Source organism: Coccinella septempunctata, chromosome 2 (assembly GCF_907165205.1).
Source record: "Coccinella septempunctata chromosome 2, icCocSept1.1, whole genome shotgun sequence".
NCBI classification, from domain to species: Eukaryota; Metazoa; Arthropoda; class Insecta; order Coleoptera; family Coccinellidae; genus Coccinella; species Coccinella septempunctata.
In genome coordinates this window covers 27,864,878-28,009,056 of record NC_058190.1, presented here as the reverse complement: position 1 = coordinate 28,009,056, position 144,179 = coordinate 27,864,878, and the positions used below count along the sequence as shown (strand labels likewise).

General features: G+C 35.7%; 4 protein-coding genes across 12 annotated transcripts in view; 3 read left to right on the top strand and 1 right to left on the bottom strand.

The window, feature by feature from the left end:
* The window catches only part of LOC123306847 (glutamate receptor ionotropic, delta-1-like), a 23,708-nt gene extending 2,605 nt beyond the window's left edge, over positions 1 to 21,103 (top strand). The window contains exons 2-10 of one of the 7 annotated variants that reach the window (XM_044889015.1): positions 3,056 to 3,210; positions 6,100 to 6,172; positions 6,266 to 6,420; positions 7,991 to 8,115; positions 8,175 to 8,348; positions 8,955 to 9,175; positions 15,642 to 15,853; positions 18,041 to 18,315; positions 20,843 to 21,103. In XM_044889015.1, coding sequence (XP_044744950.1) covers positions 3,056 to 3,210; positions 6,100 to 6,172; positions 6,266 to 6,420; positions 7,991 to 8,115; positions 8,175 to 8,348; positions 8,955 to 9,175; positions 15,642 to 15,853; positions 18,041 to 18,315; positions 20,843 to 21,086 — 1,634 coding nt within the window. In that variant the 3' untranslated portion in view covers positions 21,087 to 21,103. Of the gene's footprint in view, positions 1 to 1,868; positions 1,939 to 3,055; positions 3,211 to 5,619; positions 5,733 to 6,099; positions 6,421 to 7,990; positions 8,116 to 8,174; positions 8,349 to 8,954; positions 9,176 to 15,641; positions 15,854 to 18,040; positions 18,316 to 20,842 lie in introns of those variants that run through there. The other 6 variants (XM_044889014.1, XM_044889016.1, XM_044889019.1 and 3 more) reach the window with 6 other exon arrangements.
* Positions 21,104 to 26,460: 5,357 nt separating this feature from the next.
* LOC123307610 lies at positions 26,461 to 36,676 on the top strand. 2 transcript variants are annotated; one of them, XM_044889992.1, is made up of 9 exons: positions 26,461 to 26,578; positions 26,633 to 26,696; positions 26,776 to 26,841; positions 28,899 to 29,015; positions 29,087 to 29,170; positions 30,587 to 30,931; positions 31,437 to 31,660; positions 34,263 to 34,435; positions 36,575 to 36,676. In XM_044889992.1, the coding sequence occupies exons 1-9, from the start codon at positions 26,548 to 26,550 to the stop codon at positions 36,656 to 36,658; spliced, it is 1,188 nt and encodes a 395-aa protein (XP_044745927.1). In that variant the 5' UTR covers positions 26,461 to 26,547; the 3' UTR covers positions 36,659 to 36,676. The 2 variants fall into 2 exon arrangements, with proteins under 2 accessions (XP_044745927.1, XP_044745926.1); XM_044889991.1 differs by having other exon boundaries at positions 34,224 to 34,435.
* Positions 36,677 to 37,276: 600 nt separating this feature from the next.
* LOC123307125 (adenylate cyclase type 10-like) lies at positions 37,277 to 143,289 on the bottom strand. Its single transcript, XM_044889343.1, has 30 exons — positions 143,259 to 143,289; positions 143,183 to 143,206; positions 142,875 to 143,105; positions 135,459 to 135,734; positions 124,965 to 125,179; positions 124,861 to 124,909; positions 123,986 to 124,093; positions 112,084 to 112,309; positions 108,926 to 109,122; positions 108,519 to 108,756; positions 106,202 to 106,457; positions 102,473 to 102,718; positions 95,455 to 95,726; positions 93,769 to 93,921; positions 91,613 to 91,724; positions 89,047 to 89,314; positions 85,190 to 85,339; positions 81,563 to 81,777; positions 62,108 to 62,336; positions 61,878 to 62,045; positions 61,702 to 61,814; positions 59,379 to 59,526; positions 53,072 to 53,250; positions 52,696 to 52,952; positions 49,839 to 50,041; positions 48,917 to 49,082; positions 48,634 to 48,790; positions 42,041 to 42,138; positions 37,531 to 37,669; positions 37,277 to 37,479 (listed from the first exon to the last, which is right to left on the bottom strand). Exons 1-30 carry the CDS (start codon positions 143,287 to 143,289, stop codon positions 37,336 to 37,338), a joined length of 5,268 nt encoding a protein of 1,755 aa, XP_044745278.1. The 3' UTR covers positions 37,277 to 37,335.
* Positions 128,049 to 133,997, top strand: LOC123306657. Of its 2 annotated transcripts, XM_044888757.1 has the most exons (9): positions 128,049 to 128,582; positions 130,927 to 131,137; positions 131,206 to 131,355; positions 131,642 to 131,721; positions 132,711 to 132,804; positions 133,015 to 133,050; positions 133,160 to 133,365; positions 133,493 to 133,664; positions 133,763 to 133,997. In XM_044888757.1, exons 2-9 carry the CDS (start codon positions 130,936 to 130,938, stop codon positions 133,879 to 133,881), a joined length of 1,059 nt encoding a protein of 352 aa, XP_044744692.1. In that variant the 5' UTR covers positions 128,049 to 128,582; positions 130,927 to 130,935; the 3' UTR covers positions 133,882 to 133,997. The 2 variants fall into 2 exon arrangements, with proteins under 2 accessions (XP_044744692.1, XP_044744691.1); XM_044888756.1 differs by lacking the exon at positions 128,049 to 128,582 and having other exon boundaries at positions 128,660 to 131,137; positions 133,763 to 133,911.
* Positions 143,290 to 144,179: the final 890 nt, after the last annotated feature.

The window sequence follows — 144,179 nt, the reverse complement described above, 5'->3', positions numbered from 1 at the left end:
TTCAGAAATTGAATACGGAATCGCTACTAATCACAGATTTCAATACTAGGCAGAGACTTGATCAGAATTAGAATTCATTGACCTGCGGGGAAACATCTCCTTTTATATCCGAGAGTGGGAACTGAATGTCGCTCATGTGTCGAAAAACGGTGAAATTCGCTTCGATGACGATGTCTTGACTTCTGTTTATCGGTACTGACGAACCAAAACCCAATTCCCAATTTAAGATGTTTTTCACGGTGCTACAAGGTTTTCCAGAACTAAAAACGAAATAAAAACGGGCCGTAATGTTTTCGTCTTCGAACGATGCCAATAAAGAATCAAAACGAAAAATGTATTCTAAATTGAGGGGTATTTTTGTGAAATAAAATGAAACTTTATTACACCCCCCTTGCGTAGAGGGAAAAATTCAATCCACGATAAAATAGTGGAGTGTGTGTGTACTGAATGTTTCAGCTCAGAATCTACCAAGTCCAGTCAGGTAAAAGGCAAGGTAATTGAGATCGGATTTAAATTGAATGAATTCACTTGATCTGGTCCAGGGGGCTTCCGGAGTTACCCTGTCCTACAGTGATTATATGGTATATAGCACAGATTACAGAGTAGTATATAGTAGTGGTATATAGTGGGTATATAGTCTCTGTACCCTATCTGCGTTCTCTATGGTCCATGTTGACTGACGCACCAGTCATACGTCCTCTGCGCACGCGTCAGTGGTACTGCTAGTGGCCATTGTGATTAACCATGGCTGGCTACTAACAGCAAAGAGGTTCCTCCTTAGTCCTTGCTAACAGTCAGTGAACTCTAAAAGAAAGAGTTCAATGCTAACAGTAGTATCATAGTCTCTCCATTTCAATTATTTGTGTTCTGTGATTTCAATTACTTACTGTGGAAACATTTCGCACCTATAAATTTTCTTTTCAGAAACGTCAACAACAATTCGCAATCTCATTAACGTCCAGTTTCATAATCAATTTTAAAGTCACTTTAAGCTTAAAGCTTCCTTTACTGTCATTTTTAGAAGGGTTAAAGGAAGCTTTAAAGTTAAAGCGGCTTTAGGTTTGATTAGGAAACCGGCCGTTAGTGAAGAAGATAGATAATTTTAATTCGCTTGATTATTCTGGAGCCTATATGTTGGAATGCGGATGTCGTGATTGCGAATCTGTATATGTAGGAAGAACGGGTAGAGTTCTCTCCAATAGAATAACATTGTTGAACAGGACTGGTGTGGAACAGACTGTTTATTAGTCCGTTTTTATCTCATTTGAGTGTTAATAATAATTTATTCATTTTGTTAAGTCATTACAAGAATCAAATAAAAAACAAGTCGATCAAATACACCAATGATAATGGAGACAGAAAAACACGCTACAAACTGTTTCCAATCAACAAAAACTCAGAGACAGAGTACGGTTCTGAATCTATTAATTAACTGAACTATTTGTTTTTTGAAGTTTCTACCTCTTTCAATTGTTTATTTTATTACTTGATTGCACCTTTTGTTTTTGTATTGAACTGTTGTACTAATAGCCTTTCAGCTGTTTTTTACTGTAGACTTCTGAATGTTTTATATTAATGACTTTTATATAACTGATTTTTTTATATTAGTTTCAAATCATTGTGGCTTTCTTGCCCTTTGATTTCGTTGTTTCATTTCATTTGTGTAATTCTGTTGTGTTAATTAATTCTGTTTTATCCAATGTTACGCTTTTCTTTAATGGTTGAGTGTTTTTGTGTTTTCTCCATGATTTTATCGTTTTCAGCTTCAATCGTGTGATTTCCTCCTGAAGTTGAGCTGTATAAGCTCGACACATGTTGAGTATTAATTAAAATCACTTAAGTATTTATATGTATCTGGAATAGTGTTTACACTCACCTACAACTGACAGTACTATTGACGCGTGTCAAATGGACCATATAGAACAATGGAGAACGTAGGTAGGGTACAGTTACTCTAACAGAAAACACAATTGTCGCCACTGCCCCGTTTCAGTCACAGTAAGACAGGGTGCCGTGATATATACATACATAGAATATATAGTCACAGTAAGACAGGGTAACTCCAGATGCTTTCTGGACTAGATTAGGTGAACTCGTTCAATGTAAATCCGATCTCAACCACCTGTCCGTTTATAGTGGAACCCTACAGAACTTGGTAGATTCTTAACTGAAAAATTCTGTCCACTATTTATCGTGGATTGAATTTTTCTCTCTGCGCAAGGGGATGTAATGTAGTTTCATTTTATTTCACAAAACTGACCCCTCATTTAAGAATAATTGTTTCGTTTTGATTTATAATTGGCATACTGTGAATTCAGGATTTCGACATCGTTTGAAAACGTTAACATTCCAGCCCGTATTTATTTAGTTTTCAGTTCAAAGATATCTACTCTCATTTTCAATATCTCAATATTAGTATTCGCTCTGGCAGCTTCAATATTGTTTAATAGCAACAGTACCTATGTTCAAAAGCATCTGTCTGTGTTTGATAGTTTGATAAAGCAGTGAATAATGACTCAAAAATCACAAGTGAAATTGACATTTGATTATTAATCATGAATTATCAGTGAATAATGGTTCATCAATCGAAAGTGATTTATAAATATTATAATGCTCAAAGGGAATGCATAGGTTATGATCACTTTATGCATGGATGGTGGATAAACATCATATTATGTCTTAAAAAACCTTGGCATTGTAACAGTCACATAACACATACGTCACCTTCTTCGATTAATTTTTTTCTTCAATATTGCCTTGGGGAATTTTATCATTTCGGTCACGATTTAGTTGCTTCAATGGCATTTCTGATACCCATAGAGGGGTGATTTTTTGGGAGGAGATAATATGTTGAGTGACCTCGAAAACTTCAGAGAGCCCTAGAATGAATTATTATATTATGGTCACTATAAAGTTATTTCTGACGCTTGCGATCGCCGGTATATCTGGTCTTTTCTTGAGTTTTTCGAGAATTATGAGATGAACATCTGGCCATGTATCATTTCTTTCTACCTTCAGTATTTTTCGACATCTTTTCATATTATATTTGTTACAGATATGCTCAACATAGCTAAAATGTTCGAAAATGTCTGTCACCTTCAACTCATAACTGCAGAATCTGAAAAATTCGAATTGGCGTTACCGAACAGATTTCATGGTGGTATCATTTTATTTGTCGATTGCGAAAATATTCAGGAATTTCTTAAAAGGGTAAGAGTAACAGGATTTGTCGATATTAAAGCTACACTTAAAGAAGTTTAATTATATTTTATTATTATTATACGCTCATAATTGTTGGTGTTCTACAGAGTGCTGTTTTATTGAGTAAAACCCAATAATAATATCCCTCCTTGATTAATGATTATTCATTAATGGAATTTTCCTTGAATATTTACTCGAAAAAGCCATCCACTTTCAACAATAAATACCCATTCTCTGATTCATATGTTTATGAATAATTTTATATGTATCTGATAATGAAATTACTTTATCATATAGGTAGGTATATATTGAAATTTGATATTATATACACTCACTTTCAAAAGTTTTGCACCCCCCCTGTAGTGGAGATAAAATAATCAAGATTCACAACAAATTGTTACTGACAACAACAGAAACTTGTTGACCACCAAATAAAACGATAACATTAAGAAACAAAAAATTTTCTTGTGTTTAAATATCGATTTTGTCAAATGTGTGCCTTTCTGCGGACCAGTAGTTTTTCGTTTTAAGTACCGGTTAGTTCAAAAACTGTGTAATATGCCCAGAAACGAGTTGTCTGAGTTTGACAGAACTAGAATTATTGCTCTTTGGCAAGAAGGGCTCTCACGCCATCAGATAGCCAATAGACTAAACATTATTCGAAGCACGGTTAACAGAACGATTAGGAAACTGGTGGAGTGCATAGTAGACCTCGAAATGGTCGTCCTCGTGTTACCACGATTCGAGAAGATCGGTATATTGCCAATCAGCCCGTAGAAATAGGTCAGTGACGGTACCAACACTCAGGTCGGAATTCCAAAAAGCCCACAACCGTGTAATTTCATGTGCTACAATTCGTAGAAGAATTTTAACATCAGGATTGCGGTCCAAAAGGCCTCTAAGAGTTCGTTTATTAACAGTTCGTCACCGAACCGCTCGTCTGCAGTGGTCGCGAGCTCATCAAAACTGGCATTTAGAAGAATGGAGGAATGTGCTAGTTACAGATGAGTCACGGTTTGGGTTAGTAAGTGATGACTACCGCTTAAGAGTTTGGAGGGAACCAGGATGTCGAAATAGACCTGAGAGAGCTATTCAAGTTGCTCCTTTTCGCGGTGGCACTGAAATGTTTTGGGGAGGCATGATGTTTGGAAGAAGAACGCCACTAATTCACATATCCGGGTCGATGACTGGTGCATATTGCCTCGAAAATATCATAAATCCTGTAATTATACCCATGGGTAATGAATTAGGGGCTCAATTTATCTTTATGGATGATAATGCCAAGCCACATCGCACTAGAGGTGTTCAAGAAGCCCTGGAAAACCAAAACATTATCAGATTAGAATGGCCCGCGATGTCTCCTGACATAAATCCTATAGTGCATATATGGGATCATGTCTCCAGAGCCGTTTTCCGTCGAAATAATCCACCACGAAATTCACAAGAACTTATTGTAGCTGTTACCGAGGAATGGATGAATATTCCGCAGGAAATAATCAATAATTTAATTTTTGGAATGCCTAGACGAGTGAATGCATTGCTGAGCAACAGAGGCTCAAATACTGCATATTAGTTTGCTCTTTTATTAATTAACTTTTAATTTTCCGTTTAAATTTAATTTTTGTTTTTGCAATTTTTTATTCCTAATTTGTATTTGTTGTTTCAACTTCATAATTCTATGAAATGAAATTGATTTCATTTTATTTCTGTAAAAGCCTTTCATTATCCTTGAACCCGAGGGTATCATTTTTTTTTCAAAGTTTGAGATAGCCTTAATAATTAGGGGGTGCAGGACTTTTGAAAGTGAGTGTATATTATATATTGATAATACTCCCATATTGATGAATAAATAGTAGAACATCATTTCAAATAAATTAATTGAAGGTAGATATTGAAAATATATTGAGATTCGTAGGTACGTAATAACATGAAAATTATAATTTTTTTTCGATGCATTCGATATTTCACCGGAAAATATTGTAATTCCATATTTTGTTATAATCAGTTTGAATTTAAATTATTATCCGCCAAATGATTGGTAAGGACCCTAAGTTCATTTTCAGTGTCAATTAAAAGACGCTCCGCTTAGTTGCACCTAACGCGCGCATATTTAGGACCCTGATAGACGGTCTTTCCACCGTTGAATATGCAGCTGAAGTCTTTATTCGTTTTATGGTATGAAGAGTCAGTTATGAGAAATTCATGCGGTATCAAATGCCTTTTTTTTTCTTAAATTTGGTCGACGTATAACCCACTATCGTTTATGCAGCTGACGGTTATACTTATTCCAATTCAGAATGATCATTACGGATTTTGGTGCGGTATCAAATCAATTGAAAAATTTTCTTTTTCGGCAACTTTAATCCGAAATCAATAGGCTCCTTATAACTACGAATACGAATAAATGTAGGCAGGAGCATCATCACAAGGGCCTATAAGCTTCGGAAGACATGATGCCGAATGTGCACAATAATAGTTATTTATACAACAAGTGAGTCATTAGAAGAAAGTTTAACCCATGAGCCCGATGGGTGAGTAGGTTTTTTCTTCGAATGAATAAACATTTATAACTCACGTATTGTATAAAAAAATTTATTCCATTTGATTAGAATTCATAAAACACTTTCCAGAGAATAACCTGATTTATGAAATGACATGAAAGGTGTCGTTTCGATCATTGCTAGAGCATTATTGAATCCATAGCAATAACAGCAAGTTGACGTTTATCCGTTTATATTAATGTTATTTTATTTCACTTGTGAATTAAATAAATTTTATTTCACTGAATGGATGAACGTCAACTTACCCTTGTTGCTATGGGTTCAATAATGTCTACTTTGCTCGTCAAAATGGAATAATATGCATTTATACTAATGACTTGCAACGGAATATTTTTAGTGTGGTGAAGCGAACATGTATGGTCTCAAACATCATTGGTTGATCATTGCCAGGGGTAAATCAAACATAATGAGTATGTTGAAAGGTACACCACTCACATTGGATAGTGATGTTTATACCTTAATACCGAAATTTGATCAAGAAAATGAATATTTCGACGTTATAGATGTATATAATCCTGGTTTCTATAATGGTGGTGAATTCAGGAAGAAAATAATCGGGAAATACAATGATAAAAATGGTTTTCAACTCATTCCTATTGGACTGAAATATACAAATAGAAGGAACATGTCTGAAGTTAAATTAAGAGCAACAATAACGGTGAGTTTAGATGCTCTTTCAATATTGTACAATATGTAGCAATTCATCTACCGAAGGAGATCAATCAATTATCACTATTACCAGTGACATCAGAAGCAACAAAGTTGTTCAAAATTCATAGTTTATGAAAGGAGTTGAAGGTTCATAAATGGCGAGATATTTTTCAAACATGCAAAAAAACAGATTATGTTAGTAGCAACAAAGGTTAGTGCAGTCCTGTACAGGGTGCCGTGCCGCTCGAAAAAGATCCTACGTCCCTACATCTTAATTGCGAAGGTATATTTATAGAAGAAATGAAAAAAGTTGCCAAAAGTTGTTCTAGATAAATCCGTCTTCAATAATTCACAAATTTCATATTGAATCATTTAAAAAAGTGGAGCTTTTTCTGATGGAGTAACCTATGGATGGAATATCTAGTGTTCAAATTCAATTGAATCTTTCGTGGTTGAATTGTTTTGTTTGAACTTCCCCTACCAATATGAAATTGATAAAAAAATTTCTTTAATTTTGACTTATAAGTTGACACTTTTTAAAACCCATTGACGTTTTGAAACGATATCTACACGCTTCTATAGCAATGAAGTGAAATAATTATTTCCCTATCAAGTGTGTGCAAGACACTTTCCGCAAGAGTTAGGAACAATATTTTTTCTACAAGCGCTTGAAATATACGAAATAAATATATCCATTTCACGAATCAGATCATATCTCATTCGTTTAATTCATATATAATGACAGACGTAATTCTGCATGTCGTTACCATGGATTTCTCATCGTTGGCGTTTGGTGCATAGAGACATGATAGAACTCACCTTTTGGGAAAGTGACTCTTTGCAACTTGAGATGAGTGCGGGAAAAAGGTTGAACGCGCACGCTTATAGAAAATAGTTATTTTCCTATCAAGTGCGGAAAGTGATACTTGCCCGCACGAAACTGCCGTTGCCCGAACGATGCGAAGCAGAGTTCGGGTAAGCAGTTGAGTGCGGGCAAGACACTTTCCGCAAGAGTTAGGAACAATATTTTTTCTACAAGCGCTTGAAATATATAAATATATCAATTGCACGATACAGATCATATCTCATTTGATTAATTCATATAAAATGTCAAACGTAATTCTGCATGTCGTTACCATGGGTTACTCATCGTTGACGTTCTGTCCATAGAGACATGATAAGAAATAGCAAGCGTTTTTCCCGCACGTTTTGGAAAAGTGACTCTTTGCAACTTGAAATGCGTGCGGGAAAAAGGTTGAACGCGCACGCTTGTAGAAAAAAATATTTCCATCACTAGACGATTCAAAAATAATTTGCGGGGCTTTCTCTATAGCTAGAGATATAAAACAAAAACCTTCTATGGTTCAGTTAGTTTAGAATCTTATCAGGTTGCAAGTTGACACGTCGGATTCACTCAAGAAAATTATGAGAATGTGATAAATACAAATATCGGGTGGTTCGACAAAAACTTAACACTTCGATTTTCCGACTTTAAAATGAACATGTGCAAAATCGCTAGGACAATTTCCACAGGTTACAAATCGATTCATCCTAAAAGGATATTCTTCCTTTTTCAGTTACCAGTTAATTTTTCATTACCGTTATCTGAATACTTGGTGTATGACGCACAGAGAGAAATCAACACTTTCAACAGATTTCATTGCAAATTGATATTTTTTTGCCAAGATTACTATAACTTTTCGTGAGTACTTAGTTATGTGTTTACCTAGTATTCGAGAAATATTGAAATTATTGTTCTAGTATGGAAAATATTCAAGTAACAGAGTCTTGGGGTTACTTATTACCTAACAACTCATTCGATGGCCTAGTAGGACAATTGGAGAGAAACCAAACAGATATATCACTCTCATGTTTATTTTTCAGATCAGATAGATTGGAGAAGATAGACTTTGGAACGAGGACATGGATAATGAAGTAAGATAATGAGTTGTAAATCATCACTATTTAATTAAAACAGTTGTATTTTGAATTATTGGAAAATTCGGCTAAATGAAACAACACATACAACTCTTTTCCCTCAAGTTTTTGAGATTTTTATTTTCTCTCTAAACGGTTAATATTTCTTACAGGGTTACGTTTGTCAAATTTTATTATTTTTGTACATTAATTGAAAAAAAATTTTCAGAATGCCTTGATTACAATAACGTTTTTGGTGTTTAAAGTTCCTTTAAATTTTCAATACTTAACTATAGACTATAGTTGACAAAATACATCATTTGCACGAATAGAATATCTCTCATATGGTAATTTTGTCGCCTGGTATGAGGTAGTATGCGTCAAATCCGGTAGTTCTGATTTTTTGACTTGTTTATGATGTTGATCCACATATTTGATATTTTGAATGAAATGTCTTTCTTTATTACTCAGACACTGTGAGTTACTTGCCCAGGAAATCAATTTTGAAGTTTTGATAATTATATTCCTTTCTCAAAAATTAATTTTTTGTGTTGCGAATCGGTTAAAATTATCTACCTGAGAATTTTTGTTCTGAAGCTAACTCGATGTTCTCTAATTTTGCAGGGTTGCTTTCATTTTTAGAAATCCCAAGGTACCAGCATCTTTCACAGTTTTCTTGAAACCTCTTTCATCCTCTATCTGGTTAACAACTTTGATAATTTTTGCGATTTCTATATTGCTTTATAAATTCATAAATGAATCTGAAAACAAAATTGCGAAAAATGGATCTATAGCTTCATGGAGCGAATTGCTCCTTTTCATTTTTGGTACTTTTTGCCAACAAGGTGAGTGCTAGTAAGAGTAACTATCCTTCTGTAGAAAGTAGAACAATTATGCCAAAATTCAACCTTTTTTTAGTCTACCTTACGAATGAAAAATAAGAATACTCCTTCGGACGAAAATGATGTATTTTTTATGAAATATCTTTGGAACGCAACATTTTGAAACATCCATTTCAACCGTTTTCCCAAAAAAAATATTTTAAGTACTTAAAAATGAAAAATAAAAATGGGTATTTAAAATTTGAAGCCTTTCGTTTCTATTGCATAAGTTGGCAATATCGACTGAAATATTCGTTGATAATAAAGGACAACAAATACACTATCTTGATGAGATAGACAAAGATGGCTGGCTATGAAGTTTGCGACGAACGAGGAAGGTCGTAAAATTTTATATACGCGCCTCAAGGCACGTACTCACTGACTAGCAGCAACAGCAACCGGCCATAAAAATCCCATAAAATTTTACGACCTTCTTCGTTTGTCGCTGTCAACTAACTCTAAAAGAACTTCTTTTCTTTTAGAGTTCAATGGTCGCAGTCTTCGAAGCGATCCGAGACATGTCGGTCTTCGCTACTCTCGAAGGAAAGTAAAACCGTGCTGAGCAACGAAAAACGAGATGTACTCACTGGTGCGACATGCAAAGTCGTAAAACTTTATGGGATTTTTATGGCCGTTGCTGTTGCTGCTCGCTAGTGAGTACGCGCCTTGACGTTCTGTTATGTTCTGACCTTTATGATGGCTGTAAATCAACAGCTGTTATTCTATAAACAAACCATTGTTCTTTTTATTTTCTAGTAGGCGCTGTTGCCAAATCGTAAAGTATTAACTAAGCGATTTAAATTCATATTGTAATAATGCACCCCGTATCTCGATCAGTAGAAGAGCGGCTTTCCACTGATCATGGGGTGATTATTTTTTAGATGTTATTTACACGAATTGAAGGCCCTCGAAAGGGAATAAAAAAAAATGTGGATCCGGCCCGTCGCACGAAGGACAGGTCTTGAAGTTGAATATTATTATTTCTGGGGAGATGTTTAAATGAAACTCATGAAAAACTTTAACAAATAAATCTATTGGAAAATAAAATTAAAAAATTGGAACTTCTCTACAAATACGTACTCGGTCCCAGACGACCAACAAAAATCTTCAATTTCTTAAACACATGCAAATAAGCGCAAAACAATAAAACATACTTTCATAACCAAAATCTTGGGTTAAAATTCAACTTCTCAACTCAGCGCTCAATAATAAATCAATACTTCATCAATGAATTTTAGAGGAGCTTTCAGGACTCTGGACGATTAAAAATTAAATTGGAACTTTCTACCTTTTCTGCGACTGCTATTTGTATGACGCTGCCGATGAAAACTTTTCGACACCAGACTTTACCTGCACAAATCCGTCGCAAATGTTTTTCGCTTTAAGTTTCCCTATCTAAAATTCCAACACAATTTTATAGATGGTCTTACTACGAATCAAAATAGACGATCACTCCTCGAATGTTACTTTACTGATTTCCGATAAACTGACTTTAACTTCAGATTATTTCTAAATTTCTTCAACTACCTAATTCCCGATATTCCGTTCCTACTTCAACAAAACCAACAAAAACAAAGGACTGGACTTTTCTTTACACTGAACTTTTCCAAATATCTATGAGCCGACCGAGTCCCCGAATCTATTCCGTGATCTACCTAGACTTTTCTCTTACTTCGTGAAAACCTATTTATTCTAAGTCCCTTTTCTCTTTCCTTAATGACTGACTCTACAATGATTTATAATTTCTCTACTTTTCCGTACCGACTCGAAGGGGTATATTTTTCGATATTTTACAGATCACGTTCCCGGACCGACTTAAAGGGGTATTATTTCTGATCACGCTCCCCGGACCGACTGACTAACTTTTTCCGATGTACTTTTTCCCCGGTCTTTCTCTCCCACGCTATGGGTGGTACCAAAACGTCCCAAAATCGAAATCATTGGACGATCATTCTTGCTGAGTTGAAAAATCAGCGTTCCCAAGCTCGGCGGTTACAAGAAAATTTCGGCTACTTCGAATTCTGAGAACTGTTTTCCTCTCAGGGTCTCCAGACTAATTAATCTTTCTTGATATACATGACTAACCATTTTCGCTTGTTTCGAAGTCCCTATCACCGGATATTGAAATCAATTAAAGATCTCCTTACTGAGTGTCATGAAAAACATTTTCAACTCTTATCGATCAGGTTATTATTTAAACTCCCGCGACTTAATACCGTCTGATCTCAAGCGCCTCGGAGTATCATATTTCCGCATAATAAATGCCTCTGCAGCACGGCTGCAACAATGTATAAAAAATTCTAGCGATATCTCTTTCGAATTATGCCAAATTAATTCGAATTCTCTTATTCCGATTTATTACAATATATTTGAAGAATCCAAAATTATTAAAATTAAGGATAATTCACCATTCAGTTGGGCACCGAATACTACGAACCGGCGCATTCGCTAATTTGTAACACATATACAGTTTGCACCCACAAAGAATAGTCATGGTCAAAGTGTGTTCAAAATAAAATCTGTATGCAATAGTGAACTAGGCAGTAAAATTTACAAAGGTCACTTCAGTCACAAGAAGGAAGATTCAGACAGATGACAAAAGTGGCTAACCAAATGTTGGATCAGTTTGAACATAAAGCAATTATTTGTCTGTATGTTTCGCGTCCCCAATATTATGATGAAAGTATTGTAGCGGGTTGCTAGGACAGGTGTAGCAGGTAAGTATATACTAGGAGTTCACCTAACGTTTCGCCAACTTTATTTTGGCTTCATCAGAGGCTGAAATTACGGAAATTACAAATTTGCAGAAATTTAACATGTACAACATTAAAATTTAAGTCATCAAACCATACAATATTAAAATACACGACAACACAATTACACAATTATATCAAAATAACATCTTCACAGACACAACGGTATTACAAGGTTTTATTGGGAATCACTTAGAGTCTCTTATCTTTCACCTTTGTCATTCATGATTCCGAGATTAAGAATTTTGACAAAGGTGAAAGATAAGAGACTGTAAGTGATTCCCAATAAAACCTTGTAATATCGTTGTGTCTGTGAAGATGTTATTTTGATATAATTGTGTAATTGTGTTGTCGTGTATTTTAATATTGTATGGTTTAATGACTTAAATTTTAATGTTGTACATGTTAAATTTCTGCAAATTTGTAATTTCCGTAATTTCAGCCTCTGATGAAGCCAAAATAAAGTTGGCGAAACGTTGGGTGAACTCCTAGTATATACTTACCTGCTACACCTGTCCTAGCAACCCGCTACAATACTTTCATCATAAAGCAATTATTGTGAAGAGGACCTGCCACAAAAAGCACTATGCTCCTACTCCATAATACAAAATTTTGATAGAAAAAACAAGAACCGACATCGACATGTTTAATAACGTGCGTTCAAAAAAATTCGTCGTCAAGTAGGCTATGGAATTTTTAACGTCGATATTTCGTGTCTAAACGTAATTCTTAGCTTGTGCTATACTATTTTCCAGGTGAACTGTCAATTCAGCATTTTGGATTGTTGTTCAAAAAATCAGCAAATTATAAAGATGGTTTTAAGGACGTGTGAAAAGCTTTTACTATTGAATCCTACTTCAAAATTGGGGAGAAAATAGAAAGTGAATGGATATATTCTGTTCCAGCGACTTCATAGAAGTATCCCAATGTTGCTGTAGATTATTATAAATTTTCCATAGTACTGTTTTGCGATGTGTTGACAAAACAGGCATATTCAAACAAAAAAGGAAGTGGTCGATCAAAGAAGAAAACTCCAGAGTTCAGCAATAATGAAAATATGATGACAGAAGCTCCACAAACCTCTGTTCGGGTTTTATCACAAGTGGCTGGAGTATCCGTTGGCATATGCCACACGATTTTGAAAAAAAGACATCCATTTGTTTCCATAAAGATTGACATGTTATCAGGTAACTTTTTTTGAAAAGTGCCTTTTCAGTTCCCATACAAATTTACGATGTATAGGTTAATGTCATCATTGTTTACATTTTGGGAAGACAAAGTGCTTCAAGGAAAGACATACGTGCAGCCACCGAACATCAACCTTCAAAATTTCATAGCCTACTTGACGACGAATTTTTTTGAACGCACGTTACAATTTTGGTCTGGAGAATCAGCGGGCCAATTCTTTCGATTGATGCCATGCGTTTTGTGCGGTCTTTGCCAATTCTGACCGGTGTGAATGAGAATTATCGTCGATTAATATAACATTTGTTTCTCGATATCACTGATACTTTACGAAATAAAGGCACCAGTACAAAGAGCCGAGAAATGAGTCTTCAGCTTCAACTTGAAAACAAAAGAAGATAGAGGGATGCGGTTCTGGCCATTAACAATCTTTTGAAAATCGAGGTTAGAAAAGTGCTATCCATTTTCCCTAGTTCTCACGGTTACAAAGCTGTCATTCAATCCCATCCTGTACATGTCTAAGATTTCATCGCTCTCCACGCCTACCGGCTTCAAAATATTCAGATCCAGCTAGAAGGTATTCATTTAAACTAGGAAATTTTTTTTCAAACTACTTCTAAGCTTAAGTGGCTTTATCTATATAGCCCAGTCATATTAGCTAAATAAAGGGGAATGAAAGATAATAAGCTGTAAATTGGTACAAACCTTTGTCCTTGATATTGTCTCAAAAGTCACAAATGCTATCGTGTCTGCGTCTTAAGATATTGAAGGTCAAGGGTCAGAAAAATGTTTTTTCGCGAATATCTCGAATCCTATGTATTAAATGAGATTTGTCTTCATTATGAAAGTTATGGAATATAAAATTGTCTACAAGTTTTGTTCGAACATTTTTTCCATACGATCAACCGTTTATGGGGTAGAGCGCGAAGTGGGCGCTGCGTACAGTCATATATGAATGCCGTCATCATAGGAGAAGATATTGATTTGCTCGTTCTTATAATTGGGCATTCTCAAACACATCAACAAGAAATGAATTCAATATTTTTGAGCGACAAGAAGAAGAAGAAGAAAGAGATGACTAACATCAATTCACAATTCTATTATAAATAAAAACCAAGAAAACTTATTATAATATTACAGTATAGTTGAATAGTTAATTATGAATAATTAATAGTTAGTACATATTCTTCAATAATTATCCTTTTTCAGTAAATAATTGACTTTATGCAACATACTGAAAACCGTATCTCCTGCTTCACATTGCATTAGCGGATATACAGGGAGTTCCTAAATTGAACGCACAAACGAAAAGGGGAGATTCCTTAAGTGAGTTTAAAAAAAAAGTCCCATAAACATGGGGTCGCAAACGTTTCGTTTTCGAGATACAGAGTGTTGAAGTTTGAATTTTTTTCAACTTTTTTTCTCATAGTATCTACACTTCACAAGATATTCAACCGAAATTTGGCATAGATATTTTAGAGTTCTCACCACGTGACATGGCAATTTCGATAGAAGATCTACAGGGTGATATTTTTTCTGGAACACTGCCACCTGTTCATCTACAGAACTTTTTTTGGTGAGCAACTGTTAATTTGAAAAAATGTAAAAAGAAGCTTTGTTCTCATACTAAACTTTTCGGTCTCTTGTAGTTTTGTCGTATCCACGAACGATTTCGAGAAAAAAAATTTTGAACGATTCTCTCGAAATCCTCGTGAAAATCCAAATTATGATGGGAAGGCCACTTTGTAAGCTGTGGTGAATGAATTCAGTGTCAGTTTTTATGGAAATTTTCCTGATCTGTAGCGATTATTCATAAAGATTCGATAAACACGTATAAAAAAATTCAAACTTCAACACTCTGTATCTCGAAAACGAAACGTTTGCGACCCCATGTTTATGGGACTTTTTTTTCTTAAACTCACTTAAGAAATCTCCCCTTTTCGTTTGTACGTTCAATTTAGGAAAACATGTTCAAACAAAAGTTGTGGAGAATTTTATGCTCTATATTTTTCATAATGGGTGGAAATCTAAGCAATAGAAACCGAGATATTTGCGAAAAACCAATTTTTATGACCTTTGACCTTCAATATCTTAAGACGCGGACACGATAGCATAGGTGACTTTTGAGACAATATTCAGGACAACAAAACAAACATTTATACCAATTTACAGCTCATTATCTTTCATTCCGAGGTGAAACCCTAATATGACTGGGCTAATAGGATAGAGTATACTTTGTGATCGGGTTCTGGCTGCAGTAGTGTGAGCTGTTCCCACTTGAAGAATTGAAAATGGGGTTATGATAAAGAATGTGAAAAACCAAACTCAGTATATAACTTTCGGTGAATCAACACGATTGTTACACATCAGTTTTCAGCTGCTTGCTACACAACGAAAACAATAACGTAGAAGTCCTAAGAAAATGCACTTCCTTATTGCCTTTGGCTACATCAGCAATTATTCAATTTTGAAACAGAATTTATATTTTTCAGGGACAACACTAAATTCCAATTTTCTTTGTGGCCGTATTGTTATACTCTTCGCTTTCGTGCTGTCTCTTCTGATTTACCAATTCTATTCAGCAAGTATTGTGTCGATATTACTCATGAAACCTCCAACACCAATAAAAACTCCGGAAGATTTACTGAATTCCCAAATGGAGTGTAGATCCGAAAATATTCTTTACAATATAGACTACTTCAAAGTAAGTTACTTTTCAGAATGTAGAATATCATAGGGGGCTTCACGATCGAGATATATGATGTGCCATAAGTTTGATTTTTAATTTTTGGCATAATTTTTTTTTTGAAATTCGATATACCTATTCCCCTACTCCGTCTGCGATAACTTGTCTTAAATAATTTGAAAAAATTTGGGGTCAAGAGTGGGTTTTTTATTTTACCCGATTAACAATAAATTTTACCGAGTTTGTTGATGAGAAGTAAATTATTTGAGTTTATTCCACGGAACCGCCTAATTTCATCTAAGCAAAACCAATGTGACTGGATTATCATCTTTTTGCGTCAAATATTGAAGTTTTTTATTCAATTTACATTTTTTATGTTGAGTTTTATTATTGAGTATTAACCCCTTTAAATACTCGAAGGTTTCATTGAACCATATACAATATGAATATTATGAAAGCACTACTTTATTTATAAAGGGTGTATTTAAAGATAAGGTTTTTCTAACTGAAGGTAGAACTGGTCGAAATAAAGTGCTTCACCAAAAATCACCTGTATAAAACTTTAAAATGATAAAGTTGAAAAAAATTGAAAATGATTACTGGAATAGATCCTAAACGACCTTTGATTATTTGTTATCCGAATTATCGTAAAGCAATGGAAAAAACTTATCTCAACCAACAATACCAACCAATAATAATTCAACTCATTATTTAGTTCATTTCGATACCAACTGATAGAAAAATACTTAGGACTAAGGGTAACAAAATAGAATATTATTTCAAAATCTCACCAATAAAATTCGTGCAAATTATTCATCAATTTTTTCACAATGGTCATCACAATCTTCTTCTTGTTCGAACCCTCCAACAATCGTTTTAAAAATGGAATGAAACAGGGTAACAATAATAGCACTTTGTCAACATAAGCACTTTCAATAAACTGTCTCAATTTTCTTCACTTTTTTCACCCTAAATCGAACGATTCAACAGTTTTTCCAAGTGACCTAGTGAAACTAATTAGATACACTCGGAAGTACTGAACTATTCAGTTTTTCGTTTTTTCGATGCCGGAGTCACCTTCTTCTATCCCTTCCGTACTCGAAATTTGATTAAATTTTGTCGAACTTCTAGAGGTTGTACCTCAGCCATCTTGCATATTTTATATGGACAATTTTTGATGGAACTACTTATTTTGGTGACTTCTACTTTCTGCCAATAAAAAGCCTCACACTTGAAAACACAATGTAGGTTTGAATGGAAAATAGATTGAGCAATCAAAAAATATGACCAAAATTTACCTCAAATCTATTGTGCTGGAGGTCAGGCTTTTTTTCCAACAGAAGGTAGAACTGGTCAAAATGATGCGTTTCACCAAAAATCATCTGAATTACTGAAATTAGATCCTAATATGACCCTAGACTCTTGTTAGTTGAATTATCGCAAAGCAGTGGGAAAAAACTTATCTCCTGATTCGAAGATGTGTTTAGGATATTGGCTAGTTCGATATTTACCTGGTAATGAAAATGGAAACTCGGAATTGCCGAATTGATCTCATTATTTTTTAGTAACTTAAACGATTTTATGAAATGGCTCATTTCGATACCAACCGACAGAAGAGACTTAGGACCCAAGTGTAAAAAATAGAATAATACTTCAAAATCTCACCAATAAAATTCGTCTAAATTATTCACGAATTTTTTCACAATAGGCATCAAAATCTTCTTGTTCGAACATTCCAACATCGTCGTAAAAATAGGATGAATTGGGAAAAATCATAGAACTTCTTCAACATAATTAACATAAGCACTTGAAATTGCCTCGATTTTCTAAATTTTTTTTTCACCCTAAATTGTACGATTCAACAATTATGATTCTCTCGAAAGTGACCCGATGCATCTAATCCGATGAACTTGGTACTGAACCATTTATTGTCCAGTCGTATGTTTATGTTTTGTTTCGTTTTTCCGATGCCGGAGTCCCTTCCACAGTGCCGTACTGGAAATTGATGAAATTTTGTCGAACTTCTAGGGCTTGTATCTCAGCCATCATGGTTATTTTATATAAAAAATTTTTGGTTAAACGACTTATTTTGATGAGTTCTACCTTCTGTCAAAAAAAGCATCACCTTTTAAAACACCTTGTATTTATGGCAATGAAGATCGATTATACTATGAGTGACAGAAAAAAAAATTAAATGGTTTTCAGAGGGCAATTGACAAGATTTCATCGGATATATTTAGACACAAGCTGAAAGGAGATGAGGGTTTTGACTATTTCCTCTCACCACAAGAAGGTTTGAAACTTGTTTCCAGAGGAGGCTACGCTTTCAATGTGGAATTAGCGACAGCCTATCCAATAATAGATAAGACATTTCAAGAAGATATTATTTGTGAACTGAAAGAAGTTCAATTGATGAGAGCACTGCAAATGTTCAGTTCTTTCCAGAAAGGTTCTTCATTCAGGAAAAGTATAAGCGTAAGGTGAGACAAAAGTTTATTAGGTGCGTGAAGTTAACGGAAAGTTGGTAAAGCAAATTCCAAAATTAAGCTCAATATTTAGTAGGTACGCAATTTGTTCTAGTTTGTTCCGTAAAAAACTTTTCAAGCACCGTTATAGTTTTTGAGTAATTCGCATCTCTATGAGTTAGGTTGTGACCAAATTGGTTACCGACTTCGAGCGTTCAATGCGATTGATCTCTCCAGAACAAGCAAGTTTGTTTTTGATCGCGATATCGAACATTGGACAGGATGGACTTTGAGGAAAATCTAATCAATGAAGTGCTGCATTCAAGATAAAATATGAAGACCCAACTGTTGTCGATGAGGATATCCTTCTCTTTTTAAAATCTTTGACTTCATATTTCAAGGAAATGGAAGCTGACCAAAAATTGAGGTTGAGGAGCAAAATCGAAAACCTTATCGCAGATGAAATATCCTATTCTTCGTGTAGCTAAATAGTGATCCTTGAAACCTTTCATAAATATTGTTGTTATTATATTTGAATATACAAACAAGCTAAATATAATATACTCGTTTTTGCCAAAATATTTTAATTTGGATAAATAAGGCATCATCATAAGAATGATGTGTTTGCATGAAAAAGGTTCAATACATTTCAAGAAATTTTCTACAGAAACTATGCTCATTGGATTGAAATTTTAGAAGAGAGTTGAGAAATTAATGCATACATATGTAGTTACATATCACGTCGTCAGTTTACGACGAACAAAATTTCATTCTGGTATTTTAAAATTAGTTTCTTTATGATGGCACTCTCGCTCAATTTCCTTGCAAATGTAGTCAAATGTTGATGTTGGCATTTTCGTGTTATGAAAAAACAAATCTTCTTGACTTCTCAGCTCGCGGTAAAGATGATGAAATTTACCTAATTCGGATCGGGTTCTAACTAATTTCATTAGTTTCTTTCCCCTTTTTTGGAAGAGCCGCTTCTTCGAGAAGAATCGGAAAGTGCAGATTTCCTAGTGCTGAGTTCACACTCGGCACCAACATTATAAAATTTTTGAAAAATTTCAATATTTAGTAACCAGTCTGTTCTAATTTGTTCTATTGGAATCATCTCAATATCTTAATTAGATGTTTAATCATTCGCATTCCCAGTTTATAGTGTGGTCTTTCTAGTTTCGCAAAAATTTCAATGCCAATATTTATTGCCGAATTTCTTTCAATTTGTACTGTTGAAATTACTTGAATATCATTTTTTGTTTTCGAGCTATTCACTATTGTTTCTGATGAAGCGTGAAGTTAGCGAAAAAGTTTGAAATTTTTTTCCCATGCCATTAATTAGAAGAACTGAAACCCCCTAACGGGGGTGAGCACAACCCCTTGATATTGAAAAGCGGGTGTTTTCAATAAGATCGTATCGAGCACTATCTTACTCTGAAATTTCGCTTCAAAATATCGATCGATAATGAAATAACAGCGAAAATAGTGGAAGAGTCAAAGTGAAATTTATCTCGAGAATACATAATTCGTATCCGACACATTTCAAAGGTATGAAACAGTTATGTTGTTAATTTTTACTTCAAAGAAAATCCAAAAAAGTAGACGAAACATTTACCTTAGTCTATCGTGAATTTTTAAGAACGTTACAAATGTGTCAAAGCGAATTTGAAGTAAAAATGGTGTATTCCGTAGAAGAAAGGGTGGAAATTTTAAAATTATTTTTAGAATTAACGACTGTTCGAACAACATCGGCTTTACTTAACGAGCGATATCCTATAGAGAAAATGTATACGCTTCTTACTTTGTGCAACTGGTTGCAAATTTTATGCTTCTGGTTCAGTCGGAAACAAAAAGATGGTGCATGAAATATACGAAGCAAGAGACATATGGTTGTCTTAGGTCATGTAGCAATGGATCCGACTTTGAGTACTAGGAAATTGTCCGATGTGTCTAGTGTTTCACACACAAGAATCATGAGAATCCTGAAACATCATAAATTCCATCCTTATCAGAAGCGATTGGTTCAGGAACTGAATGAGGATTATTCCGATCGCTGACTCCTGTTCTGTGGAGTTGTCAGTGAAATGATTAACGGTACTCGGTAATCAAAACTACATTGAACTATATGTTCGATATCGGTTTTTCAGATGACACCGCATTTCTTTCAACCGGTGTCAGTTCTTAGATGAAAAATTTCCTTACTCCCTGATTGAAAAAAAGGGGACATATTGAGTGTACGTGAACGTTTTCAGCACAACTTACATTATTACGTTGAAGTGAATGGTGAGTTAGTACATTCCACTATTTTACCTGTCATTTCATTATCGATTGAAATTTTGGAGCGAAATTTGAGGATCAGAAAGTACTCGATAAGATCTTCAAAATGTGGTAACGCCACACCCCCAATCCCTATTCACAATACATTTTCATTTTAAAGCCGGAAAATCGAGGTATGAGGTTTTCGCTGTATCACACTGTATATACTGACAAAAATTATCAAGTTTGATGCATTCACATACTGATCGTAATTTATGTTTATTTCCAGATTACAACGGCTTGCAGAAGTTGGAATACTAGATCGAGAAAAAAAACACTGGCTACCACGAAAACCAGTTTGCTTGAATAAGTTGAATTCTTCTAAATTTACTGTTGGACTGAGGGATTTGTATCCAGCCTTCGTAATGCTGTCAGTTGGATTGGTTACCACGTATATCATCTATCTAATAGAAAAAGGATTTGAAAAATATATTTTTATATCTTCGGAGAGCGAATATCCTTTTGCTAATTGAATGAAATAAGTAGACAAGGATCACTTTGAAGATTTATAATATAATAATATATTAGATAAATTAATATATTAGTCTAAAAAATAATAAATAAATTATCAGTCTATGGATGACACCATAAATATAATGCACGAAACACGGAAAAACGCCTGAATAATGTCAAAACTCACCTTGAAAATTCAATATAAATTTTCTTTCATATCACTTGGATTTGAGAGCCGAGGATATTCCAAGCATTGTAAAATGATGAAACCATCCGAAAAGCACAAATATAATTAAAAAAAAAAACGTTTCCAATGAACGAGTTTTTTCTATTAATTACATAGTTGGCAAACGTTCCTGAACTTGTCCATTCAGAGCATATTGTAACGGCTTTAGTTTGCAAAGGGTTTTATCTCGAGCGCCAGCTATTCTTTCAATAGGGGGGAATAGCAAACCCACCCAGATACCTACTAGTCGGAGACAGAGTTCGGGGTTATCTAAGGTGGTAGCGATAATAAGTACTTACCTTAAAACCGAATTTATTACAATAATCTAAATTATAGTGAACCATACAATGATTTCCAAGTCAAGAAATATATACACTTGATGACTCAGTTCAAAATGAGGAAAACAGAAATGCAATAATTAATCTGTCACGGTGATCAGAAATTCAAACTCAACACAGCGAAATTAATGAATCAAACAATATTAATTAATTAAATTCAGTCAAAATATCAGGTATTAAAGAAAGAAAGAAATCAATAACGGTCACTTTGGTTCCTTCTGAGACAATGAGGGATGTACGGGGCTTACACAAAATTTACAGTACCGGTTGTCTCAGAAAGATCCAAGTCCCTGTACCTAATCGGTTAAGTTAGCGATGGGTTTGATCCCGAGCACTTTCAGTGATTTTCAGTGTACAGGTCAATCAGAATTGAAACTATTCAATAAACAGGACGGGGTTGATGCAGGTGAAACACAATGCAACAATTTACAGGATAAAGGGGTAGTTTATCGTGGTCTCTCCGTGGCAACCTTGGGTGTACACGCCAAGCATTACCAGCAGAAAGACTTCGAGACCTCTGCCGATTGGTTTCGTCACCAGGTAGCCAGGCGACAGAAGTCAGCGGTAAACGGGAAACCTAAACGGAACAACAGGGGTAGGACGGGATAGGTTACTGTGGTCTTTCCGTGGCAACCTTGGGTGTACACGCCAAGCATTACCAGCGGAACGACTTCGAGACTTCTGTCGGTTGGAGTTGGTTCGCCAGAGATTCAGGCGACAGAAGTCTGCGTTAAACAGGGGGATTAACAATAAGGATTAACACAATCAAACAAATAAAAGAATGCAACTTTGAATCACGAAGTATGCGGTATCAAGAAAAGACTTACGGTTTGTTCCGGTACGGTCACATCACCAATAACAGATCACAGGATCTTCGAATTTAGAAAAACAATTAATTATCAAGGAATGTCGAAGAATGAATTGCCAATCAAGAGTCACTGCCGAATACTGAATAATGAATCGCCGAATCAAGAATAAAGAATGACCGAATAAAGAAAGACGTTCGTCTGGTGGTGCGGCCCTATTTATCAACTTTCCAACATGTGGACGGTCATGTGATCAAAATTGCATCCAAAAATTCGGTATTCTCGAATATTCTCCCCAAAAGAAATATTCTCGGTGGTGGTTATCTCCTTATCGGTAAAAGAAACTGTCGTTATCTGCAATCCACGTTGTTTTTATGCTGAATTCGGAGTGTTTTTGTGGACGGAAAAACAACGCCGAATGCAAAAAGACACTTTTTCTTTTCTTTGGATTATTACGGCGGATTAATGATGGAAATTTCAATTATACGGAATTTGAATTTATTAATCAGGATTCTGAAAAGTGAAACGGAATATCTATATTAAAACTGAAATCTCCATCAGACGGGGTTGCACTGCTTCAACTAGAAAATTCAGGAAAACGGACATTTAAAACGAGGCTTGATTTTTATATAAAACAATCAAGTATCGTTACAATGTTTATGAGCACTCAAAATTGATACAATTATATTTCCAATTTGTTCCATTCGAGTCAAGGACATAAGCAGCAGTAAGAATTCAAATTATCGTCACTCAGTGCATAGATTCACATAAAATAGGTCTATAGATCACTGTTTATTCTTGATACCTACCTGAATTCCGCAACACACAATCTCAACTTATGGCCTATTATCAACTTAAAATCGATTTTCCATAGCCACCCATGATGTCAATCATTCTTGAATGGACTATATATATATATGTATGAATACTAAAAGCTGGGTTTTGATATTTTGATACTTCAAAAGATTGTCAATGTAAGACTCGAAGCAGATAATTTTTCGATGATACTGACGGTGACTGGTATTATTTTTATACCTTTATTCGCTACTGTATTAAATTTATCCTGTTATTCTGTTTAAAATATGCATATCCATATGCATCAAAAAGTCCTCATATAAAAATTGAACTCATTGTGAAACATAGATACGTATTTTTGTGAGATATCAGCTAATTCTGTTATCAATTCAGTAGATTTTCATCATGTACGGTTAAAGGCCTACATTAGAATTGCCGCACTCTTCTGAAATGATGAAATGACGGAATGTGGAATTGGCAGCTGCTCTTTTCATATATATTCTTTTCGGAATTGATCTTCATCTTTAGAACTGAGATATGTATCAAAATAATGATATTGAGTTGAGAGATGAAGAACATAACGAAATGCGAAAAAGTCTAATCCATTTTTTTGAGTTTTGTGTATTAATAATTGAATCTAGAAACTATAAACTCGATTGCCATGTCAATTCCAACTTTAGGTTTCAATCGTCATTACGACATGACTATAGATATTTCGAACTGCAAGTCATGTTCAGTTTCTTGAAGTTCAGAATAAGAACAACACCTGAATATGGTATGTGAGTAAATTCGAAATATATGTCACAATCATAATTAATAATTTAATTTGCAGTTGACACAAACTTCGACTTAGAATAAAATAAATGTGAAAGGAATAAAAAATATTGAAATATATTTTGAACACATTTGGAGGGACTCACACTGTAGACAATCGAATGCACACAAACGTTTCATTCCAATATTATCATCGCTTCGCATAACGAGGAAGAAATACTTATATCACACAATCATAAATAGAATTTTTTTGTGGTCGACTTTTGCTCTTCATAAATATGAAGAATATTTTAGCTTTATTCCTCATTTTGGTTAGCTAGCCGCAACCCCTTACAGCTCTCATTTTTGAATGGGGAAAAGGGGTCGAGCAGCACCTTGATGCAAGGGCAATGCAATTTCCTACATGAGTGTTTTTTTTTCATCGCTTTATTATTATACAGAGTGACTCAGTATTTCATCAATAACTTTCACACGCCGAATTTGGATCTGTGAGACGGAAAAAAACGCTCGGACGGGTGAAAAAATGAATTCGATATCACAACCCCTCTCTAGCCGCTACCACTTAGAGCAAGCAGGGTGGAAAGTACCCTGTATATATGCATCAAGAAGACCTCTCCTCATAGAATAATTGAACTCATTATGAAATATATTCTTTGTAAGATATCAACTAATTCGGTTATTAATTCAATCAATTTTTGTCATGTGCGGTTGACCTGAGAAGTATACATAGGTACATGAGAATTGTCGTACTCTTCAGTAATAATCAAATGTGAAATTTGCAGCTGTGTTCAACCAATATTCCTATTCATTATTTCTCAGAATATCCTAAAAATCTGATTTGTTCACTTTCCAGTCGATAGAGCTAAAGGGTTTTCTTTGAAAAAGCTATTAAAAAGTAATTAGAAAAAGTGGTTATTCATCGCTGCATCCCGTTACCGTGAATAAATCTACAAAAAGACAAAAAGAAAAAACGGTGCGAACAGACTTATAATTTCTTAGGGCTAATTGCGACTGTGTGTCCTTCTGTGACTGAAGAGACCCAACCGTGACCTACAGCTGATCTATCTAACGCTAGTTGTTCCCAGTTATGATTGGCATCAACTGATTTTAGGGATTGATGCTGTGTATCCTTAAACCGTTTATACTGGCCTCCTGGTTTTCTAGCTCCCTCTGTGAATTCGCCACACAGGGCTATTTTGAGGAGTCTGGTGTCTTGCATCCTCAGAATATGGCCGCTCCATTTGAGTCGGGCCCTCGTTACTTGAGTCAAAATATATTATGAATGTTTGCCCGCAGATCCAATTTTCAAGCAAGCCTTTACCTAAGTTTACCATAGTAAATTAGTAAGCGTATTTTTCAGTTCGTTGATTTCGAATCAGTTTTTGTAGCATCAGGTTATGTTCAAAATATTCCCAATTTGTGTAATCACTTTATGGACGTCATTTTTCAATTTCAGCAGGTTCCGAATTGTAGCCAATGGCGAGACCTTTCGAGGATTTTGTTTTTGACGAAATTCATTGAAAAAATCTTTTCACATCGGAAAGGGAATAACATGAATTAACATTGGTCTCCAATGAAAAAAATTTGAATTTTTTTTCCATTTGAAAAATGAAAAAATTTCTTGCTTCCCGGGACGACTAACTGATTCAATTGAATTATAACCAAAAACTATAAACTAACATATAAATTACCTAGTGGTTTCTGACGTAAAATATATCATTTCCCTTTTTGAACTTTAGTGGTGGAAACCCCTCTTTAAGGCATGGTCGTTCAAACCTTGTGTTGAGAATTTATCGGATAATCAGCAGGTATTGTTATTTCGTATATGTTCGTCGAAATTATATGAAACCTTCATCACATTTGTCAGTTTTACTCGCTGTCTGAAACGAAAATAGAATCGTGAAAGAAACAAACATGTTTTTTTTTATAATGCAACTCGATTCAGTAGGAATCTTGCACGTTATTGTTAGTGTTGTTGTTGTTCAATTCGTGACGAGGTATCACTTCCGTTGGTAAGGAATCGATCAGCCTCTTTTCGATATCTTCATACCACTGTGAAAGAGCTTATTTGTTAACATTTCAGGTTTCACATTCTTCAAATTATTTAAAAAAATTTTAGCTGTCCTGATGATGGTTCAAGATTTGCGAAATCGATACCCAAGAAACAAATAGTCAAAAATAGTGTGTTTCATCACTTCCAATATGAATGAACTGATGTGCACTGAGTACATAATTTGATTCCACTACTCACATTATTCCAAAACGAAGTAGGTACAATAGAAAATGGTACTTCTAGAACTATTGCACATTGAATCCATATTAATTAGATATAATAACTGAACAATAAATTCAAAACACTCCGAACTATATTTAATCAAGAGTAGCACTAATGCTACCAATGCAACATATATTATGTTCCGCACGCATGTAGCGAACGTTCCCCTTATTTCTACTCTACTCAACATGATGATGAAAATGAACTTCTAGTGTCATTTTGACATCTCGAGAATAATTTTTTTGAGTTAATTTTCAGTTCCTAATTATGTGTGATAATGGTAATCTCAAAGTATTTGGTAAGGGTACTAGTCTCCATACATTTGGCAACCCCTGATTTGATAATATTTCAGTTGATGATGACTATTTGGATCTTAGAAATGACCAGAGCAAATCTTCCAGAATAAGACCTATGAGGTACCTGATCATTGAGAAAATTATGAAATCTATTTGCATATACTTGAAACGTATGAATTATTTTTTCGTTTGGTTTCAGCGGCCAGTCTGTGACAAGAGGTTCGTCGTCTATAAACACTCGAGGGAATGTTAAAACAGTAAAAGAGTAAGTACCTATCAATTTCTTTTCACAACAATATTCATTATGAACAATTATTTCGATAATGTTTGCTCCAGATATCGTCGAGATTTTTTATCTTATAAAGAACTATTATACATAGACCCTACTGCCTACAGGCTCGACTTCACTTAAACAGAAGACGATTTCTTCGTTCAGGAAAAGTCCTATTGTAGTTTGAGTAACTGAGTTCAATAAAAGTGTTTTAAGTCTAGGGAAACCATTATTGATTCGTCCAATGTTAAGTATATTCTGGAGGTGTTTGTGTTTTTTTTTTCATTAAAAGTGGTTTCAATTTCTTGAAACGTTAGGCAGAGCGCCCAAGTAGCGTAGCAATGACACGGCACATACATGACAAAGGCGATGCATAATTTTCAGATATCGCACATCGGAATGAAGTGTATCTGAAAATTATGCATCGCCTTTATCATTTTGTCATGTATGTGCCATGTCAGTGCTACGCTACTTTATGGGCGCTCCCATTTACGTTACGTGTAAACGTAACGCCATTTTGAAATTTCAATCTTCAGTCCATTCTGGATAATGTTTGTTTTATGCTTTTATACTCATGCTCGATTATTAAATATGAAATAAAAAATCAAAAACTTCCAGTTTCACAAAGCTTGACCGCCGGAGAATTAACGCCTAAATTGATTGAAGGATAAACGTCGATTTGTTTTCAATCGATAATTCAGTCATCAGCACTCAGAATATCATTCTTGCATCAAATCATGATCCACATACATCCATTCAATGATCCTCAATTTAGACTTCTCCAATATATCGTCGTTAAAACCCGAAAAATGTGTAACTCCATTTTAGCTGATTTGACAGGAGAGACAAAAAACTTTTTATTATAACCCGTACTCCCTTAATATTTACCTTTGTTTTCACAGCAAACCAGCACTACTTTTCCACTACTTCTTATGTTATCCACTGATGTGATGTGGATATATGCACTGACGCCGTGCTAGTGTAAGGGAGGTACACGTATTTCTTTTAAACAATTTCAAGCACGGAGATACACATTATTCTATTTTGCGCGGGAAAAATATTTAACTGTTCGATGGAACTACACAAATTTCTGAGCATGTAGATGTTGAAAACCGCTAAGGGATGGCATCAAAATCTCTTTTTTGATTAAATTGGGAGTTACACATTTTTCGGGTTTTAACGACGATATTCAGAAATGATTTGATTGATTTCATCTTGTAAATCGAGTAATACTGTCAAATCGTTGATCGCGTAATCCGAGTTTTGTGAATCCCGCTGCTAGTTTATCAAAATTGAATATTTTATAACACCCGACCGCCTGATACTGAAGGAAGAGCAAGTCTTAACACCAGGATTTTTTGCCACCCGCCTATATTTTTTCAAAGCATGAAAACATTGAGAAATTTGTCTGTAATACGAGAAGGATCAAGAAACGCCGGGCCTTATTAATTAGCTTCATGGTTAATTACAAGAGGTTGACGAAAGGTCAATTAGAACATAGAATACAACAATTGTGTCAATTTTAATTTCTACAATATATTTGTTAGTATATGGGACAAATCTCCTCAAGAATAGTCAAAATAAAATAATGAAAAATATCATAAACTATCATTATATCAAAGGTGCTCAAGGACAGTTCAAAGCTGAATTTCTAAGGTAATAACTGATTGCCCAACATTATTTTATGTGCAAAAATTTTATTTTTATATGGTATTTATTTTTCTGGTCTTATCTCATCAATAAAATAAGAAGTTTGAAAGGGAGCAACTGATCTCCTGCGGGATATTCAAAATGTGGCGTAAGCGAACAAAAAAGCGATATAATATATCAAAACAAACTAATCAAAAAATTATATGCAGTAGAAATTTAACTTGGTTCGAAAAAAATTCACTCTTCGAAGCGGAATGCATTTATCGAATCTATTCAATTTCAATAAGAAAAAAGGTCTTTGAAGAGCAAACATTATGTGCCTATGAAAACGAGACCGTTATATTTATGTGGTGAACTGTTGAAACTATTGTTGTAGGTTTTTTATTTCATATTTTTTATAGAGTTCTTCCCGGACTAAAGAAGATATTGAATAATTATAATCCAAAAAATACGAATACTTTTACTCACAAGAGAAATAATCAACAGCAAGCTCAACAAATAGACAGCAGATTTCGAAGGTATTTGTTTTCTTTAATTATTGTATTCGCAGCTGCATCTTCTCTTTCGTAACATTTTAAATGTGCTTCAGGAAAGTAGAAAAAAAAGCACTGAGTTCAAGATCTGAATCTCTACTACAGGAAAATGAGAGCACAAGAAAGGAAACAACAGCAAGGTAAGGTGTCTCTGCATATAAATTATGAACGACAACACTTCTGTCCAAACGTCTCTATCACACCACTTCAGCATTCTGGGTCAGCATGTTGAATGTGCTTTTTGTGCTTGAAATGTTTCGAAAACTTACAAGTTTGAATGACTACGTGACTTATTTGAGACTCTCGCAAGAGAATCGTGTTCTCGAGGCTAGTTTCTCATCTTATCTTAGAGAAGAGTTTGTTATCACCTTAGGCGCAGCACTGATAATTTTTACTAACAGTAGATGTTCAAAATCGGGGCTGTTATGATTTTTTTAAAAAGAGTAGTGGGCTGTATGACAAGATAATTGAGTAGAAGGTGGTATAAAAATATTTATTGTATGTCGTTCACAATCATAAAATAACAAAGTCACCTGCGTGAAGCTAATACAGTAATAAAGAACAAATATTAACAACATCTATAGACTCAGAGAGACATTATTCAACTAAAAGCAGAGATAATCCAGAACAGTTCAAATGAGAAGTCACTTGAGGTCAGACTTAGACTTTGACAAGTTCAATAAATACTCCTACGCTCCTCAAGACATAAATGAGGAGACTGGAAACACTGCCGAAAGGCTGTTCCATGATTTCTATAGAACCAAGAGGTACAAATCGAGAGTACTAATGAGGTAAACCACTAATCGTTGGTTTCGAGAAGTACAGAAGGCTGAAAAAACTATCAACCAATATCATGGTTTATCATTGATCGTTGAACCATAGTTGTTCTGAAGAAAAACTACTGAACCCAGGGTCCAGCCTGGAGAACATGAGGAGTCATTCATATGAAACAGTTATTAGTCATATGTAATTGAGAAATGAAATAAACTTATTCATATAAAAGAAATTAGCATGAGAAGACAGAAAATCAGTATTCAGTATCAATGAGAAAGATTTGAGAATTTATTGCTACATACCCATTTTCATGTGAGAAGATCTAGAGAGGTCTGAAAGTGTATGTAAATTATAAAATATAATAAAATACACATTCCTGAAAAGGTATTTAATCCAGTGGTCTCGTTTCAATTGAGCGGTTCTAGCAAGGATTATAAATCTGTTTGAAGATTCTGAAATAATCTCGCAAGTGAATTCAGACAAAAATCAATTTCCGAAAATCTTCTGAATTAACGTCAACTAAAAGCTACAATTCAGAATATTTCCATTGATTTTCGTCTGATGAAGGAGTCTGATACAGACCCCAAAACGTTACTATATATAATTATAATTTCAAAGTTCTTGTTTTCAGTTCATTGTCATTCTTGAATTTTAATTGAAGGTTAAATCTGTTAATAAATATAGAGAATTATTATCGGCACATTTCCCTTCCCTGTTGTAATCCTTATAACTGAAAAATAAGAAAATTGACTATTGACTCCTGAAAACATTGTCTTTTTCAGTCATAGCTCTGATATATCAACCCATGATCATTCATCTGGAAGTGAAAATCGGTATACAAGCCAACTTGAAACAAAGCTCAGTCCCAAAGAGGATAAATTTTCAAAAACAAAGTTGGACACAGAATTTTCAAAGTTCAAAATCAAAAGAGTTGAAAATCATATATTTGAAAAACAGAAGAATGAAAAAAACGAAAGAGTAAAAAATGCCAAAAACGAATCCAAGAGAACCGTAGAACTACAACCGAAAGTTACGCAAGACGATATAAAAAAGCAGTTGAGAGTAAAGGAAGATAATAAAGAGGGAAAAGATCTTGATGTGAAGAAAGTTCTGAATGAGGATCTAGGGTGAGCTGAAATTCTTTCTTTACCGTACCATACTTTCTTGCTCTTCAGCCAACTATTGCTACCAGCAGAGGTTAATATTCAAATTTCAAATCATTGCTGACACAATTGTTCATATTTATCAGTCTCTCTCTGATTGATGCAGTAGAAACAGAGGGCTCTTTTCCATATTCAATTGGTGTTTTCAAGGAAGCATCATTATTGCAGAAGCAATAATGATGACCTCGTAGCCATAGAAGATAAAACGGCGATTTGACGAAATGTTTTATTCGACATTATGTCGTATTTTGTTTGTTCTCAAAAAACGGTTCCATATATTCCTCATCAACAAGATGTTATCATCAAAACTTGTTGAGCAAGTAGTTATATTATAATGTTCAGATTCATAATAAGAATTCATGATTTATAGAAAAAAACAGTCTGTTTTGGTGCTGAGTTTTACGTCGAACGTTGCAAGAATATTGTGAATTTCATAGAGAGCTACATTATGGATATTTTTATTTTTCAGAAAAGTTCATTGGGTGAATCGGAAGTTTGAATCTCATAAATTTTACCCATTTCCTACCTTCAGGAAAAGCTGGACTGTTCCTTCATTACCATTGTTGAAAAGAAGTTTCTCATGGACAAGACATCATAATGTTTTGTGTGCTAAAGTGGATCGAAAAACATACGAATTCGACACCGACGACACGATATCAGAGACTGAGGATGATCTGTCTGCATATTCCACAAGTGAGTTTTAAACGATGAATGCTTTTATTTATTTTTTCTTTCTTTTTCTTCGAATCTTTCAGAAGGAACGTAACTTCTTAGACAAATTTTATGAGCATTATCTAGAACTAGAAGACTCACTATTCTCTTTCGTTCTGCTGATATCTCGAAACGGTATTTTTAAACGAAATGGATCAATAGATCAACGATCAAATGATCGTCAGTAAGTTTTTCTAAAAATTCTAGAAAATGTGAAAAGGAATTAACGAACTCACATTAGGATAATACAACCCCTGCTGAAATTCGAAAACTACCGCTGACAATAATAATATTGCTTGCTCAGAACTGAACTACTCATTCGGTATCATCACTTGGACGACCACCGATTTAGCTGCCTTACAGAGAAAAATAAGGACGATGCTGACTAAGCACAATAAACATCACCCCAAAAGCTCAATAGAACGGACTACAGTGACTATCAAACACAGTGGCGACAATTGGAAATTCAGCAAGAATATGGCGGCTTAGAAGCACAGATTTCAATGCTATGATCTCTTATTCGGAATGCAGATTGGCTCACGTCAAAACGAGACCACAATTGTCGACACTGTGTTTGATAGAGTCACTGTAGAACGGACAGAGCTGCCACGACATCTTGGGGGTAGAGGAATTGTTGATTTGTCCAACCGTATGTCCCAGGAAATTGAAGGACTTTCTGAGGATTTTCTGAGCAAGGCTGCTTCGTCAGAACTTCATCGAGTAGTTTGTGTTGCTGATAGCTCTACGCCGTTAAAGCTACAACAAGATCACTTGGAAACCGTCAACCGTCGAACACTCTGCAGAAAGTAAAATGCAGAAACAGATTGGCAAACCTTTGCATGGAAGGAACCAGAACGAGGTCAACCATGATTACGTCGACATATCTGCGTCGAACTACTGGTTGCCTTCCGGAAAGTTGTTTCCTGAGACAGAGGGCTTCATGCTCGCATCCAGGATCAGGTGATTCCAACAAGAAATTACATGAAATATATCGCCAAGGATGCCTCAGTGGCGGACGATAGCTGTCTTTATGACTGTGCGACACATGAAACTATCCAGCACATCACAGGGGTATGTCAGAAGTTCGCGGGAACGGAGTATAAAAATAGACATGATGCTGTTGTCAAGATTCTTCATCAAGAATTGGCATTAAAACACCAACTTCTAAGTTCGAAAAAGGTTCCTTATTACAATTACCACTTGGATGCTGTATTGGAAAATGAACATCACAAGCTCTACTGGGATCGCACGGTTCTCACAGACTGGAAAATAACCCAGACCTCATATTGCTCAATAAGGATGAGGACAGAGCACTATTCATCGACGTGGCAATTCCAAATATTAACAATCTTCTAGATAGGCACACTGAAAAAATTTCGAAATACAGAGATCTCGAGGAACAAACCAGAAGACAGTGGAAGCTCAAAGATATCAAGACCATCCCTATTGTCATTTTATCTACAGGCCTGATACCGAAGAAACTACTAGAGAACTTAGCTTAATCCTTTTGATATCTGAGATATCTGGGATAAGTGAATGTTCCTCTGGAGAGGAGTGTGAAAGCCGCAAGGCTAAAGTCAGGATTAATTCAGATGCATGCCAGCCGCTGATATGAATATCAACAAAGATCTGAATTGAACTAGCCAATTTGCCATCGTCAGGGCTCCAACTGGAGAACGCTCCATCGAAGAAGAGCAGATGCTGACCATAGTTTCGGTCTCATTTGACCTCGTCAGAGCAACATAGCTTCTTCTCCGATGGAGAACGTTTGGAATTGATGGATTAAAGAACCTGAAGTTCTGCTCGACCGATAGCTGCAAAAATATCTAGGTTCCAACCTGAATCTCAAAGAAGATAAAGAACTCTATTACAAATACGACCCACCTGCAATTCTGGAATCCAAACTACAATAAAACGATACTTTTATTACCGACATGACAATCGAGAAGACTCGACAATCAACTGATTGTGATAATTCAACAAATTTTTTGAATTATTATTGAGACCAATTTTTTTAAATGAGTTTTGGACTAATTTCGAATTTTTTCACACTGGTGTTTTTCAATGGATGGAATTTAGCGAAATGAAACATTTGATGAAAAATTGCTTGACCTATACAAAGTTCAGTTTATTTTGAGCAGTTCTAAATTGCCAGTATATCAGTAATGATAATCAAAAAATTGTGATATAGTTTTCTGGGAATTTTCAAAGTGAAAACGAATTGAGGAATGATGATAATATCAACAAATTCTGGAACAGTTTTACAATAGTATTATCTTATGCAAAACATTTTCAATCATATTTGAAAACTAAGGAATAGTGAAAAAGAAACATATTCAAAAATTCAGGAAACGCAACAAAAATAATATTATTTTAATCCTCAATGAACTCCCCAGATATAGAAAATTCTCCTAATATTGTTGCAATGTAATAAATTTAGATTTCCCTAATAGAAATAGGGTTGAATAACTGCTGATTAATAGAATACAGCAAACAATATTTTCTGATTCATCCTGAATAATAACATCTCTGATTTTTTCTTCAGTTTCCAGAAGTAACTACATGAACCTTATTTTCTGCTTAGGATGCTTATGTGGAATTTTCCTTATTGGGGGTATCTTAACTGCCTCCGAAATCCAAGCCGATTTTTTCAGACCACCCGAATCTGAGGAAGGAATGATGGAGTTTTTTTACGTCCAAGTTTCATACACATTTCACGTCATATTCAACGTCTTCTACCAGATTATAACTTTTCCGGTAAGTTAGATAATTTTCATTTGAATGTTGATAAGTTGCGAACTCCATTCGGCTGGATTCACTGGCACTGACCTTTTGCATTTCGTTAACTAATCTGACCCTCACTTTTCGACCAATTCAATCATTTCTCAGTTATTTATGCATCCGATCTTACTGATCAGTTTAAAAAAATCGAGCACAGAAACGTAGATTCTCACTTCACATGGTACATCCCAAGTCTACCTCTCTTTGTAACAAATCTAGCCCCAATACTCGTATACTACATTCCTGTTGAAGAGTTGTTTTCTCTCTTCAATGCTGACTCTTTGATAATTCTTGAAAAATATCAGGTTTTTTCATCAGAATTTATATTTTTTATTCAATTTCTTATGTTAGGCTTACATTGGTGCCCCTATAAAAAATTTATTATTTGACTAGCCAACACACACTTACGAGCGAGATATCATTTAGATTTGATGATGATTTTCTGTTTCCCACTTTTCCCAGGCAATTTTTTAGAATTTTTCTCGAATATGAACCTTCTGAGAAGTATGAGGAATGTTAAAAAAAATAATAAAACTGCCGGTTCAACAGTTTTAATGTGATGCGATGACAACACAAAACAAGGCAACATTTTTATTTATAAAGATAACTCCTTTCATCTGAGGATGCATTTAAAAGGTCGAATCATTAAATTTTATGAAAACCTTGTTATTGACATATGTTGTACAAGGGGCTAGTCACGAGGAACAGTACATATTCCTACTATTAAAACAGGGTGAGTCTCGTACAAATATTTTGCCTTGGTTTCTATACCTTTGTTTCTGATTCGGCCTGATAAAAAGATATAGCCATTTTAAGTTTTCATAATGGGCAGTGCCATCCCTGGAAAAACCAAATAACCTTCAGAATAACTAGCTGAAACTGTGACACTACACGTTTGTGGATCTTTTAAACAGAGTTGTATTCAGCCAAAGTACTCAATTTTTCAAATTTCACAGATACTTTTCAATTTTTGAACATGAAATTACTCGAAAACTCAAATCCTTCAGCATGCACACATTTCTGTTGTCTTATAGTTAATTTATTTGAGTGCCTTTATGAACACATACAGGGTGTTTCATCATAAACTGGACAAACATATATGGTGCCTAAATGACACCGGGCGAATCACTTTTGCCTTATGACATATACCCCGTTTTCGAAGCATAATCGAGATATAGGGTGTTCAAAGTCGTATTTGAGCAATATTCGAATGAGTGTGGTCAGTTATGTGTAAACCTAAAAATAACGGTTTCTGGTCTGGTCACATCTGAGTATTTTTGAGTGTTCAATTCAGAAAAGATGAAGAAGTCCGAAATTTTTTTTTCAAAATGGCGGAAAACCTTCAATGTTCGTGATTTTTTTCTCCGGTTGCCAAATTAAATTTCATTTTCTGAATGAACACAATTTTCGAACAATTTTTTTGAAGAAATTTTTTCATAAATCGAACACAACTTTTTTTTTACATATCTGCACCGAAAAAAAAAATTCACCGGAAATTGTTGAAATGTTTCCCGATTATACTTCCTTTTATACCTAACACGAATATGGAAACAGAATCGAAAAATATCAAAACGTTTCTTTACTGCAGCCGACCAAATATCTCGTAGGAACATCTAACATAATAAAAAACAAAAAACTGGTTTGGCTCTGGTGTGAATTTCACAGCTCTGAACTATAATTTTGGTCACAACAAGCCGCCGAATCCTCTAATTTCAATTGGGAAAATCCTGGGCACAATATCATGAAACTATGAAATAGCTGTGTGACGTGTAGAGTTGACACTTATCTACTCTTGATCCTTATACTGAATTAAAGGAAAAATTCATGGTCATTTGTTCACCTGAGTAGCGAGTAGCTTCTATACGTGGTAGGAATACGAACAGTTCCTCTTCACACACACTATATACTAGAAGAATGGCAAAAGTCTAACATTCAAACAAGCGTGCAGAAAAATGTAGATTATGATCTCTTCGAATGACGAAAATCATAATTTTTCATCTTTTTAGAATAATAGTTGTTGTAACAAAGAATTAAATCAAGTTCAATACTCACTTTTTAAATGTTCCTCAAAAGAACAAAATTTTTTCAGGTTGAAAATATCAATTCATTTTTCAGAGTACGAAATTGTTCAGGACAAGTGTGGAGCAGCCGAAGTATTGGGGTGTTTTCGACAAGTATTTGTATTTTGTTCCTGAATAAAGTCAATTCAAATCTAAACTGTTTGTCATTCAAACTCTTCCAAGATGATCAATATTGATCATACTATATAGTATTGTTCAATTTTTGTTGCAGGGTAAGGAAGTGGAATTTATGAACATGACGAAAGATTTTCATGAATGAGAAAACATCAATAACCATTGAAATTTTTTTTTTCGCATTTAGCTTATGAGTTACTATAAGAAAGCTCTGGAGTATATCTCATTGAAGGTTATACATTATACATATTCATATAATCTCTTTTCCCCTATTCCTCCTCCCCCTATTCAATCTGGGAGGACTCTGTATCTTCCGAAACTCTTTTGGAGTTTTCACTCCCAGGCTCTGAAACAAAATCAGTTAAAAACTTGAAATAATTGATTTGCTCCTGCGTAAATTCTTGCACTTATTCGTCAGGAGCAAATCAATTATTTCAATCTTTCAAATGATTTTGTTTCAAAGACTGGGAACTGGGAGTGAAAACCCCAAGAGTTTCAGAAGATATAGAAAAGAAGAAACAACTATTTTTCAATATAAATACATGTGTCTTAGTTGTTGCGGGAAAAAACCTGGTGCCAAAATATTTTATAGTCAAAGTTGTATATTATAATCAATAACTTCTAACACAAATAAAAAATATATTAAATGAAATTCAACCATAAAAAATTAAATTAATACATTTACATATATAGGGGTGTCGGTAATGTGAAAAATCCAATATCATCTGTATTCATATCGTACTCCTGATAGAAAACAACATTGTTTTCTTCGCAGTGGTCTTTCCAGAAATCCATCTTCTTTTTCGGCAACTCATTGTTCCACGCCTGTAATAATTTCAATGCAAAACGTAAAATTAAAGATGTTTATAAATTTACCTTTCTTGTATGCTGAATCCATTCTTCCATCAAAATGATTCCGTACTTCTTAGCTGCAACGTCGGCCTTATTTAGCCATTTCCGAGCCTTTTTTCCCTGATTCCTTACGTGATGATAGTATGCCTTCAATACATATAGTCTGAAATTTAGAATTTTTCTTTAAAGTGAAACCTTTTATATTATACGCTTCGACATTTCCTCACTGCACCCACTCTCTGCATAAAAAAACTTTAAGGTTCGTTTGAAGACGAACCTTATAGTTGACGGCTCTGAAGAGTTTTGAAGAAATTTATTATAATGATGAGTTGAGAGGAGAACGGTGAGATTTTCTTTTTTTCAATCGATTTAACCCATCTCTCAAACAATGTCTAATTTATTCACACAACTACTACAAAAACTAATGCACAAGGACTTCCCCTAATTTATTTATACACTCATTAATTCACTTTCACTGCTTTGCCCTTTATAACTTTTCAGGAATTTTCTGTTCACTCGGGTCTGTTCAGAATACTAACTGCCCTGGGGACCACCGTGCGTATCTTTTATATCGATACGCCCCCGTTCCAGGCTATCCAGGAGCTTTCGTGTTATTCGCGATATTTTTGAGAGGCGGCAGAGGCGTATTCAGGGGATTTGGACATTACGCTGTCCCCTCCTTAGGAAGATTGGTTCTCGGACACCCTGGTTGGTGTGACTGAATCTAGAAGCGTCTCCCTCTCTGCAGCATCCTTGTTGTTGTGAATAGCATTCCCTACTCTTCTCCTTCGCCGTCTGACTGGTCGGGTTAAATGTGCATATCAGTATCTTCGTTCCCGATCTATTGAAAATGACCTCTAGCATCTTTAAAACGAATCTCCAGATGAATCGATTTAGACCACAATCCAACTTTGGCACGGCTAGCTTCTTCACCTTCAACTTGGCGAGTTCACCCCTTAGGTTCAACGAGGGCTACGTTCGCCCAGTAAACACCGGTACAGAGCGAGTCGAACGACAACTATTAACACTTTTTATTCTGAAACTTCGTGCCCGAACGACACGGAACAAAAAGTGCTTATAGAGTCTACTGGCCGAACGCACCTAAGGTATCCCACATACCTAGGTTTGTTATAAGAGAATCTCTTTTATTGGTTACCAGGTAGAAAAAGTAACGCCGGTATCAGAAAGCCTAGGACTTTTTCCTGGGACGAGGCTGTTGTTCGAACAGCTCAGGGCTCAGGTACAGGGCCAAATTTCTTACTGAAAACGAATGCTTTTCCTCTCGTAATCCTGCTTTCCCAGTTCCTCATAGTTTGCCATGAATTGGTCGAAACTCATCTCATCCTGTTCCACTTTCTGGGTGATCGTCCTTCCCAGATTGGTTTCGTCGTGTTTGTCATAGTCCGCCTTGTATTTCGCCAAACGATTCATATGAAGGACTCGTTTCTTTCACCTGGGTAGTTTTTGGATACGGTACACTACTTCGTTGATCATTTTTATCATCTTGTATCCAGTCCTTTTGTAATTCAGGTGATAATCCTCTCTTTCACTGGGGGTTTAATAGCTAGACCAAGTGTCCAACATCGAAACCACCTTCCGCAGCTTCATTCGGTCACTCGCTATTTGAAGGTTCTGCCTCATGAATGTAGTGCAGCCTACAGCTGCTCACGTAATCCTCCCAGCTATCTTCATTTCGGACTTATATACATACAAACTCCAGGTCACACGCCAACCTTATTTCTCGAACGAACATATTACAGGCTGGTGCCTCTCCTGTCGATCCTTGTAGTAACGATCCGACGATCCGTAGATCGTGGCGAATAGAGAAAGGTGCCTGTTCCAGTCTCTTTGATGATCAGAGACCACTTTAGTTAAATATATTCGATTCATTCATTCGACCATGCCATCTGACTCTGGGTGAAGGGCCGTTATCCTCGCCTTTTTGATTCCAAGCAATTCACATACATTCTAGAACAGGCTGGACTCGAAGTTCAGTCCTTGATCGAAGTGTAGCTCTAGTGGCACACCAAACCGGCTAAGAATCACTTTGATCAGCATATCCGCCACGGTTGAGGCCTCTTGGTTTGGAATGACATAAGCCTCAACCCATTTGGTGAAATAGTCCACCGCCACAGAAATTTTCGATTTCTGGGAATGGGCCAGCAATATTGAAGGCGACTCGATCCAGAGTACGTACGTTATACTGCTTCATCGGCACACGTCGTGTAGTTTCTCTAATATTTCTGCTTTGGAATTATCAGCTGGTTTCTGGCTGTTGTACCCTCCGCATTGTCGATGGTCCTCTTCAACAGTGTGTCCCTCAAAAAGATGGAATTCCACTGTGCCTAGAAGGACTTCACCCTAGGATTTAAATGACTAAATTTTTTCTATCCTTATGGTCTCTGTTCTTTTTCTTTCATCTATCTTCAGTTCTGGGCAAACCTTCTCTTGCTTTAGGGATTGCGGCAGCCAGTTCGAATCCATGATGATGGATTCAATGCATCAACATTGACATGTGTTTTCCTTTCACGGTGTCTTAATTTAGCCAGCTTTTTACAGTTGCGCTGGATATGACCTGTCTCGGTGTCATTCCAGCATCTAGGTCCTATATTTCGTTGCTCCCGGAGAACTCGGCGTAATATCATCTCTGGCTATGGCTTCATCAACTTGATCTGTCCCCTGTACGAATCTTGTTTAGGCGCTTCAAATTCAACTGCATGAGCCAGGGCATCCAACCGCAGAGTCTGCTGGGTCTCCATATCTCTCAACCCACCGGCGAAGGTCTGGATACCAAGTTGTTCCAAGAAACTATCAGGTGCTTTGGATGGTCCAGTCTAACTAATCTTGCTATATCTCCTACGAATTCTTGCAAGGTGTCTACATTTTTCTGATGACAACTCTGGATCTGTGCGTGATACCTACACTTGATGGAGGTGTGCGTCACACCATCTCATCTACAGTTTACTTATCAAAGCTTCGTAATTCCCTTGTTGACTTGGAGGGACAATCTGAAGAATCGAGGGACAATCGAAAGAATATGTCGATAAATCTGAATGATACATCTCCCCTTGGTGCCACAATCAAGGCTGTCGCTTTATCCTCCTCGTCCCAACCATTGGCAATGACTGCTGTTGCAAATTGCTTTTGTTAAGTGCTCCAATTTGATTGGCCATTAAAGGCTGGAGGTTGGATCTTCATTCGCCCTGGTTCACTCCTATCTTCCAGCTCAACATAACAATATTTGTTGAATTTCCTGCTCAGTCGCCAGAGTTTTCACATGTTCTTCAAATTTTTTCTCCATATTTTTTCTTCTATATCACCTGATCGTCCTTCAGTGTTTCCAACTCTGTCTTTAAAGTTTCCAATCTTTTCTTCCACGTTTCCAATCCTGTTGTCCAGCTTAGATTAATTGCTCCTCACTCATTTTCAATGAATATCATTCTTTTTGTGTTTTCCTGCAATTTCAAGCTCATTCGTTCAAAGACTGGCTTGAAAAATTCCACAATGGCCTGGTCCATTTTCTATGTGCGAGCAATGTATACCTAGCTTACAGTAAAGGGACTCCAAACAGATTGTGAAAGGGAACCGAGTTACCATAGTCTCACTCACTCTGAAACGCATGCATAGTGCTCTCGCGCTCACACTCACGGCTAAATAATTTTTATGTTTAAGGGATGTTTGGTCACTACTATTTGACTGAATGATGAAATATAACTTTTTTATTGTTACTTCAATGACATATATTTCAATATCAGACATGTGAAAATAAGTGAAGTTTTTTATCTTTTGTGCAGCTTAAAAGCGTCTGGCAAGAGTTTTGGCCCATGGAAAGTGTCTCCAACTCATAATATAACTTCAGAATATATTCTTTAAAACATATGTAAAAATCAGCCATGTGAAAATAAGTTAAGTAACACTTATTTTTAGTTAACTTTGCCATCTGGTATCTACCCAGGTGTCACTAGGCAAGCTCCACAAGTTCGCAGGTATTCAAAGCACATGAGACTCTACTGAGATCCAACAGTTTCATCTGTGTGAAAATAAGTTATGTCTGGTCGCTCTAGGATCTTACTCTATTTAGAATATTCCACAATTTAATCAACATGGCACTCACCACCTGACACCAATGTAACGTTCTCGGGGTTAATTAAATTGTTTTCATTCCAGAACCTCCAATTCATTTACACAACTACTGCACTTATTTTTGTTCAAAGTCTTATTCTAATACTCTCTAGTTTATTTACACACTTTGCAACTCTTCGGAAATTCTCTGTTCACTCGGGTCTGTTCAGAATACTAATTGCCCTGGGGTTGAGGTCCACCGTTCATATCTTTTATATTGATACGCCCCGGTTCCAGAGCGTATCGGCTCCCAGCTAGCCGAGAGCTTTCGTGATACTCGGGATGTCTTCAAGCGACGACAGGGGCGTATTCAGGGGATTCAGACGTTAGACGTATAACTATTTTGTTAATGGGTGCAAATCAGTCGTAGAATTCTTTAACTGATGGAGAAAAGTTTATTACTCGAACTCACTTTGATCGGTGAACTTCCATGAATTTGCTTTCGTACTGGATGAACTTTATCAGTGCCGTTACCACATCATTCAATTTTCTCGCTTCTTTTATATTGCTCTGAAATGTGAGGAATTGTTTCAGTTAAATAGTAGTATATCTTCGTTGCTGGCCCACTAGCCATACTGATATGCACTCATATCAAAATTGTCTACAAATACTTCGTGAAATACAGGTATTGCCTAAATGAATAAACTTAACTACACCGATGGAGAACATTTTTGTAGCGTTCAACCCGGATGAAAAGATCTCTGTTCTTGAAACGTATAGCGCTTTGACATCAGCACTCCGAAAAAAATATAACTGGCAACCCATGTGGTATTACACTTTACTTGAATAAACTTTTGGCTGCATTTTGAAACAACGGAAATTCAACGTGAGGGTAAAAGTAAAAGTTTTTTGCTGTTAGTCGAAAAAGGAATTTGAGGTGAAATTACTCAATATTGGGTGAGGATTTTGATTTTTCTGAAGTTGAGATATATCTTACGCATCTGGATATCAGCAATCTTTGTGGATGACAAATGTCAAAATATTTACAGCGTGTTGGTCATAAGGCTGATGAGAAAACTGGCTATTACAAGATCCTTAAGATAAACATAAAAGTATTTCATAAATTATTTGAATATTCAAAAATTGAGAATCAGCTGCAATGAAAATTATTTTTTCGTCAATCTGAACAAAAGATAACATTTTACGTATACTTCATTCAAATTTATTTTAGCAGTCGGTTGGCCATGAAATAATTTTCTCAAGTTTTTGTAACTAGAACGAAGTTAGGTTGGCACTCATGAAATGTCGTTAATGTCATAACGCCGTTGCCACAACTAATATAAATTTTTATTACGAAAATTCGAAAATGTCGAAAGTGATTGAAAAAAGAGACAGGGTTTCAGGAAGTGCTATTTAGAATTCAGGTCCGCTCATTCGAATAGTTATACCCTAATATTCTAAAATCCACAATACGTCGGACGGTAGCGAACATATTCAATGTAAGTGAATTTATATAATGTTTCATCTGAATCTAAAAGACTTATATTTCAGCTGAATATTACCTCAATCAGAAAGATTGTGAATGAAGAGGATGACAAAGAATTTCCTTCTCTTGGGAGACCCAAAAAAGTGGTGGCATTTGAGAATTTTATGTTTGAGTGCATTAATGCGAAAAGTTTACTATAGGATTTTCGATGAATGTCATCGTAGAATAAGTTCTCGAAAATTGATTTTTCTATTTTTCATTTGACTTGTCCTATACAATGTAAATGTCTTAAGGTACTAATAAATACCTAATTATTATTATTACATCAATGTATTGAGATGAATAGCCACAAATACGCGCAAGTTGCCCTGTTACTTGTTTATTCATGTGAAATTTTTGTTCAACGGTGCATCTTAACTTGAAACTTCCTTTAATTCCTTTTACTTATATATTGATGCAAGATGATTTTTGTTGAACAATTTAACATTTTGTAATTATCTGTTAATTCCTTCGGGAGATACCCATTCCCAACCACTGCATCATATGCATTTCATCTTCGGGTTAATATTTTTGAAATCTACAAATGATGTAAGCCAAAGAAGATAACGAACATTAACTCTCCTCAAGCTAGTGCATATTATGATATTATACTGATCTCTTATATTTTCCATGCAAATAACTGGATTTGGTATGCCTTCAATCAGTTTGTATAAACTTCAATTATGTTCGTCACATATTTTCCGAAGAGATTCGACATTTTGATAAAATACGTAATAACAGAAACTTTTACGTAGAACGGGCAACATAGCGATGATTTAAAACCCAAAAATGTTTTGACAAGCTTCATAACCTCACATTTTCGTACTATACAGAGTGAAATGTGTCAAATTTCCATGGCCAACCGACTGCTAAAATAAAATTGAATGAAGTATACTAATTTCCGGACGAAAAGTCATCTATTTTTGAAGGCGAGTACTTTTCGTACTGATTTACTTTTGGTCCGCATATTCGTCACTAAGCAATATCCCGGGGTGATTGAATCAATTTTGTGAATACAGAATTTGATGAAAACAAAAGTGCCTGTGACAATAGCTGTTATTTTCTGTTGTCAAATTAATTCCCTGAGGGGAAGTAGTACATACGATTCTAGATCAAGACGATCGACAATGGTTGCTTTACGGATGATACCACAAATACGAAGATGTGTCACATCTTTGAGCAATAGCCTGAATTACGTACTGAGTCAGTTGAAAAGTAGCCATTACCAAGTGAGAGGTAATATTAGGAATATTGAATAATTTTCAGTTATTCCTGAATTTCAGCATAAATTTGGCATATATCGCTATGAAAATCACAGCAATATATAAAGAATTGAATCGCCGATGTCGCCCCGTCGGCGTCGTAATTTCTATCGCAATATGTGGAAAATCCGTCGAAAAATGATTGTGAAAACAAGTTTTATTGCAACTGATGTTCAAGTTTTTTTCTCATGAAGAAACAACTAAATTGGAAAAAAAGAGACGGGGTGACATCAAGACGTCCTTTAACATCAATTTAAAAAAAAATTAAGGCTTCACGTAAGAAATTGAAAGCGTAAATTAGAAACTACTGAATGCCGTTTTTGAATGGAGATTCTTGAGGTATTACTGCCCCTTAAAGGTAAACGTCCACAGTTCCGCATCGTAAGCAACACACGGATTACATCGAAAGTATTTTAGAACGCTTTGCATAAAAACTCATATAAGCGTACGCTTGATTATTTTAATGCGATCCGTGCGTTGCGTACGATGCGGAACTGTGGACGTTTACCTTATAAAATCGGCTAGATTTTACCAGTGGATTAGGTACGTGATCTGAATGTTAGTACTCACTTTAATCAAGAATGGGTAATGATAGCGATATGGATAACAGCCTCTCGCAGACATGAAATTTTTAGTTTTGCAACTGTTTAGTTGCAGAAGTGAGTACAATGCATTTATATGGGGCCGCGCAGACATGCAACTGAAAAGATTTACGATCGAATAGTTTCAACCTCGACACAAACTAAACGATTGCGTGTGTGTGCGCACTCGACCCGCTTGCAATCAAACTGTTGCTCAGCTATCGCGAAACTGAAAAGTTGCATGTCTGCGACAGGCCTTACACATCACCAGAGCTCAGATGAGGCCATAAAACGGGTAACTTCATTCATAAAGGTATGTGAGGTCGACGAAAAAATGTAACAAGCACCTCGGCAAAAACTGTCTATACTCTATAGTGTCTCGCCTGCTTGCTATACTCGGCTGCGATCAATTTGCAGGCTCGACTCTAATAGACAGTTTTTCGACCTTGGTACATGAATAACTATATCATAAATCATATTCAGTATGCAAAATGAAAGATACTTATTTTAATGAATATTAATGATTATTTACCTTATTAAGCTGCATAACAGCTAATGCATACTAATCAAGTGATACCTCTTCAGTTATATAATTATATAGCAGATGAAGAGATCACTCAGGGGCGGATGGGCTACCTCGAACCGGCCCGGGAATTTTCTTCCAGACCGGCCCACTTCAAGAACGAAAAAAGTTCTTTTAAGGTGGGGGTTCAGTGGAGTAGCTAGCATGAGTTACCATGAAAAAAAAAATTTGATGAAAAGCCCCTAAAGATGGCACCAAAAGCAATTTTCAAATGTTTTCTTACAATTCAGAAAAGTGTCAAAAAACTGAGCAGACATTTTGTGGGAGCGAAAAGGCGATGAAAAAATTGGCCATGTTCCCGTATAATTGCAAGGGATATTAAAGAACATCTCTAAAATCGTTTCGCTAGAATTTTTTTTTCTTATTCAAACAATACTTTCGAGAAATTAATTTTTGATTTCCTGCTTTAAGTTAAAGTTTTCACCTAGTTGGCGGATAGCATGCAGACATTATAGGGAAACACCAAAAAATTGGTATATAGAACAACTACTCAATTTGATTTTTGTACCTTTTCTGGTTTCTAAGAAAAAAATTAAACTTTTCTTTTCATATGCTTTCTTCAGGAAGCTGTATATAAACATGGGCTGCTCAAAAAAAATATATATTATGTATATGAAAGACCCACTGTTTTTCGACTATAAATCGACCCTTAAATTAATTACTTCCTTACAATCTGCACTATGTTAGTTTTATATTTATTTCAATCCATTTTATTCCAAACAACTCTGAGTAAATAGAATCAACGGAAAATTTATCTATGTTGTCTATAGGTATGGTTGAAAAAATGAAAATTTTCAAATTTTCTCACATTTGACATCAAGTATTTTTTGAACCATACACAACATGGATGCATAGTTTCGATTTAAAAATTTCCTATAGCGAGCAAGCTTCTGTCAAATAATATTAACCCATAATAACCTAGTGTTACACATATGTAACGCAAATTTCACTGGCAAATCTCAGGCCCGGATCTACGATTTTTTCTGACCGGGGCAAATATTCATGATGGCGCCCCCCCCCCCCCCCTCTAAGGTTCGTAGGAAAAATCTAATTGCATATTCGTCATCACTTTCAACCCGAGTTTTTTTCGCTAGTTCGAGGTCGTATAGATTACGAATATGCAATTAGATTTTTCCTAAGATGAGTACTTTGGGAAAAAAATCAGTCATATTTTTTTCCCATTGTTCCATCAAAAGATATTTTTTCTCATTGTTCCATTAAAAGTTATTCTTTTCCCAAAATACTCCCAAAAATTGCATAAATAAAAAAAAATTAAAAAGTTTGTATTTACAAGAATGTCGTTTGCAACCCGCCATCGTCTATCGTTTTTACCCGCGCTTCATGAACGAAATTATTCCGAACAAAATTTATTTTTGTAACTACATATATCGACCCGGATCATTTTACATATTAATTCAAGGTAGATCACGAATATGCAATTAGATTTTTGGAGGATCAGTATTTTGAGGAATAAATCACTTTTAGTGCAAAATTTCGGAAATATTGGTCAACTTTGAGGAGCTGTAGCAGCTAGAAAAAAGGCACTAGTCATATGCTGTTTAATTTTTTGGTGATGAATTGGTTCTTTGCAAATATAAAAATCCACACTTCATTCATCTATCCCGAACGGATCAGATTTTATGAATTTTTCCGCGAAGGTCCAAAATTTCCGATTTTCCATCGACCATAACTTGAAAAGGAATTTTTTTTTAAATATCTGTTTGCATATTCGTGTTCTACGCCCTCGAATTAGTGTACAGAATGAATTCGGTTTTGATCGGAGACCAAAAATATTCTTCAGAAAACCGCCCACTTTGTATATATTTCATTTTGTGAAAACATTTAAAAAAAACTCAATTTCGTGAAACTTTTGTATAAAACATTTTTTTGTACCTCTCTTAGTAACAAAGTTAAAGGGGGGCTCAAATTATGGTGAAAAACTCGGTACATCTATGGAAAATTTGAAAAAATTTCGATCTTACCAATTTCCACCAAAATTGGTGTTTTTACTAAGGCATAGATTACGAATATGCAAACAGAATTATGCTGAAAGGATTAGTTTTTATGTTATGGTCTATAGAAAATCGGAAATTTTGGCCCTTAGTTCCAGATGAGAAGGCGATGAGTCGGCAATTCCCCAGGCAAAGAAATTACTGCTTGCGACGCAGTGTAAACATATCAGATCTTTCAACCTATTTCACCCAAGTGTGGCGGTCATTCGTAGATGACTGAATAATATGCAGTTAATTGATCCCTCATTGATTTTAAATATTTTAGGCATAGTGATGGTTTATCATGTTTCCATTCTACAGTTTCCATTTTAGCACTAGGAAATTAATTTTTTCCGAGAAAATCAAAAGTAAAAAAATTTCAACCTCTGGTTGATTTTGGCGCCCCCTTAGGCTGGCGCCCGGGGCAAGCGCCCCGCTTGCCCCCCCCTAGATCCGGGCCTGGCAAATCTATTTTATTTCTCAGTAACTGTAGCTATTAGCGTTACATATATGTAACAGTTGTAACACCATTTTTCTCAAACAAAAACTATACAATTTTCAAACAGAAATTGAGTTGTTTTTGTTTTGTACACTCTATAAAGAATATTTATTCAATTAGAATAGTGATCATAACTCAGGTTATTAAGGGTTAAATAAAGTAATAAAGTAAAGTTTGGTAGTGTGATATTAAAAACAGAGGTTTAATATCACATAACTAAACTTTACTTTCACACCCCGTGTCCCATGGACTGGCAACTTAAAACATTCGTATAAGGTAAGTTCAGCATAATAATCATACAATCACGTGTAGAGTTTGTTGCAACTTCTGTATTTCATTACGTTTCAAGCCACCCTGTTTATGCCAGTTGTTCAGGAATAATTAATTTTTTCAATGTTATTTTCAAAACTTATTGAAACATATATTTATTGGTAGTTTTCCCAACATTCATTTCGAATTGGTTTTTAATATTTGTAAAAATAAAAATATCGACGTCAAATATGTTCCGCCGAAGACAAAAAAATGGTACGAACTGACCAGCCCTCTGGCCCAACAATCGACCGGCCCACCGGGAATCTTCCCGGTTTCCCGGTGGTCCCATCCGCCCCTGAGATCACTACTTACACTATTCAACTTCTGCACAATGAGTAATATGAATCCTTCCAATATGTACAGCAAGGAGAGAACGGTCCTTACGGTCATGGGTGACAAATTATTCATACAGTATTTGATATATTGTGCGAATCGTGCAGCTCTTTCCCAGTGTTCGTTTCGAAGACACCTGAAGTATTTGAAATGAATGAAATTTTTGGTTTTTCATACGATTTACCATTCTTTTGTTTGATCAGATAATTCATTGATCTAGAGAGCCATCATTGAATTTTCCAAGACTAACGAATAAACATACCAAAGCCACATCAATATTGTGAGACGTTTAGTGCCATCGTCATTTTTAAGATCTACACTTTCAATGGCTTGTATTTCCAGAAAACTCATACATTGTTGATAAGGAATTATACAATATCCCACCTCCATGTGGAAAAGCAAGGACTGCGAATGGAACCACATCTGACCTGTAAAATATTGATTATGTCCAGTAAAGAGGTCCCTTCATTGTCAACAGAATTGCAGCAACATCGATATTAATTACTGAATTGATTATGTGACGATTGTTTATATTGAGTCAATAATATTGATGAAAAGAATGTTGCACATTTTCTACAAATATTGAATAAATATATTTGACCATGTAATGACAATGTTTCGTAGGAAGAATTCGATATTTTACTATCTATCATGTTTATGTCATGGAAAACACTCAACAAAACATTGTTCTTGAATTTTTACTTTTTTCAATTTACTTCCGATAAATTCTACGCTTGAGCTGAGAACACAGGAACAGCTGGACAAATATAGGAAGCAATGAATCATACCGACATTTGTGCGATATGGCACAGCAACTCTTATTGCTTTCCTTGCAAGCCTAGACATGTGCGCAGACTAGTAGCCGATATTCGAAATTATCATTCAGTATTATCTATATTGGGCACAGCTGCTACAGTGTAAGAAAGTTAGTTCATAAGTAAAATTTTCGAATATTTTTATGTGAAATTATGCTCGTGTTGAATTGCATTGCCTTCAACAATAATGCAGCACATTAATTAGTACTTGTTTGGACCCTTGTATGTTCATATTATAGAACTTCCAAAAACAAATATAAAGCCACTGGATTGTGTTGCCCCAATGGCAATGTAAACGGGCAAGTATCAAAGAATAGTTCTCGACAATAAAAAAAAACTATTTGGAGAAGGTAAAGATGAAGTTGATACCTGAAGTATCATCGATATTATCTGAACAGAATTCCAGTTCCAGGAGAAGACTAGCCGCTTCTTGAAGAAAAAGTTTTCCCAGAAGAACTGTCACCAAGCTGGAGGATATCTCTAACAATTTATCTGTTTCGTTGAGAGAAGCCGCCAATCGAACTATGATATATCCCAGATGTATACTGTAATCCAATTCTGATCTATTCAACCTGCGATATCAAATAATTTGTGTTATTAATTTCTTTCCTTTTGACGTTTAAAAATGACATCATTCAACCAATAGCGACAAGGGTAATTCGATGTTCATCTACTCGGTGAAATAAAAAATTTTAATTCACAAGTGAAATAACATAATACAAGCATGAGTGAATAAACGTCATCTTGGTCTAGTTGCTATGGATTGGACAATGCCCTATAGCAAAAATCAATCGAAGCGATACCTTTCATCTCATTTCGTAAATAAGATAATTCTTTCGAAATTGCTATTGTTTAAATCCTAATCGAAATAAAATTTTGTATACAACACATAAGTTATAAATATCCCAAAAAACGTACTTGTCCTTTGGGGTCGTCGATAAAACTTTATTCTCATGAATGAACACTCACTTGTATCAAAATAACTATTGTTGTATTAAATAATTGATCGTTTGGAATTGTGTTAACCTCATTCATTCATTCATTGCTGTATCCCGTTGCCGGGAATGAATCTACAAAAAGACGAAAAAGGGAGAAAACAAAAAGAAAAGTAAAAGAAAGGAAAAAGAAAAAAAAAAGGAAAAAGAAAAAAAAAAGGAAAAAAAAAAGGGGCGAACAGACTTATAATATTTCAGGGCTAATTGCGACTGTGTGCTCTCCTGTGACTGTAGAGTCCCAACCGTAACCTACATATCCTACCACACTCCGGGCATGGATAGTCACCAACCAGATCTGGCCGCCGCTGTATCCTTCTCGAGTCTTCATTATAACTGTATACCAAAGACCTCGACTGTGACCTGTCTAATGCTAGTTGTTCCCAGTTATGATTGGCATTAACTGATTTTAGGGATTGATGTAGTGTATCCTTGAACCGCTTGTACTGGCCTCCTGGTTTCCGGGCTCCCTCAATGAATTCGCCATATAGAGCTATTTTGGGGAGTCTTGTGTCTTGCATCCTCAGAATGTGGCTGCTCCATCTCAGTCGGGCCCTCGTTACTTGAGTCTCAATTGTTGTACAACTCGCGCGCTGCAAGACGTCTGCATTTGAAACTTTGTGGAACCATCTTATGTGCATTATCTGTCTTAGATGACGTTGTTGCGTTTGTTCAAGCTGTTTAATATGTCGCCTGTAGGGCGTCCAGCTTTCGCTTCCGTAAAGAAGCGTTGGGAGGACCACTGCCTTGTAAACAGCTGTCTTGGTCTTCAGATTGAGGTCGTGATTTTGAAACACTCTATCCTTTAGCTTCCAGAATGCCCGTGATGTCGAATTGATTTATTAAGTCAAATATAATAAGACGTTTCGGGTTCGGGCCCTTTTTCAAACTGGTGGAATAAATATACCAACAAACAAAATAACTATTATTATTCAACCCATAGCAACAAGGGTAAGCTTTGATCCGTTTAGTGAAATATTTTTTTTTATTTACACAACGCATTAGTATGTGCGATCCGCTTCTGAAATGCAACGAAATTGATTAATTTCGGAAACACCTATGGCCGCTTACATAATCAAACCTAAAGTCGCTTTAATTTTAAAGCTTCCTTTGACAATACTAACGGCCGGTTTCATAATCAAACCTAAAGTCCCTTTAATTTTAAAGCCGTTTCATAATCAAACCTAAAGTCACTTTAAGCTTAAAGCTTCCTTTAATGTCATTTTTAGTAGGGATAAAGGAAGCTTTAAAATTGAAGCGACTTTAGGTTTGATTATGAAACCGGCCGTAAATTTTATTATGAAACCGGACGTAAAAATGACACTAGACAAAGCTTTAATCTCAAAGTGACTTTAAATTTGATTATGAAACTGGACGTAAATCAATATGCATGGAAAGTAACTTTAATCGGAAAAAATTGTGGGTGGTGCAAGACGAATATGAATGTCGCATTACAGAGGATCGACATCATCTGACAAATTTTATTTTTGCTCCATTATCGGTATGACTCATATGGTATACCTAGAGGCAGATGTTCATAAATTAATTCCGAAAATTAAAGTTATGCTCTTCATTCGAAAATGTAAATACAGGGTGAGTCTTTGACTCTTATAAATATTTCATATTTCAACAGTAGATATTCTTGGGGTCAAAAGAAACACTTTTTTCTTTATCATTTTTTACATATCGGCTGTGTTTGAAACATACAGGCTGTTGAAAAACCATGAAAAACTATTATTTTTAGTTTTATCTCGAAATAGTGATATTTTCCTAACAAGTGTGGTGGAAAGTTATACTTTTGCGCAAGACACTGCGGTCAAGCTGTCGAGTGAATTTTATGATCGGCGCATAGACGGCATAGAGAAATGCTAAAATTTTATGATTGATGCGACTCTACAATATTTGCGTGCGGAAAAGTAGGTACTACTTTCCAAACGTAAATGCATGTGGAAAGAAATAGGCTTTCGAAACGCTAGTAGGAAAATAGTTTTTCATTTATTTGATAAATCTTTTACGAACACAACATATCACCGACGTCTTTCAGTTTTACAGACCATTATGAAAACTTGAAATGATGAAATGGCTATATCCTTTTTTAGGGTCGAATCGGAAAAAATGGAATAGGAAAAAAAAATTTCTTTGGACCTGAAGAATCTACTGTTAAAATATTTGTACGAGTCGAAGACCCACCTTGTATACTCCCGGCGCACAATTTGGAAAGTGAAAGTACTTACTTCCCCATAAAAACTGTCATGTACAGTTTACAAACTGCCGATAATTCAGCACTCTCAACTCTGTTTGTTTTTCTGTAGCAAAACCGTAAAGCGTGCACTTCTAGCGCTATACTCATTGAACGTTTTCTTCTGCATATCACTATGGTTATCAGAGTTGAAAAGCAATCACAAATCCTGATGAAACTCGTTTGAGCGTTCAGTGCTCTATAAAGAGCTTTAAGGGCTATAAGTTCTGCCATTTTCCATTTCCCTGCAGCCTGAAACAAACTCATTATTACCTCAAGTGAAGTACAAACCGTAGACAACAATTCCGTAGAATTAAATACAGGACTCCATTTTGACGCTCCACCGAGGTCTGATAAAAGGTTGTACTCACCATAAGAACTTCTGCATACATATTCAGTGTTTCTGAAATATCGTTATAATATTCACATATGCTCTTACTCAATCTTTTTGTGTGCAGCTCGGGGAACATGTAAAAAGTTAGCATTTTGTCAAGTTTTGCTCTAGCTGAAGCAATGGCTCGTTTTATTTTGTTTTTGGCGAACTTCAAACCTGAAAATTGTCATCGTCAGTTCAGTACATCTTTACTCCATTCACATTTATTTTAGCAGTCGGTTGGCCATGAAATAATTTTCTCAAGTTTTTGTGACTAGAACGGAGTAAGGTTGGCACTCATGAAATGTCGTTAATGTCATAACGCCGTTGCCACAACTAATATCAATTTTTATTACGAAAATACCGAAAGTGATTGAAAAAAGAGGCAGGGTTTCAGGAAGTGCTAATTAGAATTCAGGTCCACTCATTCAAATAGTTATATTCTAAAATCCACAATATGTCAGACGGTAGCGAACATATTCAATGTAAGAGAATTTATATAATGTTTCATCTGAATCTAAACGACTTATATTTCAGCTGAATATTTCCACAATCAGAAAGACTGTGAATGAAGAGGATGACGAAGAATTTCTTTCTATTGGAAGACCCAAAAAAGTGGTGGCATTTGAGAATTTTATGTTTGAGTGAATTAATGCGAAAAGTTTACTACCAGGATTTTCGATGACTGTCATCGTAGAATAAGTTCCCGAAAATAGATTTTTTTATTTTTCATTTTACTTGTCCTATACATTGTAAATGTCTTGAGGTACCAATAAATACCTAATCATCATTATTATATCAATGTATTAAAATGAACACCCACAAATACGCGCCAGCTGTCCTGTTAATTGTTTATTCATGTCAAATTTTTGTTCAAAGGTGGAGTTCATCTTGACCTGAAACTTCCTTTAATTCCATTTACTTATATTGATGCAAGATGATTTTTGTTGAAGAATTTAACATTCTTATAATTATCTGTTAATTTTCCCAACCACTGCATAATAAGCATTTCATCTTCGGCTTAATATTTTTGAAATCTACAACTGATGTAACTTATTCAAACTTTTGCCAAAGAAGATAACGAACATTAGCTCTCCTCAAGCTAGTACATATTATGATATTATACTGATCTCTTGTATTTTCAATGCAAATAACTGGATTTGGTGTGCCTTCACTCAGTTTGTATAAACTTCAATTATGTTTGTTACATATTTTCCGAAGAGATTCGACATTGTGATAAAATACGTAATAACAGAAACTTTTACGTAGAACGGGCAACATAGAGTTGATTTAAAACCCAAAAATGTTTTGACAAGCGTCATAACCCCACATTTTCGTACTATACAGAGTGAAATGTGTCAAATTTCCATGGCCAACCGAGTGCTAAAATAAAAGTGAATGGTGTATATGTTCTATAGTTTTCTGAGTGAGGCATTTGAAAGCTTGATAAGTGTCTTTGAAATTCTGAATTGTGTTATCTGAGTATTGGGGCCATTTTAATAGAGTTGAGATGTTTTTCTGTTCGTTAAATGGAGGGCAGATCTGGTAAAAGTTAGCATCGATAATAATACTTTTTAAACAATGAACGAAGATAATCCTCAAGTTGGCACAAATGAGTAACACTGCTTAAGAATTAATAGCGATCACGCATAAATTTCTCTATATTCGTGGCTTTTGTTATGTTTTCTGAAACATCTGTTATGCATGTGTTCTTTTAGAAAACACTGGGATATATTTTAACTTGTTTTTATTATGTTCTTCTTTTACCTTGCTGATCTTTCGAAATGGATTAATTCTAGTAGGCTGTAGATGGTGGCATAAAAAACCATGTGGTATTTACTAAACCTGTTTTTTTTTAGGTAGAATGCATAAGTTTGATATGATTTGACAATAATTGAAGAAATAGCAGTAATATCGATGCGTCAGTCATAAACGGGAAAATGTTTGCACCCTGTGCAACTTGTCCAAATCATACGGTTGATACAGAAAGGGATTACCCAACGGGAAGAGTCCGGCGGTTAATGTTTCGCCAAGCGTTGTAAGTCGAGCTTGGAATAGGTTCATCCGAAATAGCTCAGTAACTTATATTCATGAGGGAGGTTGGCTAAAGATCGCCTTTTGATTGCTATATATCTGCAATAAACCTTCTTATCCTTCCAAGAACTCTGATAATTTTCCCGTATTTCGAGATTCTTTCATGATACCACAAAAATAGGTTGCTATGGATACATTTGCTGTATCAATCCTCTCTTCATCTCTATTGTATTTTTGATTCGGCCAATTTTCTGGAGATTTTCTCAACCATTGAGGTCCCTCCCACCATTTTGAATCTATCAGCTGTTTTGGTGAACATCCGCGAGAAGGGAGGTCTGCTGGGTTGAGATTCCCAGGAACGTGATGCCGTTTGTATTGGTCAAACTTGGAATTTCTCTTACTCGATTCCATACAAACAGCTTCCATTTCTCATTAGCTTTTATCCAGGATAAAACTGTTGTCGCATCAGACCACCAATAAATCAAAATGGTAGGATGGATGGTGTTAGTAACACTTTTGGATAATCTGGCTCCTATGGCAGCTGCTAACAATTCGAGACGAGCGATTGGGATTTGTTTAAGAGGAGAAACTCTGGATTTGGCTTGAACGAGTTGAACATTCACGACGTCACATGTTTCAGATCTCAAAAATATAGCGGAGGCAAAGGCATCTTGACTAGCTTGACAAACTTCAATGGTCTTTTCCATCTAACGATCTAAAAAACCATCTAGGAATTTTCAAGCCTAGAAGTGTGGGAATTTCTTCGACCCAACACAAAAAACTACTTTTGATGTCGTTTTTAACATCGGTAACCCTGTCGATTTTCGAGTTCCAAATCTTCTGCAACAATATTTTAAGGCGAAGAGACACCAGACAAGAAAATCCTATAGGATAAAAAAGTCGATTTGCGTTTGATAAAATCACTTGTTTAGTAACGGTGTCAATATTGATTTTTCGGAACCATTCTGAATTCAACTGCAACGTATTTAAGTTCTCATTCCAGAGAAGTCCCAAAACTGAGGATGTGTTGGTATTCATCAGAGAATCATCAAATGCCGTATGCTCCCAACCTCGAAGATAAAATTTGGCATCGGCAAATAATTTCGTCGGGACTTGAATGAAGTCCTGAATCTCTTCTCTACTATTCAGGTTCGTTACGCAATTATAAACATAAAAACTTTTGATAAGCTATGTAATGATTTATCTTGTTCCTTGTTCTTCAGAGTTCTTGAGGCCATGCTTCAGGTGGTATTCGATTACTACTCCTAAGAGGAATGGACTGCAAGTAACTCCAAAAACTACTCTTCGGTGACGATACGTTTTAAGCTCTCCGGTATCATTCGACCATAAAAACCGCAGAAAATCTCGTTCTTCGACATTCAAGCTGATTTCCAAAAAGGCTTTTCTTATTTCAGAAATCAGTTCAAATTTCGAAACATGGAATCTCATCAAAAGTGAGGGTATCAACTCGATCAAATTAACTCCTTTTTTCAAACACTGGTTCAAGGATGGTTGACTCTTCTCTCAAGCAGAAGCATCAAAAACTGGCCTTATTTTTGTGGTGGCACTATTTTCTTTCACCACATGGCGATGTGGTAAATAATGTCCCTCTTTCAAAAAGTCTGATTAAGGAATTTCTTCAATGATATCTTCATTTAACCATTCTTGACTTGATTATACCCATCATGATAGCCATCTACCTTAAGTTCCTTCAACGAGGAATCAAGAAGTTTTTTAGCAATTCCATAATTACTTGGTAGTGGAGGGTGATCTTCGATCCATGGCATATAAACTTCATATCTCCCATCATCATTTCTGGAGATAGTACTCATAAATTGAGCCATAATGATCTCTTCGGTTTCTTTCCGAGTCCTTTTTTCTTCATTTTGAGTTATTGGTTGGAGAAATATAATTTTATTCCAGACTTGAGCCGAACCCTGTATATATAATTGAAATGAAAAGAAATAGTGGTATACAATCAGGTCGATTCTGTTCGGATCTTGTTATAACATTGCTAAATCTACAACATTGTTATAATTATAAAATATAGCAATATGACTGAGCGAACGAATATTCTGTTTCACCGTTTTACGCAATTTTGGTTATGAGTTTTGGCCATAGCAATATTGTTGAAAAATAATGGAATGTTTGAGCTGACAACACTGTTCTGAAGCGTAAGATTATCATTTCATAGAAAAGAACATGTAATTCTATAATTGTTCTATGGAAAAGAAGAATAAGTTGTGTTCAATCAAAGAGTATCATCAATTGATACTCTTTGGTTTAGTGTTTTATTCCGTATTTGGATTGTGAGTTTTTGGTTGAACTGTGCATCATGTCTGGAAATAAAAAAACAACAAAAAATCAGATAGAATTGATTTGATAATCAATCTCCTAGAAATTCTCTATGGATTTTCAGCCACTTGTTGGTAAAAAGGAACTTTATTTTTACTGGTCGGTTCCTCAACCAATCCATTGAACTCTTCTTTCCTTATTCAAGCGAAACAGTTCCAGAAACTTTTCATCAGGCAATTCAAATGAATTACTGGTGTTCCTAATATATCGAAATTGTAGTCTCATATTTTCGCTATAAATGACAATTTCAAGTGAAGGTTTCCAAAAAGTTACTAAAACGAAGCATGTTTATAATTACTTGCCTATTTTCTAAATTTCTAACGCTTGGAAGAAATGTAAAAACATGAGATTCACTGCCATTTTCAACTTTGTTATGAAATAGCAAGTACTTAAATGATGTTGCTGATATAGCAAACTGAAATAACAAGATCTTCTAGAAATTGACAGATCATATTGCTCAAAATCAATGATTAGAATACCAGTTTTTCAAACTTTGCTGTGATAGCAATATCTTTTCTATAACCATATTACTATTTCCAAACAGAATCGACCTGATTAGTTATTTGTGCAACCATCAGTTGGGAAAAGCAATATTTTTCGTAATACGCGAAATACGAAAAATAATGTTTCCCAACGCGTTTCACACAATATTCTTTCTAATTTTGAATATGATGTTGTTATGAATTCAAATTAAAAGTACCAGAAACGTCTTTGAAAGCTTTTATCGGAGATTCCTTCAAAATCGTCTAGTGAAGGAAATTATTCAATTTTTCACTCCGTTACTATGAAAGCAAGTATCGTTTCATCATCAGTTGCGAAATATTTTACTTTGCGAAACTGGTTGCGAAAAGTAAAAAGTAAAAAGTTTCAAAACGTCAATCAGGTCGATTCTGTTTGGAAATAGTAATATGGTTATAGAAAAGATATTGCTATCACAGCAAAGTTTGAAAAACTGGTATTCTAATCATTGATTTTGAGCAATATGATCTGTCAATTTCTAGAAGATCTTGTTATTTCAGTTTGCTATATCAGCAACATCATTTAAGTACTTGCTATTTCATAACAAAGTTGAAAATGGCAGTGAATCTCTTGTTTTTACATTTCTTCCAAGCGTTAGAAATTTAGAAAATAGGCAAGTAATTATAAACATGCTTCAATAGCGAAAATATGAGACTACAATTTCGATATATTAGGAACACCAGTAATTCATTTGAATTGCCTGATGAAATGTTTCTGGAACTGTTTCGCTTGAATAAGGAAAGAAGAGTTGAATGGATTGGTTCAGGAACCGACCAGTAAAAATACAGTTCTTTTTTACCTACAAGTGGGTGAAAATCCATAGAGAATTTCTAGGAGATTGATTATCAAATCAATTTCATCTGATTTTTTGTTCTTTTTTCATTTCCAGTCATAATGCACAGTTCAACCAAAAACTCACAATCCAAATACCGAATAAAACACTAAATCAAAGAGTATCAATTGATGATACTCTTTGATTGAACACAACTTATTCTTTTTTTTCATAGAACAATTATAGAATTACATGTTCTTTTCTATGAAATGAGATTCAGAACAGTGTTGTCAGCTCAAACATTCCATTATTTTTCAACAATATTGCTATGGCCAAAACTCATAACCAATATTGCGTAAAACGGTGAAACAGAATATTCGGTCGCTCAGTCATATTGCTATATTTTATAATTATAACAATGTTGTAGATTTAGCAATGTTATAACAAGATCCGAACAGAATCGACCTGAAATGTGTTAAAAAGTGTCACTTTATATGTAAAAATTAGAAAAATAGTTTTTGATAAATTATTATTAGCGAAAGTCTGTTTTTATCGATCTACTCCTCTCAATTTTGATATAAAGCACTTGGATATTTCTTTTAACCGATCAAACGTCAATATTTACCATATTTCTCCATGGCAATCTTCAACTGGTCTACAGATTCAGCATGAAGTCCGAGCTCTCGGTAAGCCTTAGCTGATATGGTTGAAATTTTTGCTTCGAGTAAATTTTTCCGCCATTTTGGTGGGGGTTTATCTGATTCAAATATGTCCTGAAACCACATATGTAGATATTTCAATTATTAAGATAATAATTCAGGTGAATACAAGTACCAACGGCGAAAGTTATAAGTAAGCCAAAATACATGCGAAAATTGCAAATCTAGATTCCAATTCGAGTTTCAACAAGATTACCATTAGTTATTTTCAATTTACATTTTTCTAGCAAAAATTGTGTGCAATAGAAATAGGTATTTCATGTTAGAATATGTTATCTTTTTCACAAATTGATATATTTTAGCGTATTCTTGGTTTGACGAGAAATTTCAAGGTTTCTTGTTTTCTTGACATGACATGTTGGTATTGACATAAAATTTCTTGTCTTGTCTTGAAAGTCTGAAAAAATCTTGTCTTAAAATCAAGACAAGATCAAGAAAAGATCTTGAAATTCTCAAGAAATTGGCGACCCCCAATTCCAAAGTATATTGCATATTTGGATAGCTCGTATGAGTTCTATGATACTTGTAGCTTAGTCTTCTCTCTCTTCAATTTTGCTCAATGAATAAGATAAAAAATTCAGTGACCCACTCACGTGAAACACCCTATTCAATCAATGGGAGTATCAACTGAGTATAGTATACTACTAGTAGTAGTAGTAGTAATAGTATTTTCCACCCTCCGCCGATCGGCTGACTTCACTATTATGTTTCTAATTAACATCAATATAACATATAGAAAATTTCAGCCGGGATAAAATCACTTGAAATTTTGCATTTTTTCCCAAGTCCCGCCGCCGCCCACGCCCGCACCCACCGATGGTATTATTGAAGCTGACGGTCGGTTTCGTAATTTGCAATGTGACTACAACCTACAGTATTAAAATCAGCCGGGATGAAATTCCTTGAACAAAAAGCCGCTGCCTTCCGGATTAAGGTAAGCGCACATACATCGGCATCGGACGGACGGCATGGAAGGGACGGCACGGCAGCGGCGGAATTTTTATGAAGGTATCGCACATATAACATCGGAATCGTCGGACTCCGGAGGAATAGATTAGTTGCGAATATGTCTTCAAGCGGTGAGGAACTAGCGTTTGTTCTTGAGGAAGAAGAGTTTAAAAAGCGAAGGAATCGTAGACGAATGTGGATACATGACATATGTAAAAAAGGAAGGATTTTGGAGAATATGTTCATTTGGTAAAAGTTTAGTGCCCACCTCCGATTTTGACGTCGATTTTTTCTCAGATAAAGTCTTGTATGAAAAATCGATTGGTACATGTCTCAACCTTAGAAGAAGTAGTTTGGGAGATATGATTTTTCAAAGTTCTTATGAAAATTGCGAAAATTCGGTATAAATCAGTCGAATTGTAATATTTTCCCTGTCCAGCCCTTCAATAACTAAATCCAATCGTTTATTCGTTTAATTAATATCTTAAAATGGCATTTTCATGTACAAATATGATTTTTCACTGTCCTAACTTAAACTAACCTAACCTAAACCATTATTTATATTTCATCGAAAATTGAAAAATTCCCCACATTTTTCAGAATAAACTAACTGAAATCATTAACTCATCGAGTTCTCTTAATGCCAACATTCGAATTCATTGAAATTGATGAAAAAATCGAAGACAAACATCCAAGGTGGGCGCTAAAGTAAACAGGAGCCGTTCATTCATTTCCGCACTTGATGAAGGACGAAAAAAAAAATGGTTGCTAATTTCTGTCACTTAAATTGTACAATTCATTATAATTTTGTACGCGCAGTATTAAGTTCTCCTGAAAACTCATGTTTCTGCCGTGAATTCGTATTTCGTATGACTACCCGTACAAGCCGCTGCATGTAGAGACTTGTGAAATGACGCAGATGCCGCGGCAATCTCCGATTGGTATCGCACAGCACGCATCGGTCGGAATTTAAATCTGGTTCCTCAATTCCGTCGGATGCGATGCGATGCGATGCCTGCCGTCCGCACATATGTGCGTTGCTCCATTCAGTTCCATTGAAAGTAATTTATTCCGATCTATACCGTCCGTCCGATGCCGTTGAATGTGCGCTTACCTTTAGTAGGCGCTTTAGAGCACGACCAGAAATCGGACTGTCATTGGCTAACCTTGAGGCAGCCTCAGCAAGGTGAGGCAGTTTGGGGGCTAGGCAGATATCAATTTCCTGCGGTGGCAACCTCACAAGCCGTACAAAATCGCGGCTCAAAAAGAATGTCAACTCACTTCTATACAAACGAATGCCTGCTTCAAAACATGTTGGGCTTCGGAAATATTCATATTCAATATACATAAATAGGCATATCGCTGCATGTGTTCCAATAATTGAACCATTTGTCCTGAAAAATTCATTTTGAAAGTAATTGAAAGTTCAGAATTCAAATGAGAGAATTTTTGCCAACCTGCTCCTCTGCAATGTGTCATCATTTCTTTGTGGTAGAAACTCAAAATCTGAGGACAATCGCAATAGGTGAAGTCTGAGTTAGAAAAAGTCCTCACCAAATTTATGTTGTGCCTCAATTTTGCAATCGTCATTGGGCCAATTATTCTGTTCTTCGTGAAAAGATGCGCTGTCATTGTAAGATAAGATGTAGTTCAAATACAGGTTCATAAATGCTAAGTGTGGACTTACAAGTACCAACTTGAATTTCTTGCTCGCGGAACGACAGGTCTAAGCTGATATCCATGTGACTGCCCATCGAAGTTGTTCTCGAAGTAGAATATTTTGTATAGAACAACATATCGTCGTAAAATATTTGATGCATTGTGGTCTGAACGGGGTCCATTTCGATATCCATCTTTTTTGATAATATACGTGAACTCCTCTCCTTCTTCGACTTTCGTTTCTTCGCTTCTTCATACTGTGAATTCATTATGGTAAATTAAATTATTTTCCGAAGAAGACAATATTTGTTGAAGAAACATAATATATGAGATATGGGGGTGCCAAAAACAGAATCAGAGCTTAATAATTCGTTCAAATTTTCGATACGCTGATTATAATCCTTTCATTATTCCAAAAAGAAAAATGAGGTCTACTAAACTTTTGCTACATGTCTAATGAACATGAAGATGCAGTGAAATTAAGGAAATTGGGATGCTGATTTCAGTGTCCTATTCTTTCTGAGTGTTTTCTTGGAAATATTTTGGATTGGAGCATTAGACCAAGAAGAACTTTCATCTGATAGACTGTCCATATTGCCTTAAATTTCAAGGGATGGTAACCCTCAAAAACACTACAAAAACAAAGAGTTCCACGAAATTAAGGGTCATTTATAGATAGAGCTGGTGTATGTATGTATACTACAATGTTTCAAAAAAAGGTGACCCCGACTCTAGGATAGGTAGAAAACTGAAAAATAATTGGGGTTTTATTTGTAAAAAATTCGTAAGCCATCCGTATTCAAGACGAAGGACATTGAAAAAAAAATTCATTACAAGAAAGAAAGGTCTTAATCCCAATAATTTTCAACATGTATCAGTTTCATCATGGGGTTTCATATACGCGACAAAAAAATCTTTTAAACAAAATGCATACTAATTAATAAAATCATCATTACTTCATACCAGCATCGGTTATTTAATAAATTTCAAATCAAAATATTTCGAAAATGTTACAGAGTATGAAGTTTTACCAAGAGTACCTTTTTGGTGTAAAATTGAAGGATGTTTAAGTTCACTTAAAATTTAGACTAATAAATTCAACCTTGAAAAAGCCATGTGAATATTACTCAGTATAAGTACGAATCGTCTAACTATACTCCATTGTCTTTTATTTTAGCACTCGGTTGGCCATGAAATAATTTTCTCAAGTTTTTGTAACTAAAACGGAGTAAGGTTGGCACTTATGAAATGTTGTTAATGTCATAACGCCCACAGAACAGACCCCTTGACTTACTTTATGATAACGCCGTTGCCACAAGTAATATCAATTAATATAATATTACAAAAATGCCGAAAGTGATTGAATATCTACAATATATCAGACGGTAGCGAACATATTCAGTGTAAGTGAATTTATATAATGTTTCATCTGAATTCAAACGACTTATATTTTAGCTGAATATTTTATTTCCACAATCAGAAAGATTGGGAATGAAGAGGATGACAAAGAATTTCCCTCTGCAGACCCAAAAAAGTGTTGGCATTTGAACGGATCCAAAAAATTACTACAGGATTTTCAATCAATGTCATCGTAGAATAAGTTCCAGAAAATAAATTTTTCTATTCAACATTTTACTTGTCGTATACATTGTAAATTATTATAATTATATCAAAGTATTAAAAATAAACAGCTATAAATACGAGCCCATTGTCCGGTTAATTGTTAATTCCTATAAACTTTTTTTTTAATGGTGAAGTTTACCTTGTCTTGAATCTTCCTTCAATTATTTTGACTTTCATTGATGCAAGATGATTTTTGTTGAAGAATTTAACATTCTTCTAATTATCCAATAATTCTTGGCTGTGACTAAAGTCCCGACTGGGGACTCGTGTCGAGTGACGTCAATAAATTTGGGACTGATATTCGGTCCCTAATTCAACGATGCACTGAACTGGTGCTTTGACTTTATTAAGCAGTGAAAGAAGTAGCGAAAAACTCAATTTTCAGTACAAATCATAAGTCTATACCCAGTCAAATAGAAACAATGATTGATATTTCAATCGGGCATGTAGATATGGAGTTGTTAAAGATAAATATGTTGTTAAAGTATATTTTATTTTCAAATCAACATTTATAAAGAGAAAAAATAGCAATCTTGAAATGAAACATCTAAGGTGAACATTTTAAACAGAACCACTACCTCTACCTTTTTGGCTAAATTTTCATACACTTCAAATAAAAATCCATTTTATTGAGGTGCCGCAGCATTGTATCGTTATTTCGTATATAATATCATACATTTCACAAATATATTTGGCAGCTTCTTTTCTCGATCACATTTTTTCAGACAAGAAAGACCGCAAGGAAGAGGTTCAATTCTGAATCAAAAATTACGTCTAGCAATTCTTCTGGATCAATTTACACTAAGCAATTCTCAACTTTCTCACCAGTTAGAATTGCATACTTTGCTACTCCTTCCATTCTCAAATTCCAAGATAGCATTTTCTCTTGTCTTTTCAATCTTGATTTAGAAAAAGCCCACACTAGTTTTTGATAAGGAATCACTCCTTGAATTTTGTCGCAAATATTCATAAATTATATTATACGTTTCTCGAACATAACCTCAAAACCCTTTTACAATGTCGGGACTGGACAAGGATCCCGAGTAAGGACAAGAGACTTGTTTGGTAATTTGATTTCGTCAGTCAGGACTGGACACAGATCCCGAGTCGGGACTCTACACCTTTTCCAATTGTAATTCAGAAAACGTAAAATGTAATTCAGAAAAGACAATTGAATTTCAGAAAATGAAAATTGTAATTCAGAATAGTAAGTTTATATTCAGAAAAGGGAATTTGAATTTCAGAATAAGAACTTTAAATTCAGAAACGGTAATTTGAATTTCAGAATAGTAATATGCATTTCAGAAAGTGTAAATTGGAATTCAGATTTCGTGATTTGAAATTCAGAAAATGGAAATTGTAATTCAGAAATAGGAAATTGTAATTCAGAATGTACTCTACATAGAAATAATAACAATGAGTACAGGTGAGGTATTTCTTGATCGTGAATGAATAATTGATGGAAGCTTATATTGGGATATCCTGGTCTTCAGGAAGAGTATTAATAGTAATATCAAAAGTAACACAATTAACAAAATTAACATAAGATTATAAAGCTAACATAACAAAACTAACAACCAACTGGTAAATCTTCTAAATCTAGCACTGCGTCGTGAAATGTTGTTGTGTGCTGAGCGGCACGAGCACAGTCACCTCCCATAATTGTGTCTTTACTTCTATCTATAATTTGCTCCAAATATTGCAACCTTTGCTCTTGAACCCCTGGGGCCGTCACCTCAGGGACTCTAAGTCTTGTTTTCACCCCCATTTTCAATTTAGCCCAAATTGATTCGATCGGGTTTAGCATCGGGGAATACGGAGCTAATCTCAACAAATTAGCTTCCGTTGCATTGACAACTTCTTCTAGCCTAGAGTGACAGGGAGCGTTATCACACACAATAACCAAATCTGACAATCGATTGCCCAAGTCTTCCCATGTATTCATAAGTCTTTGAATCCACTCGTTAGCTAGAAGCGCCGTGTAAGATCCTCTTCTATTTTCCATTGCAATCACACCAGCGGCAGAAATAGCACCAATCACATGTATATTCGGACCTCTTGCTGCCGGGAGCTGTTGAATTGCACGAGTACCGGCTTTGGAACGCCCTCGAGATCTTCGGCAAAATAAATTGAAATTTGTCTCGTCTATCCAAACGATTTGTTTTCCTTGACGGATGAAATTGTTAAGGGACCTTACATAATCGGCACGTTTCAATTTATTTTCTTCGGTGTTCATAGTAGCTGGTGCTGTATGAACCTTTTTTAATGTGAATATTCTTCCTTCTAAATAGTTTGTTATCGTTGTGCTCGATATTGATTTTCCAAACTCTGCTAACACCTTGGCTTTTAACTGTTTAATAGTTAGGTCGCAAGTTTCCTCAACCCATGAGATCATTATATCTATTTGTTCACTGTTCAAAATTTTTGGTTTTTTCCCACCCTTTCCAAACATACTGTCCCTTCCTGATCTTACCCACTGATAGGCAGTTTTGTATTTCACACCCAAAGTTTCTGATAAAGACACCCAATCGTCCCCTTTATTTGCGCATGCTGTTATACGCTGCCTGTCTTGACTTGTGTTTTTTTTATATATGGTCCTGGTAACTTCTATTTTTTCCACAAATACAGTTCTGCAAATAGGACAAGTCTGATCCCTCAAAGGCTCCGCACATTTGTCATGTAAAAGATGGCTGCATGGCAATAATTTAACTACTTTGTTTCTACTCATGGATATTCTGCATATTGCACAATTATCTTCCAATTCCATTTTTGATTTTTTTCTCGATAATGACTTAAGTTTCATGAGAAGTTTGATGACATATTGTCATACATATCACTTGATACTTTTCTGAATTACATATTACATTTTCTGAAATTGAATTGATGTTTTCTGAAATACAATTTTCGTTTTCTGAATTACAATATGCTATTTCTGAATTTCAATTCACTATTCTGAATTACAACTTTGTTTTTCTGAATTTCAACTTCCTAATCTGAAATTCAATTTCTATATTCTGAAATTAAATTAACTATTCTGAAATTCAATTTCTCTTTTCTGAATTAAATGTTGCTAATCTGAAATACATGTTTGCTTTTCTGAAATTGAACTTTGATTTTCTGAATTACAACTGGAAAAGGTGTAGTCACAGCCATAATTCTTTCGAGAGATACCCATTCCCTACCACTGCATCAGATGCATTTCATCTTGGGGTTGATTTTAACCTTTAACAAAGAAGATAACCAACATTAACTCTCCTCAAGCTACTGCATATTATGTGCCAATAGTTCAATTTTCTTCCATAGCAAAAATTAATATGTATATTCAAAAACTGATCTTTCGTATATTTTCCATACAAATAACTAGATTTGGTATGCCTTCAATCAGTTCGTATAAATAAACGTCAATTATGTTCGTCACATATTTTCCGAAGTGATTCGACATTGTGATAAAATACGTAATTACTTACGTAGAACAGACAACATAGCACTGATTTAAAATCCAAAAATGTTTTGACAAATGTTATAGTTTCGAACTATACAAAGTGGAATATGTCAAATTTCCATGGCCAACCGAGTGCTAAAATAAAAGTGAATATAGTATATAACCTTATAGCGCCCTCTGATATAAAAACAAATTAATATGTATCAGCTTCCGAAACATGTTTGGCATTAATTTCATTAAAATGTTGCCATTAGTTTCGGCAAAATCGTGAAAAATGTGTTTACATTTATGGAAATTTAACTCGAATATCTCAGAGGAAATTAACAAGATTGAGAGTTCAATTTTAGGCTGACAGCAACTTTTGTGTTCTCAAGATTTGATAGGAAAAGTTAACGGACATATCATTGTTCTGAATGGTCGCCAACAATCTGAGTGTTTGATGTGTATTTTCGACACAACTGAAAACAACTTATCTGAGACTGAAATTCTTTTGCGTGTTCACTCCAAGTCTCTGAAACAAAATCAATTAGAAAAATTGAATAATCGATTTGCCCCTGCTTAAACTCTTGCACTAATTTGTAAGGAGTAAATCAAATGGAAAAAATTGTTTCCTCTGACAATGAACGAGAAATTTAACTTCTGAAGATTTTTGAGAATATTTCTGATGAAGGAGTATGATATAGACAACGAAACATTACCATTCCATTCCACATTATTTCAAATATTCAGTTCTACATGGAAAATTCCGTCCCAGATTTCAATTCAATTAGAAGCGAATTCAATAAACTACCGCCTGAAATCTGCTGACTGGTAAAAATGGAAGGCGACCGCCGAGGATGACGCAAATTCGCTATGTCCAAATAAGGCAATGTTGTTGCTTTCCGAATTAGTATATAAGCTCAGATTGTAATTAATAAAATCATCATTCAATAAACGTTAGATCAATATACATTTCCGGCAAACTGTGGAGTTAAGACTTCCCTTGAACTTCTGAGTCTGGTTGTTCAGTTTGCCTAACTACATACAAGTGCTGTTTCAGTACTCAAGAAGCAACATTATTTGGTCCTTCGAGCCGGATCGGGAAAATTAATTAACGACCCTAATCTGAATCACACTGACAGCGCCTGTGGGGAAGCCCAACAAATCCATCGACAATTTCCGAAAAGAAGCCCTCCAGCGCCAATTCCGAACCAGTGAACAAGCCTTCTGGAACAACATTTGGAACACCCAGGCAATAGATCAAGTCTACTGGAAAGTAACCAGGGCCATTTACGACCCTTGTCTCACAACGCCTGTGGAAGCCCTCCAGAGCCAACACGAGCACTAAGCAGCCCTCCAGATCCGAAACCAACACCCGTGAAGAAAAAACTTTCAAGGCAAGTTACAACGAATCAGTTCTTCAACAATTAGGAGAACAAATCATTATTGGCCAAGAGCTGAAGAAAATATTTTCTTATGATGGATCCCTTCGATAAATTTCAAGAACTCCATGATGATCTTCAGAAATCTCTCAGCAAGGAGCATTACTACTTCGAGCAAGATTTACTCTGTCAAATATACCGAAGCTACGCAACCAAGAAATCAAGAATTATATCGCTGCATCGCCAAAGTCTACTCCAACAGCCGAAGAAGGTAGCTACCAACACCCTTCCATGATTCGAAATCCAATAAAATTGAATTTATTCGAAAAGGAAATGAGGAGAGTAGAAGAAATAAGGTGGCTGTAACATCCCAAATCTCGAAGAAAATTTCCTTTCATCCCAATTTCCTCGAAAAAAATTTGACCAGAGTCTGGCGAGACATAGAAGCACTGTATGAACAGATTCTAGCCATCAACCACGAAGAAACAATCAAATATAAGAAGAGTGGAGTTTTCGAACAATTCAGGGCGCAGTATGAGGAAATCATAGAAAATATAATTACTGCCTCCCCTACTGAAGCTAAGCAGGCCCAGCATAAAACCATTTCTATAAACTTACCACGGATCAGCATCCGTATTTTCAGTGGTGAATACGGGACGTGAATCACATTCCGAGTCAATTTCTTCAAACTATCCACGAAAATCAAGAACTTGGGGATGCCGAAAGGATGCAGTATCTGAAGATCCAAACCAGAGGTGAGACATAGAAACTCATCCAACATATTGAAGTATCAGCAAGCAACTGACAAGGTTTCTCTTTCTCCTGACAAGGAATCTAGTATTTTAGTAATGTTTGGTAATGGAAATTTATAAAGCTACATTCACAATCAATTCACGGGCCGAAGTGCACTTCGGCACGGAAGCTTAGCAGATGGCGTTCTCTGTTACCATTCACAATGAAATTCAAGACAAAATTACTTGCAAGTTGCAAACTACCACTTCGGCAAGAAATTTCGTGCCGGCTATGGATGATGCCGATGCTTATGTTTTGATCAGTTACATTTTTGATTCATTTGAGTATTTGGTTCCAAGATTATTGCGAATGGTAAATTTCGTGCCGAAGTGCACTTCGGCCCGCGAATTGATTGTGAATGCAGCTTCACCTCTAATTTGGTTGTTCAGTAAGGTATAATCTTATACTAGGTACTCATCAAACTCAGTTTGATATAGTTTCTTTGAAACGATTAGTAACGGTGAGGACCATTCAGAATTTGGCTTCCTCTATAATTCCGTCTTGTAGGATTTTGCCGATTGCTTATGAATTTAATTTTTCTGCGAATGCGGTAATCTATAAGATTCCAGATAAACTGGTTGAGCTTCGGGTTTGAGTAAAATTTTCTATCGGTAAAAATTAGTAACAGTTATAGGACATCTACATGAGAAATATCTGCATACTTGGCACAAATTTTTTTACGGAAGCTATTTCTTTCTTGTTCAATGATTTCATATTGATTGAATCTAATATTTCATCTTCATTCTCTTTGTACGAATACTTCTTTTCTACTATAATTTATAACATCGAAATTTGAAAGACTCTCAAATATTGGAAGAAAATGTTCCGATCATTCCCGCGATGATAACGCCTTCGCATGATTGTTCGTTTAGAATGACACATTCTTCTGTTTTCTCAGTATGACAACAATGAATTATTTCACATCTAGGTGGTATAATGTTCAACTTTGGATTTCAATGGTAGGTACACCAATTTCTCCATTAATCAATTACTGCTTTGTGTTTTAAAAAAAAATCTGATCCTAGTACACCTTGTATACTTGAATCAAAGCACTTTATATCTGAAAAATTGTGAGCGAATCTTGCATTTGTAAAAATAATTGAAATGTTTGCGGAGCCCATGGAAGATGTGGATGCGGCTATACCTTTAATTTTTCTTTTTTTTTAATATCTAAATATTCTCCTTCAACTAAATACTCGGGAATTAAAATAAACAACTAATACTTGCACCTGTATTAATTGAAAAATTCAATTAATTCTTCTCATATTCCATTGAAAAATAATCCACAGCATTTAAATTGTAACTAACATGACTGGTGGTCACGAAAAAACTTATTTGCTACGCGATTTTGTTCTGTGGAAGAGTTTGTGCAATTATGCTGGGTCTAGTACCCTTTTATTTGTTATTGTTTCCAGAATGATTGGTGAACTGGCGACCGCGACCTTGTCCGTATTTCTTTTCCACTGAATTGCAATTCTCCTTGTTAGGATTTCCTTTCTGATTAAAATCATTACGATTTCGATTAAAATTTTTCATGTGAAAAACTTTATTTGCTAGATGTTTGAGCTGAAATTTTCACAAGTTTCTCTTCCTTAGCTGATGCTACAACATCTTTTAGGTTGTTAAAATTTCTTGCCTTAATGATTATTCTGATATCCGTATTCCGTAACCCATTGGAAAATGCGCCTAGAGCAATTTTTTCATTAGCGTTGTCTAAAACAGGTAATGCTTCTGGTGCATTTGTGCATTATCTGCAGTTTGTCTATGATTATCTGCTTGAGAGACCTGTGATGTACCCAGCTAGGGCAGGTTCGGCCAATCGTATATGCAGTGGAGGGATGACGAATAATATTCGGCAGACTCATCAAAGGGTGTTTATTTCTTAAGGCATGTTGAACGGATCACTGACTATAACTCAGATTCGGATCGAATCGACAATTGTATGATGTAATTCAATAATGAATGAATACACACACTGAATGGAGTCTCTTAGCCTAATGCTATATATTATTTATACATTGTGTATACGTGTTGTGTTTATAATACATCATGAATTGATAAATATGAATGACAATGGTTACAAACATACAGATACAAATTACGTGTTATCTCAAGAACAGTTCTATCTATCTAAGGCACGTTTCTTATAATGATGTAAGGTTTTACAGGCCTTGCCGTCTCACGTATGAAAATATACAGGTTGTTTATACTGATACATACTACACCTTCCCTCTTTGTGAGAAAAAAATTTTTTTTTCTATACAAAAATGAAATTTTTTATTTTGTTGACTTATCTATAACTTAATATCTATATATATAATACATATCACAGTCTCAATGTGTCTTAAATCTACAAAGTTAAATACGTTAATTTCCTAATCTAATTTTCATATCAGTCCCTTATTTCTAATCACTGATTAGTAATTATTACTTGTTATGAGAAATACGGTTTCACTCTGTTCTTGTGCACTTCTTTGAGTTTGTTCTTGGCCGTTTTCACAATAATGTTCGGGTTTCGCACTTCCACTATTTCGTAGGGGCCGTTAAATAAGTGGTCAAGTTTATTGTCAATGTTCTTATTATTCAAGAGCACCTTATCTCCTACTTTATAGTTTATTTCGTTACATTTCCTGTCGAAACTCTCTTTTCTTTTCAATTTTGTCTTTACCAAGTTTTCTCTAGCATCTTTCCATGCCGTTTGCAACCTATATTTTAGTTCAAGTTCAAGAGGAAAGTTGTCAAAATTGTTGATCTACTTGGCTTTTTCAATTTTGTGGAAATCTATTAGGTTTTCCGAAAACTAATTCGTACAGAGTATAGCGAGTTGAAGAGTTCACGGTATTGTTATATGAAAAGCACCAATACGGAACCCAATTACTCCAGTTGTTACTTTCCTTAGCTGCGTGTATACGAAGGAAAGCTCCTAAGTGTTTATGCGAATTTTCAAGCACACCTAGTGTTTCGTGGTGATAAGCTGTTGAATTGAATTGCTTAATTTTGAGCAAATCACACAATTCACTAAATATTCTTGATAAGAATTCTGTGCCTTGCTCTGCAACAACTTCAGAAGGTATACTTTACCTTAAAACAAAGTTTTGAATGAAAGATTTCGAAACTATTTCTGCTTCTTTGAGTACTTTGTTTGGTAGTGGGTAACACTCTACAAATTTGGTTAAGTCGCATTGAATTGTGAGTACATATTATATATATTTGTTATTTTCGATATCTGTAGGTAATGAATGGACCTACGAGATCAAAAAAAAATTTTTTAAAGGCAGACGAAGCTGTGTTAGTGATTGTCAAAGGTTCTTTCCTTTTTAAAGAATGTTTATGACATTGACAATCATCACACTTCTTTACGAGCTTTTCAACATAAGATCTTAAGCCATTCCAAAAATACTCTCTGATGATATTGTTAAACATGCGTTCGATACCTGCATGTGCACCGGTTGGAAGCATGTAAAAATCGTTCAGAATTATTTGCCTTAATTCTCTGTCTTCGATTCGCGTTACATCTCTTATTAAATTAATCTTTAAGGATGTTCCTAGAATTTCATTCTTATAATTTGCCAACATACTCAAAAATTTTATATTACTAGCTAGCTTTATGAGGTACAATTCTAATATATTATTTTCTGCGCATAATTTGTCCGGTTGTCGTTGTTCCTCAACGATGTACCTAAGTCTTACGCTGATCGGATATCCTGGTTAAGGAAGATAATTTGTGAATTCACATTATATGTTAAATTCTCATTGTAATCCTCTAAATGTTGATTTTTCAAAGACGATATTCTTTTTCTGAAAGTGGTCTTAACTCAACACTTTTTAGTGGACGTTTCAAAACTTCGACAACAGCAGGGTGATCAATTCTTTTGCCATCGGAGGCATTCGTCTCGTGTTGTTTAGAACTTACTTCATTTTTAGTTCGAGATCTCGTCATGACGCTTAACTAATCAACTATCCCGTTTGTCTTTTCTTTGTGTTCTTCTGAATCAATTTTAATACGCGATAAGACATCTGCTGTAACATTTTCTGAACCTTTTACATAATGAACCGTATTCTTCTAAAATCAATCGGAATTTGGTTAATCGACAAAATATGCTCTCTGCTGGGTCGAGTACCCTTTGTTATTATTTTTTGAATGAATGGTGGTGAACTTCCGACCACGACCTTGTCCGTAATTAATTTTCGCTGAATTGAAATTAGGCTTGTTAGGATTCTCCTTGCCGTCACGACCTCGATGTGAATGGTTAGAATTTCCTTTCAGATTAAAATCATTACGATTTCGATTGAAATTTTTCATGTGAAAAATGTTCTGGCTAGATGTTTGAGATGAAATTTTCACAAGTTCCTCTTGCTTAGCTGATGCTACAGCATCTTTGAGGTTGTTAAAATTTCTTGCCTTCATGATAGTTCTGATTTCCGTATTCCGCAATCCATTGGAGAATGCACCTAGAGCAATTTTTTCATTCACGTTGGCTAAAAGAGTTAATGCTTCTGGTGCATTATCTGTTTGAGTGATCGTTAAATCCAGAAACAATTGTTCAACTGGTTTAACAAAATCTTCTATTGTTTTAAATTATGGAGTTGGGTTGATAACGCTGTTGGTGATTTTTTAGTTATGAGGGTTTTTTCATATCTAGCACCAAATCTTCAACTTTCTGATATTCTTTCTTCAACCTTAATTACGCATTTGCAGTCATTTTAATTTTGAAAACATAATTAATCAGAGAATTTTTACCTTGATCATCGAGCATATCGTTATATAACTATGGCATCAATTAATTGTTATACAGACTCTTCTTCGTTAGTCATATCTGGCAATAAAGAGGATGCTGTCCTCAAATCAAATTTTTCAGCCGTTTTTGATTTTTATGAATTACGTTTATCTTCAATTAATTTAGATCTTTCTTGAAGCAATTTTCTATATTCTGACAGTGAATTTTCTATGGTGGTTTGGTGAGGACTCAATGCTTTGAGAAAATTTGGTTCAGACTTGACAATTTCAATTAACTTGTTAAATTTATATTCTAATCTGACTATCTCATTTAGAAATTTATTGCCTCTATCGGCCCGTTCCTTACGTTCTCGCGGCTCTTTTTTGATATTCTCGAGAAATTTTAGGGGCACTCCACTTAACTCAGCAAATAGTTCATCAATTTCCATGGACAATCAGACATAACAAGGAAAAAATTCTTACGTTTTTTTTTTCCTTTACACTAAATCCTGGTGGCTTCTCCTGACCTCGAGTTGTACCTTCTTCTCAATGTGATGTGACCAGCTAGGGTGGGTTCGGCTAATCATCTATGCAGTGGAGGGATGACGAATAATGTTCGGCAGACTCATCAAAGGGTGTTTATTTCTTAAGACATGTTGAACGGAGCACAGACTATCGAATCGACAATTGTATGATGTAATTCAATAATGAATGAAAACACACTGAATGCTGTTTATCTTCAATTAATTTAGACCTTTCTTGAAGCAATTTTCTAGATTCTGACAGTGACTTTTCTATGATTGCTTGGTGAGGATTCAATGCTTTGAGAAAATTTGGTTCCGACTTGACAGTTTCATTCAACTTGTTGAATATATATTCTAACTGGACTAGTTCATTGAGAAATTTATCGACTCTATCGGCCATTCCCTACGTTCTCGCGGCTCCTTTCTGATATTTTCGAGGAATTTTTGGGACACCCCACTTAACTCGGCAAATAGTTCATCAAATTCCATGGACAATTAGACATAACAAGGAAAAAATTCTTACGGTATATTTTTCCTTTACACTAAATCCTGGTGGCTTCTTCTGACCTCGAGTTGTACCTTCTTTTCAATAGCTTTCTCGACTCTCCAATATAAATATAGGATGGCTCCAATACATACCAGAATGAAAGCGATTATCCCTAAGATTTCCGGTGTAGAAAGGGTCTTGGACTCAATCGATGAAGTGGCTGCACTATTTCCAGTTTGGGCAATTATAACCTCTTCTTGTTTGGATTGTCCCGATCCCATCTTGGCTTGGCTATGAATACTCAGTCAAAACCATATGGACCTCTAACTGCATACGACTGGCAGGATCGCCATGTGAGCTTTCTTGACCTTCCAATACACGAACAGCATGGCTCCAATACATACTAGAATAAACGCGACTATCCCTAGGATTTCCGGTGTTGAAAGGGTCTTGGCACCAATTGACGAAGCGGCTGCACCATTCTCTGTTTGTGCAATGATTATCTCTTCTTGTTTTGATTGTCTTGATCCCATCTTGGCTTGGCGATAGAACTATGAACTTTCAGTGAAATCACATAGCCATAATATACTAATGAAAACCATATTTTTTACATTATTTACTTGTTATATACCATCATGAATTGATGAACATGAACGACAATGATTAGAAACATACAGATGATGTAAGGTTATACCGCCGTCTCACTTATAAAAATATACAGGTCGTTCATACTAATACATACTACAATTATAATTTTTGATATTATGATTATGTTGAAATATTCCTTACATTAGTTAATTTTTTTGTTAATACCATTTTGTGACTTAACATATTGCATCCTCTTAGAATGGACCAGCATCATGAGGTCCTAGGAGTGAGATGTCCTCAGCGTCCGTACCATGTCTGCGTAAACCGGGTACTCCTCGTTGCTGAAGTGACTGGCGTTTTTACTCAGTTTGCTATGGTTTAATGGTTGCATCTCCACTGCGTTCCTCTCCTGTTGTTCCCTGATTGATGCGCTGATTTTACACTTTTTGGATTGCACTAGAAAGTAGCCCAATGCTAGTGACTCCAGTATTATTATTGTTGTGACGCTTCTCGACGATATCGCAGGGGCCAGGTGTCGCCATCGTTCGATACTCATTCGTTGAAATAGGTTAGCTTACAATCCTCGAAGATGGTGAAGAACGTCTGATGTTTCTACTTTGGTGTCGTCTATTTCTATGTTTTCATTAATAGGATTTCGGGGTTGTACTTAAGTAAACCTTGGAGTGTGTTCATTGTTGAATGATTCCAAGAGCCGAATGTTATCTCGCTGGCTACCCTGCAGGATGGTTCCACTTGTTTCGATGTAGCAATTTGAACTAATTTTTATTATTTCTGCGTTTAGCAGTATCTCCTCTCTCTCCCGTTGCCGTTGCACATTAACAGGATCCTGATTTGTTTATTTGTCACGTAAAGCCAGCTGTTAGTAGTGCTCAATTTCTTCCAAATAACGACATAACCTCATGTCTACTTTTCTATATTAACAGAGTTCCGATATATCAGGTTCAACACACAGTCGGGGGAGTTTTCCATATTTTTGACTACCGATGGATTGTATGCGTAAATGTACATAGTGTAGTATTCTTACTACCTGTGTGAACTGACCTAGTTCAAAGTACTTCTGCGTATTATATTCCGTCGCTATCAATGATCTTGTGATTTGTATACTGGTAAATGTTGCATTATAGATCTTCATTGGTATTCCTGTAGCCCTAATAACGTTGAATTCGCTTTGGTTTATTGTGTAAAAATGTGCTCATACTTCAATATTTTAATGGTTGTATTGCCACACACTTGTACTTGCTAGTTTGTGGGTAACATTATTAAAAATGTGGTGCAGCACAACCAGTTTCAGAGAATGAGATATGTTGTAATGGGAAACCGGTGGAAATGATAAGATGTTTAATCTTCAGCTTTCTTTAATTGAATTCCCATATTCATAACAACAATAACAATTTATATCAATTGAGTAAGTTTGCGATTACAGCAAGTGTTGTAATAATAACTATTAATGCAAGGTGTTTGAAATCAATAACAATGATTGGTATTCAGGTAATCAGGTTGATTGCCGAAATCAGATCAATAATACAAAACATCTCTACAATGTGTCCCTGAATATAACAAACCTCCGCTAAACTCTAGTACTTGTCTACTACATCGAAATAGTTTTCTGCCAATTGGAATGAATTTATTATATAGATGTTAAGTCGGTTTGGTTCTACTACCGTCAATCATCCTCTCATTTCTTCAACGGTTCGGAGCCCTTGATCTACCTTCTTCCTGAACTTTTCCAATTTCACATAAATTTTTGTTTCATAGTGTTCCATGTCTGCCAAACTGGATCAATTTGTCCTGATCGTCCCCAAATCACGGTACACCTCGTCGTTTATCCCAAAAACGGCAGTCATGAATTCTCCAAATAGGCCAAGTTTCACTCGGTACTTTCCTATATTGAGGATTTAAGGATATGGTCTATATTGGTGGTTAATTCCACTTTAATCTCCACAACGTGGTGATCTAATTCATTGCACTGAGTTTCCTGGGATCTTTCCTTGGCGCCGTTGCATACGTGTTGAAATTGATATGTCGTTTTCTTTAAGTGTTCCTCATCCAGTTGTAATTGTGCGATCGGAATTTTAATTCCTAGTTTTTAATCGCCATTTTCCTTGTATGCTTATCCAATGTGTTCCACATATATTCCTGGTTATGGGATCTTCGTTTCGTATGATTGGTTGTACGGATGGTATTGTTGTGGCACTTAGTGCTATAATACATATTAGAGCTGTGGGTATTTTGATTCCTGAGGGTTTTCTTTTTATCCCTGAGTGATAGGCGCTTTGACTTGTTTCTGGCTCGGATCGGTGAATTGGTAGTTTGCATATCTGTGACTGTCTTATAGGTTGTTTAATTGTGTTTTGTCTCATTTGGATTTTTGTCCCATTCACCATTATCAACGCTGGAGGTGTTGGTATTTCAGTTCACCTGGATGCTGAATCTGCTGGATTATGTTTACATATTGCTACTGATTGTCTGAGATATTTTTTACCCGTTTTATTACCTTGTTGTTTATTCTGATTGTTTGTAATCCATGCCTAAACAATCGTTGAATCCGTAGAACATGTTATTAGTATTTCATTATTTTTAATCTCTCCTCTCCTCCTTTTAATCGTCCTCCATTCCTTTGTTGTGAGCTCCTTGTCACAGGCGCTTCCTCTCGGCACAGGATCTGAGTCATGTGAGGATTCCTTGTCGCAGGCACTGAATCCTGCTTCGACGAACGTCTTGTCCGCTTAATTGCTCGAAGGACCAATGTAGAATCAGATGATGATTGATGATCCTAGGGTAGTTTGTAAGGGGATGGAGGAGGGTGATGTTTGTTAGAAAGAAAAGGTTGAGATTCCAAAGATAACTGTTTATTAAACTAGCTAACTGCGGTCTCTCTAATACAGAAATGTGCCGTGGTTTATATAAATCGATAATTGAAACTGATTAACAATTGTCGACAATATAATTCATGGCCCCGACCTTGCTTAGTTGCGTATTTTTTCTTTCGTTTATTTGGTGTAAGGCTGGACGGTTTTGTGATGAAAATTGTCAGAAGCAAAACTAATCTTCTAACATTATAATGTTTGATATTATGATTATGTTGAAATATTTCTTGAATTAGTTAATTTTTGTTGAGTACATTTTCTGACTTAACATTAGCTGTATAGTATTTATGGTTGCGATATACTCAACAACTTCTTCGGACCAGAAAAGCTAACAGATCCACCTCGGAGATTGAGGCAAATGCCTAGCAATGACCCGATCAGCAACCAACTCAGACGTCAACAACCATTTCTGACCATACCCCATACACAAATATAGTCAACGAATCATATGACCAACAACCAGAAATCAACACTCATAGTATACGTACTTATAATGAGTAAAAAGGACATGTAAACATACCCTTTCAGGGTTTATGAGTTTATTATCGCTTTCAAAATGATTATTCTCATTATTGCACTACGAGAACGTCAAAACTTCCCAGAGAATGACTGCTGCCAGTACGTTTTTGTGTATCTATTCATTATTTTCCTTTATCTACCCGCTTTGCCGCCCCAGGTTTTGCCATCTGTGATTTTTTTATCCCTCATCGGTATATTACAGTTCAAGTTATTGTCAAAATATTTTGAGTTATCCGGATCGAGAAAAAGTCTAGGCTGAGAGAGAGAAAGTGTGTTTCATTTAAACTGCAATTCAATTGTGAGGATAGCTGTTTTGAATGACTATAGTCATTCATATAGGTTCAGGATTTGAGACAACCGTACAAATATCTAAAAAAAATCTAACCAAATTTATTCTTCTGACCTTTCGGACTCACTCCATCAAGAAATAGTTTCATTTTGGCACACATTCAGAGGGAATTTCGTTCATTGAAAATGCAACTGCAGAAAATTAGATTCGTAGGCAATAATTTTTTTTTATTTGCTAATCAGAAAGCAACAAGAGTTTATTTTTCCAGTTGACCTGTTCTGGTAAGCGTTTATGTTTTTACATTTATCGTATGTATTTTTCGATTCTTTTTGGTTCTGTTTTCTTGAATATGAATTATATTCCAATATTCATATACTATTTAATTATATTGTATATTTATATTGAATAATATTTATAAATTAATGAAAGCTTATGTAATAAAGTTATGATTTCTAATTTTTCACCTTGTCATTATCATAAATTTCCTTGTCCTCTAATTCTTTGTCCAGACTGAATCTCTTAATTTAAATTCACTCAACTAACATCCCTTCATTGAGAACTCAAAAATAATTGAGGGGAAGGGCCAGGTATGATGGTTTGCACCAGGGCCCGAACCAAACTTGCTATGCCCCTGGTCCAAATAAGGCTATGTTACTGTCTGAATTAGTAGATATATGAGCTTAGATTGTAATCAATAAAATCATCATTCATCAAACGTTTGATCAATACACATTTCCGGCAAACTGTGCAGTTAAGACTTCCCTTGAGCTTCTAAGTCTGGTTGTTCAGTTTGCCTTACTACATACAAGAGTTGTTTCAATACCCAAGAAGCAACAGTCAGGCAACAATTTTTTCCATTTGATTTGCTCCTGACAAATCAGTGCAAGAATTTACGTAGGCGCAAATCGATTATTTCAATTGATATTGTTTCAGAGACTAGGAGTGAAAACCCTAAAGAATTTCAGAAGATGCTGAGTCCCCCCAGATTGAATTTCAATCGATATCCGAACTTATTTGAGACCATAAACTTTTCAGTAGGTACTCAGACTCGTCTCATCCGCCTACTATGAATTAAGTGTTAACCTAGAAATAAATCAAAGATTTCTCTCTCTAATCTCTCTATAATATTAAAAAAATATAAATTTGAAAGAGCTTATGACCTGCCAAAGTGTATAATAGCCGGCAATAAATTATTATTTTCGACACTTTCAGAAAGTGTCACTCTCCAAATTTTTTCAGTAATTGTGCTTTGTAATCCTTCCAATATGAAAAAATCAAAAAGTTTTTTCTATATTCCCGCATCTTAAGGGAAAGTAGTACATACGATTCGAGATCAAGCCGATCGACATTGGTTGCTTTACGGATGCTACCCCAAATACGAAAATGTGTCACATCTTTGAGCAATAGCCTGAATTACGCACTGAGTCTGTTGAAAAGTAGGAACTACAACGTGAGTGGTAATATTAGGAATATTGAATAATTTTCAGTTATTCCTGAATTTCAGCATAATTTTGGCATGCATCGCTATGAAAATCTTTGTATTTTATAAACAATTGAATCGCCGATGTCACCCCGTCGTTATTTTCATCGGAATATGTCGAAAAACCGTCGAAAAATGATTGCGATAACAAGTTTTATAGACACTAAAGTTCAAGTTTTTTTTCTCAAAAAAAAAACAACTGAATTGGAAAAAAAGAGACGGGGTGACATCAAGTCATCCTTTAACTTCAATTAAAAAAATTAAAGCTTCACGTAAGAAATTGAAAGCGTAAATTAGTAACTAGTGAATACCGTTTTTGAATGGAGATTCTTGTAGTATTAATTACTTCCCCTTAAACAGCCATACACATATTTTCCAAGATTAGAAAATTCATAAGAAATAAATTGAGAAGAAACGTGGGAAAAGCCTTAAAAAATCAAGAAATATACTGCTTGAAATAAATAAGAGTGTTAAGAACCATATAATTTTTTCATATCATTGGGAATACTTTTTCAGTTTCAAAACAATATTCTTTATACTATCTCATTGAGAATATACGAGACTATACACAGTAGGTGGGTACAGGAAAACATATGAATGTACTAGAGAGTAATGAGACAATTCAGTTATTCGTACTGGTAACTAATCATCACTTAGCTGTCCATACTTCAACATTCCAAGATTTAACTCGAACTCAAACTTTGAGAGCAAAAGTGAAGGAGATTTCATAGATGTAAATTTATAAAATAATTTCATGAATTCGAAATACTCACATCGTCAAGACGCTTTGTATTAATATCCCAAGAGAACGAATCTCTTCCACATGATCTACATCTCTTTGTTTCTTCATGGACGAAAATCATAACTTTGGCATGAATATCAATCTTTTGATTTCCTCTCAGTAACTCGTAGATATTTTCTCTGAAACGTGAATTCCGAAAACGCAGGAGACCACAATAGGCATAATCTGGTAGAGTTCGAGAACGATCTGAAAGTCGGGATAATTATGTTATCAAAATCATGTCGGAGCACCATCACTGTCCATCATCGATGATCGCACGCAATGCTCGCGACTTACCGCCATCTTGCCTCGATGATTGACTTTCGTTGGTTTTTCATTGTCATACCAAAGAGTATCAAATCTTTGGTGATACCTTACACGAGATCCTTCTTTCTCTCGCCCGAAATTATACGGAGAAGGTCAATATATTTTCATGAAATTCACTTGAAATGTTACTTCCAGCTATATCGAAAATCGATAGACGAAATTTCTATATTATCTGGTACAAAATTGGATTTTACCGCTTCTTGATAATCTTGATAAAGGCTAGAACGCCTTTAAGCTCGTCAGGTTCTGGCACTGTTTTACACGAAACATTAAATCCGAACCTAGAAGTGGAAAGACGCTATGTGCCAGAAATACTGTCAAACGAAAAATCTGCGCGACCAACCCAATTGCGAGGCGATCTAACATCTTCTGTTCTCATAGCGTCCTCGGCCACTAAACAGGAAGCACCCAAGTTCGTTGAAACGCAACTGAATCCTCTTATTGATACTCTATCACCCAGTTGCAGCAAATATAATACTTACTTCATTGAAATTTCAATCCTCCATTTATTCCAAAAAAAATTTCTGTTTCAAATTTTAATAGAGCATTGAATATTAATGGATGTTTCAGCTGAGTATTATACAGGGTGTTTCATGAGTCGTTGGCCATAGCCCAATGGTGAATGCAGGTCATCCAGGCCCTTCAGAAAACTTTCTTGTTTTGAATCCTAAGGCTATAAGTTTCGGAGATACGGGATGATTCAAGAATATTGGCCGAAATTTGCGATAGCCATAACTCTGGACTGCAAGGTCCGATTTTTATCAAATTTTATAGGTTTGTTCACTTCAGAATGCTCTTTCAAACGGCTCATGAAATATCAATATTTTTAGGGCAATATTCAGAATATCATGATTTTTCATTCAAGCCCCAAAATCTATATTTTTTACATCCCTTACAAAAATTTCGTTATTGCCATGAAAAACTACATGATTTATTCTAAGAAATTCAATTTTCACTTTGCATGGCACACTTGTCACCAGGGAATAGGAACCGAACGAATTCATATTTTATGTCATTTTTTCGAAATGCGGTCCTGTTTTTATTCCTTGTGTCTTAAACACAGTTAAGAGGGCTGTGTTTGAAATCACTGTGACCTCGACGGTGTGATTATCGATGGTCAATGATAGTGATGGACTTCAATCCACAATTCAATTCACAAATAGAGCAGGAGTTCTAAACCTATTAACTAATACAATATGAAATGAAAGGCTCTAATACATTAAATGATGGAGATAATAACACGGTCCTGTTCACATAGCCTCTTGAATTGTTGAAGTCTTCAATGAACTGATCCAGTCGGTTTTTGAAGATACGAGGATGTATTGATATCTAGTCAGCCTAGACCAGTTCCATGCATAAAAAAAAGATTACGTTACCATAGCAACGAACAATTACTCATTAGAAGTGTCAGTGAGAAGTTTGAGGTCGTAAAAGTAAACCAGAGTTACGCAATAAATTAAGAAAGAAGATGTCCACCGAAATTGTGAAAATCGAAAAATTGGAGTACTTATCGAGCCATCATCAAGTACATGTATTTAAAAGGGTTAAGAGGTAAGCAGATTTACGAAGATATGCTTAATACCCTTGGTGATCAATGCCCTTCGTATGCGACCGTGAAAAATTGGACTGCAAGCTTCAAAAGAGGTAAATTTTCCATTGAAGATGATGACCGATCGGGAAGGCCAGTTGCTGTTTCAGTCCCCGAAAATATCGATGCAGTTCATAACATGATTTTATCAGACTGTCGAATTGGCTGAAACGGATATCTGAATCACTGAATATTTCATACGAACGCGTTCATCATATAGTTCACGTCAATTTGGACATGAGAAAAATTGCTGCAAAATGGATCCCCAAATGTTTGAATGTTGACCAAAACCGTGCAAGGGTAGAAGCATTGCTTTCGATCTGTGCTCGATTTGAAAACGATGAAGACTTCTTAAATCAAATTGTTACTATGGATGAGACTTGGGTACTTTTCTACAATCCAGAAACAATGGAATGGCGACACTCTGGTTCTCCAAGACCTGAGAAGTTTCGTGACCAAAAATCTGCTGGAAAAGTTCTTGCTTCAGTGTTTTGGGATTGCCGTGGAGTAATCATGGTTGATTTTTTGGAGAAGGGTAGAACAATAATCGGAGATTACTATTCGACATTACTGACAACTTCACGGGAAAAAATTTAAGGGAAAAGACGCGGAAAGCTATCCAAAGGTGTTTTGTTTTCGAAGGACAACGCCCCTGCATGCACTCAAATCTCATGTCGCCATGCAAAAAATTCGTGATTTAGGGTTTGAATTACTAGAACGCCCCTCTTATTCACCAGATTTGGCTCCGTCCGACTATCATCTCTTTCCTCAACTGAAAAAAGGTCGTAAATTTTCTTTGAACGAGAAGGTAATGAAAGCTGTGGAGGTCTGGTTTGCAGAGCAAGAAGAAGCAATTTTTTTGAAAGGTCTAGATACGTTGCAGGTTCGCTGTAATAAATGTATCCAATTAAGAGGAGAACATGTCCAGTAATAAAATATTTTGACATTGATATTTTGTTTGGTTCTTTAGTAGGCTAAGAATCTTTCAATATATCCTCGTATTCACTGAATTGGCACTATGTAGAAGTATTTCACTCGTAAAAAAACTATATCGGAAAGGAACCCTTGACGCTATGCGGTCAGTTTGAAGGCGTAGAAACAAAGCTGTGTGTTATTCCTTTTACAGAGTTGATGGAGATCAAAGCCAAAAAAAAATTCATTCCTCTGGCGTGATAGTCAAGGCTTGTCCTCTCAAAAGAAATCTTGTTCTAACGCTGTAGAGTTACAAGCTTGGACTCAAGGATAAGTTGATCACTCTTAAGAGATGAAGACCACATTGATGCAGCACATTCCATCAAAAAGCCCACATAGCTGCATTAAAGCAGCAAGCAAGTTGGCAAGCTCCAGCCCCTAAGCGATCTCTGAATCATGTAGGTCATCTTTCTGGCTCTTGCTTCAACAGCCTTCATGTGGAGAAACTAGCTCAAATCGTGAGACACCATGACGGCCCAATACTCAAATGTCTAATGATAAGTGTCGCTTGTGTCACAGTAAAATGTACCAATGAAATCAACCTATTACTGTTTTCGTTGGACAATTTAGTGATATGTCATGTCATGCGGCAATGATCCAAGAGACTTTTGAGAATCGGTACCCTGACATTAGAGTGCTCAACGGGAATAGAGCGGAGACCATCGATAACAAATTGGGAACGAGGATTGTTCTGAACGTTGATTCGAACGAATATTTATTTTAATGAATTACCTGAAATATAAATTCCTTTGCATCTACAAGACAGAACATCATTGAAACGTGGATCAACACATTTTTCTCGGCACACTACATATTGAGCCCCATCTGAAAAATCACCTTGTCCACAGCAAAGGATACCGGCTTCGAAAAATGATTTCACAGCTGTAATCATACAAAATAATTTGGTTTTCAGCTTTTATTTATTTTACTTAAACAACAGTGTATCATGTAAAATAATCGTAAGCATGTTTATATTAACCATTACCTCTACATCAAATTTGTTTTCTAATTTCAGCGTTATTATCCTAACTAATAACTTTCTTGGGATAGCTATTTTTTTCATCTGTTTCTTATACGACTATGATCAGTAACACAGATAATATTTTATGCTTTTTTCAGAGTGGCTAGTTTTTATTCCAAGTTCAGGATTCGTAAAACGAATGAGCGTAGATTCGAATTTGAAGAAATTATGCAGCATGGGTGATATTACTTTATTATACGTACCGTCGATTAAGCGTAGCGCTGGTGCTGTTACAGACATGAAAATCGGAAAGATGAACTCACACGAAATATCTAACATGGGTGCTAAGGGTGCTGTTACTGTGCTAGACAATTCGTGTAGTAATATCACCCGTGCTGTATAATTTCTTCAGATGCATTTCATCTTCGTGTTGATTTTCTTAAATTCTAAAACTGATGTAACGTATTCAACCTTTAGCCAAAGAAGATAACCAACATTTACTCTCCTCAAGCTATTGCATTATGTGTCAATAATTCAATTTGCCTCCATATCTATATTAATAAAAGAGGATATATGGTTTACTTCAAAATGCTTGTTCAAACGATCGCACCAAATTGGACAATTCTTTTTTTGTTGTGTTTATTATTGTTAGGGCAAGGTTTATATAACAAAATATTCCCGAAAAAAATTGTACAGAACAGAAAAAAAGGCATTCCTTTTTCTTACGACCAATCGAGCAATCATAGAGTACATAAGTACTCGAAAACCTATAAAGGTTTTCGACATTTGGACAAAAAGTTAAGTTATATCGAGTAAATCGAAAATTTAAATCTCGAACACATATTTTTCCAGTTTTCTTGAACTTGGAGGATAAGGAAAAAGAAGAAATAGATTACCATTTTTTTAGGTTAGGTTAACATCATACACAACTTTTACTGTCTACTAAATGGCAAAACTAGGTTTGCCGGGTCAGCTAGTCAAAAATAAATATGTATACTCTGTTCACTTTTATTTTAGCACTTGGTTGGCCATGAAATAATTTTCCCAAATTTTTGTAAAGAACTTTCCACATGTGTCAGGAACAATATTTTTCCTATTACCTATTACTTTCACGGAGTTTTGAAACTGACCGAAGATTATAGAGTAGAAAGATAGGAAACGCCCTCATATCGCTAGTATTAAAACCCGATTGCATTTTGGCCAGTGAAAACACATTTGACAATGAGATGGCGCTGAAAACGCATTGTCAATACAGAAAAACTGTTTAATAACAGTTTTCTTTTTTATAATTGAGGGGCGCGAAATTCGAATTCTATTCCATGTATTGAATTTCAAGATTGGCCTTGTTGAAACCAGAAAACAAGCATCCTGAGCGACAAAACAAAAGGATGGTTTTGTGATAAATTTTTATTTGCAATCTATAAAAAATTTACAAAAATTTGAAATTATGGACAACGAATAGAGCTTTGACTAGGACACAAGAGTATATGGTTATCTGCTATAGGTAAGTCAAAAGTGTGTTTTCTGTGCAAAACGTTTTGAATTAATGAACTTAGTTGAATTTGTACAATTTATATCAGATAATAATATGAACCAATATTCAATTGACCGTCATAGGATACACATTTCCGTTACTTACATATTATTTACAAAATGATAACCTTTAGTATCATTCCAAAAAACTATGATGAAATTGATGATATCGGTGAAGGAACAAAAACAAAGAGTACTATTCCTTCAGCGACATTTCGGATTCGGCTCCTCTATTACCCTGAAGAAGGCCCAAGTAAAATTCGTTTTATTCGATCAACAGTTCTTCACCATATACAATAATTTCCGAACCATATTTTAAGGTTTTCACCAAGAAATTAGACAAAAATTTCAATAATCAGCAACTTGAACGAGCTTGATAAACAAAAGGCGGTACGAGGATCTCAGAAAATTTCATATGTTTTTGTAAATGTCCCTCGAATTGATATTTCAACCAGTCTTAGGGCCTTAAAAACACATTTGAAACACAGATGGCGCTCACATCACTTTAGTCGCTTCGTTTCCTATCTTTGTAGTCTATAATTTTTGGAAACTGACGATATAAGAAATTATATTTTTGTGCGCTCATCAGCCGCATAGAGAAACGTTTGAATTATATGATTGGCGCATAGAGACATGACAAAATTGTATTATTTATATGCGACTCTTTAATATTGGCGGGCGGAAAAACCCTGCTATTCCCCGCATATGAGTGCGGAGAGTGATTAGCAGGGCTTTTTGCGGCACGGTTTTGGGAAAGTACTTCTTTTCAAACGTGAAGGCGTGTGGAAAGCAATTCTTTCGAAACGCTAGTAGGAAAAAAATTATTCGTAGCACTGAATGGCCATTCCATGTATCTATGTTCCAAGGTTTGATTTCAATAACTTTGGTTCGCCAAGAATCTTTCTTTTAGCGACGGAAAAACTGTGAGCAGGCATCCAACTGATTTGTTTTCATCGGAATATAATCTGCAGCATTTACAGGCGATCACTCTCCGTTCAGAATATAAGCCTAGTTTTCCTATGCCTGGGCTCACAAGCATTTAAAAAAGGCTGAGACTAGAGTCCCGACTAGGGGTCTGTGTCCAGTCCCGACTGACGAATTCAAATGACTCAATTAGGTACCAAACAAATCTCTTGGCCTTACTCGGGATCCTTGTTCAGTCCCGACAATTGTAAAAGGATTTTGAGGTTATGTTCGCGAATCGTATAATATTATTTATGAATAGTTGCGACAAAATTCAAGGAGTGATTCCTTATCAAAAAATGCAGTGGGCTTTTTCTCAATCAAGATTGAAAAGACAGGTGAAAATACTATCTTGGAATTAGAGAATGAAAGGTGTAGCACAGTATGCAATTCTAACTGGTGAGAAAGTTGAGAATTGCTTAGTGTAAATTGATCCAGAGGAATTGCCAGACATAATTTTTGATTCAGAAGTGAACCTCTTCCTTACGGCCATTCTTGACTAAAAAACTGGGATCGAGAAAGGAAGCTGCCAAATATATTTGGTGAAATGTATGATATTTTATACAAAATAATATATAATAATATATTATACAATGCTGCTGCTCCTCAATAAAATGTACTTTTATTTTAAGTGTATGAAAATTTAGCCAAAAAGGTAAAGGTAGTGTTCGAAATGTTCACCTTAGATGTTTCATTTCAAGATTGCCCTTTTTTCTCTTCATAAATGTGATGATTTGAAAATGAAATATACTGTTACAACATATTCATCTTTAACTACATGCACGATTGAAATATGAATCATTGTTTCTATTTGACTGGGTAAAAGCTTATGATTTGTATTGAAAATTGAGTTTTTCGCTACTCCTTTCACTGCTTAATAATTTCATTGCACCACTGCATTGCATCGTTGCATTCGGGACCGAATATCAGTCCCGAATTGAATGACGTTACTCGGGACTGGATACGAGTCCCGAGTCGGGACTCTAGTCACAACCTTAAAAAAATTGTTATCGTACAAACAGTATGATTTCAAAATATAATAATAAGGAATGCATTCGTCTAAACACGATTTTTCCCAAATAATGCCCACGCATGGAAATGGAAGAATGGAAAAATATTCCATTATACGTACCTGGCGCGAGAAGGCTATAGTAGTCCAACGTCAAAACATGTTCGAGCAATTTCCGCGGAAATGTATCTCCAAGGGTTGAACAAGATTTCAGAATCATCTGTTCTTGATAAGTCAGCATCTCGAACAGTTGGGTGATATGAATATTCATTGTTAACTCTTCAGGTGTGCTGTTCATGTCCAATTCTTTTTTTAAGAGGCAGATTTGGATCTTCTCCATCTTGAGAATTATCCCATATATTTTTTCCCGCATGAAATAGAATTTTTCGTTCTGAAAAATTTTTATACAGTCTCATGTCAGCCCGGTGGAATGTTAATTTGTAGTCATGAGCATCAAATATGTATTTGTTGTAATTCCTGTAATTTATCACATAGTACCCAATTTTTTATTTTTGAACAACAAATTACTCGAAAACGGCGCATTATACGAGAAAATATGAAGAATACTTTTATTTTACAAAAAATAAAATATTCATTAAATAGCGTCCAACTTAGATTCAAGAGTCGGGTTCTTTGAATTTTTAGTATTTTCATGGTACGTAATGGTCATAATGAGGAAACTGGAAGACGTGGGTGATATCTAGTGATCGAAAAAGATTTAACAAATGAATGCAAAACTATGTTCCAAAATTCATTTCATTCGATAAAACCGTTTGTGAGTTAGAAACAAAAATAACATTTTGTTATGGTTTTTCAACAGCCTGTATCTTTTAAACAGAGCCGATTCGGGAAAAATGGTTAAAAAAGAAAGTGTTTCTTTTGACCTCGAGAATCTACTGTTGAAATATTGTACGAGTCTAACACCCAGTTGCAAGAAGGAGTCCATTAAATCAGCATTAATAAATAGTGCCTTAAATTTGATGTTTTCATTATTTCAATGCCTGTTGCAAGAACTTAATTTTTCAATAATTTTCGTTCCATTAGTTAATGTTTCGGTAATGAATTCATTAAAAGAATTATGACATTTCTCCCGAGAAATGGCATTTCTAGTGTACAAACCATAGTGTAACTAATAAAATCTTGGAAAATGCAAAATCTATGTTATGAACCTAATGAATTTATTGTGTCAGAATCATTTCTGTTCACGGTGTTGTATTGTAGAATTTATATAATATGATTGCTACGAAAAGAAAAAGAGGTTGCAACTACACCGCCGAAGAAAAGAGTAAATTATTAGATCTCTTTCAACAGTAAGTACCTATCCCATCATAATATGATTTGATTCATTAATTCCATTCATTGATGTTATCATGTTTCAGTGTAGATTCAGGAAAGATATAATTCTTATTTATCAGATAATTATTATGGCTTATTTCACCAGTTTACAGTATATTTTACTTCGCAGGTATCAGTCTAATATAGAAGCATGGAAGAAAATATGTACTGAATATAATGCTGTCACCACAAGTGGGATTAGAACAGTGGAAGATTTAAAAACCTTCTATGATAATAAAAAGCAAAAAGCTAGAAAATCCTTGTCAGAATATAATGTAATTTATTTAATTATTGAACAATATGAATTGACGTTTCTCTGAATAAATAATCTCACTCGAAAATATAAAAATATATATAATGTTTTCAGAATTCATGGAACACCATGCTGAGCACATGAGTGCAATCTATAGCTCCTAACACCCTCGGAAAACCAGCAATTTCATAAAATTCTTGAGCAACTTGCTGGTACTCTTGGGAAGTTGGCATTTTGATCTGCTGATTAGCTAGGCTTGCAATAGCTTCCGTTACCCTTCGTATTATGCGGCACACTGTAGATTTATAACAGTCCATCAAATCCCCAAGTTGCATAGTATCTTAGAGCTATAAGAAGTTGAGTTCTTGCACCAATTGCTTTGGAACGCCTAGTTTCAGGTTCAATCAGGTGTTCAATTTAATTCAGCAAATGCAAAATACATGCTTTATTGAACCTCGTTCTCATCATAACCAAAGAGTTCCTCTTTGACATAACTGTTCCATAAGTCCTTTCTGTCCGGTATATTTCTGGAACTATTCGTTTCTCCATCGAACAGAGACAAGAGGCTAGACATACTCGACAAACTAGACATAATATGTAGCGAACAAAAGAAATTTTCAAAAATTTTCACTTAAAAAAACGTTTAAATTATGACGCGTCAATTAAATGAATACTTGATAGGACAAAATTTGTTCATAAAATTTTTAACGATAATGCGTCAAAATAATCCTTCATTTGAAGCAAAAACTGTTTCCTGCAACAGGAAATATCGATAATGACATGATAATGATTGGTGTACTTTAAATTTAACGAAAAACTAATGTTTCCATTAAATCTGGTTACTTGCAACCGAAAATCCCGTTTAATAAAAAATTAAAATTTTAAAGGGACCATTACAGTATAATGGACGTTCCTGCAACTGAGTGTAAGACTCACCCATTTGAATTGTATTTATATTACTAGTTCTAGTATAATAAATGAGAAAGGCCACTAGTTGCTATTGAATTATCAGATGCTTATTATAAAGTTACTTGAACCTACGAAAATTCTGTGAAAAATGCAGTTTATAACTCTTCAGTTGTGAAGAAAATTTCTACTCACCTGAAAATTTTCCACGAATAGATACCACAGTATACGTTTGAATTCATTATTATCATACTCTCCTTTTTTCGCAATAAAAGTTAGTAGATTTTCCTTCTCGCACTCCGTTATACTGCAAAACATTGATATCTAATAAAAAATCATTACAAATAGAGGATGACAATTTGAAAACTTGCCAGGCCAATTATGTCGCGACAAGGATGTTTCCAGAGAAAATGCCGAAACAGTTCAATTTTTATTCGGAGGGAGACATATTTTGAGCAGAATTGTAAGCCGAAATCTCCTCAACCCTAGGTGTAGGGGCTATCACCCCTAAATTCTTAATAGGGAATAGGGGGTGAGATTTACCTCAATTGAAAGATCCCTTGTCCCTCGACATGAATAATATGGTTTGCCAATTTTTGTTGATTCCTTGAAGTAGTTACAGTTACAATATGAAAATTATGTCTCCTCAAGAATGTTTTCAAAGGAAAAGCCGGAACTAGTCAATTTTTAAAGGGAGGGGGACATATTTTGAGCAAAATTGTAAGCCAAAATCTCCTCAAACCTAGGTGTAGGGGCTATCACCCCTAAATTCTTCATGGGCAATAGAGCATTTTTTCTAAACATCCTTGTCGTGACATAATTGGCCTGAAAAGTTTTCAAATTGTCAGCCCCTGTGACTACTTCACGGACTCAATAAAAATTTGCAAACCATAGTATTCATGTATAGGGTCAAGTGATCTTTCAATTGAGGTATAGCTCACCCCCTATTCCCTATTGAGAATTTAAGTGTGATAGCTCCTAAACCTAGGGTTGAAGAGATTTCGGCTTACAATTCTGCTCAAAATATGTCTCCCTACGAATAGAAATTGACCTGTTCTGGCATTTTCTCTGCAAACATCCTTGACGTGACATAATTGGACTGGGAAGTTTTCAAATTGTCACCCTGTATACATATGAATGTGAATGTCAAAATGCATTCTATATATTCGACCCTAAATAACTCCGTAACGAAATCAGGATGACCATAATTTTCCGGACATAGATAGTCCATTCAAGAATGATTGACATCTCGGGTGGCTATGGAAAATCGAATTTAAGTTATAAAGAATCTATTCAGATGTATGTACCATCCGCTGATATGAATATCAACAAGTGTTGCAAACTGAATTGAACTATACAATTTGTCATCGTCAGGTCAACGAAAGGGAGAACATTCCATCGAAGAAGAAGCTTTCTATGATTTGGGTCTCATATAACCTCGTCAGAGCTATACAATTCCTTCTCCGCTCGGAATTGACGGACCCTGATCGAATACTATCGAGTATTATTAAATACTCGAGCGCCATCTAGTTTGCAACAAGATCCAGTTCAATCCTCCCCCCTAGTCGCGTGATTGTCGAATGTGCAGGAATATAATCCCATCAGAAAAAAGTGACATTCCCTATGAAAATTTCAGATTCTTTATTGTCGAACTATTGAATGTCAAAATATTGTTTCTATAAAAGATCCAATTCCAACTGATTCGAGAATGGAGTTCGGATACCACTTTTAGATGAATTAAAGTGTTGGTAATAAGCCCATAAAATTTTGTGTCGCGGAGTTCAAGTTGGTATCGTGGATAAACAGTGATCTATAGACCTATTGTAAGTGAATCTATGCACTGACCAACGATAATTCGAACTTTGTACTGCTATTTATGTCGTTTATTTAATCGTTCAAATTGGAAACATAATTGCATCAACATCGAAAGTACAGTACAATCGCGATACTGTGAACACTCGCTCGTTAGAACGGCTCAATAGCGTGAACAACATTTTTTCTGCCAAAAAAGTGCAAACTAAGATCTCACAACTTTTTCAACCATTGTGAATCGTCGATTAAAATGTATTTTAGTTTTATTAGATAATAAATCTGTATAGCAATATGTTTGGAGTTTGTATTTGAGTGACCTCCGGTAACATGAACAACCTCTATTTTGTGAACAGCCCTGGTTTTATTCTGTTCACGTTATCGCGATTGTACTGTATTTAATATTTGTGCTTGCTTTTTATTATTTTAGTCTGCCTTCACATCCTTCTGTTTTTGTAAACGATCAAATTATCAATAATTATCGCGTGTAACTTATTATCCAAAACGAATATTTCATCATCATGAGGTACTTCCATACTTACTGTACTATCAAATTCAATGAAGGAGCGATGAGATGTTCTTTCACTATATCTACATAAGAACTTTCCGACAGTTTGAAGAAATCTCTTTGCTGTAAGTTCGTGAGCAAATTCTTCATGAAGCCAATGTTACCATTACTCTTCTTCTGAAGGAGACTGTAATAAAATGTTCTTAGTTTGCCCCCTCGTGGACTCTTCACTGAATTCTTACTATTTCAAGGTACCTTAGGCCCACTAATAATAACTGACATAAGCACACATTGATATGATCATAGATTAGAGTTATATTACTACCTTAATCTATGGATATGATTTCAAATTTCAACTTCATAACACAAAACAGGACGGAGAACGGAGATAATGATCAATAGTGACAGCGAAACAACCAAATGCAAATTTGCGATAGAGGCAGTTTAATGGCGAATTCTATTGATGTATTGATGTAACCTTTTTTTATAGAATTTGATATTATTATTCAATAAAGTTATCTTCGAGGGTGATATAACCATTATAGCTGTCATACAATTTTTCGATACCACGAAAATTCTTAGGTCTTGGAGAACCAGAGTGTCGCCATTCCATCGATTGTTGCTTTGTTTCTGGATCGTATAAATGTACCCAAGTCTCATCCATAGTAATAATTCGGTTTAAGAAGTACCTATACATCGTTTTCATATCGAGCACAGATCGGAACGCGATGCTTCTAGCCTTGCACGCTTTTGGTCAACAATCAAACATTTGGAGATCCATTTTGCAGCATTTTTTCTCATGTTCAAATTGACATGAACTATATGAGGAACGCGTTAGTATGAAATATTCAGTGCTTCAGATATCCGTTTCGACGGTCTGATAAAATCATGTCATGAACTGGATCGATATTTTCGGGGACTGACACAGAAACTGGCCTTCCCGGTCGGTCATCATCTTCAATGGAAAATTTACCTCTTTTGAAGCTTGCAGTCCAATTTTTCACGGCCGCATACGAAGGACGTTGATCCCCAAGAGTATTAAGCATATCTTCGTAAATCTGCTTACTTTTTAACCCTTTTAAATACGGGTACTTAATGATGGCTCGATACTCCAATATATGGTAACGCAATATTTTTGTTATGCATGGAACTGGTCTATGCTAACTAGATATCAATACATCCTCGTATAACGAGCTTTCGGCCAATGCAGCTTGGGATTATTTCAAATCGATGAATGATTTCGCTCATCATCAAAATTATGACAAGTTAAATATTCGAATGTTTATAAATCATTGAATGGAGTCATGCATTTGAAAAATCACAACAATCACAAAGTGGGTAAGCTTTGATTTGATGTACTGAACTCATTTCACCTCCTCTTTCATTGACTAGGGTCATGGAAGATCCTACCCCTACTCGAAATTTGACGGAATCGCATTCAACTTTGAGGGATGCTCAATGCTACGCTTTCTTGAATGCTTTTAGGACGATTTTAGGTGAAATTCTCCATTTTGATGGGGCTGCTCTCAAAAAGGGTACTTTGAAAACACGATATATAGTAGGTGATGACAATTCAAACGATTGTGTAATCACCACTATTAATGACCGTCTGCTCAAAGATCGAAAATCAATGTGCGGACAACCTTTGGGTATTTCATGAATAGAGTAAGTTCAACCTCAATGCGCATCATTGTTTTATGACTGTAATTGCGAAACTTACTATTCCAAATCCTCGGGTATGGCAAAAACTCTGAAGTGTTGACAGATGAGTCCACTGACGTAATTGGGGCACAAGGTTTCTAACTTCATCCTTTTGACACAAGGACTTTTCGCGAAAGTAGATGTCCTGGAACCATGGAGAGCATAATCCCTGTTTTTAGTTAAGATCAGAAAAAAAGTTTTCGTCTGCAGGAGAGGCTCCAAGACTCCCAAGGAATCGTCATCGATATAATCTGCGTCATCCACCAATATCAGCCAAAACACAGGAAACATCTTAAATGAGCATAAACATTCATAGGTACTCATTTTTAGGTAAATTTAATGTAGTCAAAAAGAAGATACAACTTATATATAACAACCTAACTGTGGTATGCATTAATTTTATTTTTCTTACTTAAAATTGGGCTGCACAAAAACAAATGAAACCCCACTTGGAACTGCCCAATTTACGTTTTCGTCCATCCGCCGGCGCCGTCCATTGGAAGTTTTTTTCGAATACCATTGGAGATAACTCAATGAAACTTGTTACAAAAATTGAGAATCTTCAGATAAATTGAGTCGAGGTATTGCTTCGAGCTTTCAGAATATTGACTCATAGGCCCGTATTAATAGTCAGTTCTCAAAACGGGTCTCAAGACCTATCTCAGTTGATACTTTCTCAAGAGAGTGACAGCATCTCAAGATGACGGCTTATTAATAAACGCATATCAAGTCATTGTCAGTTTGATACTATCTCAAGAAACGAGACTTGAAACTCAACTTATGAATGTCTTGAGTAATGGTCTTGAGATATACTTGAGACTACAAAACGAAAAGAGAAATTAGTATTTTTATTTTTGCTTGATATTTTTCAATACTGTGACTCACAATAAAATGTGACGAAGCAGGATTTTCGATCGCCCATCCAGTACACGTTGTGTGTACCTCATATGAACTCCTCTGGACATTTGAAAGATCCTGGAGTCGTGCATGCTTCCTGCCCATCTTGTTACAATACCCAAAAATTCTGTATTAGGCCCAACAATGGCTTGGACATTAATTGAAAAGTCTGATTTTCTGTTGCGATAAACTTCATGAAATCGATTTCGTCGTAGTAGTTGACCACATCTTCCATGGATTCCATATTGACTTTAATAATGCCGATTTTTGGAAGCACAAAAGACAATTAAATTACTGTCAGTTCACAAAGCAAACTAACCCAACTTTCATTTCGAGATCATCTTGAGTCAGGGTTCGACCATACTCAAAATTTGACGTTCCCAAAACCTATCTTGAGATCATTCGAGTACTTGAGTCACATTTATTAATAAGCGCTTACTCAAGTGAGATCGCCGATTGAGACGTCATCTTGACAGAGTCTCAAGTCAAATTTATTAATCAGACTGATGTCTCAAGATGCTACTTAAGACATTCCCAATACTTGAGATCTGACTATTAATACGGGCCTAAATACTCGAAGCTTGTATTTCCATGATAATACTGGATATACATGGTGAATAGCAATTCACCTCAAGTTCGTTGAGTCTAGTCATTGAACTCTAATTTTTAGAGTTCAATGAGTCTAGTAAACCATGAATCAAAAATGGATGGTAACCAAGATATTATTATGGTTGAGTATTTGATTTTTTTTTAATTTTCAGACTTTATTCCGATAAAAACTGATTCTGTTAATGTAATGAGGTATTGTTACATAACGCATAGGTATGGGTTTTCAATTCAACATTCAATGAGTTATTTTCATCTGTTAAGGAGATTAATGCTCTTCAAATCGAGCCTGAATTTTTTTTAAATCATTTCACATACAGAAGTTAGATATACAGTTTTCCACAGGACAATAGGAACGTGGATGGTCAATTGTCCTGTGAAAAACCATAATATGACCTCTCAAGGAAATGAAATATAAGATGCCTACCATTCAATAATTGCGTTTATGGAAAAATTTTCTACGAAATAGAAACGATAGTTTCTAATGTTGCAATTTATCTCCAACCAATACTTTTGCAAAAAAGATTTGAAAAAAGCATGAATATGAAAATAGTTAAAAACACTTTTTCTAGCTGATTTTGTTAAAAATTTATTCCCAAGATATTGAACATACGGATTCCAAAATACGGCCTGTCGCCACCCTTGATGAATCATCCCGAAGGATTCAAGTGCAGCCAGCATAAAGCTTATCAGCCAAATAGTCCGGTTAGCTACAAACAAGATCGGGTACTGCTGCTTATATTTTTCCAGAATTTGACCTTCGGTATTTTGATAAAAAGTTCGCGTCATCATTCTTGTCTTCATTCTCTCTTTCTACGCATTCAATTCCCTTGCAAATTATGAATAATGATAAGATGAAAGATGAAAGATGAAACTCTAGCTTTCCCTCACACTCAAAATAGTGTTCTCAAATTTTGTCATGAGGCGTTTAGATTTTTAGATTCGCTAATAAGATTACCTTGAGACACAGTAGAAACAAATATATGTTCTTTCTCAATTTCTCAACTGCTCAACAGAATGTTTTTCTGCTACTTATTAAAAATATGTGAAATTCAAACAAAAAATTAATTGCATTAATAGTTTGCTACATCACTATTTCTTCCCCTTTGTTTTATTCCCGAAAATTTGCGCCCCTCAAGCCTGGCCAATACTTTCTTCTTTTCTATTTGCATCTAAATTTTTAGCAGATGGGATGTGGTTACTCCTAAGTTTAGTCGGCTAAACATAGAAAAAACTAACATTAGCAAATCCCCGAAGCTAAACCTAAGTTTAGACGGCTAATTTTAAGTTTATGTTCACACCTATTTTTAGCCGTAACATTATACAGCCCTAAATGGTCCTATATGTGAATTATAAAAAAAATACCATTCCAAGACTGAAGTCGCGTAAACCTTTATGGTCCAACTCTTTTCTTAATTCGAATATAAGGGACAAAGACCTTTGGCAGTCTGAATGAAATAGGTGCACTATTTTCAACAAAGAATTAGTAACTGATCCTTCGAATAGAGTTCCTGGTTTTGATCTTCCCAGGAAAATATGGTGTATTCTGAATCGTATAAGAACAGGTCACAAGCGTTGCAATAGCATGCTTTTCAGGTGGAATTCAGTTGAAAGCCCTAGTTGTGAATGCGGGGAACCAGAAGAAACCATAAACCATCTAGTTAATCATTGTCCAATTTATAAATTTCAGGATGGTTTTAGAGCTATACATGCAGTTTCCGAATCTTTTTTGAATTGGGTTGTCAATTTTAGGTCAATCTGACATCTTGAATCTAATTTTATTATTTTACGTTTTTCTGCTTTTGTTTTCTCTTTATTTCAGATAAAAGTTTCTGGTATCTTGGAGAAGACTCTCTGGATTTTCCTTTTTGTTGGAGAAAGAATCAATTTTTGCAGTGCGAGATGCCTTTCAATATGGAATATTTCAGCTTATTTCGTGAACAATTACAATCCACTACACTCACGGGGAGAAAGGGTTTTTTTACTGAGGTTTTTCCCTAAGCTCTTGTATCATACCCCAATTTGTATGGTACCCCGTTACGCTAACCTCTGCTAAAACTGTATCTCATACACATGCTATAATTATTGTTTGCTGTTCAAGATTGTAATGCTCTATATCAAAAGAATATATATATATATATATATATATATATATATATATATATATATATATATATATATATATATATATATATATATATATTTTTTTTTTTTTTTTATAACCACCATATAGGGGAGGCAGCGCTGAGCTACCGGACCTACCACGAGGCCAAGGTAGTTCAGCATGTTGTTAGGAACTTCCGGACTATTCTTGTTGTCCCCAGTATAACTTCTTTTTGTGCAGTACTTATAGTTTCTTTGTCCAGGCCTAGGCTGTGAGTGATTTCCATTAGGTGCTTTTCCACCAGCCCATTGGTGGAGATTATTAGAGGATGGATCAACGCGGACCTGAGACCATGCATGTTCTTCATCTGAAAAGCTAGTTCTTGGTATTTTGAAAGCTTTTCGCTGAACGCTCTGGTCACGTTGTCGTCGGCTGGGACGGAGACATCCATAATTATGACCTGTTTTTCTTTTTTATTAATTAAAACCAAATCTGGTCTGTTGTGCGGTGTTGGTCTGTCAGTTTCAATAGTTACATCCCAGTAAAGCTTATATGTACAGTTTTCAAGTACGCTACACGGACTGTACTCAAATGGCTTCTTGATGTTATTTATGAGACCTACTCTCGCTGCAATGGCCTGGTGGTAAACCTTCGCCATTGCATTATGCCGTTCCGTGTATTCTGTTGGTGCTAGCATGGAACAACCGGACGTGACGTGCTGCACAGATTCCGTTGCTTGTGAACATCTTCGACATTTGTCTGTAAATATATTCCTTCCAGTGATGTTTTTCATGTAAGCTCTTGTGGGAATCACCTGGTCTTGAATAGCTACCAGTCTGCCTTCCGTTTCCGGGAATAAGTATCCAGCTTTGAGGTAAGTTAGTGATTCCTTCTTGTCTATATTACTGTTTTGTAAATTTCCAGGGTACCGTCCATGGAGGGCTTTACTGTGCCATTTCTGAGTGAGCTGTTCGAGTGTCACGTCTCTTGGATCTTCTTCGCCTCCTAGATTTAGTGGGCTGAAGTTGTCGTCTTCCCTGCATACGGATTGGATAAATGGTGAGTGTTTGGACCTAAAATATTGTCGCAATTTAATTACCATCTTATTATGCGCGATTTCAACATTTTGTAATCCTCGACCTCCTTCCTGCCTTGGTAGGTATAATCTGTTGGATGAGGCATGTGGGTGATGAATACCATGCCTGGTGAGAAGTGCTCGGGTTTTAATGTCGAGATCTTTCAACTCTGAAGCTGTCCAGCCAACTACTCCAAAAGAGTAGGAGACACAAGGAAGGGCCCATATATTAATTGAAGTGAACATGGCTTTTGAACTGAGTTTTGACTGGAGTATTTTCTTAAGCCTGGAAAAATATTTCTCACGGAAGATGTTCTTCATTTCCTTTGTTTTGATGTCTAAGGCCTGTTGCACACCCAAATATTTATATTGCTCTTGAGCACTCAGTCCCGGTATTTTTACGTCATCCGTTACCAGCATACACTCACCCTCCTGTATTCGCCCTCTCCTTACATGCACCACCGCACACTTATCCAGGTTCATTTGCATACCGATAGTTTTGGTGAAGGATGCAACAATTTTCAATAGTTTGAAATATATATATATATTTCAGCCAAATAAAGTTTGCATCTCTGCCCTCATTGCCTGGTTTGACCAGTAAACTGGTTCACATTTTTTCCTCTATTAGCAACGTGAAAATTGCCAGATATAACGTTTTCCCCAATAAGTTTCTTTTCACCAATCTCAAAGACAGAGCGGACGTTCTTTCCAGCTCTGATTGTGTCTACTCAGTGAGATGTTTAGACTGTGATGGGGTCTATATCGGACAAACCTCCCAATCCCTAAAAAGAAGATTCGCGGTTCACAAAAGCGACGTCAGACTACACCCTGACAGATGTGCCCTTGCTTTGCATGCTGCGAGAACTGGTCATATTTTCGATTTCGATAATCCGAAGATACTGTATTCTTGCTCAAATAACACCAAACGGGTTTTTTTGGAAATGTGCTATATTAATGAGCAATCAAATCCTATCAATAAACGTACCGACATTAAGGGTCTTAGTAACATTTATAATTATTTGCTCGCTTTGGACTCCAAAAGCGACATCTCTCCTCAACTTTCACAAACTTTATAATGTCATCCCACGAAATATGAGGATGGTAATTGTTCTCACTTTCGCTTTGGACTCCGGGGCGACATCTCTATTCCAAAACTCAAAACCTATTTCACTTTTAAAGAAAAAGATTTGACAGATTGTCATAGTCCTCTGTGGTCTGAGGATTTGTCTGTCCTCTGTGTCAACTTTTGGCGCCATTGTGCTTGTAACCTAGTTTAGCGATCTTTTTGACACGATTTTGTTTGTGTTATTACTTAGAGAATATTCATGTAGTTTCTCGAGATTGATGTAGTTTTCTTCCTTCCAATGATTTGTAATTGGTTGGACACATGCTGATTGTTTCTTTGCCATTCTTTCCACAGCTAGTCAAACGTAAGTTTTTGTCTTGATGATTTTTTAGTCTGTTAGATTTTAGAGGTTTTTATTAACTTTTTTAGCATCCTGATGAAGGACCTAAACAAGTGTCCGAAATATAGATGTACATGACAAATGGTTGTTTGATTTGTCTACATAGCCCCTTTATGCCGAGTACCCAATAATTAAGTAGATTAGAAAATACGGCAATACTCCTTGTATACATATATATATATATATATATATATATATATATATATATATATATATATATATATATATATATATATATATATATATATATATATATATATATATATATATATATATATATATATATATATATATATATATATATATATATATATATATATATATATATATATATATATATATATATATAAGTATTGCATGACACAACAATTAAAGTAGCCTATAAACTAAATGGTGATTGTGGAAATGGAGTACACAGTACTCCTCAAAGTGCCAACCGGGCACCTCGGAAATTTTAAACTAGAAAATTACATTCCAATAATGCGAGCTAGTCATAAACAAGCGGAGGAATTCTCAGAGAAGTTGAAAATATCTAAACACAACTGTAGACCGGTTTTGGGATCATTGTCCCTCATCAGAACAGTGTAATGATAGATATTTCCCCATCCTCCATCTTCCGGTTGAAATATTTATCACTACACTGTACTGATGAGGGACAATGATCCCTGAATTCTACGGAATTGTCGTTTCTAGTTCCCATGGTATTTGGTGGGGAAATTAATGTGAGTCATAATCTTATTATATTAGAAGAGTAAGCACATACAAAATGCTCGTTCTCAAGGAAATTCTCACATCGGATATTGATGAAGAATTTCTACATGTTTCGTCAAGGATTTAACCTTTGAACTTTTCGAAAATAATCAGGAAACATAATCGAAAGTTCACAAACCTTGAAGCATAAATGCTGCAACACATGGAGAGTGATCTGTAATTTTTCTTCAGATGTAAAAGTCCAGTATTCTCCTGTTTCTGGAAAATTCACGTTGAAGACTCTGTTCATCGACCATAGCATATTATTTTGTGACATATCACTAAGCCGTTTGTACAATTCAATCTGTCTTTCTTGTACTGTTGAAGTATTCAGATTAGAACTGAACGTTATCGAGAAAAATCTCCGTATGAAGTGAAAGGGAATCTGAAAAACGATCATCATCAGTGGAGAGGTTATGCACGACCTCCACCCTTTCCGGATTTTGCACACATTTAAATATAAAATATACTAACTGACAAAGAAACTGCAACACCCAGAAGGAGCTGTTTAAATTTTAATTTTTTTTTTGGTAAAACATAGATAGTATAGCAAGGAGTAAATGATTAAAATTTGGAGAAAAAAACGAAGGGTTTAAAAATTGTTTAATTAAATTTGTTAATAATGTGTTTGTCCACCGCGGTTATCTATATACTCCCCAACACGTTTTGGGATTGATGCAAGAAGATGGTCTATTTCTTCTTGAGGGATACTATCCCAAGCTACCTGTACTTCATGTCTCAGAGTCGCCAAAGTCCTTGAGGACTGGGGTAAATTTCCAAGCCTTCTACTCATGATGTCCCAAACATGCTCTATGGGCGAATGATCGGGGGATCTGGGCGGCCATGGCGAAGGATTCACATATGGGTCGCTTCAAAAAAGTTTAAAATAACTCTGGCAACAAGAGGTCGAGCATTATCTTGCTGAAATATTGGTTTCTCAAGCCGCTTAAGGTAAGGGAGAACATATGGCTCCACTATTTCTTGAAGGTAACGCAGCGCTGTCATGTTACCTCGAATAAAGATTAAAGATGACCTATACTATACTTGCATGTCATACCATAACGCCTACTGTCCGGTGTACATGACGCTCACCATAAAAATGAGGTTCACGTCTTTCTCCTCGACGTCGTCTCACCCTTCTTCGGTCATCATGTGCACACCAAGGAGAATCGAGATTCATCATAAAAGACCATGCCATTCCATATCCCAATGTTATCATTCTCTACACCACTGTTATCGTTGCCGTCTATGCTCAACCGTAAATGGTAACACAAGATGGGTACGATAATGCTGCAGTCCAAACGACCCTATACGGCGGTAAGCCGTTCGAACAGTTGGCCTTGTTCTCTTAACCGCCAAAGATCTAGTTGTCGCAAGTTATTGGTCTGTAAGTCTCGTAGATAGAGGAAAGAGAAGATACCGCATTGCGCAGCTACGAAGGAGAGCTCTCTGTGTCCAACATCAACTTGTTTTTGTTTACGTTTACCTAAGATGTCTAAAACTCTGGTGTATTCACTGATTCGATTTTGTTTTTATTTCGTGAGGATATCGGATCAGTTTCATTTTTCCCACTGTAGGTAGCACTGTTCAGAATTTGACAGAGCATTGTCAACTGATATTTGAAAATTATTTGAATACTTTCGTACGACTTACGAATATGTTGTATTTATAAGCGATTATTGGTGTGTGAAAATGTATTAGTTTCGAGAAAGGGATGTAGAACATTCATTTATTCAACATGACAATCAAGAACTACAGCTAAGAATTCGATGTTGTTGGAATTTGAGGCAGAACCAAATCAGATGAATGAACATTCGGGCCGGATATAGCTATAGCAACTTCAGCAATATTTCAAAGAAACTGTATTGGAAATACGTAATGTGAATTGCGGGCATGTATTGAGAAACAGAAATACATAAATCTATTCTAGTCTGTTCTTCAAATATTCTTCATGAGTAGATATAGTGAAAATTCCCTTTCCGTCAACTGAATATATTGGAAATTTGACCAATCAACTGTGTTTTATTAAAATCATATTGAATTACCCCCTCATGAATTCAATTTGTGAAACGGAAATTATCTTGAAGAAGAATAGTAAATACTCCTTCGAACAGTTCGAACCCCCATTCAATAGTGTTGAAATATTGACAGATTTGTTTTTGCAACAGCTGACAAAATGAGCCAGTTCATATTTTGAATTCGTTGATCGATGTTCAATATTAACGCAAAACAAAACAAAACGAGAGAGTATCATTGGAATTCCTTAGGTAGAACAAGGATAGAACGAAGCAAATGACATGGTCGCGCCGCCACGAAACTGATCCCATATCCCCGATTTTCTGAAATGTTGATGCTTGCAAAAAGTGACAAGTGCACACACCAGTGTTTTAGACATCTTACGTTTACCCCAATCCGAATCTATATTTTTCGGTATATTTTCCACAAATTACACATTTTCCTGGCATGTCAACACCGAAATTCTTGATACTCAAGTATTAAGTATTAAAACGCATGAAACACTAACGATAACACAAATACGATAATAAACATTCAAAAAATATTGGGGTAAACGTAAACAAAAATGAAGTAAATGCACAGTAAATGTCAACAAAAACATAGAGATGTTGGACACACTTTTCTTGTTGTTTACGTTATCTTCCTCTTCCTCTATCTACGGTAAGTCTACGTCCGGTGCCTACTCTTCTTCGATTTTGGGCCTTATCAAACCACGCTTGACATTCTTGACAACATCTCATAACAGTAGTTGGATTTCTGTTCGTAATGTGTTCGTTCTGTTTCGATTTCTCGAAATGACAACCCCGCCTCCCGTAGACCAATAATTCAAATTCACTTAACTTGCAATAAATTCCGCGTACACGTGCTCTAGGCATTTTAACAACAACTAAACATCGACTTTGGATCTCCTCGAACAGCTGGTTTGTTGTAAAATGTAAAAAATTTGCAAAAAACGTCTACTATATTTAAGTAACAAAAAATGTTCACATGAAAAAACCTTCACGATTTTTTTCTCCAAATTTACATCATTTACTCCTTGCTATAGGTACTATCTATGTTTTACCAAAAAAAAAATAAAATTTGAACAGCTCCTTTTGGGTGGTGCAGTTTCTTTTTCTACTAGGCAAGTATTTTGTCGTATTTAGCGCTTCTAACGAATCAATATTTGCTATGGGAAGATATGAAAAATTTTTGAACTCATGTTAGAATCACTCATTATCATCATTATTTCATCATTCATTGGAAAACTTCGAGAAATAATCAATATCGAACTTTTTACCGAACGAACTGAAATTTCGTAATAGTTATTTTCCTAACAAATGCGGAAAGTGGTACTTGCCAAAACGATGCGAAACAGAATTCGTGCAAGCAGTTGTTCCAATATTGTTCCTAACTCTTGCGTAAAGTGTCTTGCCCGCACTCAACTGCTTGCTCGCCCGAACTTCGCATCTTTCGTGCAGGCAAGTACCACTTTCCGCACTCGTTAGAAAAATAACTATTAATACAAGCGTTCGCGTTTATCCCTTTTCTCGAACGCATTACAAGTCACAAAGAATCATTTTCCCAAACTCAAATATTCGCTCCCCAATCAAAGAAATCAAACGGATTTGAGTCAGATGAATGATCTGGCCACGCCCTATCCATATGAAGGATCTTAACATACTCAAGTGTATTTTCTGTGCATAAACGAAAAACTGGCCACATTATGTCTCAGTGTATTACGAATTAAGTCACTGACTCTTGGTAAGATAATTCTCCGCCTCTGTCACGAGACCTGTAGTTGAAAAACCTTCCATATGTATGCAGTATCCAAAAATGAATTCTCAATCCATAGTAAGACACAAAAACTTACATCCTCCTCGCCACTGTGCATCGTTATAAAATGAACCGGTAGGTTACTGGGCGTTCTCACAATCAATTCGTGCAGTAGCCTAGTTTTTCCTTCTTTTGGATATCCCCTTATATAAACTGCATTTATAGCATTCTGTAAATTCTCCTTGCTTTCCCTCTTTTTGATGAATTTTTTGTAGAGATTTTCGCAAGTTGTTATTTCCTTCTCTCGGCCAAGGGTAGGTTGATCGTATATCGGAGGATCTTCTGAAAGGTCCCTAGAGCAAAGAACGTCTCAATATACAGGATGATTCATAAAGGTGACTACCAGATTTGATAAAATGCTAACATCTTCGGAACAATAAGAGATATGAGTTTGCAAGTGTAAATGTTGGAATGTAAAATAAATTATGTAATGTCAGTGCACCGAACGCCAACGATGAGATAACCATGGTAACGACAAGCAGAATTACGTCTGTCATTATATGTATATGAATAAATCGAATCGAATTTGAATTTTTCCTTAAAGGAATATATTTATATATATATTTCAAGCTTCTGTAGAACAAAAATTGTTCCTAACACTTGCGGAAAGTGTCTTACGTACCCGCACTCAACTGCTTGCTCTCGAGCAACGACAGTTTCGTGCGGGCAAACACCACTTTCCGCACTTGTTAGGAAAATAGTTATTCGTTTCTCACAATGAGTTGTAATATTGTTATCACCTTACAATTAACTGGTTTTATTTATTCCTGTGACCTAAAATCCCACTTTCTCTCATTTTGAAGAACAAAAATCATATCTTAGTATTAGTCTTTGACAACATGGGTTTTTATTTCAATTCATCAATATTCTGCTGTTGATTTACGATTAATGGGTTTTATTGTTTCCTGTGACCAAAAATCCCACTTTCTCATTTTGAGGAACAAATATAAATGTTTTATATGTATGGGAGTCCGAGAGAGTTGAACCCCTTTTCACTCTGAAGCCAGATAGATAGCCAGACAGATAATAGTAGAGTGATAGTGAGATGAGCATTTTGAGTACAGCAATTCTTTTTTTGGGAACCGAAAGTTGGCTCATGAAAACAATATCCAATGACCAACGATTGTCTATGTCAAGGATTTCATCATCAGATATATCAGCGTATGAAATACATATTTTCTATTTCAGAGTCACTCTCACATATTTCCGAGATGTTTTTACCTTTTCGAACATTTGTATTTTTTTTTATATTTATTTCTATTATGAAATTTTCTTTTTTTGAAGCAATCTATTATCTAAGCTCAGTCCAATGATTATGTCTCCCGACCATATAGTATGGGTCAAGTCTCCCACACTTCCTTTTAGTCTATTCAACAGATGTTTTCTTGAAATTTTTACAACTATTATTGAAAAAGCTCATCGTTTATAAAACAATATTAATAAATGAAAGCAATAAAACTAAATAACACCATGCTCCTATTAAACTTTTCAGACAGTGTAACAAACAAAAATTATTCAATTTCTCACTTCCAAACTATTCTGATGTTGATGATGTAGTTTTGCCTTGTTACGAGTATGTCGCAAGCTATTTACGATACCGGTAGCGCGAGATTTGAATTGAAATATTTGAGGTAGTTCAAGTCTCCTACCTGAGTAAGTCTCCCCGACTCCCCCTACCATTGGTCTTTGACAACATAAGTTTCTGCAACGATATTTCAATATTGACTTGCGATCAACTGGTTTTACTTGTTCCTATTATTTTGAGGAACGAAAATGAAGTGGCATAAAGATTTGTAAGACGGGACGTGGGCCCAAGTCATAATGCGCATAATTTATATCTAACATAGGATTTTGCGCGGAAGCGTTGAAATTGGTCTGACGTGACATGGGACATTATAGTGTCATATGCTTATAAAAAAGATGACAACCGTAAGCAGCAACATTTTTCATTAATCATTGAAATATAACAATTGTTAATATAAATATAATATAAAGGTTTATATCCAGATTATTATAAATTTCAAACGTTTGAGAAAAAACTTTCTTCTTTCGGGGGAGAAGTAATTTTTCATAGCTTTTCATAACTTTCAATTAGCTGAGTAAACAAGACCCGTCATAAAAAGTAACTCTTCTCCTCCCTATGAAATATGAAATAATATATGTACCATTATAGAACGTCTCACATACTTATTGCATTTGAATTCCTGATATAATGAAAAATTCCGGATTTTTTGTCTGTCTATTTGAATTTTATAATATCATCGTGAAAAGAAACAGAAAAAGTTTTTATACCTAACGTGAGAAATGATCGAGCGATTTTCATGCAAGTTCAATATGCAATAATAATGGCTTACAAATCATCGGATATCAATTCGTAAATCAATCCCTCCGGAAGATTTTCAGCGTCCTCAATTTTTTCTTTCAGTAGAGCGAAACAAGTGTGCTTCATTTTGCTGTGTATGAAAGTATCCTGATCGCAGACTATCTTGTCGCTATAAGCCAGAGATAATGCTGTTGCTTCTAAAACCGTTTTACCAAAGAGAGTCAAATCTTGACGAAGACTGTGACCAATAACTGTGAAGTACGCTCTGCCTGAAATGCAAACAGAAAATACTGGATGTAGACAATCTTATGTCTCATTCTCAGATTTTCTGGATATCGTTAACTTATCTTCTTTGTTTTTCGATAACAAGGCACTGAAATATGAATTTTCAGGTGAACAGAATTCGTGCCACATTGAGAATTATGACGAAAAACTCACCTGTGCTTATTCCAACAGTAACGGCAGTTACTTTTTGGAAATCTCTCAGTACATTCATTATTTCAAAGGAACACTTCAAAGCAGAGCGATGTTGCATAACGTGAGCGGCACCTTTCAATCCAAATGTAACATTGAACATGGTGACGTTTTCCAAAATTGATACATAGTTTACATATCCCTTATATTGCTTTCCACACCTGAAATTGTATCAACATGTTCTTACAAACGTTATTCAAGATTGTTCGACCGTGTTTTTCTGAAAAATACTAGGGCTCTCTGCGAGGGAAATACAAATAGAAGGAAGAAGGTGATTGGCTGTAGGTTCATAAATATGATTATATGTTGTTCGGATGTTCGTTACAGATAACTATCAGCTATCTCATGTTTCGAAACGCTAAAGCTTCACCTAAACTTGGGAAAGTTCTAGGAATGAAGGAAGGTTTCGTATGAAACCTCTAAATACTAATAACTGTTAATTGAACTTTGGTCCCCCTTAAACATAAATTTGTTATCGTTCTAAAGACCTGGTCAACTTAAATTGTTAACATAAATATACAGAATTATAGATTCTTTTTGTGGAGTCCATTTTTGCTCTCAATATAGGTTAAATCAGAGATAACTTGGCATATGTTACTGTCGATTTTGGGTGCCTCTCTGATCATAAAAATAACATAAGATCAAGGGATATATAAGGATAATTTTGATGGATGATTTTTTCATGTTCATCATTTTTAGTTTTATACAGGCTATTGTAGGTAAAATGGTTTACTTTGGCCCGACCACCTTATAAAAGTAAAGGCTTAACTTTGAAAACGCCCTGTATGGAGTTCCACGACAATTCTTTGAATTGTCGTCTCCATTATCGATCTCTAAAAAGATACGTCCTTCTCGTTTCTCAAATTGATTATCGAATGAATGATATTGTACCATCCGAACCCTCGTGGATAGGTCCCTGTGACTGCTAGAAACTTCGCGACATATCTCAGCATTCTTTGGACGTATTGATATAAAAGATACGCACGGTGGACCCCGGGTCACTTAGTGTTCTGAATAGATTCGAGTAAATTCCTGATTCCTGAAGAGTTACAAAGTGCAAAGTAGTGAAAGCCTATTAGTGAATGTGTAATAAGGTTAGAGTGTCCTTGTACATAAATTAGTGTATGTACTATGGTAGTAGTAGTAGTGGCGGCCGTTAGGGTCGGCGGTGCAGACTCAAACTTCCCAAGACGAAGGCACTCTTATTGGTTAAAACTTTCAGTGTAAGTAAAACGAGCCGGTGGTCTTTGATATATTTCATAAATATTCCGTTCATTGCTGCTTTCACTCTGAAAAACTGAATATATCGTAAAGTTATGCAGCTGGTGCCTATTTTGCAGCAAAACCCTTTGTCGGTCCTCAATAAATTGGTATAATATTACGGTATTGGTTATGGCATGAATGGGTGGAACAATTCTCTACTTGTTGACAATTTCTTAGGTACAGTTTGTTATTCTCATTATTTTGGACCAAACATTTTTAGTTAGCATTCAATGATTATATACAGGAGGATTCATAACTATTGATAGGACCAAATGTGCCTTGAAAAGCTATTATAGATACCCATATATTCTAATAGTTACGAATCACCCTGTATACGGAATTTTTAAGACTCTGTTTCTTTCACGCATTGTATTCAAATAGTTGCCTCAAATTTCCCCAATTCATTCAAACAGTTTATAACCTGACCGATATGAGTGATACGGCTTATATAAATAACAAAGAGTTTCAAACTAGAATTAATCGAATACAACTGAACCCATAAAAATTCAATGTGTGGAAAGATATAAAAGATAATTCGAAATTCGATTTTGACATTCGAAACCTTTTTTTCGATATTGAAACATCCACTTCAGAATATGCCGAATGAGGCCGAAAATCTGAAACAAGTACAACAAACAATAAATAAATTTTATATTATATTATAATCATACTTCCAAAGGCAAATAATTGGAAAGAATTACTCGGTAGATAAACAAGATTATGCGTTATAATCATTAGATTTAAATATTTCACTTTTAAAAAATGTTATCAACGACAATACCACGAGACTTTTACGAGACTCTCGAACGAGACTCGAGATGAGACGAGACTAGGAGCCTACGAGACGAGACTCGAAACGAAACTACGTGTCTTATCGGCGAGTCGAGACGAGACTACATTAGAGTCCCGTCTCGTTGGTCTCGTGGGCATCACTAGCTGATTATTTCTCGCAATTTCTTTCCAGTTTCAGTAATCTCTGTTGTAAATAAAATTAGTTTTTTACTCGAGTCAAAATGGTACGAAACCGGGTTGAAGAAATTGTTGCTTCTTGAGAAATTCGGAACGTGGTTAATTCTTCAACGGATGTGGCGACAATATAATCACACTGTTCTTGAAAAACATGCAAAGACCTTTTCCGAAAATAAGTTGTTTGGTACAGAAGGGATGTATTACATATGTAAAATATTAATCTACCGACTCACGACAAATGTTCACGGGCCGCCACTGGTAGGATTTGTGTGAATAAATTAGACATTAAGAAAGGAGACAACCCTGAGAACGTTAAAATATGTTATATTGTCACGATCAGTTCTAAGATCCTGGGGAATGACATAAATATAACATTGAAAATAATGATAAGGATTAATTCAGATGCATATACCACCCGCTGATATGAATATCAATAAGTGTTACGATCTGAATTGAACTAGCCAATTTGCCATCGTCAGGGCCCCAAATGGAGTACGCTCCATCGATGAAAAGCAGATGCTGACCATGGTTTCGGTTTCATTTGACCTCGTCAGAGCAACATAGCGTTAACTCTTATTCAAAACTGACAAACGCTATTGAGTACTATCTAGTAAACAGCGCCACTCAGTATGAAACGATATCCGATTCAATCTTCTCCAGATAGAATCGGAACCATGGTCAGCATCTGCTTTTCTTCGATGGAGCGTACTCCATTTGGGGCCCTGATGATGGCAAATTGTCTAGTTCCATTCAGATCGTAACACTTGATATTCATATCAGCGGGTGGTATGCATCTGAATTAATCTTTATTATTGTATTCATTGTCTCCCCGTTTAGGCGTGATCATTCTTGATTATTAAAAATAATATTCCAATGAAGTTTTCAATTACCTATGAACAGTTCTCAATATCTCATCAGTTGCTTTCCACTTTTTCATGTACTTCGCGATGGAAGTAGCAACCATTATGGTCACTACAGTGACATCTCGCAATTCCAACATATTTTCAATTGGTTCATCAGCTAACAACGCATCTCGTATTCCTTCCTGGAAGAACTTTCCGACTTCCTTCAAGAACATTTCGCCGTTTTCCATAACTTCTTGGACTGAGGGTCTCACTAAATAAATTGTATTATTTTTCACCAAATGAAAATATCTGTCTCAATAATCTTTCGATGAAATAAATGAAATAATGAACAAAGAGCCATGAGCGATCAGGATATTATAGAAAGAGGGGGGAAAAATTAGAAATTTTTCAGGTATTAATGAAAATACAAAAAAGTATTCAAAATTGAATGCTAAATCACGTCCGAAAGGAAAAATGAAAGAAAAAGCCAGAAAATCCGAAAAATGAACCAGGAAAAGGTAAAAAGGTATCTTTACCTGTTGCGTATTCGGTATGGTACATATTATTAGGTCCTTTCGTTTGCATAAAAAGTGCAGCACTTTTCTACACTCCATTTGATTTACACCAGTGTAGTGGAAGTGTAAAGTATCTACACATAGTCAAAAGGAGATGTAGATAAACTACACCTCCTCTACACTGGTGTAAATTCAATCAGCAAGCGAATACTAAAATCGAGTGTAGAAATGTGCTACACTTTTTATGCAAACGAAAGGACCTAATATGAATAACATCGTAATAGTTCATACATCATCAACTAGACTTTTTAAGTATTCTTCACGTTCACTAGATAGGAATTCCACATGCAGAATACATACAGATTAACGGAAACTTCCAAGGGGTAGTAGTCAAGTTAGCGGTCAAAAGGAGCAGTAGATTACGGTCTCTTTATTATATCGGCCAAGCTTTCTATTCGGAGATTGTCTCTTTCTTCAAGTAATAATAAAGAGACAGTAATCTACTGTTCCTTTTGACTGCTAACCCGACTTCTACCTTTTGGATATTAAATCTACCAGTCGATACAGTACATTGTAATGAAGGGGTAGTTTTCTGGCAAAAATACCTCCTCACTTCAGAATAATCTTTTTGTTTCATTTTAGTAATTTTAATGTTGGATTAATTTTGAGAAATATTTTTAATTTCCAATTCAGGATTCAGACATCGTTCGGAATTGTAAACATTCCGCAACGTTTTCATTTCGTTTTCAGTTCTGAAAAACGATGTCGCACCAAATAAAACATCCTGAATTGGAAGATAACCGAGTTTTTTGTTCGCCAGCACAGATAAGTCGAAATTAAGACGTCTTCATCGACGCAAATTTCACCGAATTTCGACAGCCGGAGCACGTTTGTTTCTTTTTCCTACTGTTCCGCTGTGAGTGCATTAGAACCCAGAGGTAAGACGATACTCCGTTTTTTTATATTGTTGGAACTTAAGTCTCCATCTCCACCCCTCCAAGCCACAGTTTGAGTTCCACCCCTACTGTCAATAAAGTACCCTGGGGGATACAGAAGGCACTTTGGGGTGGCTACCCTTCCTTGAGTTTGCCCGTTCGTTCCCGTGTTCATCCCTACGGTTAGTGAAGCACTCTGCTGGTGTGGATACCCGGGGAGTGCAGAACGCGCCTAAGAGTGAGCCGTCGTAAATCAGTGCCGTCGTATTTCATCCCTTAACCAGGCTGAGGTCCAATACCTGTCCGTTGAGTGTGCGTCTTAAGTTCTGGCTGGCGAACGCGTCCGTAAACCCCGCATCGCTTTTGAGATCGGATCCTGTTTCATTCCGTCCGTTTTGCCCTGTAAATTCACTTATATCGAATCTTTCACTGTGCGGATTTTATAATAGTGAGGTTTGTGTTTCCTTGTACGAGTCGACAAATATAATTTGTATACGTTGATTTTGACTTTCACTGGTTGTCGCTAACACCCCAGACACCGAGGAACCTTGTCTTCGGCTACCAGGGTAGGTTTGCTATTTTCCCTTAAAGAATAGCTGGTGCTTGAGTACCCCGAGAAAAAGGCGTTACAACATACACTTAACGGAAACATTTTCTCATAGGTACAGGGGTGGCCTATTAGATGTTTAGGGAGAACAGATTGTTTTGAAAATTTGGGTACTAAGGTTTTACTTCTGATCTATCTAATCAAAATATTTTCAAAATTGCGACGTTAATACAAGAAAATACTACAAACTTCGTTATTTCAGAACCCTTTTTATTATAACTTTTTTCTCTTCTGTATTCCCAGTTGAGTATTTTTGTCTAGTACTTCCACTTCCCTATTCCTATTCCTGATATATACTTTCGGTCATATTAATGGTTTTCCAAAAAAATTTCCAAAAACATAGATCCAATGAAATAGACACAGAAAAGACATTTCATAAGGTCCTTTCGTTTGCATAAAAAGTGTAGCACTTTTCTACACTCGATTTTAGTATTCGTTTGCTGATTGGATTTACACCAGTGCAAAGGAGGTGTAAATCAAATCGAGTATAGAAAAGTGCTACACTTTTTATGCAAACGAAAAGACCTATACTTTAGGGAGCTGAAATGTTCCAAAATTCTTCGTCATATCACTCGATACAGAAACAGCAAAAAGTAAATTTTTTTCAAATGGAACATCCAACTTTTGATTAGAGATAATCACAATACGCAACTAATGTTTTCCTACGAAAACTTGATGGTGAGGGATTCAGAATGCCTTGCTATATTTATCTAACTCTAAAACTTTTTATGAATGATATAAACACCTTCAGTCGAGTCTTCAAGGATTTTAGAATCTGACAAAATCAACGTGGCAGGAATTCTACGGTAGCAACAGAAGTCGTACGCTGAAAAGTGAAAACCCTCACATTCAAAGAAATTTTACTTCATTTCCCAAACCATGAGGTTTCCATTTAAGAACATGATACATCATTATTATTATTATTATTATTATGACTTTAGCCTTGCGGCTTTCACACTCCTCTCCAGAGGAAAATTCACTTATCCCAGATATCTCAGATATCAAAAGGATTAAGCTCTGTTGGAGCCCTTTCCAGGTTTTCGGGCTCGTGGTGGTGGTCGGGTCCGGGTCGCTCCTCGCCTCCCTGCTGTAGGTTGGATTCCTGCTCCACCCGCACTTCCTGTCGGAGCAGACGGTGTTCCTCTGCATTCCCCATGTACTTGCGTACAGTTCTCGCCGTTCCGAGCAGTACCGCTTTCTGCATGACTCTATAGATATTTGCGTCCAACTGAAGTTTCCTCAAGTTCTCTAGTAGTTTCTTCGGTATCAGGCCTGTAGATGAAATGACAATAGGGATGGTCTTGATATCTTTCAGCTTCCACTGTCTTCTGGTTTGTTCCTCGAGATCTCTGTATTTTGAAATTTTTTCAGTGTGCCTATCTAGAAGATTGGTATTATTTGGAATTGCCACGTCTATGAATAGTGCTCTGTCCTCATCCTTATTGAGCAATATGAGGTCTGGTCTATTGTGGGTTATTTTTCGGTCTGTGAGAACCGTGCGATCCCAGTAGAGCTTGTGATGTTCGTTTTCCAGCACAGCATCCGGATGGTAATTGTAATAAGGCACCTTTTTCGAAGCTAGAAGTTGGTGTTTTACTGCCAATTCTTGGTGAAGAATCTTGGCAACAGCATCATGTCTATTTTTGTACTCCGTGCCCGCGAACTTCTGACATCCGCCGGTGATGTGCTGGATAGTTTCATGTGTCGCACAGCCATAACGACAGCTATCGTCCGCCACTGAGGCATCCTTGGCGATGTACTTCATGTAATTTCTTGTTGGAATCACCTGATCCTGGATGGCGAGAATGAAGCCCTCTGTCTCAGGAAACAACCTTCCGGAAGTCAACCAGTAGTTCGACGCAGATATGTCGACGTAATCATGGTTGACCTCGTTCTGGTGCCTCCCATGCAAAGGTTTGCCAATCAGTTTCTGCATTTTACTTTCTGCAGAGTGTTCGACGGTTTCCAAGTGATCCTGTTGTAGCTTTAATGGTGTAGAACTATCAGCAACACAAACTACTCGATGGAGTTCTGACGAAGCTGCCTTGCTCAAGAAATATTTTCGAAGTCCTTCAATTTCCTGGGACATACGGTTGGACAAATCAACAATTCCTCTACCCCCAAGATGTCGTGGCAGCTCTGTCCGTTCTATTGAGCTTTTGGGGTGATGTTTATTGTGTTTAGTCAGCATCGTCCTTATTTTTCTCTGTAAAGCTGCTAAATCGGTGGTCGTCCAAGAGATAATACCAAATGAATAGCTCAGCGCCGAGCAAGCGTAGGTGTTAATCGCTTTTATCAGATTCTTGCTGTTAAGACCAGTTCTCATTATCCTCCTCAATCTTCGGGTGAACTCCTCCGTTAATTCTTTCTTCATCTGGGTCTGATTGATTTTTCTTGCCTGTTTTATGCCTAGATACTTGTATGTGTCTCCTTCCTTTAATGCCTCAATTTCTGCACCTTCCTTGAGTTTGAACGTACCATCTTCTATTTTCCCTCTCGTTATGTTAAGCAGTCGACATTTTTCTAGTCCAAACTTCATTTTGATGTCTTCCGAGAATCCTTCCACCATTTTCAGCATCAGTTGCATTTGTTTTTTGGTAGATGCGAAGAGTTTCAAGTCGTCCATGTAAAGGAGATGATTCAGTTTCATCATAGTTCTACTGCCGTTCTTGATGGAAAATCCGTAGTCCGTAGAATTCAATCTATGAGACAAGGGATTCAGGGCCATGCAGAACCACAGAGGGCTCAGCGAGTCTCCTTGGAAAATTCCGCGTCTTATTGGAATAGGTCCTGTTGTAATGGAGCAATCTGCTGCTTTCATTTGAAGACTAGTACGCCAGGTTGACATGGCGTTTTTCAGGAACTTAACAATATTGGGATCCACCTTGTAAATCTTCAAGATCGTCAAGAGCCATTCGTGAGGTATAGAATCGAATGCTTTTTTGTAGTCTATGTACGCAGCGTAAAGATTCCTTCGCTTGGAGAACGCTTGATTGCAGATAACTGAATCTATTATTAGTTGTTCTTTGCACCCTCGGCTGTCTTTGGTGCATCCTTTCTGTTGCATGGCGATGATGTTATTCCTTTCGCAATGGTTGTGAATTCGGTTTGAAATGCACGATGTGATTAATTTGTACATCGTTGGAAGACATGTGATTGGTCGGTACTTGGATGGGTCTTCTGTATTCCTTTGGTCTTTAGGTAACAAGTATGTTGTGCCATGTGTGAGGAATACTGGCATTCTTTCAGGATTTTCAATGACATCATTTATTGCGGAGGTCAATTTGTCATGCATGATCCAAAGTTTCTTGATCCAGAAGTTCTGTAATCCATCAGGCCCAGGTGCTTTCCAGTTGTGCAGTCCTCTGATAGCTGATTTTACTTCTTCAATTGTGATCATGTCATGCTTCATCGGCTCATATTTTATAGCTTCAGATTTTTCATCTTCAATCCATCCGGTATCACCATTGAAGTGAGGTTTCGTTGATAATTGTTCGGTCCAGAATTGTTCAATGGCTTCCTTTGGTGGTAACTTTCCATTTTCTCCATCCGACGATGTGAGTGACCGGTAGAAAGATTCTTCCGACTTTTCGAATGAATTATTGTCTCTTTTCCGGCTATAATTGCTTTTATATCTCCTCAGGCGTTCTGCATACAGACTTAATTTTTGCTTCAGAGTGTCGAGGCAATGGTGAGCTGTAGCATTCTCTGTCTCTCGTTCTGTATGTGTCCTGTTTCTATCCATGATCTCTTTGACAGCTTTCACAACCTTTCTTCCTCGATTCCCGTTCAAGTACTCCGTCAGTCGTCCAATGTCTCTTCTTAGCCTTTCTGTTTTGTGTTGAAGACGTTTCTGCCATGCTGGCGCGTATAATTTGTGTAATTTTGGACCATTGTTGTTCGTTCCGCGAATTTTTGCCCCTATGGTTTTGGCTGTCGTCAGCGCTGCACAGTAAAAAACTAGATGCAGATATTCCAATGAACTTCCGTTCTGTAGGTATACAGGTAAAACGTCCTTATTCAAGATGTCGATTATAAGTGACAGCTTCTTGGATGTATTGAGTCGGGGAGGTGTTATTCGATGAAGAGGGTCTGTCCCTTCCAGTTCGGCGAAGTATCTCCTCATGTCAGAGTGAACTTGTCGGTGGAGCTCTTCCCTATCGTCCTGGAGTTCAGGCTCACTTGGGTTGCAAGATGGACTTTCAGTATCAATGTCTTCTAGGTGTTGTTGCCCAGGCATGTGAATTTCATCAGAGGTGTTGGTGTTATTCTCTATTGCTAGCGGACGCTGAAGTTCCCGTTTAATTGCGTCGATTCGGGCCGTTGGTATTAGTTGATTTCTCAGAATTACGCGGTACTGGTCTGCCACTCGTTGTTCAGTGACATTGAGATTTGGGTAGGCGTTGCAGAATTCCTCATGGAGCCTTTTCCTATAGTTGTTCGTGTTCTGCCCTAGTCCCGTGATGGAGTTATATATGCGCACAATAGTTTCATTCATGGACGTTGTCCACTTCATGCGCTTTCTAACTAACCCCGCTTGGGTGAGCACTGGCTGAATATCCTGCGCAGCACCTTCAGCGGTTCGAGTCGGCAATTGAATTGGACTCGTTGGTTGCTGTTGTTGCTTTGGAGCTGTAGCTTCTTTTGCAGCAGGAGCCCGCTTCCTCAACATCCTGCCACCGACGTCCCGCATGCTGTCATGTCCAGCGCCGGCTCCAGACATGCCCTGACGATCCCCAGGCAGCGACTTGTTTCCGAGGCTTCTCGTAATCACCATTTCCATGGGTTTGTGCTCCCCTTTCTCGGTTTGGGTGAGGGGTAGAGAAATGGGAGCAGAAAGAGCACCCCTATAAAGGATGTGAAAGAGAGAGGAAAAAGGAATGGGACTGCGGACAGCAGGCGTGGCTGGCTGCACCGTCTACGTCGTTACGATGGCTACCCGGCAGGCCATCTACCAGATAGCTGCCAGGCAGGCCAGACATTTTATTATTATTATTATTATTATTATTATTATTATTATTATTATTATTATTATTATTATTATTATTATTATTATTATTATTATTATTATTATTATTATAAAAGATACAAAGTTGAGTATAAAATACTATAGAACTCTTGAAAAAGAAACATAATAAAAATAGGCAATATTCATCCAATGACAAGGAAAAAAAAAGAAAAAACAGAAAAATCCCCAATATGTGCTGAAATATCGTAAATAACACTTGTCCTCCAGAAGTCGAACCGATTCTTGAAAACATTAACCGTCGGAGCTCCAACAACATGGGGTGTAAGTTAATTCCAACAAGCGAACACTCGATTGCTCAGGAAATGCTGACGGGCTCTCGTATGGAATCTTTCCCGCGCTAGCTTCATGTCATGTCCTCTGAGATGGTTGGTGTTCAGCACAAAGAGATGCGACAGATCACAGCCGAAAAATCCTTTTAATGCCCTGAACGCCACAATCATGTCCCCACGGTCTTTGCACTCCATATGGCAACCGTGTAACACGCCGCTGCAAAGATTCGAGCATCTGAGCATCTCGCCGAAGCCATGGATGCCATACCGGGCCAGCAAACTCTAAAATTGGGCGGATGTAAATCTTATAAAGTGCGGCGACGGTATCTGGATGGCAGCCCTTGAAACACTGCTGAATCATGTAAAGTCGTTGTTTTGCTTTATTACAAATATGTAAAATGTGTGGACTCCAGGAAAGGTCACTGTTCACAACGACTCCCAAATCGACTTGGCTCAAACATCCATCTAAGGCACAACCATCAATAAAGTAGGGTCGTCTCGGATTATTGTTGCCCTGATATAAAACACGACACTTGGATATATTCAGAGGGAGCAACCAGTCGGAACACCACCCCACCAGCAAATCCAGATCACTCTGAAGGGTCCGATGACAGTCCGACCTGTTGTACAATTTTATGTCATCTGCGTAAGAAGCGGAGGGGGAGCGCAATAACTGTGGTAGATCGGACACATATAAAATGAACAAGAGGGGACCAAGAACCGATCCCTGCGGTACACCGCTCAGCACTGGCCTCAAAGGGGATGTCATGTTACCAACCCTAACCGAAAAGGTACGATCCGACAAAAATGAACTGATGAATCTGAGTAGAGTTCCTCGAATACCAAAGTGTTCCAATTTATGAAGTAGTCTCCTCTTTGGCACTCGGTCAAATGCTCTTGCAAAATCAAGATACAGAACATCCAACGGAATCCCGTCATCCAACGACTTAGTCCAGTCATTCAGGCATGTCAGAAGATTGGCGATAATTGATCTTCCTGGAACGAATCCATGCTGCTGCGGTGGAATAATGGATCCCTGCAATGCGAACTGAAGAACCTGTCCTGACACTATTCTCTCGAGAACCTTCACCACGACAGAGGTGAGACTTATGGGTCTATAGTTTTCAGCCTTAAATTTATCACCCTTCTTGAATATAGGTGTTATCGTCGATTGACGCCATGCTGAAGGTACAGAACCTGAAGACAGCACACGATTCATAATCGAGCTCAGTGGTCCACTAAGGGAAGATGCACACGCTTTGAGCAGAGCTGGCGAAAATCCATCAGGACCTGGTGCAGATGAAACGTCCAATCCAAGAAGAAGTTCCTCCACCATGGAGTCGCTAACTATGATACTCTCCAAGGATTCGGTGTTTCTGGGAACTTTGATAACAGGCAATGGACCATCTGGTTCTACCGTGAAGGAGGAGGAAAAAGAGCTGGCGAAAATCCCAGCCGACTCAGACTCATTACTTGCCATGGTACCGTGTTCATCAGCGACTACAGGGATCGAGACTTTGCTGTTTAACTTAGATCGCATATATTTGAAAAACTTCGCTCTATTTTCCGGCTTGATCAGATTCTGTTCATAGGTCTTTCTGGCTTGTTGAAGTGCGGCTGAGAGGTACTCGGAGAATTTTCTATGGCGCAAAAAGTCCTGTGTCGAACGACTCCTACGGAATCTCTGCCAGAGACTCTTCTTTGTGCGGATGTCATTATACAAACTACTAGTGATCCATGGCTTAGTAGGACTCTGTTTAACTATTCTTACTCGGGTGTTAGCTTGAAGAATTTGCGTCAGAGTCTCAGAAAATCGATTCCAGGCTACCTCAACATCAGGTACATCGAGCAACGAGTTCCAGTTGATAGCAGAAAGCGAAGCATTCATCCCCTCGTAATCGACCGATTTTATCACCTTGCTCACAGTTCTTGGGCGCTTGGACGATAGTACCTGAATGCTTGTGTTCAACACAACATGATCTGACCTTCCCAGCGGGGGAAGATACTCAATATCAGAGATAAGATTCACGTCATTGGTGAGGAGGAGATCCGGTGTCGTTGGCTGCTGATTTATTCTGAACCGAGTGGGCTGATCCACGACCTGAGTCAGACTGGACCTCTGTAACATCTCAGCAAAAGGAAAGGAAGGGGAACCATTTGATGGGAGCTGACTCATAGGCCAGACACGAATATCTCCAAAGTTAAAATCGCCAACTATCAGCAAGTTCTTTCTTGAATTTCATAGATGTTCTAAATGATTAAATAGATCTTGGTCGTGAGCACAACTTCTAGGACGATATATACAGCCCAAAGACAGCATCCGACCTCACATCGAAAAACAGGTTATCGATACCAGGGGTAGGTATTGAGTAATGAGAAATACAGTACGAATTAACTACATCATCACGAACATAAACACAAACACCAGCATGGCCAGGAGTTGTTACACTGTCGCAGCGATACATTGTATAACCCGTTAACGCAAACTGCTGGTCAGATATTCTGGGTTGAAGCCAGGTCTCAGCAAGAAAAACAAAGACAGGTTCACGATCACAAACAAGGAGAGATAAATCATCGAATTTGGAATTCAGTGAGGCAAGATTCGTATAAATAAGTGGCCAGATTATCATGTTAGATTTCAGTTTTTTGCGGTCGGTATCTCAACTATTCTAGGAATTCCTTTTTTGTATTTTATAGTTAGGTCGGCTTCACCAGAGGCTCGTCTTGCTTCAAGTTCCCTACGAAGATCCTGCAGCTGCTTAACCTGAAGCGGCGTCTTATCATCATCTATAGAAAACTTTCTATAGTTATCAAAGCTGGTAAGAATCCGTTTATGACGCAGAATATAAGTAGGTACAGCCGAGTTCGAAAACTCTACCTTGATCGGTCTGTGAGCACCCTGTCGCAACCTTCCAAGTCTTCTGGTCGCTATGACATCTCCAGCTGAACAGTCCCTTATTTTTGAAATAATATCAAGAACTGTAGCCTTATCAGCCGCAAGGTCCGTAGACTCAGGAACATTTCGAACAATGAGATTATTAGCTCGCCTTACACGTTCCAATAACTCAGTTGAGTTGACTAACGATGAGGACTCGGAGCAACCGGCTTCAGTTACCCCTGTCGAGGCGGAGGGTTTCAAGGCATCCTTTAAGGTCAACACCTCGCTTTTCAATAATGTGCTGGTTTCCTCCAACGCAACAACATCCACCGATCCCAACCGACCCCTCAGGCTACAAACGTCTTCCTTCAATATTGAATGGGAAGCCTTGAGGACGCTCAGTTCACCACTGCATTCCTGCAGAGATGATTCATGCTGCTTCAGAATTCTGTCATGGGCCTCAACACTTCTCAAACAGCTGCTCAGCTTATCTGAAAGCTCTCTCTGTGCCAGTTTAATTTCGGCAATATCCCCAGCGATCCCGTCGAGGACAGACAACCTGGATAAAACAATGTCCAACTGACTCGAGGAACCACTATTTTGAGACGCCGCTCCACCCGAATTACTTCGAAGAGGACGAGGATTATTAGTTTGCTGGCTGGACATAATATCGGCTTATCAGAAGTATAGAATTTTCCGAGTATGTATAAGAAAAAAAAAACGCGAAGAAGGATGGATAACAAGGGACACACACTTCACTCAGCCGAGGCCGATCGGTGAGACTTATACAAACTAACAAGGGGGGCCTAGGATGAGAACAGGATGAAAAACAGAGGATCAAAAACAAAGGCAAAGAGAAGTCCAAACGCAGCAGCAATAAACCACCCCGGGTATGGTTCCCTTTAGAATCCAGTGAAACTATCAAGAAACATATGCAGATCGTCGGATGTAAATCATCTAAAAAGCGAGGTAACAACGATGCGAAATCAACGATGGAATTCAAATGAGAAGCAATATTAACAAATCACATAAGTGCTATGAAGAAATGAACACAAATTCTGTTGGATCAAAAATATGAAAAATTGTGAATTGCAAAGGCAAAATATGGAATTGTCTTACGGTTTATCACAGTGAATAAATCGATAAATCACGGAGCACAAACAAAACGTGTCAACATGTTCGAGATATGAATTTGTTAGCATATTTTGATTTTCTCTGAAAAAATCAGATAAAACGAAGGATATTCCATCTGGATAAATCAACTTTTTGCAATTTTTGTATCGTGTGACAAGACGAAGAATTTTGGAACAGCATGTATATCACAAAACAATTTTTTTCCGCACGAAAGTCATCCTCAGGCACTCAGTGACCTAATCTCAGACTCAGAATTTCAGCTTCCCAAAATATGAACTGTCTTTTCTATGTCTGTTTCATTGGCTCCATGTTTTTGGCATTTTTTGTAGATAACCGTTAATATCTACGAAAGTACCAGGAATAGGGATAGGGAAGTATACTAGACAAAAATACTGAGGATATGGATAGAGTAAACATTTAATAGGCCACCCACCGTGAAAAACCCTGTATATCTTTTGAAGACTTTTGTATGAAGGATTATTACATTTTTGTATTCTATTCGAAAGGAGAATATCATGTAAATGAAACAACGCTTCTCGCACTTATGAAAAATATCTTCATTAATTCACTAAGTACTTACGGCAAAAATCGTTATTAGCACTCTCTTGTCTGCTCATACTTGTATTCACAGTATTAAGGGTTATGAAACTTGGATTAACCATCTCCAAATAGTGCGTAGAATTATCATCTAAAAATGGAACTAATGATTTTGATACACTGTCAGAGAAAAATACTCAGAGTGATATATAATAAATAGTGCACAACACAACTAGAACTGAATGGCCCTCATTCACTAATATGGTGGGTGAATGAATAACCAAAAGTTATAAAAAATATTGATAATAACAATAATATTATTAAATAATTGGAAATATGCCAGCATTCCTTGGGTGTGATTATTTCGAAGATGTTAATACACAAAATAAAAGGAAGTTTTTCCGGATACTTTCTAAAAGAACTACAATTTCTGGACTTGAAAGGGGTGCAACCTGGTGAAGGAGCCGGGTTCTGCAAAGTACTGACGCCACTGAAGATTTCTATGAGGAAACGAAATGGTGAAGGATCAGGTGTCGATGCGTAGCATATGTGTGTGGCAGATCATGTCGCTGAGCAATGTCATTGCTGAATAAATGAAGCGAATAACAGTGTCACATGATTTAAAAAAAATAAAATGAAATGAAACATTGTGCATCAGAAAATATATTCCTAAGTGGGAGCGTCCACCAAAGTAGCGTAGCACTGACATGTCACATACATGACAAAGGCGATTCATGATTTTCAGATATGAACTGAGAACCACATATTTCACGCAACTGACACTTCACTCAGATGTGTGATATCTGAAAATTATGCATATCGCCTTTGCCATGTATGTGCCATGTCGGTGCTACGCTACTTTAGTGGACGCTCCCCCTAATATAGGTAAGGAAAAAGTGATTCTTATACAGTACTCACGATACTCATTTCTTCGAACTTGTTTCCAAAGCTTGGTCAAACCAATAACCTAAAATCAAGAAAATACAAATTATTTAAATAATTTGAAAAAATAACGTACAAACCTGATGATATTGACCATCGTCCAGCGGTTCTAAAATATACTCGAAAGAATGAATGAATTGCATAGCACTTGGCGATAAAATGATATTGTTCACTGATGAAGCCTTCCTGGTCTTCCTCACTTCTTCGTAAACAGTTCCGAATAAGATGAATTTTGTGAATTCTTTACTTCCTATGAAGCTAAAGTATATGGGGCCAGCCGTGATTGCAAAATCAACTGTAAAATTATATTTTTGTATACAAGTGTTAATTGTTTCGAAAATCTTTATAAATAATAATGGACCCCTATTTCTTGTTGTCATCTCATCAAGTAAAAACTGCTGAACCGATTTTCCTCATTTTATTTAAACCTTCCTCAAATTTCATAGAAGTTTCTTCAGAAAGAAAACTAAACGAAATTTGAATTTCGCACGCATTTCTTATTTGGGTAGTCTACCTTGTGATTGATACTTCCTGACACATTAATTGACTTGGTATCAATTATTGATGGATAATGGTTAAAACCGTATCCCTCTATCTTCTTTTGTTTTCAAGTTATAAGTGTAAACTCATTTTTCGTCTCTTTGAATTTGTGCCTCTATTTCGTAAAGATTCAGTGATATTAAAAAACAAATGTTACATTCTAAGGACACTTTTTTATCTAGAATGCAGTGGGGTAGTCAGAGATTTTTTTCAGTCCGCCACTTTAGTGATATCAAATACTAAGAAATTATAAGTGTGATCGCACCGATAGTTTTGTTTTTGAGTCTTTTTGTAGATTTATTCTCGGTAACGTGATACAGCAATGAATGAATGAATCATATACTTAGTAACTTTAATAATATATAAACCCTATGTTTTCTACATATTCCAGTCCCACATTTTTTTCTGATTCAGAACATTTATTACAGGATGTTTTCTAATTGAGTGTCAATATTTTTGTAGGTGATTTTTGGGCCCATTTCAAGAGAAAAACTTCATATGAACATATGTCCTAAACGTCTCACCTTTTGAGATACAGGGTCGTAAATTTTTCAAAAATAAATCATTCATTATCAATATCTACAATACCACTTCAAATATTTCAATGAAATTTGTCATACATGTATACTATGAATCAAGAGGTATTTTTAATGTATCACTTTTTTCTTAACTTCCACCAGTGGCTTTCGTAAGTAATTTGACCTACCCATTTTGGCAGACATTGATGGTACGCCACAGATTGTTAATGAAATAAAAATTATTTTTAAAATTCCCAATCATTTCTTACCAAAGTTGATCACTTGAGTTTTTTCAATCCGATTCACGGTTTCCGCTTAAAAAAATAAAATACATATGACAATATAACCATGCAGAGACATACGTAGATTTTATTTTTTAAGATGAATCCCGTGTGTCGGACTAAAAAAATTCAAGAGATCGAATTTGCTCATAGTTGAATACACTGTCTAAATAATACCACCTTGTATCTCAAAAGGTAAGACGTTTAGCACATATGTACATATGAAGTTTTTTTTTTAAAATGGGCCCAATAATCACCCCCATAAATATTGACATTCAATTAGGAAACACCCTGTATATATGGAATAACCACTGGTATATCTATGGGAGATGATTTCCCAACATAAGGGTTTTGTAGCGTTCCTCGAAGAACAGAAGAATCATCACTTGGAAGCATTGAACTCTAAAAGAACTGGAATGGCCCCTTAGGTACCGAAATACGACGAAAAGTGTGCCCAACTGAAACGGAAGATGTAGAGCAACCCATCTCTTTCTAATGGTTCGGCAACCAATCGAATAACCGCATCAGACGTCGTACGCAGCAGTCGTATCACTTCAACGCCCCGGGTTGTTTATGTTTACATCGTTATAAACCAATTGACAGAGCGCAGAGAGAAATAGATTGCTCTACATCTTCCCTTTCAGTCTTCCTCAGTTTGCCTGCATCGAGATGCCATTCCAGTTCTTTTAGAGTTCAATGCTTGGAAGACTGGACCTGGTCGATAGACACTCCCAGTCAAAAGCAAGATTTGGCTATTATTATTTTGAGTACTGAAGGCCTTTCTAACGATGAGGGTGATCCTCCACCAAGATCCGCAAAAGATTTTTGACACAGAGATGATATTCCTCCAAGAGCAATTGAAGGACAAGTGATGTACCTATGATTATTTTTTTTCTTCATTCATCATTAAGTGTTTGAATAACTATTGATGAAAGCTTTATTATTCACTTTTTTTCTCGTTTTCTGTTCTGTTTCTGTGTTTCAAATATTATTTCGAAATGGAAAGAGGATGAAGAAATGTTGATTCCAATTGGTACAGGGTGGACAAAAATACAATAGTTTTGTGTGTGCTCATGAAGTAACGAGTAACATTCTTTATTAGTTAAATTAACAATATTATCAAAAATACTTATTTTCTAGCGGCAATTGGTTTAAATGTAAACCTGTAATTTGGGTTACTGTAAAAAAAAATCAATAATATTACTATTATTATCATAATGTATTTTTGTCCATCCTGTACCACATGTGATACATTTTTGGAATCAGCTCAGCTAGAGTGATCCGAAAATTGAGACAAAATTACCGTGGCGTCATTATTTTAAAATACGGTAAATTAAAATCAAAAATCGACGTGTTTCAGGATTATTTCTTAAAACGGTCTGTTCCGCTAAAAATGACTTTTTTCCATACATTACGGACACAGTGTGTATATGGTGTCTCTAATTGTTCAAAAAAAAAACTCAAATTTTCTAAATAATTATTTTATCTTTGTCGTTTCTTCTCTCAATCGACCGGCAATCAAGAGCCCAGTTGACCAGTAACATATCTGTTATGTTTTCTACGGAGATCTAATAAGGAACTTTGTTATGTAGTATTTTTTCGTAACCATTACGTAACCGATCCGCGATTTAGGATGTGCCCGCGCTGTATTCAGAATATGTGAAATTTCTGTAAACGCCATATGCCGGCTATGTGGTATTCACGTAACATATCTAGAAACTTGTTCTATATTTGTGATGTACCAATTTTAGATCAAGAAGGGAGTATGACTATGAAGCTGTGCTCTATCCCAGATACATAAATGTTTCATGTTGGTGATATAGCTACTCTATCGAGGGTATATAGGTGAAAGGACAAACTTTCAATATTATTATTCTTTTTGCAACAAAATGAAGAAGTTAGTACAGCATTTCAGCTGACATCTTGGTGGTTTTATAAAATACCTGCTTATATTTCCTAATACACTGTTCGAACAATTTGGGTAAGTCCCCTACGAATACGTAACATTTTCATTTGAAATTGAGAAAATTAATTCGATGTGTGTGGTAGACACACTTATTTATTGAAAAAAAGATTGTGACTTCTAACTAAATATTATGAAGAACGTGTTGAAAAATTATTTTATTATTACATATCTCTATGTTCAAGTGTTTCCCCGCCAATTCCTGAAACGCTGAAACGACGGTTTTTATCGATCGCTTTTATTCGCGCCAATTCCTGAAAGAACCAAAGAACGGCGAACGGCAACGGGCATAATCATATAACCGCTTATTCCACACACGAGACGAGTACTCGCGCTAGTGCTATAAGGTTGTTATCAATAATTTCTACTCAAAGATTTTTGGATATCTGAAATCAAGTAAGTATACCACTAATTTTGTTCTGTTTTTTTACTAACTTCAGATTATTTTTTGCTAGTTTGTTCAAATTGAAATTGAAACTATGCCAAAATATCGCAAAAGTTTCTCGACTATATCTAAAAGGCATCAACGAAGAATAACTTCCCGATTTCTTCGAAGTTTTGAAAATGATCCCCCGTTATCAGCACCCAATTGTCCTCCTCCAACAACTTCAAATATAAATTTCAGCGCTAGTTCGTTTATTGTTGATACTGGGAATGATTCAGTTCCTATTTCCTCTGAATTTTCTGGAAATCCTGATACAAGTGTATCATGGAAATCTTCTCATTTTCAAAATGATCACACCCTCACTCCTGGTTGTTCTCATTGGACATCAAGCACTGATAATATTTTACCCAGTATTCAATCAAATGAAAGTTTTCAACAAGAAAGAGTAAATATTCAGAAACCCCCTTTCAAAGATGCATTGCAGAATTGGGCTCTCAATTCCTCCATAAGTAGGATCCACTTGAATAAACTTCTTCGATTGTTGATTTCCTATGGTCATGATGATCTACCGACTGATGCTCGATCTTTACTACATACTCCTAGGGATAAAGATATAATATCTATCAGTCCAGGTTCTTATTTCCACTTTGGTTTAGAAACGTCCTTGCTCAATTCCATGAGCAAATCATTCAATACGAATGATTCTATTCCTAAAATTATAGAACTTAAAGTAAATGTTGATGGACTTCCTATTTCTAAGAGTTCCGGAAGCCAATTCTGGCCCATACTTGGACAAATATGTTGCATAACTAAATATGTGGAACCTTTCCCTATTGGCATTTACCATGGAATGACAAAACCTAAAGATCACAATGAGTTTCTCCGTCTATTTGTTCATGATTTCAAAGAAATTTCAAAAAAAGGTATCATTTTTAGGAATATTCACTATCAGGTCAAAATAAAGTCCATAATCTGTGATGCACCTGCACGTGCCTTCATCACAGGTGTTAAAAATCACACAGGATATTTTGGGTGTCATAAATGTTCACAAGAAGGTGAATATATTGATCATCGTATGACCTTTCCTGAAATGAATGCCCCTCTTCGAACTGATCATAGTTTTCTTAACCGACTTCAAGAAGAACATCATAGATGTGATACAATTTTAGAATCCCTTGAGATTGGTATGGTATCACAGTTCCCCCATGATTACCTTCATTTGATCTGCCTTGGTGTTGCGAAAAAACTTCTCCAACTCTGGACTAAAGGTAACAAATCATGCAGAATGAACCCAGTTCAACAAAGTAATGTTTCTGAAATGTTAGTTTCTTTTTCCCCCTTTATTTCCAGTGAGTTTTCTAGGAAACCTCGAAGTCTTAGTGAACTTGATAGATGGAAAGGAACAGAATTTAGAACTTTTTTATTGTATACAGGACCTATAGTTATGAGAAATAATTTGTCTCACGCAAAATACATTCATTTTTTAAGTCTGCATGTGGCAATCCGTATTTTGACTAGTAGAAACCTTCATTTGAGCTTTTTAAATTATGCACAATCTCTTCTTGAATATTTTGTTTCAAACTTCAGTATTTTGTATGGTGCAGAACATTTAACTTATAACGTTCATAATTTGATTCATATTTGTGATGATGTTAAAATCCATGGCCCTTTAGATGATTTCAGTGCTTTTTCGTTTGAAAATTATTTAGGAAAAATAAAATTCAAAACAAAAACAGCAAATCGACCTTTGAGTCAAATAGTTAATAGAGTTCTTGAAAGCCAAGCTAAAGAAAAACCAGAAGGTGAATTGTATCCTGCATTAAAATATTCAAATTCTGAACTTGTATCTGTGCAAGTGTCTGATGAGTTATTCCTAAGTTGCGAGCGGCCAAATAATATTTGTATGTTGAAAAACTCGAATATCATAATGATAAACTCAATGTACCTAAACCGTGTGAATGAAATCATGTTGAGAGGTCATGTATTAGATATCACTGTGCCATTGTTCGAGAAACCACAAGTCGATCATTCAGTGAACATCTTTAAAATAGATCATACGGCAATATCGGTTTTAAATGATGTTCCTATTTCATCTGTCAAGGCCAAATGTCTTATGCTGCCCTTAGACACCAAACAGAGTGCTATTATTCCTATCATTCATACTTTGAATGGGACTGCCTGATTTATTTTCTTTTTGTGTGCTATTCCTACAATTCATTTTTTCTATGTAAAAGCTGGATTTATTTTTTTTTGTGAAAGGTTTAAATTCTGGAGAAGGCCATATTAGGTTTCATTTGATTTTTGCTTAATTTTGAACCGTGTTCCGCAATTTTCTTCTGCGTGTTTTCTTTATAGATTCTAAGAATGGCCTACACAGTGGTGAAATTTATGGAGGAAAATGATGATGAGGAGGTCATTTCAGAAGTGCCATCCTCATGGGTGGAAAATGGATTATGTTGGTGGCCTTCCACCAAAAATGTTAGCAATTTGATATGCAAACGGGCAGTGCCGGATAAAAATAATGGGAAGTGGAAGCAATATCCAGCAACCATTTTATATATTACTGGTAAGTAGAAATAGAGGGGATGATATGAATCTTTTTGTGCGTATAGGCTCTACTGATTTTATTTGTAGATGATTACAAAAAAGCCAGGAGGAAGGCAGATGACAGCGAAACAGAGGCAGAAAAGGGAAGAGGCAAAAGGAGGAAGAGGAAGTCAAAGCTCCAAACAGTGTATGAACCAGAATCCACAAGTGGTTCTGAACTTGATGAAATCGAGAGGGGTATGGTTTTATAGAGAATAATTTATTTCATTAGTTCAATGTCTTCAAAATTTGTCACCATCTATTTCCACTGGAAAATAATGCTTCACCTTATTATTCACACATCTGAATTGAGATTTTTATTCTATTTTAACTCATGCAAATAGTTTACATTTTTATTAGAAATACTGATATCAAATAATCTAGCTGCAGGATTATTCAATTGATGTTTTCAATTATTTCAAATCAATATTCACAAATATGAAATACAAACTGCTTGACTAAAATACATTTTTATAAATTTTAGTACTTGCGGGATTACCAACATTCCCGAGTCCCGAAAAGGATGGGATAAGTAATGAGACAAACTCATACATGACTTCAAATGTGAGTGTATCTTGCATCGTATTTACGAATATATATATACTTTATGTACAGGGTGTTTCCTAATTAGACTTGAGTCTTGGAGGAGGTGTTAGTATCACAGTAGTAGCTGTCGTTACAGCAATAATTATTGATAACCAAAAATCAATAGTTTCCGACTTGTCCCATACATAAGTGTATATCTGAAGGGATTGATAAATTATGACTTATGACTTATTTGAGTTCTTGTGTTCATTTTTTGTCAATTTTTTCTATGTTGACCAAGATCGATTATAATTTTGGATTATTTTCATCAGAAAAGATATGATACGTATGAAAAAAAGCAAAACTATCCTGTATTAAACGTTGAAAAATAATTAGTAGGATTTGAAAGTTGATCCATTTTTATACTCATTTACTGTTTTTCATATTGGACATTCAAAAGGTTGTTTATAAAAAAATCTACTGAAACAAAACTAGTGACTGCATTCTAACGAAAACTTTTTTAGTGAATGAAGAAGTATTCGGCAAGTTTTTAAAATAATTTTTTCACACATGGATTGTGGAATTCAAAAGTTGCAGGCAAATTGATTTTTCTTTGCTTCATATACTAAATTTTGATTCATACTAATTCTTTTTCAACATCTAATACGGAAAAGTTTTGCTTCTAATACGTGAAAGTTTTGCTTTTTTCATATGAATCATATATATCTTTTTCTGATGAAAATAATCCAGAGGTATGATCAAACTTGGTCAGCGTAAAAAAAATTGACGAAAAATTAATTAAGGTGAGAAATTTTTTGAAAACACATGAACTCAAATATTTCGGAAACTGTTGATTTTTAATATCAATAAATATGGCTCTAACGGCAGCAAATGAGTGATACTAACATCTCTAAGGTTCTCACGACTAATTTGGAAACACTCTATATAAATTGTAAATATGTGATTTTTTACATTTACTGTTATTATATTTTTTTCACCAATTCGACAAAAAAATTTTTTTTTGGCAGCTTTATTCTGATGAAGGAACATCGGTGCTGGCCGTAGGTGGAGAACCTGATGAAGAAGTAAATCTCGATATGACCATAGTCAACGTCTCAACAGGTATGTATTACTGTAGTGACAACCATTCAAAGTTGAATTTATTTAATTGTGATTACTTCACATTTCAAGTATTTATGCATTATTTTCAGCTATAATGTAAGATTTGAAAAAAAACTGATGCATATTGCATAAAAAAATTTGTTTCTTATACACTCATTAATATTATAATCAGATATGAAATATTAACATATAAGATTTGTTTTTCTGCAGATCAACTTGTGAAAGACTTGCAGGTATATGTCAAAGGTGAGTGTATATAGTATAAGTTTGCTTCAATTGTGGTTATTTCTTTTCCACCCTGTTTAATTTTCATCCATATTATCGATCAAACTAATTGAAATTCATTTAATTCTAGGAGAGTTTGAGAAAACGAATAAAATGTTGGCGCAAGTCCTCCTGCACTTAGAAAGACTGAATATTGGGAGTTCTTCAGCTTCCTCTAATGCTCCAAGAGAGGATGAGGAGTTAAGAAGCATTTTGTCAGCGTTCCCAATCGAAGATTTCGAAACAACGTCGTCAATAGAAATGGCAATCCAGAACCCAGGATTGTACAGAAAACTGGTAAGTTTTAAGTGCCAGCTCTCTAAATGAAATTATATTCTTCAATGAAAACCTTTGAATTCTGGTGTTTTTTGTAAAATTGTTAAATACACTTTGTAATTAAGTTTACCAACATTTTCTGCTTTAGGTTATTTACTTGAAAACAATTGGGGGAGCCTGCTTGAAGGAAAAAATCAATAGGATTCTGAAAAGAATTTTTTCAGTTGATTTGATAGCCCAGTCCAGCTGGTTGGGGCAAAGCAGAGGGGAAAAAAAGAATTTTCGGCTGAGTAGCCTGAAACTGATAAATGCAGTGAAAGGTATAGTATTTTCCTGTTGTCAATTATCAAAATATTCATATAATAAATATACACATGTGAGTGTGGGATCTGTAATAGAAATATTCCTTACATTGTAGAGGCTGTGTGGGATGACCCAGCTTTTAATGAAAAAACTTTCGAAACAATAGCTAGTGAATGGACGAGACAGGGAAAGCAGAGAAAAATTCGCTCTGAAAAGAAGAATGTTCAAAATTAGGTCTTTGGGATTTTTCGATTTTTTCCTTTTTTTTAATTGTGTTGTAGGTGTTTTTTGTTAATTTTTTGTTTGTGATGCCTGTGATATGTTTTTATTCATTTCATTTTATTCATTTATTGCCCCAGAACTGAGTTTTTATGTAAGTTTTTTTTTGTTTTTGTGAGATTTATATTTATTCATTTATTATCTTTATTATGGTTTATGTCAGAATGTTTTTTAATTTATTTATTTCCTCAGAACTGAGTTTTTATTTGTGAAAGGTTTTTTCTGTTTTTAGTGAGATTTATATTAATTCATTTATTACTTTTATTATTTATTATAGTTTATATCAGAATAAATTTTTTTTTATTTATATATTTATACTTTGTTTGCGAATAAAACTATTCATAAATTCAATCTTTACTCATATTTTAGACAAACGTGTAATAATCTTTATATTTCCTCTGTATCTATAAATATATATAGGTATATAATAAATATATTTTCATGATTTCTTCTTAATATTCTAGATATCACCCATCCTTTTTTTCTATTACTTTCATGGATCTCTACAGAGTAAGTAAAAATGTATTAACGGATTTTACCAGTTGTACTTTAATTTCATTACCTTCAGAAAGCACTATTGAATTATCTACAAAACTAAACATTAGAAAATCTTTTTTTTTTCAGTTAACACGGTTTCACACGCGTTGCACCTAAACCATGAATATTTTGAAATCAACACTACCTTTCAACAAATCAAATCACACAAACATTGCTATTCAAATCTTTGTTTGTGGCACCAAGATGGGATAAGCAAGGATAGACTAGTGCACATCTCGCCGAACCGGTACCGGTACCACAGAGTTTGACTACCCACTTAGCACCAGAGACAACCCTTTATATGCTTAGCACCAACTGTAGGTAGTCTGTGGTACCGACCATTTTGGAACTGATATTCAGTGTGCAGTTCAATGTGCTTTTTTATGGAGGTGATGAAAAAGAAATAACTGATAAAATTTTCATCATCAATACATTTTGACCACAAATATATTAATTTTATGTTTTCCATATGGTTCAATTATGTATATGGAATATTGAAAACATGAAATTTAAATAGTTATTAAACAGATATACCAAATATATCTGATAAAATATTTATATATTTGAAACATCATTTTAATAGAACAAATATTTAGTTTCAATATCACTTAAATGTATTAGCCATAGAAATAATATGGAACAGATACTTTTATGTTCCATATTTCATCTATTACTATTCTTTTAGAAAGGAGCTGTGTTCCTAGTTTGAGGCGGACATAGGAGCATAGCTGCTACATAAGAGCTCTGTATTTGTACTCTTAGTGTGATATATCTGTTATAAAACAAGGAGCGCGGGATACATTTCTGCTTCATAACGGTTATGAGATATGGTCACCTGGGAGGTCATGGTTTCCAGTCCTGCATGAAGCCCATGGAGGCAGACTTCAATATTTATCTATATGCCGCGAATTCTTGATCATTTAAAAATCATTAGAGATGAAAAACTTTCTTCATAGTTCGGAGAACAAAAGGAAATAGAAGTTGGCATTATTCACCTCGAAGTTTTTCCCCGGTTTCCAATATAAATTTTCCATAATGTTTTTTTATAACCAATGCACAATCTATTGCCATATGGACGTTCTGTGTAATATAACTGCCTCTTGTGCATTTCCAAATCACAACAAGGGCAGTGGGAGAAAATTTGATAATATCTCCTCCGTTTGAAAGGATTTCCTGGACCAAGGCGCCAAAAAATGAATTCAACTGATTGGTGAGCTTGATTTTGTAATCTGCCTTCATTTTATGGTGTCTGTCTACAAGGCAGTGCATTCCTGAAAGAGAAGGAAGAAAAGGAAGGTACTATTTGTTGCTGCAAATATTAAATATACAACAATTCGAAGTTGGGTACTAGCTATCACTACAGGGTCTTTCACGAGGAACCTCACCCATATTTATACGGGAAACTACTGAACGTATTTTCATGAAATTCAGCACTTATAGGTATTTCACGATGCTGACGAAATCTAAAATATTTTCAAGGCATGAGCACCTCCGGTTTTTCCGGAAATGACGTCAACTTCCGTTTTTCAAATTAGAACACCATTTTTTTATTGCAGAAATAGATTCCTTAGAAAATTTCAAGTTATTTTGATGTAACATTTTTCAGTTTTGGTTGGAAAATTCTCTCTGAGCGGGAAAATTCGAAAAAAAAATCGAAAATAGAGCTCCGCTGAAACAAGAATAACTTCGAGGTTTTTGGATGGAAAATTTTCATTTTTGCGATTTTTCAAGAATTTTTAGCTATTTCTTTTCCCTTCACGCCAAAAAGATGAAATTTTTAGGAACTGTTACTTAAACCATGTTTTAGATTTTACTACCCTAATATGCAAGAGAAAAAAGTTACAGGTTGTTCCTTAATAGATGGCGAATTTTGATTCGAATTTGTATCGGAAACCTCTTTATTTCAACTAATCGGCCATCGGTTTTCTCTCCAGTGATAAATAAATAATTCCTTATGAACCATATGCAAAAACTTACCATGTTTTACATTCTTTTTTTTAATGATAGATATCTTTAATTACATCTGTCAAATTCCTTTTCATTCAGTAGCATTTTGTGTTTACTATTAATTTGGTGATAATTCGTATTAAGTTATAAAATCGATCACTATGCCTAATTTTACCAATGAAGATTATTTAAATCTCATTCAACTTCATGGAGAATGTAATAAAGTTGTAGATAGAACGATTCGACTGTTCATTGAGAGGTTTCCTGACTGACCCAGACCAACGAGAGATACCATTAACAGAACCATGACAAACTTGAGAAATGTCGGATCTTTCGTTAAGACAACTATACACAGAGAAAAAAGTGTAGTAGAAGATGAGAACAACGAAATTACAGTTCTTGCATATTTTCGTGTGAATCCTCAAAATTCTCTCAAAGATGCCGAGATTGATCTGGGATTATCTCAATCGAGTGTTTGGAGAATATTAAAAAAAAATAAAATGCACCCATATAAATTCAATAGGGTACATCATTTGAAGGAAACTGATTTCGTCAGGAGAACAGAGTTTTGCGAAGCTATGATGATTCGATTTCAAGAGAATGACAACTTTTTGGACTGTATAATTTGGACAGATGAATCTAAATTCACAAAGAATGGTTCTTTCAATAGGCATAACAGTCATTATTGGGATGAAGAGAACAACCACCACTTCAGACAATGGAACTTTCAAGAGACCTGGAGTTTCAATGTTTTTTGCGCCATCAAAATAATGCAATTCTCGATGTTCACATTTATGATGGGACTTTAACTGATAAGATAGAACACTACACATGTTTGCATTATTTAGAGAATGTTCTCCCTTAGGAGATAGATATTCTGACATATTGACTCAAATAATTGAGCCGCTAGTACAGAACCATAATGACTTATGGTATCAACAAGATGGCGCGCCTCCACACAATTCACTCAATGTGTCAAATATCCTCTACAGGCTATTTGAAGATCGATGGTTGGCGAACAATGGTCCACATCTTCGGCCACCACGTTCTCCCGATTTAACTCCTTTAGACTATTATGTTTGGGGTAGGATAAAAAATATTGTCTACTCAACTCCCCTGACTGATAAAGAGGACTGCATAGAACGAGTCAGAAATGCGTTCAGGTTTGTTTAGATTTTTAGATTCATAGTTTTGAAACTCAATTTGGTTTTTAAACACTTTTGCAGATCTCTTCCTCCCGATGAAATAAGAAGATCAACGCACGAAGCATTCCTGAGACGTATAAATAAATGTCTAGAAATTAACGGTCAAAACTTTGAGCATCTTCTCTAGTTATAACTGCGAGAGTTTGCCATGGTTCTCCTAATAGTAACTTGAAGTCGGTTTCAAGAAGGGGTGAAAAATCTACAGCATGGTTCAAATAACAGTTCCTGAAAATTTCATCTTTTTGGCGTGAAGGGAAAAGAAATAGCTGAAAATTCAAGACGAAAAACAGTTTTTTGTGAATAACTCAGAAAATATCCATTTTAGGGCAAGGGTGTGATGCATACACTCACATTATTTTTTAACGTAGATTCAATATCTGCCATAAAAAAATGGGGTTCTAATTTGAAAAAATTGATTTTTCACGATTTTGACATCCCTAACTTTGAAAGCGATTTTTTCACCCCCTGTATCATGAATCGCGATTTCGATTTTCAAAGTGGATACATCAATCTTACATCTTGAAAAATCGCAAAAATGAAAATTTTCCATCCAAAAACCTCGAAGTTATTCTTGTTTCAGCGGAGCTCTATTTTCGATTTTTTTTTCGAATTTTCCCGCTCAGAGAGAATTTTCCAACCAAAACTGAAAAATGTTACATCAAAATAACTGGAAATTTTCTAAGGAATCTATTTCTGCAATAAAAAATGGTGTTCTAATTTGAAAAACGGAAGTTGACGTCATTTCCGGAAAAACCGGAGGTGCTCATGCCTTGAAAATATTTTAGATTTCATCAGCATCGTGAAATACTTATAAGTGCTGAATTTCATGAAAATACGTTGAGTAGTTTCCCGTATAAATATGGGTGAGGTTCCTCGTGAAAGACCCTGTATATCTGAGCAATACAGAGTATTATAATTATGATAATAGCATTTTTTCCGAAAAAGAGTTAATTATTAATATTTACATTATTATTTATAAAAGCAACCGATGGTTGGTTTTGATGGCAAAAGGAGATGTTTGAATTTCCCAAAATAGGTATGGAGTATGGCCCAAAATATGTTCTCTAGAGACTCTACGATACTCCTAGAATACACGTTACAGTCTATGTTTTAGGGAGTATCTGTAGTTGCTGAGGATGTATTTCCTACATTCTATTAACTACATTCTTGTTCGCTGCTTAAGAGTACAATGTAGTTTAGAGAAAATAATGTCAGACCTCCAAGATGAAAATTTTCGTTAATGAACGAGATCGAAAGGGCAGAACCCAAAATTAAACTCGAGGCTCAGGTATCTCCCTTTCCAACAAGTCTAAAAAATCTTGGTTTGCGAGAATAAATTCTTTGGTTTTTCTGAAAAAAATAATAATTCAATTTGAAGTAACACCACTAATACCGATTTTCAATGTTTTTAAAAAAGAATAAACTATGATCACGAAAAATTACTGTGGGTCCGTCCATTCGAGAATTATTGACATCCCAGTAGGCCTTGAGTCCAGAACCAACAATATCCGGTCACAAGAGACCTCCAAGTCACCAAAATAAGTCATTTCACCCAAAAATTCCCCATATAAAATATTCAAGATGGCGAAACTTCAACCCATAGAATTTCGAAAAAATTTCATTAAATTTCGGCATCAGAAAAACGCAGGCAGTTAACATGTTAACAAGGAGGTTCAGAAGTGAACATGGAAATATCAACCTCTAAAACGAAAATCATGGTAATTGCCATTACCAGAGAACCGTGCCAATATGAGGTGGAGCTGATAACAACAAAATAATCAAACAGATATGCGAATTCAACTATATAGGAACGATGTGTATTCACCATATGGTAATTTGAAAGAGTGAAAAATACTGGATGATAAAAGGGGCCATAATAATTATTATGGGACGTTAATGTCCCAATCTGAATATGTAACAAGGCGGAACCGGGCGAGATGTGAATTCTGGAACAAAAATATGCCACAGAAAGGATATAACACTAGACTGGTGAAAGTCGTAAATAACGGAAAATCAACAGCGATAACTGTAAAAACCAGCATCTGAGCGAGATCCAAGAAGACAGGCAAAAATAAGAAGCAAGGATAGACGGACCTCACAAGATGATCTAGTGAAGAAGGACATCGAGATGCCAGTCTCAAAGGGACCTAAAACCATATCATATGACTGGGAAAAAAAAATTGTTTCATAAAGCTCCTAGCATCCAGCACATATTTTTTTTTGAATCATTTGTGAATGAGGAAAAAAGGATTTAATCTTTCAGTACTCTTGTGGCTTCATAATATGAGAATACTGGCCGGAATGAGAAAACCCAATAGTAACATTGAATCAAAAAGCTGCATAATCCTAAATAGAACCATTCGAACTTCCAAAAAGATAAGGCAACACGATGAATCAGGAACGCTTGGTTTTATTTCCAGAGAAATAAAATTGATGTTCGATATTATACTTCATTCAAATTTATTTTAGCAGTCGGTTGGCCATGAAATAATTTTCTCAAGTTTTTGTAACTAGAACGAAGTTAGGTTGGCACTCATGAAATGTCGTTAATGTCATAACGCCGTTGCCACAACTAATAGGGAACTCTAACGATTTGTCAAAATCAGCTAAGCGATCGTTGCCGTGGGGCACACAAGGTTTTCCCTCCATTGATTCTCATGCTGTTTTGGTCGAGTATTGCATGTTGTGCCTGTTATTAGAAAAACTATTCTTCCTGGCGTTTGATTAGAGTGTTTAAACTATAACTTCGTCAGAAATCCCTCTTTACAGTGATAATAAAAAGCTTTGTGTGCCCCACGACAACGAACGCTCAGCTGATTTTGACAAATCGTTAGAGTTCCCTATATCAATTTTTATTACGAAAATTCGAAAATGCCAAAAGTGATTGAAAAAAGAGACAGGGTTTCAGGAAGTGCTAGTTATAATTCAGGTCCGCTCATTCAAATAGTTATACCCTGATATTCTAAAATCAACAATACTTCAGACGGTAGCGAACATATTCAATGTAAGAGAATTTATATAATGTTTCATCTGAATCTAAACGACTTATATTTCAGCTGGATATTTCCACAATCAGAAAGATTATGAATTAGGGATGGGCGAAAAATATCGATATATCGAAATATCGATATTTTTTAAAAAAATAATCGATAAATATCGTCGATATTTCGAATTCCGATACTATCGACTATCGATATTTATTTCGAAGTATCAAATTTCGATATTTTTCCATGTGTCGCACATCGTTGATCTGATGTGTTTAGTGTGTAGTATAACGACCACGACAATGAGTGGTGTTTTGGGTTAACTTCGTAGTTCAATCCTTCGTATCTACGCATTGAACTCTTTGGGTTCCCATAGAGTTCAATGAATCTACGGTACGGGTAGATCATTGTAACGCTTTGTGACAGTAGTTCTAAACGAAAAGAAAAGGAGTGCACGTGCAATTTGCACTTAAAATTAGTAATTGATATTAGTTTTGTATTTTAAATAATAAAAATATTGATAACACTTCCAAATCTGTGCTTCATTACGAATATTTTAATAAAGCTCATGGGTAACCACAAATTTGGTATATATCGTTAAACCGATATATTCAAATAATAAAAATATTGATAACACTTCCAAATCTGTGTTTCATCCCGAATATTCTAATATATCGATATATCGAAATATCGATATTTTTTCACGATATATATCGATACTGTTGAGAAATATCGATACAATATATATCGATATTTTTTTCATCCCATCCCTATTATGAATGAAGAGGATGACAAAGAATTTCCTTCCATTGGGAGACTCAAAAAAGTGGTGGCATTTGAGAATTTTATGTTTGAGTGAATTAATGCGAAAAGTTTACTACAGGATTTTCGATAAATGTCATCGGAGAATAAGTTCCCTAAAATGGATTTTTCTATTTTTCATTTGACTTGTCCTATACAATGTAAATGTCTTAAGGTACTAATAAATACCTAATTATTATTATTATATCAATGTATTAAGATGAATAGCCACAAATACGCGCAAGTTGCCCTGTTACTTGTTTATTCATGTCAAATTTTTGTTCAACGGTGAAGTTGCATCTTAACTTGAAACTTCCTTCAATTCCTTTTACTTATATTGATGCAAGATGATTTTTGTTGAAGAATTTAACATTCTTGTAATTATCTGTTAATTCCTTCGGGAGATACCCATTCCCAACCACTACATCATATGCATTTCATCTTTGCGTTAATATTTTTGAAATCTACAAATGATGTAAGCCAAAGAAGATAACGAACATAAACTCTCCTCAAGTTAGTGCATATTATGATATTATACTGATCTCTTGTATTTTCCATGCAAATAACTGGATTTGGTATGCCTTCAATCAGTTTGTATAAACTTCAATTATGTTCGTCACATATTTTATTAAGAGATTCGACATTGTGATAAAATAAGTAATAACAGAAACTTTTATGTAGAACGGGCAACATAGCGTTGATTTAAAACCCAAAAATGTTTTGACAAGCTTCATAACCCCACATTTTCGTACTATACAGAGTGAAATGTGTCAAATTTCCATGGCCAACCGCATTTCATCTTCGAGTTATTATTTTTGAAATATACAAATGATGTATCTAAGCCAAAAAAGATAACGAACATTAACTCTCCTCAAGCTAGTGCATATTATGATATACTTATTTCTTGTATTTTCCATGCAAATAACTGAATTTTGTATGCCTTCAATCAGTTTGCATAAGCTTCAATTATGTTCGTCACATATTTTCCGAAGAGATTCGACATTGTGATAAAATACGTAATGACAGAAACTTTTACGTAGAACGGGCAACATGCGTTGATTTAAAACTCAAAAATGTTTTGACAAGTTTCATAACCCCACATTTTCGTACTATACAGAGTGAAATGTGTCAAATTTCCATGGCCAACCGACTGCTAAAATAAAATTGAATGAAGTATAGATATAATTTTGACAGGAACTGAAATATGGTTAGAAAGCTTGTGCTTTCCCCATCAAAATTTTGAATACATCTGATTTTTGACGGGAACTTGCCATTTTCTAAGGTCTAGTAACTGAAATGGATGAAAAAGTAAGATAATAATCAGAACTGTTACAACATCTTCACGAGCACAGCATGCCATCAGCAGAGCATCAGTTTTTTCGCTTGGCGAAAGGAAACATCTTGTTTCAAAATTTCACGCTGAAACAATTCTCATCGAATAAATTTTCAATTTGAAGCGTTTCTGTTAGTTTACCAGTAATTTTTGCGTATAGAAGGCAGCATTCTATTTCTCTAGGTGAATAATCATCAATATCGATGAGCGCCTCATCTGGTAAAAAAGATGCGAATATTTTTATCTGCTTTTCGAGCTTCTCGGCTCGACTTAGTTTAATACTGTCTGATTCGGATTTCCCTTTTTCTAATTTCTCAGTATTCCTGTAGAATCTCATAGACCAAATGTACTCTTCTTCAGGCTTTATACGCCCTAAAAGTTTAAATCGTTCATTTTGGCTTAATGTATCCAGAATAAATGGGCTTTTCTCAATTCGCCTCAATACTTACATAAACGCTTATGAGTATAATCACCTGAAAAGGAGGTTCATTAAAAATATATTTCTTTTGCTTGAGGAATATTTACCTTTTGTAGCTGATGTTTGTGACGTACTCATTTTTCGCAAATTGTCATACAGACGGAATTGTTTTGCAATTTGAAAGTAGTCGAAAATTACTAGACTTTTTGAGCAATAGTTCCTAAGCCATATTTTGGCGATTAAGCGTCTTAATCAATGTCTTAAAGCGTCTTTAAGCGTGACGTCATTAATTTTGTTGTCGCAAAAATAGAATATCGCTGATGGTTGAGTCATCTGTCGTTGTCATTAGACAGCGAATCGAATTGTGAATTTTTCAATTTCTGTTCTTCGGCTATTAGTTGAAAAATATTTATTTATTCTAAATGATAATGCAGAAACTGCATTATTGGCAATAAAATTACTCTTCCCTAGTAGAAATTCAAATCAAATTCGATATAAACAACATATTCTCCCTTCTTCTTTATATTACCTCTTTCCGCTTAAGACGTTCTGTGCTTAAGACGACACAGGCCAGAGACAAGATGACTCTATGACACAGGCGCTCTTCACAGACCGCCAAGTTCCGCTTAAAGCGTCTTAAAGACTGACGTCATGACTTATTCGCTCGAATAGCACCGCTTAAAGACGCTTCACGCGTCTTAATCGCGAAAATATGGCTCTAGTAACGAGAACCAAAGATTATAGAGTAGAAAGATAGAAAACGCAGCGACTGAAATGATGTGAGCGCCATCTGTGTTTCAAATGTATGTTTGGGGACTGGTTAAAATATTAATTCGAGGGACATTTGCAGAAAGATACGAAATTTTGTGAGATTTCAGATGACCATTAGGTTATCTATGATGACCATTTTGAACAGAGGTTTTGAATGTTTTGATTCTCGTACCGCCTTTTGATTGTTTATCAAGCCCGTTCTAGTTGATGATTATTGAAATTTTTGTATAATTTTTTGGTGAAAACCTCAAAATATC

Excerpts from the sequence above, each read along its gene's own strand:
- LOC123307610 (XM_044889991.1), top strand. The coding sequence starts at position 26,548 with ATGTGTGATAATGGTAATCTCAAAGTATTTG. Across the intron at positions 26,842-28,898 it reads AATGTTAAAACAGTAAAAGA|AGTTCTTCCCGGACTAAAGA; the intron begins GTAAGTACCTAT and ends TATTTTTTATAG. Across the intron at positions 30,932-31,436 it reads GTTCTGAATGAGGATCTAGG|AAAAGTTCATTGGGTGAATC; the intron begins GTGAGCTGAAAT and ends TTTATTTTTCAG.
- LOC123306657 (XM_044888757.1), top strand. The coding sequence starts at position 130,936 with ATGGCCTACACAGTGGTGAAATTTATGGAGGAAAATGATGATGAGGAG. Across the intron at positions 133,051-133,159 it reads CTTGCAGGTATATGTCAAAG|GAGAGTTTGAGAAAACGAAT; the intron begins GTGAGTGTATAT and ends ATTTAATTCTAG. Across the intron at positions 133,366-133,492 it reads CAGGATTGTACAGAAAACTG|GTTATTTACTTGAAAACAAT; the intron begins GTAAGTTTTAAG and ends TTTCTGCTTTAG.
- LOC123307125 (XM_044889343.1), bottom strand. The coding sequence starts at position 143,289 with ATGAGTACGTCACAAACATCAGCTACAAAAG. Across the intron at positions 143,207-143,258 it reads ACAAACATCAGCTACAAAAG|GTGATTATACTCATAAGCGT; the intron begins GTAAATATTCCT and ends CCTCCTTTTCAG. Across the intron at positions 50,042-52,695 it reads ATGACAGTTTTTATGGGGAA|GTTGAATAGATCAGAATTGG; the intron begins GTAAGTACTTTC and ends TTGATATCGCAG.